The sequence below is a fragment of the Podarcis tiliguerta genome (assembly GCF_965153285.1).
Source record: "Podarcis tiliguerta genome assembly, chromosome: 7".
NCBI classification, from domain to species: domain Eukaryota; kingdom Metazoa; phylum Chordata; class Lepidosauria; order Squamata; family Lacertidae; genus Podarcis; species Podarcis tiliguerta.
In genome coordinates, this window is record NC_139540.1 from 39,774,491 (window position 1) to 39,918,669 (window position 144,179).

Genomic DNA, 144,179 nt, shown 5'->3' on the forward strand with positions numbered 1-144,179 from the left:
CCAGTTATGTGTGTGGCTACTTGCACACAGCACCCCCTGTGCTCATCAAATGATCTAATTCTGATGACCAGGGAGGAAGCGATTTGCAGGACACTTGCCCACTTCCCACAATGAGGGTGGTAATCTCTTGGGACCAGGTCAGGTTCCAAACTGGGGGTTAACCACCTGCTAGTATTGTACTGAACCTCTACATTTTGTCATTTCCAACTGTATTCCTTTTTTCATATAATTAACGGTTGCCATTTAAGCACATTGCTATTATTATGCTTGCTCACTGTCAGGAACCCGACAAGATGTGTCGTGTGTTTTTAAAGATACCATGCACCCAGGTTGTTGTCCATCTATATATGACCTCCTTCCACACTCATCATGGCTCTCAATATATATTTCGGCTTCTTTTTCTATAGAGTGAACATACAGGCAGGGACAGGTTCTACAACTACATGAAGAAATGCATGCCTGTAGAATATGGCCAGCATATGAATAGGGCTTCCTAAATTAATAGGGTTCCTGTTTGTGTCAAGCCTTATTTAGATGCATGTTGCTGATGTACTTTAAAGTTCCTATGGCAGCAGGCAGAGGATGTAGCAGCTTAACGCTTTCAAAGCTTTTCTTACTTAGGTACTATGAAAACTTCTTCCAGTGTTTATCTTGCAGCCATGGCACTCCAGCTAAAGGGAGATTTCAAAACTGGAATGATGATTAAATTTGTAGCCTATTTGTGCCTCTAAATTATGGTTTTGGTTAGTTATCTTTTGTTTTCTCTGAAAAATGATTAATATTAAATCATGTGCTGTACATGAGCTTTCTATGTTTAAAAAGCCATAAAGAGTATTTTTTAAAGGGTATGCAACTAGTAATATGCAACATATACAAATCAGTCCCACTAAACTTTTTTTGTTGATATAATGCTAATTCATAAGTAAGAAAACATGTCAAGGGATAGATTTAGGGTAACATAAATAATTTGTCAGACTTCTGAAGCCCCAGATCACCAGCTGATACTCCTGTACATTACTGCAAGTTAAATTCAAGTAAGCATAAACAGGATTACAGCTTTATTGTCAAGAACACAACTTTAGAAAGCTCAGGTTTTGTCCAATTTCATTTATTGCTATGTTGGAAGGTTCTTTGATTCAGTGAAATCTTCTGCTAGTACAACAAAAAGAAGGCATTTTCCTGACAATACAGTGGTACCTCGGTTTAAGAACAGTCCTGTTTACGAACAATTCGGTTTATGAACTATGCAAAACCGGAAGTAGTCTCCGAGTTTGCAAACTTTACCTTGGTCTAAGAATGGAATGGAGGGGATGCGGGTGGCGCTGTGGGTAAAACCTCAGTGCCTAGGACTTGCCGATCGTAAGGTTTGAATCCCCGCAGCGGGGTGAGCTCCTGTTGTTCGGTCCCGGCTCCTGCCAACCTAGCAGTTCGAAAGCACCCCTAAGTGCAAGTAGATAAATAGGGACCGTTTTATAGCGGGAAGGTAACGGCGTTTCCGTGTGCGGCGCTGGTGCTGGCTCGCCAGACGCAGCTTCGTCACGCTGGCCATGTGACCCGGAAGTGTCTTCGGACAGCGCCGGCTCCCGGCCTCTAGAGCGAGATGAGCACGCAACCCTAGAGTCGGTCACGACTGGCCTTCGGGCAGGGGTACCTTTACCTTTAAGAATGGAATCCGAACGGTGGAAGGGCACCAGCGGCAGGAAGCCTCATTAGGGAAAGCGCACCTCGGTTTAAGAACATTGTGGTTTAAGAATGGATTAAGTTCATAAACCGAGGTACCACTGTACTCCCCTTACCATGCTGTTCCAAATGGTCCTCCATCCCTCTGAAACAGATTTTGATAGGCTTCAAATGGGAGAGGGAATTGGCAAAATTTGCCTTTGTTGTTGAAGAAAGCCTCCACAGAATCAAAGAGCCTTCCATCAGCATTTGAGTCCCCAAGGCCTTCAGCCCCTCATTAAGAAATGTCAACCAATGTTGTGAGGTGTTGAGAAACCAAGCTTTCAGACTACGGTTAGGGGCTGTTGCTTCATTGCAAGAGCTGCTGCTATATGCAAAACAGAATAAACTTATGAAGCTTAGGTGTTGACAAGATGAAAAATGGAAGCAGAGGAGGAGTTCTAATCCATGGTTACCGTCTGTATATGTCTGGAAATGGAAACCATGTGTGAGTTTTTAAGTACTGATTAGCAAAAATCATGGCTTAGTATGATTTAATCTGAATTAAGCCTTACTGTTTTCTATATCAGAGACAGAGAATTATACACAAAGTATCAACTGACCAGGTTTAGCATAACAAACTTTTCAAATTTTCGAAATGCACAATTAAGTAGAATAAGTCATCTGCATTTTATTACAAACAAAATTTTCACAAGCATTATCTAATATGCAGAAATAGTGCTATAGGGGACATTCATATGAATTTGAATTCAAAAATTGTAACAGTAAGTTTTTATAGTTTGAGATTTTATGTATAGAGCTTACTCTTTAAAAGATGCTGAGAAAAAATGTGCTAAAATTAACTGTGCTGAAAGAACTAACATTCCTTAATAAGCCAAATAGTAACAGTAATTTTCCATGCTGATAGTGATGAGCTCCTGGTCCAATTCCAGTCTAACAAGTATGAAGTAAGCATATTGTATTAAAGCAAAGTTACACCAAGAAGTTAGTTTTACGGTTCCATTCCTGTAAAGTTAGGGTTTATTTAGAGAAGTCTAACAGTCTTCCCAGTCACAGTCAAGAAGTCGTCATCAGCCAATGCATGCAGTGCTTCTTCAAACATTTCTTTAGTGACAGCCTTAAAAGAAAAAAGTAAATACTGACATTAACATACAAATACTTTGTACAACAACCCAGACTGTAGGGATTGTATTATTTTTGCACACCTTGAGGCCATTACACTTCAACAATGAAATAATAAAATAAAATATTAAGCTCCAGTGTGAAGCTAAAAATCTATTAGTGTTTTTCAAACTGTGCTTGGGCATCCAGGAGTTTCTTGGGAGCTTATTAAGGGGCTCTCAGGGAGATGATGAGGAAAAGCAGCGAAACACGCTGGAAAGAAAGATTTTCTGTCACTACTGAGCCCCATCTGCAACATGCAGCTGAAGGGGAAACACTGAAGATGCTTTTGCCACATCCCCAGTTCATGCATGGCAACTGTGAGGCCTAATTGCTCATCAATGCCATGCATGAACCAAGCATGTGCCCTCGAATAGGCCACTACGTTCTGCAATGTACTATGGTCCTGTGGCAGATGAGCGAGATGATACTCCATGTTTTGGAACAATAGAGATTTTTCAATATTTTTAACAGTCAGTAACAAGAAATCTAAATAAATTATTAGGACAACAAAAAATGTAGAAAAGATCACCCCTTTGGGTGGTAGACAACCTTGAGGAAGAAAAGTAGGCCAATGACCGTGGTTTAGTTTCAAGTAGTTTAGTTTCAGATTATTGCAAATCCAGTCCAGTTTTGAGTCAGATCAGTAGGAAGATAATGGGGAAAACAAGAGGTGGGAGGAAGATTGTGCATGTACGAAGTGCCATGTAACTAACTCTTTTAGAGGCTCAGGCTTGAGTGCAATAAGGCAGTGCTGCAACGACTAAAGAGCCTTCATGTTGTTCAATCCTGAAACTTCATCAATACACTTCCCTGCCTAATCACAACAAACAAAATGATACCTAATGAACAACTCATGGTACAGCGTTGGAAAACCCAGAGGAGGAATTCAGCGTGGGGAAGGAGACATTCCTTAGATATTTTGTACTTGTGAAAGTGAATAGAACAAACACAGCATGCAAGCCTTACAACAAACTTACTGTTTCAGATTGCGCGCGAAGATCCTCAAAGAGCTGTTGATACCTTAGAGATGGTGTTTTACCCTTAGACTGAATAACCTTCTTCAAAGCCTGAGCCAGTTCTTCTTTGCGTTTACGGGCAGTGGCACTCATCCCTTAAAAAAGAAACAAACAGAAAGAGTCACAATGTTTTCCCCACAACATAATAAATCATTTGAATGACCTCTTTAAAAGAAGTCTTCCAAGGCTACAAATCAGATCCCACCCCCACCCCCTATAGACTGTATCAGCAAGTTTCAGGCTGACCATGCTGCAGCATTATTCAAGCCAGAAATTAACAAGATTGATTCGTTTTTAGCTATAGACCTGTGGTGAGAATAGATATGTCCACAATTCCAGTCCTTGGATCCGTAGCAGACTGTTTCAGAGCTTCACGGTGAAGACGCTTTGCTTCTTCAACATCCACTGTCTCTACTTTCTTAGAAAATCGTACTTTAGCATGCGCTTCCGCCAGACGAATCAAAGATTCCAGCTGCCGAGGATATGCAGAAACCATTCCTCTACCACTTCCAATCTTCCTCATATCCACATATGCCTAGAGTGAAGAGAAAATGAAAAGCACACTGTAAACATGTTTTCAAGGATTGTTAAATCTAAGAATGTTACTTAGGCAGACAGATATGTGCAGCCATCACTGAGGGCATTTTGAGAAGTGAACATTTTTTTTAAAAAATCCAACCACTATTTGGGTTAAATGTTGGAACCTTTTTTTAAAAAAGTAGCCATATTTTTAGTTTTAACCGGTACTTACTTCAATGAGAGCTTGACTTGCTTCTTCGCTTAGTCTTGGGTTAACATAACTACGAGCATAAGCAATATAATCCCTTAAAACTGCCATATCCATGTGCTCTTCTTCCACCTGCTCTTCAGTTTGGTAGTATAAGGCAACCAAGTGATGAGCCAAACGTCTGTCATATGCTTCATCTCGAGGGTCCAGCATTAGGAAAATGAGATCAAACCTATGTATAATAACAATAACAATAACAACAACAACAACAATAATGCTGCTGCTGCAACATGAACAACTGCTGCAGCATTGGAACTGTTGCCTCACGGATATAATTAAGTTGTCAGAAACTGACACTGTTGTTAATATCAGTCATAGATGGTGGTATATTCAGGCTCTAACACAACTGCCATTTCTGGAAAGCAAACTATATGTTTTCTATTAAGTCTCTGCCCCACAATCTGTAAATTAATCGCATGGAACCCTGCTCATTCTGTGGACCAAGGGAAAAACCTCAGGCTGTCAGCTAACACTGGCAGCCTACATAGGCTTCCATGAATACATACACAAAGAGGCATCAGTGGATTTCAATGCCAATTCAATTTTAAAAAAAAGTATTGCACTGCAGCACACAAAAAGCTTTAAATATTTATGAGGCAGTGAAAACAGTTCTGATATTTGTGTTCTAAAACCTGCACAATATGGAAGTTGGCAGCTTCATGGTAAGTTTCCAAATAGGACTATTTCAGGCACAGCTATCACACAGCAATAAAATGTCTCAAGGGATACCTAGATAGCAGCGTATGGGGAAGCTGGATGTTTTCGATGGTTGTTTTCTTTGGATTCCACTGGGATTCTATTGGATTAGCAGCAGCCAGAATAGAGGTGCGAGCATTCAGTTGGCAAATAATTCCAGCCTGTCGGGAAGTAAAGATTTGAAATTCATTTACAACTCTAGTAGTGGGAAAGCTGAGCATCCATTTACATGCAGGCTGTAATCATGAGTGCAAATATTAAACTGTGTTGTGAGATTCGATCCCTTTATGAAATTTTTTTTTAAGTGAGATTTTCTGAACCTCACTAAACCTGTTATAGCTCTCTCTCTCTCTCTCTCTGTGTGTGTGTGTGTGTGCGCGCGCGCATATGTGGTGCCATTTTGGCTACATAAACATAAGTGTTCACATATAGACATGAAATACAATGGTGCAAATGCCAATTATCAGAATCTCCCATAGATCAAAAGAAAAGGATTTATTTGGGGGAAAGTCTTTACCTTGGCAATTGACAATGTTTGTTGTTCCATGACTTCATGAAGCATCGACCTTGTACTTTCGTTCATTTTATCAAACTCATCAATACAGCAAATGCCATTGTCACTGAGGACCAAGGCTCCAGTCTGCAGAACCAGCTGTTTTGTTTCGGGATCCTTCATCACATAAGCCGTAAGGCCAACTGCACTGGAGCCTTTCCCAGATGTATATTGGCCTCTTGGAACCAGGTTATAGACATACTGAAGCAACTGGGACTTGCTGGTACCGGGATCTCCACAAAGGAGAATGTTGATCTCAGCCCGAAAATTGCCTCGGCCGGTGTGGCTGAAATCTTTCCTTGATCCTCCAAACAGCTGAAGAAGAATGCCCTGCAAAAGGAGGATTTTGAATGATCACAGCTGATTTCGTAAAAAAGTGAAATTCAATTTGTGAATATACTGTATGCACAGGCATGATTCAAGGACGACTCACAAGGACCCGGGTACCCTTTAGGTAATTCCACTGCTATGTGGAAGCAGCATTTCTGTCCGTGTTAGAAACTGAGATGTGAAAGCTAGGAGCTAAATGGCACCTTAAACTTTGGTTATGGGCGCAACAACAGAATGTCTAGGTGTGCCTTTTCTTTATAACAAGAATGCAAAGCTGAAAATGAGTGAACTGCAGCTAAAATATTATGTTCATTTTTCACATGGTCTTGTCCTTCCCCTGCCCACCCCCCATATATTCTAAACAGGGTCTCTGCTCCAGTCTTCAGAGAGTAGCTGGAAGTGGGGAGGCAGAAAAGAGTCCCCCTTTCCTTCCACACTGCAGTTTTAATCTGATATCTCAGGCGCAGTACTGTGGCCAGAGCTCAGAAACTGCTTGCGCTAATGAAATTCCCTGTCGCAAAAATGCAGCTAGAACAATGGGAGTTTTGAACACTGATTTCTGCGAGATGTTAGATACATGTCTACATGATGCAGCCACACAGGTGAACATGATGACATGGATCTCTTGCACAAAACTGTCAAAGCTTCACAGAAGCTCCCACAAAGCTGCAGACATACACACATGTGTAGAAGAACCAGTCCAGATTTTCAGACCTAGCAAACCAAAATCTTCTTTTTCCAATCAACACTGAAACACACTACAAATTGTAATTAATCTTCACAATGCAAGAAATCTTCTTGTTTTTAGTCAATTGCTCATTTCTGACCTGACAGCAAGATAGGCACAAGAGTTAAGGGATTATTCAAAGTCTTACCCTGTTCTGCTTTAAAATTACAGTGTTCTACATTAGCTGCTTCAATTCATTTTTATTTAGCCACCAATTAAATTTCAGCTACAGTGGGAAGTTTTCAATTGGCGGTATAAAAAAATAAGGATGTGTGCTTTATGGCAGGTGGGACAACATTACTATCTTTCTTTAGAAATTATGGGTTCTATCCAACTAAGTTATATGGAGTGTAGAAATTAATGAACTGAAATTAATGGGCGAAAGTTAGTCATATCCATTAGCTTAATCTTAGTAGAGAAAAAAGGTGATGTCTATATAATTAAAGTATTTGTTTGCATCTATTTCACATATACCCACTGTGTATTCTAAACGATGTGCTAAAATATACGGGCTTTAAGTACTTTATGAACTCAAAATAAGAGTAATATTTTCAGAATAAATTACTTTTTGTATTAGTACGTATACTATATACCAAGATAGGTATGCAAAGTTTGATGTATTTAGTCAGTGAGGCAAATGTGTAATTTTAAGTATTCCTTACCTTTTTAATATCTTCATGCTCATAAATACTTGGGGCAAGTGCAGAGGAAAGCCTGTCATAAATATCGGGTTTCCTCGAAAGCTCTTGAAGCATTGTCTCACGCTCCTCTGTAAACATTTTCTGTTCAGTTCCTTCTTCAATGCCATGCAAGCGTTTTGAATCAGTTTTGCAATAATGAATAACATCAATATGGGTCTTATAGACAGATCTCACACTGCTCATTCTTGGAATGACACGAACAGGGACTGCTCTGTAGATACCTGAACAAACATAAAGCCATTATTAGATCTCCCAGATTAAGAGGCAACATTCATCTCTTCCCCGTCTTCCCCAAGACACTAACCAGACAAGTTTAGATTTTGGCTTGGCTGTGCAGCCCTCGTTAAAAGTTACCCAGTGCTAGATCCTATCATTTAACCCTGAATACATGCAAGCCCAATGTAACTCATAACACCTGGTATGTAATTTACAGGACTTTAAAATTGAAAAGCTCAATACAATATTTATATGTACATTAATGGCACTCTAGACTCCTTAGGGAGGAACGCCAGAATATAAATGGAAATAACCACAACATTAATGTTGATAGCTTGACAAGCAGAGCCAATGCTGCACGTTCTTCCAACTATGCCTGTATCAATAGCTGTCACAAAAAAGTGTAGAAGCTGCTACAGTAAAAGAAAACAGGAAATACCTCCATACATCCACAATTTCACTGCTTTCTCTCATCTTACTATTTTATCTATAGGATAATACTAGGCTCATTTTTACTTAAAGACAAGAACTGATGCCGAAACATTTTTCTTACCTGTAACATTAACTCTGTCACCTGGCTGAACCTTATCCACTAGATCATTGTGAGCAAAGAGCACAATAGTATATGGTGTCTGACCAGCTGGCATGTCATCTGGAGACTCCTGCAGCTTGATCTGGTAAAAGAACAATCCTTAGTTAAAGTGCAACAATATTTTTAATCATACTGACTGTCTGTTGGAAATACTAGACATAAACTTTCCTAACTATGTATTTGTTCAGGCAATTGATGAGACAAAAACCAGTAGACTATATTGTTTATCAAAACTACATGTCTCTTTAGAGCAGGGGTCGGCAACCTAAGGCCCATGGGCCAGTAGTGGCCCACAGGGCTCATCTATCTGGCCCATGGAGACCCCTGCTGCCCCCCGCTCTTACTGGCACGGCGCAGTGTGGTGACCGACTTCTGAGTTGATGGCACCTGTGCACATGCACACGGGCACTCCTCCGACCCGGATGTGTGCCAGAAATAGCGTGTGTGCATGTGTGGGACGGAGAAGCGCCCGTGAGCATGCATACACGCTATTTCAGGCGCACATCTGGGTCAGAGGAGCGCCAGAAATAGCATGTGCACACACACACTCCTCCAACCCGTAAGAGAGTGCGTGTGCACAAGCTCCAGCCCATCCTCCAACGGACGGAGAATGGACCGACCCATCGTTTGGTAAGCTTGCCAACCCCTGCTTTAGAGGATGTACCACAGCAGACTGTCTAGTTGAGGCATGCAACTGTGCTTCCTTGGTCTGGGCAATTACCAACTGCCCAAAGGAACCTGTTGAATGGTAGACACAACTGTTTGCCCACCTGCCTTTCTGCTAGATTAAAAAGAACCAGAGCATCCCAGTCTTTCTCTCAGGACTCTTCTGGCAACACTGTATCTCCCCTCTAAGTAGGATGATGTGGTCCAGTTTCCCAAAGATTAGGGTAGTTAGGTTACAGGTGTGCCCTGCTCCAACATATTGAGAATAGTCTAATGGATTTTTGGGGTGCATTTGATGAGGCGTCCACAGGGGGTAAATTTAAAGCTATCGTACTCTTTGAGTCATATTAGTCTTTCCAAAAAGTGACTCCTATCTCACCCTCTGTACTATTTTGGTGGAGGCAACACTTGTATACACATCTGTCATTAAGTTGCCACAATATTCTTTGTGGTTTTTGCTGCTGCTCTTTTTTAACATTTAGGTTCATCTCTGTGAATCTGGAGAAACAAACAGAACAGTGCTAAGCCATTTCTCAAATGGAGAACCAACCTTTGTTCCAGGTGTGGATATAGCTACATGTGACTTAATTAACATGTATCAACTCCCACAAGGAGTTGAAGCAAGGTGGCAGCAATTAGCCTTGAGAATTGAACCCAGAAACTGATAGCAGACAATTTTTTAAAAGCACGATCTGTAACAGCGATAGCGACATAACATACTGTAATACACTAGATTTATTAGGAATATCCATCCTGCAAAATTATGTAACCATGCATTAATAGAAGGGGTTTAGTATGCATGCAGCCTGAGGAAGTGTGGTGGAAAACTGCAAAATTTCTCGTTGTCTAGTAATGAAAACCATAGGAACTATTTTAATATTTTTGCAAAATATACATGTAACCATTTATTGCAGAAAATTTAACGCATCAGAACATTTCAACCTAATAATTTAATAAAAGAACATACCATCTGTTTATCCGAGAACATTGAGCGGTTGTGAACCAATGCCATACTATGTGTGGTGTTACAGTTCTTGCATGCTGATGGTTCGGCAATCCTACCGCGATCGATTTCTACTCTTGCTGTGAAAGCACACACTTGGCATTTGAAGAAAGCTTCTTGCATTTCTGGAATTAACTGGGAGCTCCTGATTACCATGCCATTTATAGTGATAAGCTGGTCAATGTCTAATATTAAAAGAGAAGAAGAAAAACCAAATCATGTTTTATCAATATACCGTATTTTTCGCTCCATAAGACGCACCTAATTTTTAGAGGGGGAATGCAAGGGGGGGGGGAATCTTTAAAGTGAGCGCCGAGCAGAGATTCCCTCCTGCATTTGCTCCATAAGACGCACACACATTTCCCCTTACTTTTTAGGAGGGAAAAAGTGTGTCTTATGGAGCGAAAAATACGGTAACTAAGAAATGCATAAATTGTTAAAGAGCTATTAGCATAAAATGGCTACCTGGCATCACATAAGTCAACAATTCTAAAGAAAAAAAATGTGTGATATGCATTATGGAATTACATGTTTATGTGAGGAATGCAAGTTCTTCCATTTCAGTCATTTGCTACTAAATTCGGGAGGACTGAGATGCATTTACTAGTTCTTGAATTTTTTTCTGAAGCAGGCGGAGGTATTGACCAGTATAAGACCACACAATATTGGGACTCAGGTTCAGTGTGACTCAAAGACGACCATCCTTCTAGCATTTATTTGCCCAAGACCAAGCAGTTTATGTAACAGTTTGTAAGGTAACTTATTAAAGATGCTATACCTAAAGCATCTTACCTTCTGGGTTCAGGCTCCTCATGCTTCTGGTTTTTACAGCATTATATGGTCTCACTTGAATTTGATGCTCCAGTACTGAATCAGGGTAGCGGTCAAAGAAAATTTCGTTAGCAGCCATATCAAATGTTGGAATAACTTCCTGTACAAAGGAGGCAAATATAAACCGTAAGAATACATCAATACTTGCTTCCACACCTGCACAAAACATTATGAAAACAAAGGGTGGAATCTAACACAGCACTAAGGCAATTGTTCCAGGATTTCTGCTTGTGCAATGGAATTTTCTCCTCTTCTCCTCCTCCTGTGTGCCCCATACATCTGTCCTAGGGGTTTCACTAACCCTCTGGGGCAGATTTGTGGAGGTGATGAATAGGTGGAAGACAGTGAGTGAAGTCCTGTTGCACAAGTATCCTTACACTGACAGAACTCATTAGCAGAATACAGCCCAGACTTTCTAAGCCTATTGACTGCTAAATAACAACGGCACTGGCTTTACTAATGATTATAGTGTTTTAATGTCTGTTAAGAATAGAAACTTGTGTCCAAGGCCAGGGTCTTCTTTTTGAGCTGTGCCAAACTGTTGTCATTTTTTAAAAATGTAGATGCCTGAATCCAAAGAACAAAACAATTAGCTCTACCTATCCAAGAAAGCTTTGAATTTGTTTTTCAAACAGTAACACTTCATGTTGCATAGCTAATTTCTTTCAAAATAAGGGGAGTTGCTTATTAGAACTGTGAACTGAGCAATTTTATATGACAGCAATATTCAAATTTCCTTAGATCATAATACCATTCTGCAGATCTGAAGTAAGTAAATTAACTAATACAAAATTAGGCACACTAAACTTTAACTTTTGGCTCTCACAGTTCTTGCACTGAAGAGCCTAATGAAAACATTTGCCTTACCTGAGGATAGCACATCAGTTGTCTGTAAAGATTTTCATCGAATGTTTTCAGATGGTCACAGTTTACATTCAGAAATGGCTCCCCAATCAAGCTTATCTGGAAGATATTTAGTCACACATTAATAAATAAGCATTTAAATCTAAAAATGCAAGCCAGATTTAAACAATACTGCCATAACATACCTCTTCCAATCGCTGCAGATACAGAGGCTCATTGAGGTCCAAGCCAATATTTTCCTCTTCTTTGGCTGCTGGATCAATAAAACGCTGAAGAAATCTCTGAATGTTAAAAGAACAAGAAAAGAATATGATTTCAGTCTCCATCAGAACTGTGGCAGGCATAAATAAAATGCTATTAATTTTCACACACAAGTTATTCCCCCATGAATGATATTGATTTTATGTTATCTCAATAGAGTATTACAATTTAACATAACTAGGTGGAAGAATTAGACAAATTGTCTCTTGAGGAAAAAAGATTTCCCCAATAACTGTCAGATATTATTATTATTCTTGCTCCAGACCTCATCATCTCATACCAAAGTAGAAACATTTAAAAACAAATATATACAAATGTGTAAACCACTGTCCACTCACCTGAAATTTTTCTTTGCATGAGGCCACATTGACATCTGTTCCCCATATCACTAGCTTTTGTCCAAGAGACTGTTCACTAGCCACTGCGTCTTCTGCTGTAGGCTAAGTACAAGAGTAACCTATCAATATTACATTTAAGGCCACAATCTATGCTTGGTTATTAGATAAAAAGTTCTACTGAATTCAATGAGTGAAACTTCCTTTGAGTAAATATACAGATGACTGAAATGTCACTTGCAAAATCTGAAATACCTACCACATCAGAATGCAGATCCACTTGCCTAGCCTTCCGGACAGAGCCAAGATCAGGCCTCTGTCGCACTGGAGTTCCTCGCACACCACTCCTTGGGGTTCCTTCTATTCTAGAACTGGGTGTGCCATAGGTAAGTGGTGAACTAATATCAAAGTCCATTGGAACTGTTTCAAATAAAATGTGATTATTGTTTTAGAAATATAAATGTTAATGCATTTGTGACAGAAGCTTGCCCTTTTGTTTTCCCCAGCAGAAGACAGGTGTTTACAGAATTATACAAAGTAGCTTTAAAACTAGTATACTGCAATGCCTGGCACATTTGCTCCCAAAGTGGATGAATCCCATCCAACTCAACAAGACTATTTGTTAAGTGTTAATAAAATTACTTGGGTAGCTTGAACATTGCTAGAAGCGGGAAGAAACACCTCAAGTGATCTCTTGGAATTAAGAGTAAAAATACTACAGGATAATTTTTGGGGAGATACTGAACTGCAATATTATTTCAAGTCTGTGAGGCATCAGATACCAAATGAAAAATTATCACAATCTGTCCACAGAGGCTTAATAATACTGTCATCTGAATCTACTCCAAGTCTGGTAACACATGGAAATTAAAATAGACACACTAGTTCAGTCGGGGTGAATGTTGTGACCTCCAGATACTTCGGACTCTACCTCCCATCAATGCTAGCCAGCATAGGCAATCACAGATGGGAGTTGTAGTCCACAACATCTGAAGGGCACCACATTGGGAACTTCTGCACTGGCTGATCAGCAGCATTGCAGACAGTGTCTACAATTTACATACAATATTGATAAGATAAAAATGAGCAGTTTGATACTATTGCCAACTGCCCAGTCCAAAGTCAAAGATACCTGAATTTTGGAATTGTGGTGGACTGGAAAACAGAGCATCTTGAACATTTGGGCTTTGTGAGTCAATTGGTGGAGAAGTGGGCATTGGTTGTAAGTCTCCTGTAGAGTCTTCTGTGTGACGTCGTTGCGAAGGAGGAGACTGTACATCTTCAGAAAGAGCTGTAACAAAGCGAAAGTTTGAACTTTTGCCTACGCCTACGCTGTTGTACGCATCTCACTTTTCAAACTAATAAGCAACGGATTCCCTTTCCCCAGCCTCAAAACAAAAACAATGTTCAGATTCAATCTTGATTAGCTTCACTATCACAACAGGGTCTTGGATTAAGTCCTTGTTCAAACAGTCATTTGGCACCAGCTAGTGTCACACAGCTGCTCAAAACTGCACAAGGAAATTAAGAAAAGATGGGTCACTGAACAACAGGCAGTTCCAGGCATTACAACATTTCAAGCAGCAAACACAGAACATGAAGATGTCACACAAGTGCATAGCAGTAGTGTGGAACCACTACTTTTAAATGTTTTGGACTATAATTCCCATCTTCCCCAACAACTGGCCAGGAGTCCAATTGGGAGATGGGAGTACAACAGTGCAGGAAGGGCCACAAAACTCCCAATCCCTATGTGCAGGTCTCTTAGAAACAAAAATAAAAAACAGCGTACAGGCACCTGGGAGACCCGCATCAGTGCCTTATTCTTCTCTACGCAGAAGCTGGTTGCACTGGATTTAACAAGGCTTATTCCTAGGCAAGCGTATAATGTGCTGTCACCGGAATCTGCCTTCCCCAGACGAGTGTGCACCAGGTGTCTTACACAATCGTTGCGAGAAGCACCGGTGTAAACACGGGCTCCTTCCCCCCCTCCCCGTGCAGCATCCTAACCAACAGCATGTGAAGCTGTCCTATGGAGCCCTTCGTAAGATCTAGGAAGAGAGACGCGCACACGCAACCTCGAATAAATTACAACGCCGGGCAAACATTACTGGTTATTGTATTTTAGTGTTTTGTTGGAAGCCGCCCAGAGCGGCTGGGGAAACCCAGCTAGATGGGCGGGGTATAAATAATAAATTTATTATTATTATTATTATTATCACCAAAGGGAACCTGAAAAGTGCAGAAGCCCAGGGGCAGGCGCGGCGGCAAGGCGTCGAGTGACTTACGCGTAGCGGGATTGGCGCCGCCATCGGTTGGGGCAGTTCCGCCTCTGCGGCGCTTACTGCCGCGGCGGCTCGGGGTGGACGCCGGTGAGGACATAGCTCAGCGCAATCCTCCTAAGGGCAGGAAGGGCGGCGGGACAAGGAGGCAGCAAAGCCCTGAGAGCGGCTGCTGGCAAACAGCGCGCGCAAGACGATGGCGACGGCGGCAGCTTCTCTGCGCGCGAGACACAACAGAGGGCAGAGAAGGAAGGAAATTCCGCGCCAAAAGGATCACGTGACCTCGAGTGTTCGCGGGCTTTCGCCGCCAATGGGAAGTGGGAAACTCCAACTCTGCACGGGGGGGGGTGAGCAAGTGCCGCTCCTTGTACGTTTTCGGCCGAGAGCTTGAACTGAGAGGTGCGGGTTATGATGGAGAAGGAGGGAAAACTTGTCAAACTGACGTAGCTGACGAAAACTACAAGAGGCTTTCCAAACGCTTTTTTTCTTCAACGTCGAGGCCCCGTTCTAGAATGGTATCGCTTGACAGGCTTCCTCGGCCATTCGGACGGGGATCTATGGCGAGAGGGGCGGGGGTTAACTCTGCGTTCCCCGGATTGGTGCTTGCGGGGCAAGCGGCACAACGCTGTTTAAAGGCCGGGAACGCCCTCTCCCCCCCCCCCGGTATCCTGGAGGCAATGATGGTTTCGCCCAACATTTGGCGGCCTCGTTCCTCTCCCCCCCCCCGCACCTCCTGCAGCCAATCGCGTCGCCTTTCCTGCCCTACGAAAGAACTGGTTCCTGCCACGGAAGTTTCCTCTCTTTCCACCCCCTTCCCGTCGGAGGTGTTGGTTCTGCCCGCTCTCCTCCCTAGTCCCGGGTGAGGGAGACCCGGCGGCGTCCTAGCGGCGCCTTCGTCCTGCTGACCGAGGCGGCTGAGCGGGCGCGCGGGCACCATGACCGCCCTGTTCCCAGCCTCTGGCGGGGGGCTGCACGACTGCTTGCTCCAGCTGCACAGCGCCCTGCGGAGCCCGGACCCTGGGAACGCGGCGCTTCACGCCCACATCTTCATCCGCTCCTTGGCGGAGACCTGCGTGACCAGCAGCGGCGACAGCGTCCTGGGTGCGTAGCAGCCTGAGGGCTCGGGCGGGGCTGCCCCTTGCTGTGATTTAAGGCGCCGTGTGAGACTTGAACGGGTTTCATGTGAAATAAGCTTTCTTTCCCCTCGCGAGTTGCAGTTCCTGACCGGCGGAACTCCCTGCCACCTGAAGTACAAAGGGCCAACAGTATCAGTAACGGGACCCATCTCGCTGTTTGTTCAGTGAGGCTTTTTTTTGCATAAATAAATTCCATTCGGTTTTATGGATATTATTCCCATATAAGGCATGCATGAGGTTGCATGCTTGCACAGCCTTGCTTCTCCTATGCATGTTTAGTGTGTTCAGTGAGGTTTGCGTCTGTTCTAGTAAGCACGTTCAAGGTAGCTGTTCAGTCCTAAGCATCCTTACTGAGGAGCAACAGTACAAGTTTGTTTGTGTCTATTCAGAACAGAAGAACAGCCCTATTGGATTAGACTAAACACCTCTTTGGTCCAGCATTTTGTTTCACAGCAGCCAACCAGGTGCCTGTGAGAAGCCCACAACAGGAAAGGAGTACAGTAAGGCCGCAGCTTACACGGGGGTTGACGTCCCAGGGATCCTGTCTAAAGCCAAAGTGACATATAGTCAAAACACATTGGGTTTCAATGGTGGGTGAGATTGTGAAGTCATTTTTCCCAAAACCCCACTTCCCACCCACTTTTACTTATTTATTCATGCCTTGCGTGTAAAACTGAATGCACACAAATTAAATGTGTGTACGTTGCTCGACAGTAGTCCTCACCTGCTGTTAGTACGCCTCCTCCAACAATGAACACAGTGGGACTTAATTTTAGGTAGGTATACTAACAATTGTTGCAGAGCTGAGATAGACTCAATACCTTTCCAGCTCACACCCTTAGCCTCTACACTACATGTACATTAAATTGTGAAGCCACTAAAAAATATACACGCTGCAAAACAGATGTTTTGGAAGATGTACACTCTCTTTTCCCCTACATTAGGGTATAGCCATATAAGAAAAAAAACATGATATTAGATAGACTCACAAATTACTCTTTAATTTGAAATCATATTCACAATACTGCTGCAAGTTTAAAAATCAGGTTTACTGAAATAATAGGTCAGTGCTATATTTTATTGACTCTGTCAGTTGTGTCTTGCTGTGTGAAATGCCTTACTTTATATCAAAGAAATAGCACTGTCCTTTCTTCAGAAATCTATACAAACAGAATAATACTTTGAGATATTTCTGATGCTGTCATTTCTTTGCAATGAATACATTGTCAAGGATAGTGTGTGAATAAGGCTTGGGGAAAATGTATTTCCTTTAAATCTGTTTGACACCTCAAGCATTCCTTCTCTACAGGCAAGTATTAATTACTGCCTCATGTTCTTAGTGAGAAACATCATGAGTTGTGACCTACTGTGACTACAGTAGACACTTCACAGATAAATTTCATATCCCTGTAGGTGGTCTACTTAGATGGGATTCTGTTGTCTCTTTCGATTCAGTGACATGTTGATGTGTGCAGAGATTATACAACTAAGCCCTTGAGCTAATTTGTACTTGGAGTAATTGGTATTTTGGTTGTCATTCCATGTTGACGGCTTGAGTACTGCTTTTATTTGTATGATAACCCGGTTCGCACCACATGTTGCATACAGGATGCGGGGGGCAGGGGCGGGAAGATTGTGCTTGCCAGTCCTGATCTTCACATGTTTAAACAGCATTTCATGTCAAGGGGTTAATCGTATGTGTTGTAAGACCATATGTTTGGAAATATATTATTTGCTTTGATTCATACTATTTTCACCCATGTTCCCACAGCTTTGCAGATTTCACTGGTGTTTTCCAAAGAAGATGGATTACTTGCATTTATCCATAAATCACTGAACAGTGAAGAAGTAAGTTGATAATCGTAGGCTGAAGCATCCTTTGATGTCTTAGTAATTATAGTTTTATATATTTATTTTCTTTGCTTTATATATTGCCTTCTCCAACAAGGTCTCTTACTGTGTCTTTTGCTAAAAATGCTTTCAATGTCTTGTTTTCAGTTTCGAGAATGCAGAGAAGAAGCATTAAAATTTCTTGTTGCCTTTTTGGAAAAGATTGGCCAGAAAGTCCACCCTTATGCACAAGATGTAAAGGTGGGTCAATTAATTAAAATGGCAAACAAAACTAGATAGTTTAGACAGATAAAATAATGCAGCTAGTATAATAATACATGTAGTATTATGATCCATTATCAGCAATGAGAAACTAGCAATCCTTTGTATATTAAATGCTTGCATTAGACTGCTTCCTTTTCCTCTGCAGCACCATCATGTTCAAAATGCATCTTTTTGTGTATTTTCATTTCCTAGAAGATGCAACTGTTCTGAATTAGGAGTTTCACATCACCAAGGCAGGAGAAAGTGAAAATTATATTTTGGACACTGTTATAAAGGAAGAGAAGGCACGAGGCACTTGTTTTTCGTGTTCACTGTAACTTTCACATTCTAGCTACTCTTCTTTAGTGGATGTAAGAACCTGGGACAGACACACTGGTCCATCTAGCTGTGTACAGTCTCTCAGATCTGAAGTCTTTCTCAGCCCTGAGCCCATTTGTAGTGCATCCAGATTCTATTGGGGAAGTTGTTCACTGATGTGGCCTTTGACAAGAGTAAATAGAGGAAGACAGAATATTCTAATGTGGAGAATCCTTATTATGCAGAAAAATTGACTGAGTTTGCTTTACCTGGGCAGTTTGTTTACGCTTTTATGCTGTAAAATGTTAAAACAGTGCAAGATACTGCACTACAAATGCTGTACATCAACACTATTATATTTTGTCTTTTAAAAATGCAGCGGATGTGTCTTAGCGTTTATACAAAAGACAAACTGGCAAAGTGCAGAATCCCAGCACTAGATCTACTGATTAAGGTAAAACTTACAGGTCTTTATGATTGTCAACTGTTTCCAGTAATTATGCATGCTTGTATGCCACAAAAGTGTTTTAAAAGTAAATAATATTCATAGTAAGATTCATATCTAATTTTACAGAAGAATACATAAGAACAATATAATAAAAATGATAATGTGTTTCCTATTAAGGGGCTAACATACGTTCTACCTAGTTTATTTACCATAGAATCAGAATAATAGAAGGGGAATCATGGTTTTGCTTTTTTGTTTTACTTATTTACTTGTTTTTATCCTGCACTTTATTCTGTGAACTGCCCTAAGATTGTATGATGAAGGGCAGTATATAAATCTAAAAAATAAAAGATAAAATAGAATTGTAGAGTTGGAAGGGACCACAAGGGTCAACTAGTCCAACCCTCTGCAGTGCATGGATCTCAACTAAAACATTCATGACAGATTGCCACCCAACGTCTGCTTAAACACCTCCAATGAAGTAGAGTCCACCATCTTCTGAGGGAGCCTGTTGAACAGCTCTTACCGTCAGAAACCTCTTCCTGGGGTTTAGTAAAAATCTCCTTTCTTGTAACTTGAATTCATTGGTTTGGGTCCTACCCTCCAGAGTAGGAGAAAAGAAGCTTGCTCTACCTTCCAAAACTCTGAAGGACTCTTATTTAGCTAGGAAAAAAATAATGTATTTTACAATACTGTTTTGAGTGCTTTTAAAAGATTTTTTAAAGAATTGTCCTTGGTTAACATCAATATCCTTTCAGCTGCTTCACAGCTTACGGTCATCTTATGTGATGGAAGACATGAAAGTGAGAGAAATCTTTACCAAATTCTATAGTGAACTTGCTATGAAAAGTAAAGTGTCTGATACAGGTATCTTAACTATATTACTACTTACGTTTACTATTAGTAATTTTTATTTATTTGTACTTGTATTAGCAAACATACACAGCTAGGGGATGATGGGTCACTACTCTAAATTGCTAACGGATTTGAGAATAATCTAACGAAAGTTAATTGTGACTAGGGAGAAAGTCACATTGAATGCTTGCTTCTACCTTGGATTAGCCTGCAAATCCCTTTGAGAGCAAGAAAATGGAATCTAGTAACGAGTAACTTGACTTCAGTAGAACCTAGTCCTTATTAACTGTTGCTGGAATAACCTCATTTCCAGTTCAACAGTGGGAATGTCATTAAGTCAAGCCTTTGCTGCCCTGAGACTGCAAAAGTGAGGGGAAGGGAACTCTGCAATATGCTACCAGAGGAACAAGTGCCACTGGGAGGTTATACTGCCTTTGTCCCAGAAAGAACATCAGGGAAAGGGAATATGGCCCCAGCCATTGGGCACTAAAGACGAAGCTGTGAGGAGTTCCCTACCAGAAAGAACTCTTAACTTGCCACCAATTGCCCTGGGACTGCAGAAGCAAGGGAAATGAAACTTTGGTTTCTGCCACTAGGTGCAGGAACTAATATTGGGTATTCTTTGTATAGTTATAGTGTGGTGTAAGTTGCCTTGGGGGTCATCTTATTGCATGATTCCTTTATCTAAGGAATATGTATAAATCCTTAAAATAAAGACTTGCATCTCTTGAATCCAGACCTAAGAACACTGCAGACCTTAGCTATCCATGAGCCGCCTCTGAGTTTCATACTTACTTTCACTTCCCCTCAAAATACTGCTTCCCATCATCTCTGTGCCTTCACACATAAGAATTCTGTTCATCCACAGATAATTTTGGAACATTATGCTTTCCTTAATTCCCCCCCCCCCTTCTCATTCCCTCCCCACTGAGATGAAGCTTTTTATCCATTTGTACATAACTGGAGTGTGGTGTACTTTTAAACTTATTTCTCTTTCGACTGTTACATTAGTGTGAGCTCTTGGAGCTAGATGTGAGGTAGCTTCTTTCAGAACTATTTCCACATGTGCTAATTTCTTCCTTTGGGGCCCAACTTATCTATGATTAGGATAGCAAGAAGTAGTAACTATGCTTGTACGCTTTCACTGTTTCCCCCAATAACAAAGACCTTAAGTCTTGTAGCACATTAATCAGTAACCACCTTGTGTCTGTCTGCGGAACATTGACAGCGCAGCTGGCAGTGACAATGACTAAATATTAGGATAATATGGGTGAGACTGAATAAGACGTTTCGGATCTATAATAACACTTGGGTGATTTATTAAATCCTTCATTGTTTAGGAAGAGATATTTTTGTGTGTAGCTGGATTAAAAAAAATGTGAACACATAATTAGGGTGCTAAATATTCTTTTTTTTAAGTGTTGGAAAGGATTTATGAACTCCTGGGAGTTTTGGGAGAAGTCCAACCTAGTGATATGCTTGACAACTCTGAAAAACTATATCGAGCTTATTTGGGAGAACTCAGAACACAGGTAAAGTAAGGACTTCTTGTGGGATATCAGCAAAAGCTTTTCCTTCATGTTCTGTCTTGGTGTGTGTCAGATTTTCCTCCTTTAGCTCTCTAGATCCTTAGAACCCCAGACGGCCTCTTTGCCTCACAGACTGCCTGGTGGGACCTTTACCACTATGGCTTGGAAAGTCCTTTTCATCATAGGGCCCCGTTTTTGCTTTTATTTCCAAGATGGTGGGTTTTCCTGCCTTTACCCACGTCTATAGCATAGTGTTTCCCTTCACTGGCTCATGCTGTTCTGCAATATTTCCTTGTTGGCTCACTGCTAGGAGTTAACTACCAGAATTAATTTCTGATAGTCAGCTATGCCTTTCTAATCCAGATTGTAGAAATCACCCTACTGATTTTCCTCTTACACCTAAGTGGCCCCTCTCCCAATTCAGGAAAGCTTTCAGGGGCAAGGGAAGCAAGTCACTGCCAACAGCTCATGATAGCAGGCAAAGGACGGTCAAGAAGGGGTGGTGGTGGAGCTGTTGTGCCTTCATCCCCTCGCTCAGCAATCAGGAAAGCCTTTTTACTGGGTGAAGCATGCGACTGGCAGCAGGCAACAAACAAGGAAGACGGTTGCTTCTTGCTGCACCAACACTCAGGAAATCCTCTTTAAGGGGCAAGGCAAGCAAATCTTTTTTAGCTGCATGTGGCAGGCGGGCAATGAACAATCCAGTCCAAGGGCCTGCTACTGTTTTATTCTTTCAGCTTTTTTTCTTTTCTTTTTAAAGCCCCTACAAGGGGCAAAGGAAGCACCTGTAGTTGGTTCCACCTGGCTGAAGGTCATCAAGAAGCTAAGCTGCTCCTTCCTCTCCATGCCCCAGACCAGACTTCTGTGCCATTGTTGCGAGTCTTCTTAACATAATGTTGCTCAAGAAAAAAAAAGTGCTGGTACAGAGTTGCAGTGCATACAGAGTACCTACTCATTTTTTATTTATTTTTTTGCTGGATTGTGCCCAGTTTTTCTAAGAAACCTAGTGAGACTGTAGAATGATTAACTGCATTCTATATATTATATGCTATACTGGAAACAAATTACAGATTTGTTTTATAATCAGAGGATATAGCTACTATGTTTAAGTTCATTTGAGAAATCGTGTCTTGCATTGCATGTTGATATCTCGGGATACCTGGTCTCCTTCCGTATTAAATACATCACTTCCTTGTTTTCAGATGACTTCTGCAACAAGAGAGCCTAAGTTCGCAGTAGTAGCTGGGTGTCTGAAAGGACTGACGGCGCTCATGAATAACTTTACTAAGTCCATGGATGAAGGTGTAGTATTTCTTTTATTAAAATTTATAAGTAGCACAGTTCTGTCAAACTGCAGGAAATTGCCTCTCTTTCTGAATTCGCTAGACTTTTGATTTCTACACCCAGAACCAGAAGCATTGTTGGATATACTTGTCCAGATTTTACATCAGTGTAGGCAATCAGTTATGGCTGCAAGTCCTATTACTTTGGCAAGTAATCCACTATCTCCATCTTCCCTTTTAGCCCACATTTTTGGGAACAATAAGTTTATAGGGCTAGTATAAACAGATTTTTTTTGTACATTCCTTCTCTGCTTTGCTCCATGTGGTGTTGTTGGAGCTGTTCTATAAATCTGAGGAATGCTGATACACCTAGCAGAATGTTCCCAGTGGATCAATTAGTCCAGCTCACTGTCCTGAGAACTGGTATCTGCTGCACATAAAATAATTCTCCAGACTTTTGGCCTGTCTTTCTTGGAAATCACTAAATAAGGATATTTTATAGCCTCTGTGGTCTGGGTAGTTTTAATTGGAAATGCTACTCTTTCACCTTGAACAGGCTTTTGTCCTTTTTGTCTGTTTCAATTTGTGACATTTTCAGCAATAGGGAATAGTTTCTTTCTAAATTTGGTTTTGCAGTTGTACTCTACTCAGTTCTGATAACTTTCAGGGTCCTGAGGTATGTCTATATGGCATACTTTCTGTGCTGCTTCCCTATGTTCATTCTGTGGTGAAGAATCAATGCATAGTTTGTTCAAAGTAGCATGTGGCATTGCTCCATCTTTCCATAGATCTAATGTCTGTATGATCTGCCATTTAGATACACAGAGGATCAGTTGAGTTTTATTTGATAGAAGGTCGTTTTGGAGTGACACTGATACACTGTGGTTGAATCGGCTTTTGTGATGATCTGAACTTTCGTGTCATATGAGAGGTTTTGTGTCATATGAGAAGTTTAAAATGCTGCCACCTCATGCCCTTATTTCCTTCCCTTTTTTTTTGTATTTTCTCTACAGATCCTCAAACATCTAAAGAAATCTTTGATTTTGCAATGAAGGCAATAAGTCCACAGGTATAATGGATGTTTTTTCCCCCTTCAAAACAATCATTCTTTAAATTTGTTAATTAGATCTGACAAACAAATCTTATACAAAATATTTTGACGTTGCAGATTGACTTAAAGCGATACGCAGTTCCTCTTGGTAAGAACTTTGTTTCATGTAAAATAGTTGGCTGCAACAGTATCTCTGATAGCATATTTCTTCTCTGTTGGATAAGATGTAATGCATGTAATCTATTTTTTGTCTACAAGAAGTAAAATGTAACTTTAAGTAATAAACAAAAAAAATAATAAAGGCAAGATAATTACCAATTTCAATCCTAATTTCTTAGAGTGATTATATAAACAAATAGCTCTTGTAAAATTATTCAAGGAAGATAACACTTGCATCAGTTATCAGCTGGAACAAAAAGTCAAATTTAAATTCAAAATTTTACTTTTCAGCTGGACTGCGTTTGTTTAGTATCCATGCTGCTCAATTCAGCACATGCCTTCTTGACAACTATATCGCACTATATGAAGTAATGTCCAAATGGTGTGGCCATCAGAATATAGAACTGAAGAAAGCTGGCCATTCAGCTTTGGATGCATTTTTTAAACAGGTAAAATAACCACCTTGTCTCCCATGCCCGGTTTTCTCTCTCTTTGTTTTGCTTTCCCTTCCTTCTGCATGGGACTTTTCTCCCATGCCTGGCTGTTCCCACAGTCGTTCTTCTTGATGCAAGTGCATTTGGCAGCAAGGTTTTTATTGCCATGCACATAATGTATTTATGTGGGAGTTAAAGGCTCTACGTACATATTGACATATAGATTGCTATTCTGTATTAGTATAGTGTCTGAACCAAAGGGACCACAGTCTTTTTGTTCCTTTCATTGTGACTCTAAAAGTTTTCTTTGGTATTGTATGTTGATGATATTGTCTTTATATCAGCTTGGTTTGAAGAAGCTGTTGAGTAGCATAGATATGAAGTCATGATGAATTTATTTTGTATGAGCTATCTAAATTATAAATATCCTATATTATACATAATATGCAGATCTCTGTAATGGTTGCAAAGGATGCAGAAATGCATAAGAGCAAGCTGCGCTACTTCATGGAACAGTTTTATGGTATCATCAGGAAGATGGATGCCAGCAACAAGGAATTGTCCATTGCTATTCGTGGATATGGGCTTTTTGCAGCGGTATGTATTTTAGTTCCTGACATAACAGAATCATAGAATTGTAGAGTTGGAGTTGGATGACCCCCAGCGGTCATGTAGTCCAACCCACTGCAATGCAGGAATCATTTCCTATCCCACTTCTTGGACCTGAGAGACTAAAAAACAATGGGCAGCCAGATTCTGGGTACAACCTATCCTGGTACTCTGATGTTGGAAAGGTTTAATATTAGAGTGAATAAGACATTTATTTTATAAAGATTTTTCATGATCCTTGTGCAGAAATCTTAGCTGCATCATTTGGGATAAATGAAACCTTATAATACGTGAGTCGCAAATTGAGTTTAATACAATGTTTAGAAAAAGTGAACTTAAATCACAGAACGTTGCAATAAGTGAGGTGCACCTCAACTGAGAAATAGCATTTCCATGATCTTTAATGTAGTGGCTTTTTGCAGATATTTAGGTTTACTGAATTAATGTTTGAATTCGCGCTTGGTGCTTATAAATTGCAGTTAGTAAATCAAAGAACTTAGACTGTAATAGTGGCTTGGACTTGATAATCTTGCCATGAATGGAAGGCAGTTCTTGTAACATGACTGAAGCTTGCTGACTTCCTTTGTGCCCTAATAATCTCAGACTGGCTCCATAGGGCCAGAGCAGTTTTTCAGAAGGTCCAGAGGCAAAGAGAAATGGATTACTCCCTCTCCAATTGGCAGACCAATTATTTATTTTAATCTAGTGTTATTTCTCTCTCTTTCAAAGCCATGCAAAGCTATCAATTCCAAGGATGTTGACTTCATGTATGTTGAACTCCTTCAGCGCTGTAAGCAAATGTATCTCACCGAGGCAGAAACTGTAGATGACCACGTGTATCAGCTACCAAGTTTCCTTCAATCTATTGCTAGTGTCATACTGCACTTAGATACTGTAAGTGACTAGTTTGGATCACATTTGTGATGCTTTTATTTGTATAAAGTAGAAGGCATTGCGTATGTCCTGATAGCGAACTTGTTCTTCAAGTGCTAATCCTTTGGTTCACTACGTGGTGGGGGTGGGTGGGATGGAATATTAGCAGGCTTGAGCCATCATCAGGGCTAACCCCAAGGTTTGCAGAAGCACCACAGATCTTTAGGGAGGGGGCAGAACGAAAACAGCTTCGTGAGAACTGAGCATGCTCAGTGACCACCAAATGCACCCTAACTGTTGTGGAGGGGGAAAATAGAACATGTGTAGAGGGGAGGATGGAGAATGACTCTACTTGTACGACTATTATTTGTGATGAGGGTGGTGCAAATTTTCTCTCTCACTAAAAAACAAAACCTACAACCCCTCCCACTTGAAAAATAATCTTGAAGATTTTTAGTGAATGTGTAGCTGCTATCTCCTAATATGCCACTGTTCTTCTTCTAGATTCCTGAAGTATATACTCCAGTTCTTGAACGTCTGATTGTGGTGCAAATAGATAGCTTCCCACAATACAGTGTGAAAATGCAGTTTCAGTGTTGTAAATCCATTATAAAGGTTTTTTTAGCCCTGGCAGGAAAAGGCCCTGTACTGTGGAGTTTTATGAGCACTGTTGGTGAGTTTTGTTGATTGTCTCAAAACAAGCTTTCTTCTTTATTGCAGGACTAGTTCAGGTTTCAGAAACGTGAAAAGTAAGGGTAATAGAAAATTATGCCAGTGGAGTTTCTGTCATATTCTGCTGTGTCGCAGTCAGTTTAATGAGACTGCGCCCTTAGTCACAATGACTTTTTAGGTTATATTGCATATGTGGGCAATTCGTATGTGATTCTGCTTGAAAGTGAATTGGAAACTGAATTTGGCAAGAAACAGAATTCATTTGTTAACTTTTCTGCAGTGCCTAATACAAATGTACGCGCCTAAGTATAATTTTACTATTTTAGTTTCACTTGTAATCAAATTTACATTGATGCAAAAGGTATTTTTAAAATGTGGTAAATATCAGTTAATGCTATGGATAAAGATGTTGGCTATTTTCAGTTTAGTAGTGCTGCAGAGAGCTTGCTGGGGACACCATGCATTAAAAGGGGACTCAAAAATAACTTAAACAAGGTTTTAATAACAAAAACAAAAACTCCTTATACACTAAATACATCAACAACAAACCAGACCCAACCACCAGCCCATCCCCCAGGGTAATGGCAGAGCTAGGTGCTGCTCCTTATATACTACACCCACTTGCTGACACAGCTTAATCAATACAACTCAGCAGCACCTGCTATGTTTCACAACTGTAAAGCTGGGTCTCGTTATTTTGCTCTGGCCCTTGCTCTGGCCCCTTAAAGACATACACATCGGGTGGAACAATGATGAACATTTACATCTAAAGAAACCATTCAACAGCCTCATGTCCTATGTAGGACTAATATGGTGTCTTCTGCATTGGACCCAGTGCTTTTTTTTCTGGGGGTTCTCAAGGGCACACAGTACCTGCACCCTTTTTTCCTAGAAGAAATGCAGTGATTGGACCCATAACAAGAATGAATCTTACAATAGCTCAGCTGTCTTGACAGATCCTTCCTTTGGTCTGGAGGTGGGTGTGTGTGTGTGTGTGTGTGTGTGTGTGTGTCACTGTTTGTATTTCTTTTGTTTTCTTTTAAACTTTTAAACTTTTTTTTAAAAAAACAAACCACTGCACATATTTAGGCCTCAGTGTAACCTGGTAACTAATAAAGCAACTTGGTAATGACAACAGTTGCTGATTTGGGGTTCATTTTCACTGCCAGAAAGATTCTAGAATATTCAGACACTTTTTAGTCCACCTTTTTGATGTGTTTTCTTAAATATTGAAATACCTTCTTTTTCAGTGCATCAAGGTTTAATCAGAGTCTGTTCTAAGCCAGTTGTCTTCTCATCGGTAAGTGTTGTTGAAGTTTGGCTGAATTAGGTTTTGTTTTTGTGTATCCTTATTACTTGTGTTCTGTACAAAAACGTTTTGTTGCCCTCTTTTTCTTCCAAGGGGGTGCATTTATTAACAAATTGCCAGCTTCATAAATTGCTAGGGTTTCCCCTCACTTGCCATAGTCCCCTCATGAAAACGTGCATCCTTTTTTACATGGTGCCCTATAGTGCTCACCCACCAGGAATGTAACCTATATATTTTCTTCAGTAACTGTTCTTTTTTTCCTCTTGATGAACACTACTTGGGTTTCCCCTTCTCAAATGCCCTTTCTTTGTTTACTGGAAGTATCAGAGGGACTGAGTGAGAGGTCAAACATTACTGTATTTTTCGCTCCATAAGACACACTTTTTCCCTCCTAAAAAGTAAGGGGAAATGTGTGTGCGTCTTATGGAGCGAATGCAGGGGAGAGGTGCGCCTTATGGTCCGGTGCGCCTTATGGAGCGAAAAATACGGTAAATCATTTGGTTAATACTATAATTGTAGAAAATTTTGGGGACTAAAGAAGTGGGTCTTGCTTGAATGTTAAGCTTTAAAATACCATATGAAGTGAAATTTCCTGCTGATCACTTGAAATACCTTGTTTTATCTTGTTTTAAGTATCTGAATGTGTATTATTTGAAATACTATACATTCCTAAGATGGGGCACTTAACATGAGAATGCCCTTGACATGTCTTCGTACAGTGGTCCTGTGTGCTCTTCTATCACTTATGTATGCTTCTGAATTAGGCAGTGTTCATTTTTGCTATCCTAGGATAAGCTATGTAGAGATATTCAGTATTACGTTGCCTTCTAGGAATATTCTGGAAAAAACGTTTCTAGTTCAGAAGAGCCTCCTATATCTGGAGAAGTTCGAGCTGGGAAATGGAAGGTGCCTACATACAAGGATTACTTGGATCTTTTTAGAAGTTTACTGAGCTGTGACACAATGAAGGTAAAAAAACCACTAATGCTGGATCTTTAATTAAAAAAATTATGATTTACTTAAGCTTTACTTAAATGCTTTTCATTTCCCTTGTATGCATTTTCTCACAAAACAATACCAATTAAAAGAAAATAAAAATATTTTAAAATACAGTTATACCCTCACAGTGAATAATTTCAAGGTTGCCAGGTGCAGTCTCTTTCTGCCTGCTCATGCCTCAGTGAACAGGAATATGCTAAACTTCCTCCTAAATGTTGTCAATAAGGGAGACATGGATACCCATTTGTGAGGTAACTGCCACCCAAAAGGACCTGTCATGGTTCGCCAACAGCTGGGCAGCTCTAATAACTCTAGCTCTAGCTCTAGTGATTGTAGGTCCTAATATGGTTTATGCTGAGAGAGGTTCTTTTTTGGGTAATGGGATCTCAAGCTGTTTAGGGATTTTATATGCTGCTACTAACATCTTGAATTGGGCCTCGTAGCTTACTGGCAGCCAGGACTGTTGATCCATGATCCATCAGACTGTCCCATTTGGCATGCTGGCTGCCACATTCTGCATTAGCTGCAGCCTCTGGACCTCCTTCAGTGACAGCCCCATGTGCAGTGCTTTGCAGCAGTCCAAGTTATAAAACAAAACAAAAAAACAGTTAAGAGTAGAGAAGCTTGGGCATACGTATATGTTTTTAAGAGATGTTTAAAGGCCATTGCTACTTCAAAAATTACCCGAGGGAGGATTGTTCCAGGTGGTAAGTGTTATTGTCTAGAAGGCCTGCTTCTACACTGTCATTAAGTGACAGTAAGTTGTGGAATAATCAGCAGGACTTCCTCAGAAGTTCTTAAGCATTGGCTTGGCTTGTACTGCAAATTACTTGGTCTGTAATTTCGGAATAAACTCTGACATAACTAAAAATATATTCTTCTGTTCTCCAATGTAGGACTCTCTGTTCACAGATGAAACGTTTCTAATTGCAAATTCACCTCTACAGTCTCTAAATCGGTTGTTATATGATGAACTCATAAAGTCTATCCTAAAAGTAATTGAAAAGTTGGATCTTACAGTTCAGAAACAGAACATTAGGGAAGAGAAGGTAAGACTGGATATTTGAAAATAGTCTCTCTCACCTTCTCACCTTTTGCATTTCTGCCCATGTAACGGGTTCAGGGTGCACTTTCAACAAATGAAAACTGATTTACTGTTACATTATTCATACATGTATCTGATTATCATGTTCAGACACAACAGTAAGCAATAATTTAGTGATGCATAAGGATAGTCCATGTGGTGCCCACCAGATGTTGTTGGGCTACAACATCTCCCATCATCTCTGACCATTTGCCATGTTTTCTAGAGATAATGGCAATTTTAGTCCAGTATCATTTGGAGGGCACCACGTTGGCCTTCCCAGCATAAATGAGCTTTGAGCTTGTGCTTTCCCTGGTACAACCTTTAGGTGGGAATCAGATGCATCCATTTTCATTTTCGACTAACTGAAGTTTAATTTTGTCTTGAGTTGGGACTATCATGTGGTTACTTTTAACTTGGCTTTGTCTAGACAAAGCAGAGTCAGAACATGTGTCAAAGGAGAAGCACAAGAGTTTGGAGATTGCTCACATAGCACTAAACTGGTTTAGGGTTACATCTAGATGAAGCCATAGTTTTCATTAAAGTTTTATAGCCCATCTTTTAAAAGCCATTAGGATGGGTAGGGCTGTAAAACCGAGTGCAATATTTATAACAGTTCTTAAGACTAAAAAGCTCATAATCTAAATTATATACCGCATTGTAGAATCCAACAACAGGAAGGTTTAGGAAGAAAGTATACATGATCAGATGCTGAATTGAGTTACTTTATATAATTTGTAGAAGTACAAATTGCCATGAATAGCAGATATTTCAGTTTTTATTTCTCCTTTCCCGAAGGCGTTTGTGAGAATGTTATAGTGCATGGAATTCAATGTCTAGCTGTCCCGTCTACGAATGTATTTCAACTTGCCAGGCAGAATTATCCCCCCTCCCCCTCCCACGTTGTTCCAGGAGTTCTCCCAATCTTCCCAGACCCACTTACTGTGATGATATGTGAAGTGGGGAAGTTGCATTGTGTAAGGGGAAGTCCTTATACAGATCTAGTGTGGATGGGTCTTGTTAGGTGAATTTGGCCCATTATATTTAAGGGAGTCCTTAAAATGAACTGATACTTCATTTAAAGAACCCATCGTATTTAAAATAAACATCCACAAAATTCCCACTAGATTAAAATGCCATAAGTAGCAATAAAATTCAACAAATAGGATACTTTTTGCAGCACTGATTTTCTATAGGATTCTAATTAATTGTAGAATAATTCATTTTTTTTCAACATGCCTTCATCGAAGAGATTGTATATATGTTAAATTAAAGAAAAATAGAGACAAGTAGGAGAGATACATGCAAACGCTATCCAGCCTAACCTGGTTGCAAAGACTGGGTGTTGAAAATAAAAAAGCTTTCATGTGGTTCAAATTATGCCACAGATGGCAAGCAGGTGCTCTGTAAGTGCTCTTCATGCTGTGGAAGAAAAAGCTGCTTGCCATTCAAAAACTGTGCATACTTCTGATTTTCTTTTCTCAGGATGGAAGTGTAGCTGATGTTGATCTCACCATTCCTACTTCCGATCCAGCTGCAAACCTTCAGCCAAACAAGCCTAAAGACTTTACAGCCTTCATTAACCTAGTGGAGTTTTGCAGGTATGTTCTGTTGTGTGTATTTCAAGGAAATGCAGAACACATGTGAGACATACAATTCAGTTACATTGTGCTGGTACAGTTTATATTATGCTGGGGCCAGTGGGCAGCCAGACTCCTGACTGGAAAGGGCATGGCCTATTCACTGTTTGCTGGCAGTGTTTGTGAATGGGTGGAATAGACATAGTGATCTCCTGCTTAGAACAGGGCACCCTGGGCCTGTAGCTTTATGGGGGGGGAGGGGGATGACTTCAATTCATTGCTTGCTGTTCTCTTTATCTCTGCAGAGACATCCTCCCAGAGAAGCACGTTGAGTATTTTGTGCCTTGGGTTTACTCATTTGCTTATGAGCTAATTATACAGTCAACGCGGTTACCCTTTATTAGTGGATTTTACAAAATGCTGTCTATTGCCATGAAAATTGCTAAAAAAACAAAATACTTTCAGGTGAGATAACTCTTGTAAGGAGTGTAATTACCTGTTATTTGTTCAAGATAAAGTTAATGTTATGCTGCTCTGTACTGGCGTTGCATATGTGCTTGATATAATTGTGTTGTGTGTGGTTTTCATTTTAATAGTTAAGAATTTTTTTGTATTTTTTTACCTGGCGGTAGTTCTGGGATGGAAATGGGCAAAAATGCAACATGGAGGGGTGGTGTGTTTAGGGAGATCCTTCAGCTGTGAAAGGTGGTTTTTAGCTTGGGTTGAATAGGGTGGCACTCTGCCTGAAAAAACAAGTATACAGTTTAGGAGTGCTCCTGGATTTGATGCTGATTGGGTAAGCCCAGGTGGTATCAGTAACCAGGAGTGCTTTTTGCCAGCATTAGTGGGTATGCCTACTGCACGCCTATTGGAAAGGGACTAACCTTACCACAGTGGTTTATGCTCTGGGTATGACTGGACTGTACTACTGTAGTGTGCCCTATTTGGGGCTGTTCAGAAACTTCAGAGGCTCCAGAACATGGCTTCTAGAGTCATACTGGGGGCAAGGCAGACAGCATCTGTAACACCTCTTTATTATATCAGCTGAGCTGGTTATCTCTGCATTCCTGGGCCAAATTAAACTGCTGGTTTTGACCTTTTAAAGCCCTAAACAGATTGAGCCCAAGTTATTAATTGGACCACCTGCACACATTCCAGGGTTTCGACAGGAACACCAGTCATATCAGCCAGAAAAAAAACCACAGAGCCTTCTGGAAACCCATTGGATCCATTAGCCTTCAAGGGTCGACCATCTCAATAAGTCCCTGCCTCTGCAGAAGGGGAAAAGTGCTGAAAGCCTAAATCTCAACTGGAAGTGATCTGTCCATGACAAGGGGCTGATGTCAATATCCCCCACTTTCAGATCACCCTTTTCCTGCCCAGTTGAGAAAGCAAGGTCCAGAATGCGGCCTGTTACATGTGTTGGGCCAATGGCATGTGCTATTCCTACAGTTGTCTTGGCAGCCATGAAGTCCTGAGCCACCCCAGAGCCAGTTGTTTAGGCATGGATGTTGAAGTTCCCCAGAAGTCTGGGAGTCCTCAACACTGCATCTGAGAACATCTGGGCAGTGAGATCGGTGGTAAACCAGCAGAATCTCTAATCTGTCTTGACTGTGTCAGGAACACAGGACTTTATAAGTGAACAGCAGCACTTGAAATTTTGCCCAGAAACAACTTAACTCTGGCAGGATACGTCCTTTACTGCTAGCGCTGTCTGCTGTGTTCTGAACCAGTTGCAGTTCCCATATAGTCTTCAAAACCAGCCCCATGTAAAGGACATAATCTATTAATCCTGCATACATTGGTGGGTGCATGGATTCCCTCAATTATATGACATTATTCAATTGGTTCTTTTTTTTTAATGGAACACTAAGAGAAGACTGACCCAATTTGTACAATTCTGCATATTCTTTTGTTTCTCAGGGTGTCGGTCCAAAGAGTGAAAAGAGATGTCATGAAGATCCGGAGAAGAGTTCCTGCTTTGCTTTATTTGCAAAATTTGGAAAAGAGGTGAGACGTTCTCTGTGATATTTCTTTGAAATATGCGTTGAGTCTTTTGAGTTATGTGTAATAAGTGAATTTGTATTTAAATCAATTCATTTCCAAAGATTGGTGTACTTGCTTGTCCAACATAAGACATTTGTCAAGATGATTTGAACTTCAGGTAGTTCTTAACATTATTCCATTTTTCTCAATTTAGGTAACAGCAAAAATGAAGCAGTACAAAGACGAACTATTGGCATCCTGTCTTATTTTTGTGCTTTCCTTGCCGCATGACATCATCATGCTGGATATTAAAGCATACATTCCTGCTTTGCAGGTGGGTCAGTATGGTGAATAAGCAATAAAGTCATTTCCCCCTTGCATATATCCTTGTTTTGGTGGAATTTGCAGCATGATCCTATGTATGTTTACTCAGACGTCAGTCCCACTGAACTAAATGAGAGGTAAGTGTGTATCGAATTACAGCCTTTAACATCTGCATTGTCACCATTCATTGGTGAATTAGTGGGGAAACCCAAAGTTTGAATGTCAGATTTGTATGGCAACCATGTGTTCTGTTCATAGTTTTATTTGTCTGTGCTGACCACCATACTTAACCTGTATCTTATTCTAGGAGTATGTGTATTAAAATTATAACTTTGTATGCATTTTGTAATATTGGCCAATAGGATACTTACATCCATAGACACAAATATATTGTAAAAGGGATATATTTGGAGCTCTAAATATCTGTTTTCTTTATCCTGTCTGTGCAGAATGCTTTTAAACAGGGCCTTAGCTATACCCCAATGGCTGATGCAGCACTGGATGCCCTGGAAGATTGGTCAGCCCATATTCCCAGATATATAATACAGCCTTACTACAAGGACATCTTGCCTTGCCTTGATGGCTATTTGAAAATTTCTACATTGACAGGTACATGCTAAAAATGAATACAGGAAAATGGAAAGACTTTTAAAGGTGTTACACATACCAGTGTTGGGCTAACCATATTGTGGAGTGGTTTGAATTTGGGATTATTTTTTTTAATCATTCATTGTTATATACTGTAGTGCAGGGTTTCCCAAACTTGGCTCTCCAGCTGTTTTTGGACTACAGTTCCCGTCATCACTGACCACTGGTCCTGCTAGCTAAGGATGATTGGATTTGTAGCTAACAACAGCTGGACAACCTGCTCTTTTGTCACCTTGCAGTCGAGAGATTTTAGTTGAAGTTATAAATAGAAAACAAATAAATGGCAAGTAGTAATATACATTAGGAAGCTGCATTATACCAGGTCAGACTGTTCCTTCATCTAGCCCAATATTGCCTATTCTGACAGGCAGTGGTTCTCTGGTTCTCAGAAATGTCTTAAAATACACCTACTGTACTTTCATAAATACAATAACTGAGCATTAATATATTGTTTTTTGAAAATTAGATGAATCTCAGAGTAATTGGGAGGTGAAGAAACTTTCTCGGGCAGTTCAGAAGGGATTGAACAAAGTAGTCATCCAGCGTCTGAAGAAAGCAAAGAGTCTTGCATTGGTAAAGTTCCCTCCTACCCTTTTAAAATAATTATATTTTCCATCAAAAGATCAAAGCATACTTTTTCTTATTTACACATATGTGTTTTTATATATTATATAATTATGAATTGTCTTATTAGAAATATAATTTTTTGTGTATCAAATATATACTCAAGTGGACATACTTATCCACAGTTACTTAAAAGCAACACACACATAGCTGATTTATACTTAATTTGTTTATACAGTGGGATAATCACAATGTGATAATTGCTTGTGAATGCAGAATACAGTATTTGAATCACAGTTACGAAGTTTCATATGTTTTATGTAATCAGCTTTGGAACATGCAAGTCCACAATTTGTTGTTTTCGATACTGAAAGAGGTTCTTGCTGCAGAACTCTGCTCAACTGTCCACCTTGATTTACAGATTTTTAACCTGTATGATTTCCAAAATACTTTATGGTCAGTCTTGCAACCATTTACCAGATCCAAACAGTGTAAACCAGTTTTCAGTGAAATTTCAATTTTACAGTCAGCAGTCTGAAAATTCTAGCAGTTAACGAAGAAGAAATGAATTGATATTATGGTATAATAATGGTTGGAAGATAAATGCATTGTATTCTCTAGAGCTGTACTGATTTCAGCAGTGCTTTGCTGGTTAAATTAATTTGAAAACTGGATGCTAATTTTGAGAGTCTGGGCTTCAAGGAAAGTGTGCTTACTAAGCAATTCTGTGTGTGTCTACTCAGAAGTAAGTTCCACCGAGTTCAATGGAACATACTCCAGGGTAAGTGTGCATAGGACTACAGTGTTCTTTCAGGAACAGATAGATAGTCCACACTGCTAAGAATTAAAATTCAGGGAGATTTCAGTTTTCACAGCAAGAACTACCATACAACAGCGTCTCTTTCCTTCTTCTTTTCTTTCTTTTGACAGCTTTGTTGTGAAATATTGGAGTCTTGTAGAATTAATAATAATAATGAATTTTATTTATACCCTGCCCTCCCCAGCCAGAGCCTGGCTCAGGGCAGCTAACACCAGTAAAATTTCCTAATAGGAAAAAAAACCCCAATTTAAAATACAGGTTAAAATGCAAATTCTGAATTATTTTCTTTCTTTTTAAAAAATGTACAAAAAAATGCCTTTAGCCAAAAACAACTTTTTAGGGATTCCTTCTTGCAATCATATTTTATCTAGGAGGAGGATCTTTCATTGGAAGCAGTACGGGCTAGAGTTGTACGCCTTCTTGGATTTCTGGGGGGACAGATTAATCGGAATTTAGTTACTGGTGAGTGCTAAATCTGTTTTGAAATGCTAAAAGCAAATGACATTCTGATTTGTCTGGTAGGCAAGTATGCTTTTGAGACATGTCGGCTTCTATGCTTCAGGGTGCCCATAAGAAAAATGTGGGTAGTAAAGGTTCACATCTGCTCTGTCCAGGGACTGAATAACAAGGTGATTCTTTCCTCCCTATGAGTCCATATCAAATGTCAATAAACCCCCCTTGGGTTGGATCAGGGCCGCAACCCCTAAGCTTTGTGTTGCTCTGTTTCTGTACTGTGCAGGTCCATGGGCTTTCCAAGAAGTGAGTCTGTTCAAAGGTTTATTTTATTTAATTTTTAAGTGCAGCAGCTTAAAATTTTCTTTTCTTTTCTTTAATAAAAAGGTTGCTTTGATTGAACAGCTCCCCCCACCCCAGCTCTTCAGAATTCTACAGGCAGTGTTATGGACAGCTTCAGTTTATAAAACATATTAGATGCCTTTGAGGTCCATTGGAAGCTGCAAAGTTTTAAATGTACAAGCAAGAGTACACATCATTCAGCTACCTCTTCATTATTTTTAAATAAGTCAGAACAAGAGACAGACCCCCTGCTTCCCCCTCCTCTCTGTCAGTATATTAAGAAGGAAATCAATGCACTTGACTTACTCCACAAAAAGCCCCTGAACCCATTTGTCTGCAATTTGTCAGACTTGATCCTTTCTGGAGGGGCTCCTCTGCCTATAAATTTGATTCACTTTGGCCAAAAGGGAAATAGCTGTTTTTACATTCTTACTATAGTGAATGGGGAGCACAGAGCAGCTCAGAATCTGAATTACAGAGAGGAGGGTTACAAAGTGACTCAGGAACAACTCAGATTAGAGTTTTTAAAAATTCAAACATAGATACATGGTGAATCTTTCGGCTCATGTACACTTGGTAGTTGGACCACAGCTTGACTAGCTTTGTGTTCATTATGGGAAAGATCCTAAACATGTTGCATGACTACCATCATGCTTTGGATGGTAGTTCTGTATGCATCTACACTGTAGATTCTACAGGGTGACTTTGGAAATTATTCCCATGGTCTTACATTGATGAAAGTGTGTGCTAGTAAATGCTGTTTCGTGCCCTTTTGTCAAAGATAAACCCATGAGCAGAATGCTGGATTCTTCATGGGATTAGTTCACAAGACTGTTTTTGGACAAGATGCATGGATGATGTGTTCCTGGAAATGATTTCATGTGTGTCCATCCATAGAAGTATTTTCAAAACCATTAATGCATGCCAAATGTGAGGTTGGAATTGGGTCTGCATGAGCCTCAATATTGTTAAATTGGTTCAAATTAAATGTGATTGGCTCTGGTTAGCCTTGTCTAGTTTTTTACTCAAGAGAATCTCAGAGGCTGCAATGTTAAACATATTAACTTGGAAATAAGCCTTGTAGAAATGACAGAAATTATGAATGAACATGATTAGCATCAGGTTGAAAGGTTCTTTTTGCAGCTTTACTAAACATCCTGCAATCTTCTCTCAGTGGACTTCCGAGTAAACAAACTTAGGACTTGAGCCTGCTAAGGCATGACCTTATTTATTCATTCAGAAGCAGTACTTTCAGTATACTTGTGCACAGTTTGAAGTAATCTAAATTTTCTAAACTGGCCAGGACTTCTTAAGCACATAGCTTGTGCATTCTGTTGGACTTGCCGTTTTGCTTTGATACTTGAATCTTCTAATTGTCTTTGGTTTTTCATTTGATGTAGCTCAACATTTCTGCTCAGAAATTTGTCCAAATTCTTTGCTTTTTTCCCTCTTCCAGAATTTGTACTATGACCAAGATGTGTCTAAAACTTGTTTTTTGCAACAAAGATCATACTAAATTAACATGACCATTGAAAAATAAAAATGGTTGGAAGTGTATTTCAGCATTTTCCCGCAAACCTTCAACCTGAAGTATGATCATTGCTTTAGGATAAACAACTTAGAGCAATTTCAAAAATGTTATTAAGGTGATCTTAAAAAGCCAAACAACCTTTGCTTCTGGTTGAACTGGAAAACCATCCTTAACCTTATTAAATGTCTAGTATTGAATGTCTAGTATTCAGTCAACAACATGGCAAATGTGTACCTAATATATTCTGCAAAGAGAACATTTGCTATTATTGAAGAATGATTCAGGAATTTAAATAGATATTGAAATATTTAGGATACAGCTCTGCTTCAGAATAGCATCTGATAAAAACTGACTGTTTTAAGCCTAGGTTGAAATGTCTTGTTATCTGCTTAACACAACTGAGTTTTTTCGGTGCTCTTTTCCAAATATACTAGCTGCTTCTACAGAGGAAAATATGAAGAAATTTGTATCTTGGGACACAGAGAAACGCCTGAGCTTTGCAGTTCCATTTGCTGATATGAAGCCTGTTATCTACTTGGATTTATTCTTGCCCCGTGTCACTGAATTGGCTCTTTCTGCTAGTGACAGGCAGACAAAGGTATTAGGATTGCTGCTTATGCTATCAAACCGATGTTTTTAGTGAACTATGGAGAAAACGCTGAATTGTGCTTAATATACCATAATACAGGGTTTCCCAAACTTTGGTCTCCAGCTGTTGTTGGACTACAACTCCCATCATCCCTAACTAGCAGGACCAGTGGTCAGGGATGATGGGAATTGTAGTCCAAAAACTGATGATGGCCCAAGTTTGTGAAACCTTGGCATAACATAATGACCCTGCTATTCTTAATTTCTCTCTCTCTTATTACGGTATATGCATTGGAGGAAAGGTGGGATAGAAATGTAACAAATAAAGATAATATTTGAGTTATCAATTTCTGCAAAGTGTAAGACAGCTCTTGTTAAAATAAGAAAGGGGTTTTAGCTTCTTAGTGTTTAGCGTTAGCTCAGAGTCTTTGATTTTAATAACTACAGCTTAATTGAGAATCCAACCCAATCTTGGATTAGTAAAGTACATTTTCCAAGCAATGGGGCATGACTGGAAATTCCACTGGCTTCTTTTTAACAAAGGCCTGGAAATTATCCCTGGAAGTCTCCTTGTTCTGTGTTTATTTTTTTGTGGAAGTATTTAACTGAGATGACTGATTAGATCTCCTTTTCCAGGTTGCAGCTTGTGAGCTCTTACACAGCATAGTTGTGTATATGCTGGGGAAAGCTGCTCAAATACCCGAAGGACAACAGGCTTCTCCACCAATGTTTCACCTGTATAAACATACATTTCCTGTATTGCTTCGACTTGCCTGTGATGTGGACCAGGCAAGTTAAAGAGCTTTTGTTGCTTGAAATCGATTTTAGATGGTTAGCTCTTTATTTCTGTTTAAATACTTGGTAGAAGCTGTTGGGGTTATTTTGGATTTCAGTATATTTTTCAGCCACCTCCCCCATAAAACAGTTTTTTTGTGTGTTTTATATCTTGTAAACCATGGAAACTGGAGAGAAGGGGGGAAATTATTTAAAATTTAGAGGATACTCGCAGTATAGATAGAGCCAGTGTGCCATAATAGAGATCCAGTGTGGTGTGTCATACAAGGATACAAGAGACTGAGAAATCAACTCTCAAAATAAAGATATTTTGAATAGTCTAGGCAGTACATGGTTTAATCTCAAAGGAGTTTCCACAAAAACACTCATACACCAAAATGCTCAGGTGTTCTGTATAACACACAAAGGCCTCATAGCCTTCAGGAAATCCCTGTACACTACTTTTTGTAGTATCTCTTTTATTTTTTGGCTTGCTTCTTTACAAAGCTCAGTCCCTTGAAATTATTAAGATAGAAGGATGAATCAAGAACCATATGAAAACACGCACAACTCTGCATGAAATTCAAGATGCCTTGTGGCCAAAAGAAGTTGCAATTTTGTTTAAAAATGACACAAAGATTTTTTTTTTCTCCAGTTACCTATGGAGTGAAACACATTTTCCTACAGTTATCATAAAGGCATTTTTTGAAGTTTTATGTAGTGGTAGAATACAAATTGTAAACTTATGAAACTGAAAAGGAAAAGCTGTGTTCTGATTTATATCAACAAACTTTTATCCAAAACTGCAATAATGGAAATATACAGAGGTCCAGTTTGCATGTGACACTTAAGACAAAGAACAGCTAAGGATGAGCTTGCAGGTCCTCGTGGCAGAAATTGTGGCCACTTCACTCCTCCCTGGTCCTGCTACTGTAATGCTTGTAATGCTTCCTGAAGCTGAACTGGGGTTTGGGGTTCATACACATTGTGTCTGAACCTGGGCTTTTGATTCCCCCAACCAAACCACAAACACCTTGACTATAGCTCATGGTTTGTCTGGATTGCTTTAGATAAAAAAATACAAAAACAAAAAAACATTTCAGTTATGTCAAGACTGTTCAGTCTTTTATTCAGGTTGCTAAATATGAACTTCTGGGAAAAGCCCCAAGGTGTGTTGGGAATTAGTTGATGAGAAATCATCTATAGCAGTGGTTTTCAACCAGTGTGCTGTGGCAGCCTGGGGTGCCTTGAATGATGGTCAAGGGTGCCACAGGCAACACTGGCCTCTGTCCCTCTTTCCTTCCCTCCCTCCTCTAATGCTCTCTTGTGTCTCTACCCCCCAAAGGCTTGCACAGCTGTTTATTGTGGCAGCCCTGGCTACAGGCACCAGAGGCTAATGGTTCCTCTGGGAGGCACCTCTCTTTGGGGCAGGGCGGTGGGGGGTCGCTCAAAGACCAGGGATGGAAGCAGCTGCCCAAAGGACTCCCAAGAAGAGGAGGTTGAGGGAACACTCCACAAGGAAGGGTGTTTGAAAAAGGGTGAGAGGCTGCCAGCTCTGCAGGCAAGGGGTGACATAACTGGGCTCCTGAGGTCCACAGGGGTGCTGCAGAAAGAACATAGTTGGTCAAGGGAGCTGTGGACTCATAAAGGTTGAAAACCTCTGATCTACAGTGTACCTGTCCAACATAAAACACAATGTTTTCTCCCCCTTTTAGGTTACAAGACAACTCTACGGGACACTGGTTATGGAGTTAATTCACTGGTTCACAAACAACAAAAAGTTTGAAAGTCAAGATACTGTGGCATTACTGGAAGCTATTTTGGTAGGTAATCAGTAAATGCAAGATGAATAATCAATACTTTTCGTCAAAGATGTTTATAAACTCTTCATGCTCTAATTCTCGGGCTTTTTGGGTGAGAAGATTTTATTTGTCTTGGCTTATACCATTGATTCACTTTCAGTTCAGTGATGTGGGCAATCACCCCAAACTTGTTCTTTGATTTGTTTTTTACTGTCTCGAAGCATGCAGGATTCCAGCTAAGTTTTGTTTTTAAAAAGCATCTGTATTACACTAATCACAAATTAATCATTTAAAAACAACCAACCAGAAACCTGTTTTCAGTCTGTTTGCAAGCAGAATGTGAAAGAAATCTTGGACAATTATTAGAACCACAAGACACTCTCAAAGTAGACCTTGAGATATTTTCCTGTATAAATTTAGGATGAAAAGTATGAGAAATCTCTGTACTTTTTTCCTTATCAACTAATTCTTCATTACTCATCCAATGAAGTGTGCAGTACAGGGGTTGAGGAAATAAACTCTTATCACAGAATTCCTTTATGGTGAACCAAGCCCATTCTCTGTTTCAGGAAGGGATAGTAGACCCTGTGGACAGTGCTCTGAGAGACTTCTGTGGTCAGTGTGTCCGAGAATTTTTGAAATGGTCCATTAAGCAGAGTACACCGCAGCAGCAGGAGAGAAGTCCAGTAAATACCAAGTCACTCTTCAAGAGACTATACAGTCTTGCTCTCCATCCCAATGCTTTCAAGCGGTTGGGAAGTTCTCTTGCTTTTAACAACATCTACAGAGAATTTAGGTAAGCAACAGAGCTTGTATTTTTGCTATGCTGCATGAAAATAATAAAGGGAATGTCCATACTTTGAGGAGAGAGAGAATGCAGTGTTTACTAAAGCTTCCACAGAGATCAAAACAGTATTTTTATACTCTGGCTAAAAAATGGTGTGATATTTCTGGCAACAGAAAAGGATGCTTTCTTGTCTAATGCTGAAAATATTAGTTTGCTTATCTAATTTTTTCATGTTTCATAGGGAAGAAAGTGCTTTGGTGGACCAGTTTGTTTTTGAAGCATTGGTTGTGTACCTGGAAAGTCTGGCCTTAACACATGGAGATGAGAAATCTTTAGGTATATGTTGAAAGCTTGTTTCAAAGTTTGTTTGATAGGCTTCATACTTGGTGCTTCAAATCTTGAAGAAATGCAGACCTATATATTTGGAGTTTTTAGTTAAAATGTTTAAGTTTTGGAAACTGCTAAAATGTCTGCCTTGTAATAAAAATAAAGAAACATGCTTGGAAGGGCAAATTTGAAATGATATCCCTTTAAAATGCTTCTCATGTTCCACATTTTATGTTAATTTACTTTTTCATTATTATGCACTTTTTAAAAAGTGTAAATTTGTGAAGTAAAGTGTATTTTTAGCATTGTCTACAGGGCCAGAAACAGACATGGTCTTTTAGAAATTTTATTTTGGGCCAGTTACCATATCATATTTTCAAAAAATTTAAAACAGGCACAACTCAACAATGTTGTGATGCTATTGATCACCTGAAGCGTATAATTAAGCATAAAGCATCAAGCCTCAACAAAGAAAACCAACGGCGGATACCTAGGTTAGTAATCTCTTTGGAGTTATGAGAGGTATGTTTGTTGTGGGAAACAACACAACACATATAATGTAGATTTGAAATACTTCTTTTTCTTTCAAATTTATAAGCAGAGCAATGTTTTAAGTAACTGACTGCCTAAACGGCCTCGGTCCAGTATACCTGAAGGAGCATCTCCACACCCATTGTTCTGCCCAACCACTGATGCCCAGCGCCGAGGGCCTTCTGGCGGTTCCCTTGCTTCGAGAAGCCAAGTTACAGGGAACCAGGCAGAGGGCCTTCTTGGTAGTGGCACCTGCCCTGTGGAACGCCCTCCCACCAGATGTCAAAGGAAAAAACAACTAACAGACTTTTAGAAGACATCTGAAGGCAGCCCTGTTTAGGGAAGCTTTTAATGTTTAACAGACCACTGTATTTTAATATTTTGTTGGAAGCCACCCAGAGTGGCTGGGGAAACCCAGCCAGATGGGCTGGGCATAAATAATAAATTAATATTATTCGGCTAATAACTTCAGACTTCTTTTTTGTAACCACCTTATATAGGGGATTTCCACAGACATCCATATGCTTAGAGGATGTTGTCATGTGGCTTTTGATGCAATGTGGACGACCCCAAACAGAATGCCGGCATAAAGTTATGGAGCTTTTCTTCGAATTAGTTCCCTTGCTGCCAGGTTTGTATGCTGCAGCATATGTGAGCAATATACTGCTGGTGTAAATATGGTGGCTGTGAGATAGTGAGTGACTTCTTGCTTTTGTGGTCTTTTGACTGTGTGCATAGTATCTTCACTTGTCCCTTTGTGAGAGCAACCAAATGAACCAGGAAGTCTTCCATTAACTATCATTGCCTGTTTTGTCCAAACTTGGAATCTATGGTCAACTCCTTTGGAAAAGCCGTGGTTTGAAGTTGGCTTTATATCCTGACTTGTTTCAGAGTTGTTAGCCATAGTTTCCTAGTTTGGACAAAAAGCAAAACAAAACTATGCTTGATGGAACCCTTCTTGGTTGGCTTGCTTGCTTGTTTGCATGCAGGAAGGAACAAAGGGGCTGCATGTGCAGTCATAAATCATAGACCACAGAATTGTAGAGTTGTAAGGGACTCCTAACGCTGCTTGTAGCTTGGCTTATTAAACTGAAATAAAAACATCTGAATGCGGTCTGTGTGGTGAATCAAGAATTCTTCAGTTGAGCTGTAACCTTTGCCTTGAGCTCATCAAATGGTTTTAGGCAAGTCAGTGTTATTTTTAGCTTGAGTCCCCCATATGAATCCACATGAAGTCTTCATTCACTGGTGAAAAGTTGGATCTGAAATAAGGTATGTGGGTACCTTGTTAACATTATGGGATTTAAATAGCTCAGGATTGTAGCCTAAGAATTTGCTAAGGTCTTTTTTCTTTCTTTTGCTAGATAAAAGTACTGTGAAATTATCTTTCAATTTTCTTCAGAGTTATGATACATAAATGATACAGAATATCAGGAATATCTAAAACATGGCTAAAATAAGATCTATAACACTATACCTTAAAATGTAGGAGTGAATTTAAAGGTGAATAACATAACCAAATTAAAAATTGTAATGTATGAGAACAGCAGCTGGACAGGATGGTTTTAATGGGAAAATTTTCCTTCATGCTTTTGCAGCCAGAAAAGAGAGATCTAGCCACAGTTTCCATTAAGAATTTGTTCAAATCTGCCAAGACATAGGCTATATACCATTCAAAGGTCCTACTTCTGTTTCTTCATCAGATAACAAGTCCCCATCTTCTTGGTTGGGTGATGTCCTTCAGAAACAAGGAATCTCTTTCCTCATTAAAAAAATTGAAGGAGGTGGTTGTGAGGGTGAAAATATATCCGGAATACTGGCCCACCCAACTCTTCATGATTTGCAAGAGACCTTTAGTTTGCGCGCTGTTGTGCAATGGATGGATATGCTTCTGGCTTCTTTGGATTGTTACAATACTTTTATCGAGCAGGGAATGATCAAACCAAATGAGATGCTGGGTAAGTAAACTACAGAAGCAGCTTTTTTGATTAGTTGTCTTTCATAATCCATTAGAGCAAAGTGCATAATAGTGGGATACCCACTGTTCCACACACTGTGCAGGCATGTCTTCATGTTCAGATGTTCCCTTGTTTTATCCCAGCGCCCCGTTTCTCCTTTACAATGTTTGTCTTACCCTCCCACAGAAAGTTCGAAGTACTCTTCTATAGCAGCCTTTGTCATCTGGAGTTGTCTTACCTCCACAAGCTCTTACAGTCATCTTTGCTGTTAACCACTGTGGGCCACATTACGTGAAATAACATTCAGCTGATTTTTTTTTTATTACTCTTTTGCTATTTTAGTATTATCAAAATATGTATCTAAAATATAATGTTAGTGGTGCGATAGAAGGGAAGGGAAATTGAGTGAAGCATAGTTCTAGACCATTGGAGGCAAAAAGTATGTTGGTTTTGCTATTTATTCCCTTCACATAATTCTTATGTCTAACAAAATAAGGTTGTATTTTATATTCTGAGGAAACTATTTCTATGCTAGTGCATTTTTTCCCTCCAAGCTACAAATATAGGGTCTTCATTCCTGACATCGTTGGGCTTCTTCCTGGAAAAAATGGCCTTGCATGATGTGTCTGGTGCAGAACAGTGTTTTAGCACTGGGTCCAAAGGCAACATGTTCAGTCCACAAGAAAGAGAAGAGTACAATTACAGCAAATGTACCATTGTAGTTCGAATTATGATTTTTGTAAGCATGGTTTTGGAGACCCACCAGCAGGAATTCTGGAAGGTAAGCTTGTGTTTGTTGCCCAAGGTCTAAACAAAAGTGCTTTTAGTTACCTGTGCTCAATAATATGTGTTTTTTGAACAGTCCCTGCTCCCCATGCATCATCTACTATATAGTTTGGAATGTGATTTGTCTGTCTGTTTGTCTTTTCGTTTGTTCTTTATATGTTGAGATGCCTCTTGAGATTTCAAACTCGGCATGAGGGTTTCCCAAGTGGGGGCAGTGCCTCTCCATTGGTGTTTGGATGCTGGCCATTGTTTGGAATCAAGATTGTGTGCTAAAAACATGGCTTTGGTGGAACTTCAATCTTTTTTGTCTAGGTTTGGCAACCTCTTGAAATACCATCGCCAAACTCAGCATGATGGTTTCTGAGGGTGGGGGTAGTCCTTTGCAATGTTGGGATGCCAGGAGCTATTTTGATTCAAGATGGTGGACTGAAACTTGATTTTGGCATGTTGTTGTTATTGGCATCTCCCTGTCCTGAGAGACAATGGAGTGTGCCTCTGAGGGTGAAGCCAAACCACTGTGTTAGCAGCACCGAAGTGACCTCCCCAGGGCTTAAGCATTGCCAACTTGGCACAAGTGTTCCAGAAGTGGGGGAAGCAGTCTTTTTTGAGGTTTGGATTCTGGGCACCATTTTGAATCAAGATGGCAGACCAAAATGTGACTTTGTCATGACTTTACCTGATTTTTGGTGTGATGGGTGAAAACTCACAAATTATACTGTCCATTTAAAAATCACAATATTTTTGGGTTTCTAAAAATTCCCCGGCAGCGCTGGATGCTTCCCATAAGTGGCAAATTATTTGCTAAATGGAACAAAGCTGTTTGTTACACCGAGGAGTTCAAAATAAGAAAATCCAGTAATTACTTGCATAAGCCATTTGCTGCAACCTAAAAAAACTCTTTGGATCCCAGATTGCCTTTGCACATTGTAAAACATGTCCTCTGACCCTACTGATGAATGAGCTGCGGATCCTGTTACATGGGGTTAATTACCAGGCAAGGTAAGTGGATTACATTAAGACAGCAAAACCAAGAGGTAAGGTGTGAGGATCAAAGGGACTATTTTGCTTCTGTTGAGAGGTGCAGGCAGATAAAACCTTGAATGATGAAACCTTGAATGTAAGTGAAAATGGTTGGATTATGAAATTAAAACTTCTTGTCTCATTTTTATCTTGTAATTCCTAGCTGCTTGAGAGACAGTTGCTTAATGAGAATCTGATAGAGCTCGTTGTGAGGACCGTCTGTGACCCCAGAAGCATAGGGTTTAATACAGCTGATGTACAAGTTATGGAAAAGCTTCCGGATGTTTGCGTCAGGCTTATAAAAGCTTTGATGAGATCTCCTTATAGAGAACCTTTGGAGACCAGCATAAAGAAAATAATAACATCAAAAAGGTAGGATGTCTCTGAACATAAGGATCTAATAAATGCATAAAAGAAAACAAATGACTTATTGCTCGAGCCACATGCTTAGTATCAATTCTCTTTTGTTTTGCCAGCATTGAGGAACTTTGCAGTGTTGAGCTATACAATCCAGACGCACGGTTGGATCACGTTAGGATTGGTTCCATCCTGTCTGCATGCAAACAGCTTCATAACGCCGGCCTTCTTCATTGTACCTTGCAGCATGAGGTAAACACACAGCTTGTCATTTGTATTGGCATCAGCACTTTGTAAAGCAAAAAATATTTATTTATTGGAAGTAGTATAACGTAAGTTCATTAGAGTAGTTTTGCAGTAACTACACTGCCAACCTATTATAGCATAACAAAAATTCAATATAAGGTGCTGTACATTATGCAGTTACCAGTAACCATGCTTCTTGACTGGAGGATAAACAGAGTGCATTTCCTTTGCAAAAATGGAGGAAATGCTTCCTCTCTTCTGCCTCCTTAAGAAGATTGCTATCACATGTTTGAATTTGTGCACTGTTGGGTGAATCTAATTTTGTTCACATTGAGGTTCTCGTAATGACAGCTGCTCATGAGATATTGCTGTTCTGGTGGCATTAAAACCATGGTGTTCCGATTTTTGGTTATTTGGGGGGCAGGGCATGCTTGCAGGAGGAAGGCATAACGTTTCCTTCATTCCTGATGATTGCTTAACTCCAGAAGAATCTCTTAAGAAGAGTTTGCAAGTAGCGAGAGAAGAAAAGGCACATAGTGACTTCAGCTTAAAAACTTTTATTGTCGTCCCCCCCCCCCCAATGATTCTGAACTTTTTTTCCCTACTGCATTTTTTCTTCTTTTCCTCCTCCCTAAGGTTTCAGCTCTGCATTGCGAGACTGGCTCTAAACTCATGTTAGTTGTATACAAAGGTATTGCACCAGGAGACGAAAGGCAGTCCCTACCCTTGTTGGACATCAACAGTAAACGATTAGCTGAGAGTCTGCTGCAGCTGGCTTTTGCTTTCGGTGTACAGGTAGGAGCCAGGCCTTGTTGATGCCATGCATGTATTTTCTGATGTTCATGTCCCTGATATTTCAGATTATCCGATTTTCTGATTGCTGCTACCTGTGATTTTAGTTAGCCACCCAAGTTGTTATCAGTATCACAGAGGAGAAAAATTTAAATGGCGTCCTCTGTCATGAATAAGTTTAATCATGTCCTTCATTCATATCTTTCCACATAGGTGCGTGTGTAGATATAGATTTCACTTAAACTCTGTGATGAGCACATTCTGTCTCTCTAAGTGGAGGAGAACGCTCTTGGACCCTGGCTTTTGCACAAGGGAACCAGGATCCTGTACAGTGGTACCTTGGGTTAAGAATTTAATTCGTTCTGAAGGTCCATTCTTAACCTGAAACTGTTCTTAACCTGAGGTACAACTTTAGCTAATGGGGCCTTCTGCTGCCGCCACCGCCACACAATTTCTGTTGTCATCCTGAAGTAAATTTCTTAACCCGAGGTACTATTTCTGGGTTAGTGGAGTCTGTAACCTGAAGCATCTGTAACCTGAGGTACCACTGTGCACACAAAATCTCTCCCCTCTCATCCTTTCCACTAAGGGAACATTGATGTCGGAACAGCTCTGCACCTGAACAGCAATGCTCAGGAGACCTTTCCTTCTTTCTTTCTCTCTCCCTCCACCATATTGTTCATTTAAGGAAGAGAAATAAATCAAAATACCAACAGTAGCAAAAGAGAAAGCGGGACCTAGACCATGGTCCTCCAGAGTGATTGGCTGGTAGCTAGAGCCCAGAATCACCTTATACTAGCAGATACTGATGCTACTCTGGCACAACTCTTGAGCAGAACATTCCAAGCAGGTTGATTCTTCTACATGGGTCCTGCTGTTTCATATGCATCATATGCTGAACATACAGCTCTTGACCCTAGCTTTTGACACCTCAGATACAGTCAGAAGCATAGGCTGGGTCCAAAGATGTATTTTTTTAATATTGCATTTTAAATTGATGACACCCACCCTTGGGCCTTATGACGAAGGGTAGGTAATAGATTGAATGGTGGCTTTTAATAACAATCCCAATTCATTTTACTAATTGATCTATTTAATTAATTTATTACATAAATTTATTGACAGTTAATCCCAATAATTAATCTCTCTGAGACAGGCAAAAAGCAGGATGCTATTGCTCAGCATAAATATTCATTTTTCTCAATGGATGGAGGATATCCTGATTCACCCAAGGTTATTTTTTTAAGGTTGTTAATTCCTAGACCCATAGTTACCTCAGGACCCGAGAAGGAACTGTAGTTGAAGAAAGCTCATCATATTAATTCCTCTTTTCTCTTCTCTGGTTTGGTGTCCAGGATGCTCATTGTTTACTAGATTTTTGTTCTAATGTTGGCGTTTTTTTGAATAGCTCCTCAGACTGGGTGGGACTCCTCCACCCAAACAGGATTCTTAGCCCTTCCTCCGTTTGTGTGGAACTGAGACTGCTCCAGAGTTGTAAAGATGGGGAAAGGTGTGCATTTTTTGACTGAAAAGTTTGCTAATGATGTTAAGATACACAAATGTAACACTTTTATATTCATTTCCCTATAGTGCATAGAGCTGGTGAGTCTCCTGCTGAACACATTAATGTTATCTGTGCCATTATCTGGAACATCTCAAAGAAACCTTATCAGTTTTTCTCATGGAGAGTATTTCTACAGCTTGTTTGGGGAAACCATTAATGAAGAGTTGCTGGAAAATATGGATATAGCAGTACTTCAGCTTATGAAATCGGCTCAAGACAGCCCCAAAATGGTAATGTACTTCTACTTTCAGCTGGCAAACTTATTCTCTCACACATTTTACTCCTGAGCAACTGAAATAAAAGAGAGAGAGAGAGCAGTAACCCTACCTTCTTGTTGCAGCAAGGAATATTCTGTTTCCTGTTTTAATTCAGTAAGCATAATCCCTGTGAATGTTTGTATACGGCTGCCCCAGCGCTTCCAAAGTCTGTGCCTAGCGACAAAATGGGAAAGATGTAATTTTTCTCTCTCCTACTGTACTACAAACAGTGATTGTAAGGGTTTTCCCCTGGTACTGACATCTTGAGACCATTTAACTTATACATTCTTATTTCAGGTTTTGGGCAAAGTCTGAAATAATGAATTACACTTTGCTATGTTGCAAATTTAATCAGCTTAAATGTCTGAGAAAAATTTAATGCATCGTAAGCATTGGTAATCTATGTGGAATCTAAGGATTTTTGACATTGCATTTTCATTTTCTCAGATGCTTAATTTCAGCCATTATTTGTGGAAGGCCATCTTTGGCAGAAATGGCCATAGAAAAGCTTAGGACCACTGTAATGATTCATTTGGCTGCTAATCTTGAAAACATTATGCTTTAGTCCGGGTGTTGAATTACATCAATATTTCATGGTACCCATACTCTGCTTTCAGGTTGGTACTGTTTTGAATGGTATGTTGGACCAGAGCTTTAGAGACCGTGCTGTTCGCAAGCAACAAGGAGTGAAATTGGTGGTGGCTATCTTGAAAAACTGGAGGCAGCTTGACCACTGGTGGACCAAAGATTCTGCTCCTGAAAGCAAAATGGCTGTCCTAACCCTGCTAGCTAAAGTTCTGCAGGTAAAGCTACAACTGTAATAGCTGAGTTCAGGGCATGTGAGGGAGCCCAAGGCCCACTCTGGTTAGTTTTAGAGAGTCAGTGATATCACAACAGATCCCAGGTGTGAAACATCTAGATGATATTCTTCTTCTAATTTTGAAATGTTTATTCTTGAGGTTTAACATTTTTTTATTGGCACTGTATTTTGGAAAGTGTGCAAAATATGAGCATGGAAATATTTGGGGGCTTTTGTTCAGAGTGCTGTCTCCAGTACAGAAGTGATCCCAAGGTCTGGTTATGTGGTGCAGCTAACACCCAGATCCAGTCCTTAGGTGCTGTATAGATCTGTGACCTCTTTCTCTGCTGTGCAGTGCAGCAGTGAAAGGCCTATGCATATCCTAATTCAGTGGCCTAGGACATTTGAAACATGCAGCTCAACCTTGGCTGTCGCTTAGGGAAACACTGGAGGTATCCTGGGTATTTGGAGGAAACTGAAGATGTGCAATAAGGCCAGCTGCACTGGGGTGTTCTGCACCCTGCAGTTGTTTTCAGTGCTGAATTAAGATGATCAGAGCATTCTGGTCTATCTACACCTCTTTCAGCATTCCTTATTCTGTTTTTACTATGTATATGCCTTTGATGATTTTATGCTGTGAAGTGGTATATACATGTTTTAACAACAACAGCTGTATTCCTTACCTGGATGTTGCATAGCTAATCAGATGCATTTCCTGGACTCTGTACAATAACGGTTGGATCAGGTCCTGGGTTAACTTGAAAACATGTCTGGTAACATTAGTCTTTCTGAATGATTGGACCTTGTTTTTCTCTGAGGGTGTGTGTTCTGATGTAGCGAAGAGTTTCTTCTGATTGCTCCTGTTCTTAATTTGCATCATTATCATTTTCTTTGTTTCTTTTTTGCTGGATGCTATCCACCCAGGGAATCTTATTCCACAAAAGGTTTATGTTATGATATGATATGATATGATATGATATGATAAATAAATAAATAAATATTCAATCCGAACTTCCTAGCATACACTTGTGGTGTCAGTTAAAACATATTTTAACAACTTTTTTGACTGATGTAGTTGTATACATGAATTAATTCTAAGTGAAAATTTGGCTTTAAATTTCTTTCCTTTCTCCAGATTGACTCTTCTGTGTCATTCAATACACACCACGAGGCATTTTCTATAGTTTTTAATACATATACAAGTCTACTTACTGACCAGATGTTGGGTCTAAATCTCAAGGTAAGTTAATTTTTTTTACTATTTGCAGAGTTAGCAGAGAACTTTGTCCACACAATCATTCATTCATTCATTCATTCATTCTTAAAGAAACTTGCAAGTACCCTCAGAGAGGTCTGCAAAAGCCTCAGCGAGTGTCGCTCCTCACCACATGAACAGTTTTGTTTTCAAGCCATTGTTTCCACACACTCTGTAGCCAGGATGGGCAGTGGGCACAGAGCAATGCAACAAACTTTGGAGTAAGCCCAGGATACCATGTTTGGATCGAACAACAACACGACAGTTAATGTAAGCCAGTTTTCACAGCTGAATTTGAACCATGGTTTTGGATTGTGGTTTGTCGGCCCCAAACAAGCCATAGTTAGTGAGCCTGAACAGGTTTGCATATACAATCAACCCAGAGCTAAGCTAAACAGACATGGTTTACCGTTGCATCTTGACTAGGGGGATGCCATGCTTCATACTGCAGACGACCCATTTCCATACCACACCCATTCCCCCTGTCCTCCCTACACAGCTTTAACTGTGTTTACTGCTTGCAATTACCCAAGATTCAAAATTAGAGCATTACAGTAATTTCATCTCCCTTGTTAACAGTGAAATATGGTTAGTGTTGGCTGTGATAGAATTCAGCATGCCTAACTTGTGCTTGGCAGATATCCTCTCCTTCCTCAGAATTTTATTGGAAGAATAAAGATTTTTAGATGTGCCTGAACATATAATACAATTGATTCTAAGTTGCATGTGTATTTCAGAGTCAAGCTGTTATTATTCTTCCATTCTTTACTAATCTCGGTGGAGAAAGGCTTGATGACCTTAAGAATGCACTTGACCAGCTTGTAGTCTTTAATTTCCCTTTGAGATCGGATGAGTTTCCTAAAGGAACCTTGAGATACAATAACTATGTGGATTGCACGAAAAAAGTAAGTGAAAAGATCTGTCATTTACTCATAGGCATTTTAGAATGGCTCTTACCTGTTCTGAGCCCTAAGTAATACACTTAAAAAAATGAAAAACAAACAAAGTTGTTCCATTTTCACAAGAAATTCTGCTTGTGCAATGATTCAAAGTCCTTGTGCTAATGGGAAGATTTGGTTGGATCCAATCCTGTGAAACAAGTTGCAAGCAGAAATGCGGCATCTGTGTAGGCTAAAGTAAAAATGATTTCTATTATATGTTTTCTATAGAATATGTATTATATTTTGTTTTCACTTTCAAATGTATCTTTAGTTCTAATCAGATTTTGCATATACTCTGTTTATCTCTTCTCCTCCCCCTCTCCACCCCCTCACCAAACTCTAGTTCCTAGATGCACTTGAATTATCCCAGAGTCCCATGTTGTTGCAGCTGATGACAGAAATTCTTTGCAGGGACCAGAGACATATAATGGAAGAATTATTTGAACTCAGCTTCAAAAGAATTGCCAGAAGGTAGTGCTTTAAAGTAGTAGTGTATCTCCCAGTTTTTACAAATCACACAGTTTAAAAGACAAGAGTTGGTAACTAGTTGAACTCAAGCATTGAAGCGAAGGATTATTGAGAATGCAGGGAAACTTGTTTAATTTCAGATTCCTTTAGTAGCAGCCATTTAAGCTTTTCTTGGTTGTCTATATTTCCTGTAGGCTGCTATGTGTGATTGGTGCGCAAAAATATTTTACTTGCATGGCTTATATGCCCAAAGTTTTTATTTGAAAATATCCCTGCAGAGCCTGGTTTTTTTTTTTTAATTTATTGTCATAGTTAAATCACTTCTTAAGATGCTTCGAGAAGAGATTTGGGATTGGATTTGAGTTTTAACTAGGAATGTGATTGAACATCATTCTAAATTTTTCACTATGTTTAGGGGCAGCTGGGACAAACAAGTAACGTTGCTGGACACCATTCACAAAATGTTCCAGAGTGAAGCCCTTCTCTCAAATGCAACTCGTCAAGCCTATGTGGATCGCTCTCTTCTCATCCTGTTGCTTCACTGCAGCTTGGATGCCCTGAAAGTTTTTTTAAGTAAGATTATCGTGGAGGCTATGGAGACGCTAAAATCTAGATTTACCAAGGTAAAGTTTAATCTGTGCCTTCTGAAACTGACATTTCAAATAACTGAATAACGGTACACTTATCTTTGAAGCTGCTTAAGCATTCTTGCTGAGTCATCACCTAGAATCTTTTTCTACTTTTTTATATTTTTTCCAGTCAAATGAAACTGCTTTTGAAACACAACTCATCAAGAAAATGAGCTATTACAAAATTCTGAAAGTGATGTATTCACGTCTTTCTAAAGAAGAAGTATATTCTAAAGACTCTAGAATTAACCAGGCTTTCAAGGGCTCCACATGTGCAGAAGGAAATGAACTTACGAAGGTGCTAATGAAGTAAGAATTTCTCACTTCTCCTTTAAACCAGTGTGCCAGCATTTAGCTTGATTTCACATGATGCCCCAACTCAAGTTAGGCTGTAGGTCAGTCCCATCAGCTTAAGTTTTATCCAATTCACAAGTTCAAACTTTTTGAAACTCCTGCCTGTTGACATCAGGCAGGCACTTCCACTGTACTCTTTTCGGCAACTGCTAAAAAATACCCATGTTTAGCGAAGTCTGTGTGGACATACAGAAGCTGCCATGTGTTTTTTTGTGGTTTTAGCATATTGATTTTTATTTTTAAAACATGTTTTAAACATTCGTTTTTACTGTTTTACAGACTGTATGATTTCCTGTAAAAGTGCTCTTTATCTGTTTTGATTCAAGGTCCTGCCATGATGCCTTTACAGAAAACATGTCTGGTGAAACTCAGCTATTGGAAAAGAGGAGACAGTATCATTGTGCTGCATATAATTGTGTCATTGCTGTTATTAGCTGTGTGTTCAGCGAAAGTAAATTTTACCAAGGCTTTCTTTTCACAGAAAAACCAGAAAAGGTGTGTATATAATGAAATGTCACCCAGGCTAGAGGTTAATAGTGGCTGGCTCTGAGATCCAATTTGGCTTTAGAAAGGTTTTCAGCTGGCCCACCAATCAAGTAAGAGCCATACACTTATTGATGCTACTGTAGTTTCAAGTCAGTTCATTCAACATGGTACCTGTTCAGGGAAACTGGATAAATTAATAGCCCTTCCTATTTTATTGGAAGTACAGTGGTACCCCGTGTTACATACTTAATCCGTTCCAGAGGTCCGTTCGTAAAAGGAAACTGCTCGTAACATGAGGTGCCCTTTCTCTATAATGGCCGCCGGAGCACGACTTCCGCTTGCATCCCAGGACAAAGGTCGCAACAAGGGGCATCTACTTCCGGGTTAGTGGAGCACATAACCCACATCATTCGTCAGGGGGAATGGTACGTAACACGAGGTACCACTGTAAAAAGAGATTGGTGGGTGATTGCTATACAACATAACAGATATACTGAGTAACTTGAGGCAGTATATTTATAAAGGAGATTGGTGTCATCCCTGCAATACCTCCATCCAAATCATTTATAAAGATGTTGAACAACAACGGGCCCAGGACAGAACTCTTTACCATAGGTGCAGGAGATTCTCCTATCTAAGCTATGCTGCTGCTTGCAGTAGGCAGAAAGGACAAGTTGACTGTCTTCTGTCAGGGCTTGGAATACATTGTGTGGGCTTATTTCTCTTGGGAATGTTTGCTTTCAGTGGTGAGATTTGTGGAATTTAGATTTTAATAAGAGCAATTAATATATTGGATTTTTATATGAGAGACATTACACAAACTTCTGTAAAACAAGAAAATATTTAATAAAATAAATAAATAAACCTTTAAAAAAAATTGGATTTTTATTGAACTTTTTGTGATGGCAATTACTTATAAATGTATTATTGGAACATACAGCTAACTGGGTAATTAACATTTTGTAAATTGCAGTATAATTGTTCATTTAAAATTTGCATGTCTTCTTTTTCTGCAGAATCTCTTTATTCTTGAAAACTTGCTGGATTTACAGCACCATTATTCATTTCCTATAGAGATTGAGGTAGGAAAAGGTTCCTTTTTAATTTTCACTGCTAATGTATTATTTCCCACAACAATAAATCAAATACAATGGAAGCAACATCAACAATAATACTGTGAAATAACATACTCTTTCAGTTTTGAGAAGGTAAAATGAAGTTACCTTCCTATTAAGAGAAGATCTTACTGCCTTAAGAGTTCTAGACCAAGTTAAGAGTTGTGATTAAATCACAGAACGCAAGTACGGTGGAACCTCGGTTGTCGAACGTAATCTGTTCTGGAAGACCATTCGACTTCTGAAACATTTGACAACTGAGGCGCAATTCTAGTCAGCAAAATGCATTGAAAAAATGGAGAAACTTGCCTCGGAAGCCGTTCAACTTCCAAGGTACGTTCAGAAACGGAATAATTCACTTCCGGGTTGTCGGATATCAAAAGCTAAAACGTTCAACTTCCGAAGCGTTTGATGACCGAGGTTCCACTGTATAAAGGTTGAATTATTTCTTTCATGGTGATGTTTGGTAGCCTTCATAGATTCTGTGCTTTGGCCAGATTTTATTCCAGATTCCGCTGTGTATTTTATTTTGCTAACCAAGCAAGTAGCTGTAGCAGTAAACTTGCCACACAGTCAGGGGCGTACGGAGTGGGGTGCGGAGGGGGCTGGCTACTCTGGGTGCCACTCTGGAGGGGGTGTGACAAGATGGCCCCTGCCTCCCCCCAGCTGTAGAGCAGCTGAGGGCGTGCACAGTCAGTATGGGCGCTGCCGCTCTCGCGCGCCATCCATACAGGCTGCCTCTCACACAGTAACCGTATGGGCTGCGGTGCGTGCCCACTCTGTACAGTATGCCACACATGCACAGTCTGTATGGTCGCCATGCAAGCGGCATCCCGTACAGATGATGCCTGTATGGATGGCACACGAGAGTGGCATCCTGTATGGTTGCTGCGCGAGTGCAATCTGTACGGATGTTGCGTATGCGCCACAGGGCGGTGCGTCCCGCCCCTTGGCATCCCGCCCCAGGTGCCAGAGAGGGTTCCTCCGCCACTGCACACAGTCTCTTCTGTGGTGGTCTCAGGTAGTGGGGGAGTTTTTCTGTAGGAATTTGTGGGCCCACTGTGGTGTTCTGATCATGGAGGGAAGCAGGTCTTAGAAGAAAATACAACACAGTATGTGCTTGCTCCAGTTTTGAGAGATGCAAGTTGATGATAGCGAGGAATGTGTGATGGTGATACATGATGTCAGCAGATCAGAGTTTGCATGAATAAAGAGAGGCCTGGCATCACATTCAAAGTGTGTCCAACAGCAAGACTGAGATTAGTGGGGATGGTTCCTTCACTGCAAGGTGAATGGAGGAAATGGCAGACAAAATGGTTGCCTGATGCATAGAGAGCACAAGAAATGGAAAAATCTTTGATCATAGTCTACAAAGGAAGTGGGGCAATATAAAAAAACGAGCACAAGGCAGCATTCACCCTTTGCCTGGAGCTAACTTCTCTTCCGTATTTTATAAATTTTGCTTCCATTCGATCCCTCTAGATTTGGTAGCATTATGTGTTATTTAAGCTAACGAGCTTTGAAAACTTTTTTGTATTTTAGGTTCCACTAGAAAGAAAGAAACAATACATTGCCATTAGGAAAGAAGCAAGGGAAGCAATGAGTGAGGATTCAGGTATTATTTGTTACTTCTCTTTTTAACTGTGTTGATGATGATGTACTTGGAGCTTTACAGAGTAACATAAAAATAACTGTGATCTTTCTCCTTTTTGTATTCTGAATGTTAGCCTGAGAGTTGACACATGAAACCAGTTTACTTAGAAGTTCTTCACTGGAGATGTGCATAGATATTTGTGCAGTAGTATAACCAGATTATGCCTTTCCCTTTTAGTCGAGCCGCACTATTTAGCTTCTGCATCGTATATGGCAGATAGCAGTCTGAGTGAAGAGATGAGCCAATTTGATTTCTCAACTGGAGTACAGAGTTTTTCATATAATTCCCAAGACCGTATTGCCTCTGGTTCTCGCTTCAGGAGAAAGGTGAGTTGACTTGTCTATTGTGTATGAAAGCTGCAAGTATGTTCATACACACACACACACACACACACACACACACGCTCTGGTTTGTGTTCCATTTCCTTCTAAAAGATCGGCATGAATTTTCAAATGTTACAGCTTTGGTCTTTTTAAACATGTAGAGCTGTAGAGGATATATCAATGTATAGAGCAGGCTTCCTCAAACTCGGCCCTCCAGATGTTTTGAGACTACAATTCCCATCATCCCCGACCACTGGTCCTGCTAGCTAGGGATCATGGGAGTTGTAGGCCAAAAACATATGGAGGGTCGAGTTTGAGGAAGCCTGGTATAGAGCCTCATAATTTTTGCTACTACTACCAAGCACTTAACTGTAGGAAAGCAATATTATGAAGAGAAAATGAAAGGATAAAATGAAATTCATGTTTAATTTCACTTTTTTAAAAAAGTAAGTATGACATCTTCAGAACTAATTGGCAGTTTTTGCTTGTTTAAAAAGGAGCCCACAGAACCTATAGTTTCAGATGATTTTATGGAACTGGAGATGGATGAGCTGAACCAGCATGAATGTATGGCCTCTATGACAACCCTGATCAAACACATGCACAGAAATAAAATCACGCCCACAGTAGAAAAGGTAAGTGTTGGCATGACTTCATATGTTGCTAACATAATCTTTTCCTAGGTCTTTCTAGGTTTAATTGTTTAGAAAGATGTCAGTGTATTGTCACATAAATGCTTGAAGATTCAGCATACTTGCTAGGTTAATGTTTTCTGTTTTTGTGAAGACTTCAGCATTGTGTGCAGATACTCCATATTCTGCAAGATCTTGTCCTACCCGTGGTTTATCCCCAGTTACTACAGGAAATAACCTCAACTAGATGAATTGATCCATGAAAGAAATGTGAGATAGATAGATGATAGTTAGATAGATGATAGATAGATAAAAGTTCAACTGATTTAAGTCATTATAGATGCAGCCATCAGGCTGTGGGCAAAATGCACCCACTGTTCTCACGTCTGAGACATATCAGATGCAGAAAGGTTTGAGCTGCATCTTAAAACCTCAAGCTAAATGGAAAAATGTTTCACACTCAGAAGTGTGGTTCTGATTCTTTATTTGCTTCCTTGGCTTGAATTCAAGCCTGACTTCAAAAGTGCAAGGTGCACCTGGAAAGGAAAACCTGGGAGTACAGGCCCCTTGATTCTTTCCTTTGAAGTGGAATGACTTGATCCCCTGGTAACATTAGGTGATTGACAGATGGGCAGCCCTACCCACCTATAAAAAGTGGCCTGTGGGGAAGCTTAGGATCTGGCCTGCCAACTGGATCCTGTTCTTTACCCTTAATTTAAATTGTTTGTGGAACAAACTTTTTCCATGGTTTGAAGTTTGATTTCATATTGCGCAAAGTACTTGTGTTCATTTAGAAATATTGTCTTACTGTAGATCGGAAACTAACTGACATACAGCCATACTTTGGGTTACAGACGCTTCAGGTTGCATTTTTTTGGCTTACGGACACGCCGAAACCCGGAAGGACCGGAACAGGTGACTTTCAGGTTTCGGCGGTTGCGCATGCACAGAAGCACTAAAGCGCGCTTTGCGCATGCGCAGAAGCGCCAAATCGCAACCCGCGTGTGTACAGATGCAGTGCTGCAGGTTGCAAACGTGCCTCCCGCACAGATCACGTTCACAACCAGAGCATCCACTGTAAAAGCATCCTGTAAAGCATCTGTTTCCCTGTCATTCCCCCCTGCCTGCGTGCCCCCACCCCCCGTGATTTGGGATGCACCTCTACTGGTAACTGAGGAAGAATTGTGGTTTAGCGCTGTGTTTTTAATTATGCCTTGTAATATAATTGGCTGTGTGTGTCTGTGTTCTTATAATCTTCTGGGGACTTAGGGTACAGATTCACCAGATCTTCCTCCATGGATGAAGTTTCTACACAGCAAACTAGGAAATCCATCTGTACCATTGAATATTCGCCTCTTTGTGGCAAAACTCATCGTGAATACAGAAGAAGTGAGTGGTTTTTTAAAAAAAATGAGACTGTAAATGGGCACTAGTTGTTGTAATAATTTTCTACAGTATGAGTAAAGTAGGTTGAACTCAAAGTTTAAGAAGGTAATGAAGATTGGAATACAGAGCTGATTAAAATCTTAATCAACCGGGCATTTTTATGATGATTTTGTTCCGTTTTTAATGGTTTTCCTTGTTTTATTTGCATATTGCTGCATGTTGCCCTGATATTTTATGAGATGGTAGTATATAAGTATTTTTATAAATAAAAATAACACCTAAAATAATGTACTAATCCCTGGACTTCCATAAAACAGCCATCATAAGCATACATAAGCAGTAGTGTTGTATGATGGATTGGGCTTGTAGTTTTGAAACCTCCAGGTGAATAAAAGTAGCACTTCTAAGATAGGCAACTTTTCATGTAAGAGACATGGAATCTGATCTACTGCCTCTAACTGGAATGTGCTAATGGTAAGGGGAGAAAAATACCTGAGTGGCATGTTCAGGGTGTTCATATAAACCCAACTGTTCAAATATCAGTACCCTGCTTACTTTCCTAAGTATTGTGTGATTATTTATCAGCGAAGCATGAAATGTAATCTCATTGTTGGGCATTTGTAAGAAGTGCCCTCTCCATTTACCTACTTTTTCAATATTGTGCAGCAGTTTCCAAAGTGACAGTGCTGTATAGATGGCATTCTGCATTTCTTCTCTAGGTTTTCCAACCTTACACAAAGCACTGGCTGGGCCCCTTACTGCAGCTGGTTGTCTCTGGAGATAATGGAGGAGAAGGGATTCATTACATGGTGGTGGAGATAGTGGTCACCCTACTTTCCTGGACTAGTGTTGCTACACCCAAAGTAAGGAACTAAGAAATATATATGTGTGTGCGCATATTTAGGTCGTAATGATCTGATGCTGGGTCAAGGTGTAATTATGGGCCACTCACTAAGAATAAAAGGTGTAGTAAGACTGAAATTTGTAAGTTCATAATGAGAAATGTCCCTGGCAATTCAGGTACGATGATTTTTAGAGCACCTTTAGTTTTAAATGATTTCTTAAGCATTATCCTGAGGAGGCAGTCTAGTGAAAATAATAGCCAAATGCATTCATCTAAATAACTGTTAGTGATACTATAAATGTATTCTCATAATGTATATATAAATTTAAAGTGTGATTTAAATTTAAAGTTTGATTTGTCTTCTGCAGTTTCGCATTGTTAAAAAAAATTGGAGATTAATTTTTAAAGCATATTCCTTAGTTAAATTTTGATGATATTCTTCACCAGAAAAGAATAGTTACTAATATAATAGTTCAGTGCTTTGTGATTTGCTTTATACTAGGGAAATATCAAGGATGAAATCCTAGCTAACCGGTTGCTTGAGTTCTTGATGAAGAACGTATTTCACCAGAAAAAAGCAGTGTTCAGACATAACTTAGAAATTGTCAAGACAGTAGTAGAGTGCTGGAAAGATTGTCTCAGCATACCTTACAGGTAAATAATCTTAATAAAGGTACTCTTTGTAGTTGCAATACACATAAAAATCATCCTAGTAGTATGAAGGCTTCTTTTTAAAAGCTAGTTTGGGTAGGTGGACTGTTGCATTTATACTAAATCCTGTTGTCATCATACATGTCTAGCAATGTTAGAATATACCTGTTGCCAATTCTCTAGTATTTAACCTGGAGACATTAAGGATCAACGTGTTTCATGCCTTAGACACAGATGGCAAACACGGTTCTCTCCAGATGTTGCGGGGTTGCAACTCATCATCCCTAATCATGGACCATGCTGCCTGGGGCTGATGGAGTCTCCAACAACACCCTTAGAAGACAAACCTATAGCATGACTGGGTGGGAGTTGGGGATCAGGTGTTGAGCTAATGCAGGGCTTCTAAAAATGCTCCAATTTGAATAGTCAGTATGAACTTGACCACTTCTATTTTTCAATCTAAGTTACTATTTTTATGATCTCTGTGATTTTGTTTATTATAGGATAATATATGAACGGTTTTCTGGTAGAGACGCCAACACAAAAGACAACTCCGTGGGAATTCAGTTACTAGGAATTGTTCTTGCTAATAACCTGCCTCCCTATGATCCAAACTGTGAAATAGGCAGTATGAAGTAAGAAAATTATTTTTGTGCAATTCATCTGGAATGTACTGAACAAAAGTGGGGCTAACAGAGAAGGAGATTGGCTTGCAATTCTCCTACCTGTTACTTATTCTTAACCCAACACACAAAACCCGCAATCAGATGATAAATTTGGAGGCTGGTGGTGGGATTTTAAGATAATTGATTTCAACATAAAACTTCATAGTGTTCTCACTGCAGTAGGTTTAATCTCCTCCAAATTTTCATATTTGGATATGGTTTTATTGCTTTGAGTAAAGCAATTAAATTGATCCCTACAGCATTTTATATTCAAAGGATTGCATCAGGAGCTACAATGATCACGTAATGCATCTGTGGGATCATGCAGAAATTTACTTGGTGTTAAATGAGGTTACTCAAGCATGCTTCAATCTCTGAATTCATGTTGATCATCTGAAAATGGGGAAAATTATGCATATAATGCTGAATTAGAACTAGCTTCATGTACACCACTGGAGGGGAGGGAGAAACAGACAGGAATGGTAATCAATTTCCAAAATGAAAACTGGAACTTTGGGGACTGACATTGAAATTTTCAGCAACGGGAAAGTAGACATGTATAAAGTGCATGCATGAGGCCAGGAATGGGGAATCTCTCATCCTCCAGATGTTGGATTGCAATTCCCACCATCCCTGACACTGAGCTGATGAAAGTCCAGAGTTCCCCATCCCTTCATTAAATTATTTGTAATCCACTTTGTTTAGGTTACAAATAAAACAAGTGGTCTGTATAGGGTTTCTAAACATGCTCTTACTGATAGCCGTTTATTACACATTAGATGTTAAAATAGCATTCTGAGACTAAGCATATTTCTTCTTTATGCTAGATACTACCAAGCTTTGACTAACAACATGGCCTTAGTAAAATACAAGGAAGTGTATGCAGCTGCCGCCGAAGTGCTGGGACTCATTCTTCACTATATTTCTGAGAAGGAAAAAGTGGGTACAGCAGCCTATGTATTTTACAGTTTCTAAAACCAAAGCAGGAGTTTGCTTTTTAAGTGTATTCTATGCAGTTTTATTTTTTTAAGATGGTTCCTAAAATACACATTAAAACTGTGTTGTTATCTTAGCTAAGCCACTGTATTTCATTGTATAACATGTCTATTGTATAACATTTTGACAGGGGAGAAAGTATTGCCCTTTTAATGAAACATTGGAACTGTCATACTAGATCTCATCCATTCCAGTAATCTGCTTCCAGTAGCTGCTAGCTAGAGGTTAGGGTGAAGATTGCCATACTCAGATTGTTCCCAACCTTCAGTAGGCAGCAGTTTACTGCCTCTGAGATAAAAGTCTCATTCCTACTGTGGCATTGAAAGAGCTAGCTCCGGCATAGGCAAACTTGGCCCTCCAGATGTTTTGGGACTACAACTCCCATCATCCCTGACCACCGATCCTGTTAGCTAGGGATGATGGGAGTTGTAGTCCCAAAACATCTGGAGGGCCGAGTTTGCCTATACCTGAGCTAGCTTTCACAGATTTATCTAATCTTATAAAAATGACTGAGGAGGCCTCTCACTACTCACATAATTAGTAATTATTACTATTTTTTTGGTCAGGATATTGAGACTTTGGCATTTGAAAGTACCTAACGATATGTTCAATTTTTCAGATATTTGAAGGTCCGGTTTATGACTTGGTCATACAGCAGCTAAAGCAGCATCAGAATACCAAAGAGGACAAATTTATTGTGTGTCTGAATAAAGTGACAAAGAACTTCCCTTCTCTTGCTGACAGGTAAGTTGAGAACTCTCAATTGCCTATACCCTAGAGAGGTTCAGTTAGCTTAGCAGTGTTATAACTTCCTCTTCTTTTTGGTTCTTGTTCATGGAAAGGTTTATGAATACAGTCTTCTTCCTGATACCAAAACTTCATGGGGTGATGAAAACTTACTGCCTGGAGGTAGTAATGTGTCGTGCCCAAGAAATAGCGGATCTGTATTTACAGTTGAAGAGTAAGGATTTTACACAAGTCATGAGACACAGGTAAATAGGGGCATAATTATCCATATTTCTATAGGAACTCTGCACAAACCCTATTTTCTGCACAAGCCCTATTTGAGCAAATGGGAGTTGCTCAAAATCACATTCTCCCTTTGGGTGCTGAGGATAGAAGGAGGCTTTTCACAGTTATCACTTTTCAGTTGGCATTTTCCAGAGAAAAGTCCTCGCAAGTTCAGTCAAAAGTCTAGCTTTGCTGCACTTTTTGTATACATACTTATTGTTGATGCAATGAAGTTATTTTTAAAATCCATTTGACTGCACTTTTTCAAATGAATAAAAATGCACTATATGTTAAAAAAAACACCTTTTGAAATTAAAATCATAGACAAATTTTAAAATGTGTTTTTGTTTTTCTCTCCTAGAGACGACGAAAGGCAAACCATTTGTATGGATATAGTCTACAAGATGCTACCTAACCTGAAACCAGCTGAGGTACAAGAGCTGCTTCCTGCAGTAACCGGCTTCATCTCTCACCCGTCACCAGTATGTCGGGGGAGAATGTATGACATTCTCATGTGGCTATATGATAACTACAGGTAAGAATTCAACCACAGGTGTTTTAAAAAGAAATCCTCCTTTAAATTGTGTCACCTGTTGCACGAGTGCGCCGCACATTTAAGTCATGATGTGGGAAAAAAACTCCAGCTCTTGACATTTGAGAATTCTGAAGCTGTCTTAAGAGACTGATAGAGAAACTTATGGGCATATATCCTTGTGATCATCATGGAATACTGTGAAGTATTGCAGATTTTCCACTAACCTTTTGTGTTAGTGAGAAGGCAGTAGAAGAGTTGAACTGTTTTTCCTTGTTCTTTTTCCTCAGGGATCCTGAAAGCCAAGCAGATGAGGACTCTTCAGAAGTGTTTAAACTAGCAAAAGAAGTTCTGTTACAAGGACTGGTTGATGAAAATTCTGGATTGCAGTGAGTAATGTTAATCCGTATGTGTGTGTGTTTAACTGAAAATCAAAGCCTTAAAAACTATTTCATTTCAGAAATCAGAATTATAAGTTGAGTGGGTGTCTGGGTTTGACGGCTTGGAAGGAAGGAAATGAGGTAAAGCACCATCACATGAAAACAAACTGAGAGGATCATGTATTCATTTTGTCAATGAGTGGAGTGTGCTGTCCGGTAATATCCAACTAAACAGTTCCACTACTGTAAGGACTCTTAACTGAACAATGGAACTTCCCCACTGTGCCTAATGCATGACCTCTACATCAGCTCTGGAGGGTTGGGGGAACCCCTGGAACAGATTTAGGGGTTGTACAGGGGAAGGAGAGGGCAGGGAAGTTCCATCGCACAGCCAAAAGTCATTGCATTGGCAGAACAGTTTAGTTGGATACAACAAAGGTTCGAGTCCTTGTTTTCCTGATTTTGCCTTGATAAAGTAAGAAATCAGGAATTGGATCTTGAAATGGTATCTACTGGTGAAAAATAGGGGGTGGGAAGATGGCTTTGCAATATTTGTTTTGTTTTATTAAATATGTATACCACCCTTCATCCATAGATCTCAAGGTGCTTCACAGCATAAAGTTACAATATAAAAACCACAGAATACATAATAAAAATAAGAACAACAAACAAATAATCCTTCCCCCCCCCACACACACATTTAAAAGGGCATTGGTTGAAGAGGAACGTTTTTGCCTGGTGCCTAATGATGGCACCAGCTGAACCTCCCTGGGGTTGGCATTCCACAAGTGGGGAGCCACTGCAAAAAAGGCCCATTCTCGTGTTGCAACCCCCGGACCTCTCGTGGAGTTGGTACATGAAGAAGGAGCTCATAGGCTGATTCAGGGTCTGGGTGTGTTCATGTGGAGGTAACTCTGAGCCACTTATTGTGATAATGGCTCAATAAATAAAACATTATTGAGCTTGCCATTGTTGTACTATGCTCTGTATTTCCTTTTACAGAATAATTGTCAGGAACTTTTGGAGTGATGAAACTAGGCTACCAGCCAATACCCTTGATCGAATGTTGACTTTGTTAAGCTCTCTATACTCTGTCAAAATTGAAACTCAGTATTTGAGCTTGGCTACGAATTTTCTGCTTGAGATGACCAGCAAGAGCCCAGATTACTCCAGAAAAATGTTTGAGTATCCACTTTCGGAATGCAAATTTCAGGTGAATTTATTTATATATCTTTATTTTATTTTTGTTTTGTGGCTTCCCCGTGACATTTGGTTGGCCGCTGGGAGAGCAGGATGTTGGAATAGATGGGCCATTGGCCTGATCCAGAAGGCTCTTCTTATGTATTTTTATATAGAATTCTGGGGTACTCTTCAGGATCCATCACCCTTTAGTCCAGAGCCAGTAAAATCCATTGAATAGCTATTTGGCTGTAATTTACATTGGTCAGTTTCATACTTTATTAGATGTAAACTGAGGAATTCATTTTGATTATTAGATTGGGAAAGGGGGATATTTTTATAAAATGAAATGGATAGAAATCAGAGGAAAAAATGGAATTTGGATTAGGAAATGACACCAGTTTAAAAATAAATGCCTCATGGGGGCAAAGTTTTATACTCCTCCCATCCGGCTGGGTTTCCCCAGCCACTCTGGGTAACTTACAGCAAAATATTAAAACAAAGAAGTACATTAAGATTTTGTCTAATAGTTTCACATGTAAACCTATCCTAGGCACATTTATTCCATTGTCCCACTGAGTTTAGTGGTATCTCAGCTGAATCAAATTAGATGACTTCAATGGGCAAAGATGGTCTCAGCTCTGGGTTGTTGTTGTTTTTTACTTTCTAGGATTTTGCTATTGACTCAAGTTGGCGGTACCGAAGTACTGTTCTTACACCTTTGTTTGTGGAGTCTCAAGCTTCCCAGGATGCCAACAGGTATCGCTCACAGGAAGGATCTCTGGGTGGCCAGATAAGGGCTACACAGCAACAGTATGAATTTACTCCCACACAAAATGCCAGTAAGTTTTCCTGTAGCAGTAGTATTTAATGAAAAACTTTAAAGGGTTTGTGTATGGAATTCATGCTTCCATGTGTATTCAAAAACTTGTGTGTATGGAGGTTTGTACCTTGGTTCTCAAACTCAATCCATTCTGGAAGTCTTTTCGACTTCCAAAACATTCAAAAACCAAGGTGCAGCTTCCGATTGGCTGATTGGCCCCAGAAACAATGTTGACAGCCGGAACGGATGTTCGGCTTCCAAAAAACGTTCACAAACCGGAACACTTATTTCTGGGTTTGCGGCGTTCGTGAGCCGATTTGTTCATCAGCTAAGCCATTTGGGAACCAAGGTACCACTGTACTTGCATATACTTTTGTATTTATTTGTGTGTTTGTGTGTGTGTGTGTGTGTGTGTAAAATCTTTGGCCTCATATACTAAAAATATTAAGTATTTCGGTTTTCATACTGAACCTTCCCCTGATATTCAGTTTCTTTAACATCTATTTCTGGTTGTATCTTAGGCAAGTAAAAGAAAAGTAGTGGCGGAAAGGGGGGCAACACATATTATATTAAATGGAGAGATATGTGAGTATTAATGCTTTCTTCTTATTTCAGGTGGGAGAAGCTCTTTCAACTGGCTGATAGGAAACAGCGTTGACACATTTTCAGAATACAGATTTCCTTCATCTTCTGAATCCCTGTCATCTTCGATGTTGTTCATTAACAAACGAGCTGACAAATCACACAGAACCGCCTTCAAACCTATAGGTCCTAATTTCGGAGAGAAAAGACTGGGTTTGCCCGGTGATGAGGTGGACAGCAAAGCTCAAGGTACCACAGCTGTTAATGGAGATTTCTCCCTTACATCCTTAGTTAGAAGAAGCCTTCTGTATTATCTAAGGCTAAGCAAATTACATAATATCACACATGAGTTTTGCTCAAGCAACCAGAAGAAATTGGTTTCAAAAGTTTAAGCCCTTACATTAGGAAAGTTCTTAAATCAAAGGGTTCATATGTCATCAAAATCCCTTTACAAGTCTTATATGATATTATGGGTGAGACTTTCCCACCCCATTGTTTAATTAGGAAAGTGTTGTATGCAAGTTATTAAAAAGTAGCTTTATGTATAAGTTAAAAAAGAATTTTCCTTCTCTGTTGCTTAGGTATAGATGAACGATCAGAGATTCTGAGACTGAGGCGACGGTTCTTAAAAGACAAAGAAAAGCTTAGTTTGATTTATGCAAGGAAGGGCGTTGTTGAACAGAAAAAAGAAAAGGTTTGTTTCCTATAGTATAAATAATAAACAGAGACTAAACTGTTTTTAGAGTGCTTCTACTGAAGTACCGCTTTAGGAACAGAGTGCCCGCATGCCTAGGAAGCGGATTGTTCAAGTGCCTCATAAGCAGTGGGGTTGAGAGACCACCAAGGCACACGATTCCTCTCCTTCCTAAGAAGTGGTGAAGTATCTAGCTGGGCTCTTGACAGTATGAGGCACTACAGAGATGGGACTGGAGTATCAAAGCTCCATTCTTTTTCTCTCTCAAAGAAATGTGAGATGTTGGGGTTCCCCCCCCCCCAAGGAGATTGTGTTATGATCTTCATGTTTTGTTGCTTGCTTTTCCAAAGCTGATCAGGAAGCTTGCCTATCAAGATTTTTCTGAGGACAGAAGTTGCCTGACTTCTGGAGGAAGCTATCCTTGCATGGGGCATGTGTGCCCCACTTGCTTCAGTAACTCAGGGCCACTCAAATTAGCCTAATATATTTCCTGAGTGAAGAGGAACACACACACACACCCCATTTCATGTCTTACCCACTCTGAAGCAAATGCATTCCCTGAGTTCTGCTCTTCTTCATCACAATCTAGGGCTCTTCTTGCTTACTTGATGTAGTTCAGCTTGAAGCCTAAACCTTAGAATTGAACTTTTGGGAAGAATTGGAATATGTGACTTAAACTTGAGGTCATGCATTTTCTGCATCAACTTTATTTATCTATTTATTTTGGAAATTTTTTAATTACTTTACATATAGAAAATATCAGAGCATCAGTAATACAGTAAAGCTGTATAAAAATACAATTCTACAGTGATCTGTTTTCATGGCTTGGGTTAATCATCTGGAAAGTCTTGTCTAAATACAGAAGTATTCAACAGGCATTGAAAAACATAGCATAGCCAATGTCTGTCTAATATACCCAGGCAGGGAATTCCACAAGGCAAGTGCTGCAGCACTTAAAGATTCTGCTCTAAGTACAATGGAGTGGACCTTGGAGGAATCAGACGCCATTAGGACGACCTGTCCTGATGACTGCTGTGATCAAACTGGTATATAGGGCCCAAGAATATCTTGCAAGTAACCTGGTCCCAGGTTGGTTATGGCTTTTGTATGCAACTGGCAGAACCTTAACCCGTGGCTTAGTAGCTTATCAGCAGCCAATAATATAGCTCTCTCAGCAAAGGTGTTACATGCTCAATGTAGTAATCCATTCTCAATGTTACTGTAAGATAAGCTGTTTTTTTTCCTGTTCACCTCAAAACTAATTCAGAAGTGATCTGTTGTTGCAGGAAATTAAAACCCAGCTAAAGATGAAACATGATGCTCAGGTCACTCTGTACAGGAAGTACAGGCAAGGCGACCTTCCTGACATCCAGATTGAATACAGCAGTCTTATTACCCCTCTGCAGGGCGTAGCTCAGGTATGCTCTTTTATCGGTGTTACTTAACTGCTTGCTTTTTTTTTTGTAACACAGTTTCAGTAAACGCATTTCAAAATTTGTGTAAGGTACTCGAATGTAACGGATGCGGGTGGCGCTGTGGATAAAACCTCAGCGCCTAGGACTTGCCGATCGTCAGGTCGGCGGTTCGAATCCCCGCGGCGGGGTGCGCTCCCGTTGCTCGGTCCCAGCGCCTACCAACCTAGCAGTTTGAAAGCACCCCCGGGTGCAAGTAGATAAATAGGGACCGCTTACCAGCGGGAAGGTAAATGGCGTTTCCGTGTACTGCGCTGGCTCGCCAGATGCAGCTTTTCACGCTGGCCACGTGACCCGGAAGTGTCTGCGGACAGCGCTGGCCCCCGGCCTCTTAAGCGAGATGGGCGCGCAACCCCAGAGTCGGACACGACTGGCCCGTACGGGCAGGGTTACCTTTACCTTTACCTTTTTACTCGAATGTAAAGCTGTTCCTGTAAACTCCTACACTCCAGTTGCAGAAGAGACACACGATTCTCTGTAGAAGCACCAGTGCAGTTGTACCAAGGATTCATTGCTTGCATTGTCAATTACAGAGAGACCCTATACTGGCTAAGCAGCTTTTCAGCAGTTTGTTTAGTGGAATTCTGGAGGAAATGAAGAAAATGAAAACTGTGCCTGAGAAGAACAATGTTGTCCAGCAGTTGCTTGAGGATTTCAACCACTTCCTGACAACATCTGTGCTGTATTTCCCACCGTTCATAGCTTGCATCCAGGTATTGCTTTCTACGTTGCATTTTGCATTTTGTCCTGTTTTGTCTTTTTAGGCATATACACCAGGTTGGGAGGAAACCTTTTTAGCCCAGTGGCCAGATCTTTATTCCCGCCACCCACCATGAGGCATCTTTGACCGGTGGGTGGACCCACTCACCTCTAAACTATCTGGCTTCATAGTGATACTGACATATGTCAAAGTTCAACGGAAGTCCCTGTACAGCAGAGATTTCCAAACTTTCATGTTGGTGACACACTTTTTAGGCATGCATCATTTCATGAGACAGTAATTCAGTCTTACTAGCAAACCGGAGGTTAAACTAACCCCTTTCCAGCCCCAGGAGAAGCTCGGGGAATGTTTGCGCGACACTCCTACACACTGCAGCTGAGACACTGACGTGTCGCAACGTACAGTTTGGAAAGCTCTGTTGTGCAGCAACCACCTTTAAAGACACACATCTCAAATAGGCTCCCTTAATTGACAGTTGGCTGATGGTCGGTTAGAGGGAGCCCCTTTGAAGTTTCTGCACAGAGGAAAACGACCCAAACACAGGAGCAGTTCCCCCTCTGCAAAGGAAGTAGTTTGTATTCAGAGCAGTGGGGAAGTGCTTTGAAAACAAACTACTTCCTTCAGGAAAAAAAAGAAATGCTCCAATGAAAGATGACACATTTTTTATTTCCAGAGAAACTTGCCAAAGCCCCTTCTGCAGTGCTTCCCACATATTTGTGTCACTTGATATGACTTGAACAAAACAGGCTGGTGGGCCAAATTTGACCAGCAGACCAGAAAATTTCCACCACTTTTACAGAAGATATAAATGAGCACAAGCTAAAATTGATTAAAGATGACACCATTCTTACTTAAATTTGTTAATATTTACCCAGGGATGTATTAGTTCTTCCTTCTTCTAATGGTCTTGCCTTAATTCCTGTTCTCTGCGTTATAAAATTTACCTAGTTGGCTAATTTCTTTATAGACAAAGGTGTCTAGAACCGCCAGGCTCCATTCACTCACTTTCTATTTCATTCATTCATTCATTTTATTTGTATACCTGTTAACATCCATCTGTCTTGGGAGACACGCAAAAAAACCCATGCTCAAAGTGGCTCACACCAATGAAACAGGGATGCATTTCAAACAGTCACTACAAAAACAATTTGCTTGTGTCCGATTATGAGTGTTGTACATCTCCCTGTCTCTGCAGCTAATAATAATATTATGAACTGAGGCTAGGGAAATGCACAATATTATGATGTCACTAGTTGTTCTAGTTCTAGACATAACAGAGGGGGTTGTTGGATTAAATGGGGGGGGCATGTGTGTGTGTGTGTGAGAGAGAGAGAGAGAGATGGTTTATTAAACATTGCATATTAAGCTAACCTCAAAGTAATTCCAATAGCTAATTATGGGTTTGGTGCAATAGGAAATGAGCTACCAACACAGAGAGCTGCTGGACCTCAGCCCTTCAAGTGTGAGCACTAGCTGCTTAGCAAGTTTGCAGCAGCCAGTGGGTATCCTGCTTCTTGAACAATCTTTAATTCACCTTTCCCCTGAGGAGGAGGAGGAGGAGCCACCCTCCAAAAGGATGCGTGGAAAGACAGAACTTTCACCCAATGTGATCAAATGGATTGAACTTGCCAAGTAAGTTTTTTTTCTTTCCTCTCTAGAGTTACGTTACTGTATGGTATGTTTTTAAATTGACTTTATAAAAAAACTGTAAGTAGTACTATTTTTGCAGCTGTTTATATAACACCTATTGAATTAGCATTTTCTCAATACTGATGCTGTTGGACTAGGACTGAAAACAAACCCAGGTTCTAATGTTTACTCAACATTGATGCTCACCCTGGGGTGGCTAAACCATGGGGTGCATACAGACTGCCAAGAGGTTTTGGGTGGCCCTCAGGGACAACCCGCCTCCCAGCTTCTGTGTGGTGTATATGTGTAAATATATACGAGGGGGAACTCCCCTACCTTCCCCAAGCACCCTAGTGTAACCTTCACCACTTCTAAGTCATTTGGAGCTTCTAAAAAAATGGAATCTTTCCTGCTGCTCTATTAACAGTGCTACTTTTTAGCCTACTCTCTTCACTTCTCTTCATTTGTTGTGCAATGATGTCTTCAGTAACTGATGGCAAACTATCCTTCTTGATTACCCGCAAAGGCACCAGAGCAGGAAAAACAATGCAGGCGGCAGTGAACAGAAGTAAGGAAGTCAGCACCACCTATTGATTGCAATGGTTATCAAATTTAATGTATTTGGGGGAATTAGGCATGGGGAAGACAGGTTCTGAAAGAAGGAGGGAAATAATCACATAAAAATACAGGCAGTGCCCCAATTATGTACATTTTGTTTGTTTGCGACCATGCACACACGTGCCAAGTACCTGGAAGTGGTACCCAGAAATGTTCAACCAAGCCCCACCATTCCTCCGACACACGGGAAGTGGAGGGGCGGTGTAGCTGGCCCAGCTGACGTGTGCAGGGCAGAAGCTTTACTGTGCACGAGAGCTCAGGCTCCTGAAGGCCAGAGGGATGGAGGGGCTTGGTTGAGGAGGGCTCTCCAGGGTGTTCCCCATTTTACACGATTTCACATACATGCGTGAAATGACCTCAGGAAGTTAGGATAACGTGTACTTAAACAATAAGCATTCACCTGTATCCTGGACTTTTTTTTTCACTTTCTAGGCTTTATCGATCAGTTGGAGATTATGATGTTCTGCGGGCTATTTTTAGTGGAAAGATTGACACTAAGGAAATTACTCAGAAAGCTCTATTAGCAGAAGCAAAAAACGATCATGCTGAAGCAGCGAAGCAATATGATAAGGTATGCTTTTCATACAAAGTCTTGCTTTCAAGTAAGAAGAGAAGTCTTACTTGCTTTCAAGTCTGAAGAAAAAATAAGTAATTGTTCAGGCTGAATATGGATTTTTAAAAGGTTCTTCTAATCATCATTTCTCTGCTTTAGCCAGGATAATTTTCTTCATGACTGAGGAAAAGGAGAGGCATGAATTGCACATAAATGTGTTAAGACTTTGTAAGCTTTTCAATGCAGCTTTATAGTCATTAGCAGAGGTAGAAGAGAGCTTGATTTACTGACCTCTAAGGTACCCCTAAGGTGTACTCAGAGTATTGATTAATGGAGGGTCAGAGTAATTGGTGCAACACCAACATAGGTTGGAAGGCTGGGCAGGGTGTGCAGTGTGTGTGTGGTGGTGGGGAATCCCATTGACAGGAATTCTATCAGCCCTCCCATGAAGCCATTCTGAGAACTCAATTTCAGGGATTGCTCCTGGTGTTGGGCCAGAGAAACAAAGCAGGGATGCATTTTGCGTACCACCCTGCCTGTTGCCCGACACCCTTCCTGCTTAAACTGGTTGAGGTGGTTTCCTGAGTTTTCTTCTTCTTATCCCTTTCTTTCATTAGTTAACAGTTTGCTTTCAGTGTTTCGTCTGTTAACTTGTTAGTCTATATATTGTTGGATATGCTTAAAAACAAAGGAGTGTTGCTGTATTTAAAAATTAGTTTTGTTAAAGGAGCATCTCCATTTTGGCAGTTATCCAGAAATATTATATGATTGGTAGTTCTGCTTTTATGGGAGGGGCTGTCTTTCATGCATGCAGCACAAGCTTTGCATGCCAAAAGGTCCTTGGCATCTCTAGGTGCAGCAGGAAAAGATGCCTGTCTAAAATCAGCATTGGCGGTTGTGATCTAGATGGGTCAATGGTTGGGCTTGGTATTCGGCAGCTTCCTTTGCTCCTAGGTCACGCGGTGTTGTTGTTTTTGCACAGGTATCAAAACTGTTATGGAAGAGCAAATTGGCTATGAATTCATAATTGCGTACAGATAAATGACTAGCTAATCACTGAGATACACATGCATTTGTTTCTACAGGCACTCTCTGTGCAAGACTGGCCTGATGAAGAACCAACAGAAGCGGAAAAAGATTTTTGGGAGCTTGCATCTCTTGAATGTTACAACCGCTTGACAGAATGGAAGTCTCTGGAATACTGTTCGACTGTAAACATTGATAATGGACAGCCCTCAGACCTAAATAAAACATGGAGTGATCCATTTTATCAGGTTTTCAAACATACGTATATATTTTCCATTCTGGCTACGTTGCACTTGTTCATTGCATCTGTCTGCTTATATGTCAGGGCCAAACTGCATGCAATAATGGAGATTTGTGATTCATCTCTGTGTTTTCCTACGACAGGTCTAACAGCAGCTTCTGGGGTTTGTGGGGTTTGAGTATGCAAGTTTGTGTGTGTGTGTTCGTGCGCTGCAGGGGGGGAGTTAAGTATTCTCCTCCCCCTGCTGCTGCTCCAGAAAAACTGGCTACTCTAGTACCAGCTGTGTTTCAATTTATTTTCATTATTTTCTTTAAAAAAAAAGGGTTTTGAGATCAGTCATGGATCTGCTGTGTAATGTGTCATTTGGTCCTTCCCTGTGGGAAGAGCTCTCAACCTAATATTAGTCTTGTGTGGAAGAATCTCACTGTTAGTATGTATTAAAATATTAAACGAAAGCACCAAATGCAGCAGAGGACATTAAAGTTTTAATATAAATATAATTAAGTGAAATATAATCCAAGATAATGCAATCAGGTCATGAATTCTATTTCAATGTAATAAAACTAATTTCAATTTCCCACCACTTTAGGAAACCTACCTGCCATACATAATTCGCAGCAAGCTGAAGCTTCTCCTTCATGGTGCTAATGACCAGTCTTTACTGACATTCATTGATGAAGCTATGAAGACTGAACAGAAGAAAGCTCTAATAGAAATGTATTACAGCCAAGAGTTGAGTCTTCTCTACATTCTACAGGATGATTTTGACAGAGCCAAATATTATGTCAATAACGCTATGCAGGTTTTCATGCAGGTAAGGATCACATACATCTGGTGTGAAAAGTCAGTAGATAACTGATAAAAGTTCATTGCTACTGCAGGATTATGTCACTCTCCACTGCCTCCTTGGGAGTTAAAAGGGGATAAAATGGGTTCAGGTTTAAAGTCTTGATTCCCTGAGATGATCAGGGCTTGCTAACTGCAGAATGTGTAAGGAAAAGCATAGCATAAAGGAAAATACACTAATTGTTGTACAGGAATTCAAATGGAAATGTTGTCTACTCCACAGAACTATTCCAATATCGATTCGCTGTTGCACCAGAGTCGACTGACCAAGCTGCAGTCCGTTCAGGCTTTAACAGAAATACAGGACTTTGTCAACTTTATAGGCAAGCCAGGTAAGTTTTTTCAACTTCATGCAGTGCTTTCACATTGTTGTAGTAGACTTGTAAATCTGGAGGGAAATTAATCCCAACTCGGAGGTTTTGCACCTACAAAAATGTACAGAATAGCTATAATGATATTGGATGTCACCTTTTCTTGATAGTGGCTACTACTACAGGTTTTTTTTATCACTTTGTTCTGATCCAAGTGTATTTCTGTATTTAAGCTACTCTTCTGTTTTAAACTACTGTTCTTCTATGTCACATCATGACCTGTTTTGACATTCCGGAAGCTGACAGAACCAGCTTCCACTGAACTCCTGTTTATAAAACAAATATGCATACAAACAATTCAACATCAGTAACTGGCCATGCTAGTTATTTAGGATTTTGACGTGTTTCTTATTCTGCATTATCAGGTTGCAGGTGTAATTTTTAAACTTTGTATTCTTTCCTCCAACAAATGGTTCTTAGGTAATATAGGTTCTCAGGCATCACTTAAGAGACTTCTTAGTATTTGGACAAACAGATATCCAGATACCAAAATGGATCCTATGAACATTTGGGATGATATCATTACAAATCGGTAAATAAAGGTTGATCTTGATTATTTGTGATTGCATATATCTATTAAACATTCAGTCATTTAATATGTTCCCAGTGAAATTGTTCTTGCACTGTCTACAACTATTTCTGTAATTAATCATTTCTGTTGATAGACAGTCATGACAGTTCAAGGATGGGTTTTGCATGTTATATACCCACAACATTCAGTTGTTTATTTAATGCATATTCCTTCTCTTCTAACTTTTCATATAGAAAAAGAAGAGTAAGGACTGAAATGTCTTCTGTGGTTCCAGTTCTGTTTCTGTCAACGTTATATTATTTTCCTTATGTTTCTGCAGATGTTTCTTTCTTGACAAAATTGAGGAGAGACTTCCTAAAACGAGTCTGGAAGACAGTATAGAAGTGGATGGAGGGGGAGATGCCAGTTTCAAAATGGAAGTGGACCATGAGGATGAAGATATACACTCACTGATTAGAAACTGCAAATTTACCATGAAAATGAAAATGATAGAGAGTGCCAGGAAACAGGTGCTTATGTCCTGTTTAGCAGCCCTTAATCCATTATAAAAACAAAAAAAGTAGATTTGGATAATGCATGCTTCTATTTCCCTTTTCTTACCTTCATATTGAATAGATTTGCCTTTCCTCCATATCCTTTGCTGTTTTTTACTGATGTTTCTCTCCACACACCCTCCCTTTGAAATGTTAATGCAGAACAGCTTCTCGGTAGCCATGAAACTTCTGAAGGACCTGCATGCAGATTCTAAGACAAGAGAAGACTGGCTTGTGAGATGGAACCACAGCTATTGTCGCTTCAGCCACAGCCGAAGCCGAAGCCAGAGTAGTCCTGAACAAATACTTACAGTACTCAAAACCACCTCCCTTCTAGGTATGTGTTTCATGAAGGGCTCTACTATGCATAATGCAATCGTGCTTGGTTAAGAGAGGATCTTAACTGTGCTTTCTGCATATATCATATTTGTAACAGAGTGTCGGTTTTACAATGTTTGGTCCAACAGATGAGGATAAATTGGGCAGCTTGAGCAGCAGTGCCTTAACCTACCGCAACCAAAACCACCTCCTGGGTACCACTTTCCACATCATGGCCAGTGCCCTTTGCAAGGATCGAGGGTGTCTTGACCAAATCGAGGAAGAGAAAGCTAAAAAGGTCTTAGTGCTTTCAGGAGAAAAGCCTGATAATATTGAAAAGGTAAGTTCTTTTTCTCTCAGAATTGCTAAACAAGTGACTGAAGGTACAACTTGATTTTCTTCTTTCTTGCCCTAATCAATTATCTCAGAGGTTTTCAACCTTTTTGGGTCCACGGCTCCCTTGACCAACTACATTCTTTCTGCGGCACCCCTGTGGGGCTCAGGAGCCCAGTTATGTCACCCCTTGCCTGCAGAGCTGGCAGCCTCTCACCCTTTTTCAAACACTCTCCCTTGTGGAGTCTTCCCTCAGCCTCCTCTCCTCTCCCCTCTCCTTAGGAGTTGCTGCAGCTGCCGCCTCTGGTCTCTGAGCTGCCTCCCTACCCCAGGAGCATGGGAAGCACCCCCTGGCCAGCCCCAGAGGCACCATTCAGCTGGGGAGCTTGTCACTAGAGCTGTCGCAACAAACAGCTGTGCAAGCCTTTAACAGGCAGAGATGCAAGAGGGCATCAGAGGAATGGAGGAAATGAAAGAGGAACAGAGGCCAGTCTTGCCCGCAGCACCCCTGACCATCATTCAAGGCACCCCAGGGTGCCACAGCACACTGGTTGAAAACCACTGGATTATATCATATCTATTATATAATAATAAAATGTTATAGTGATTTCTGTGGAACTTACTAATTCCATGCCATGAAATCCTCTTACTGGTTTCTGGATGGCACTCTCTGCACCAGTGAATTTTATGTTGCACTGGTTCATCTTAAGGCTTCTGCCTCACCATACCTGTAGCGGGAATAGGCAGGGACTTGCAGGGGTGACGTTTCTCCTGTGCTCTCCATCTTCCTCCTCCTTGCTGTTCCTAGCAGTAGCCAGATGCTATTAAGAATCTCACAAATGCAGCACAGTGGTTGCCATCACATCTTGTAGCAATGAATCTCCGTAAGTTAATTTTTGCATTGCACGAAACGGTATTTTCCAGTTGTACATAATTTAATTTCTATCAACTGATTTTATTTACTGGCCCAAGTTCTAGCAGCAGGAGGGCACACTTCCACAGCCCAAGGTTTTTTGGGGGCGGGGGGGGGGGGGTTGAGGAATGTGCTCTGGCCATGAACAGTTCTGTATCACACTTTTTAAGCTGTCCCTGCTTTCCTTCTTTGAACCTTTTCTTTCCTCCTGCCTCCTATTTCTGTGCCTGTGCCTTAGTATCTGTCTGCCTTAAAAGCACTTTCTAGTCTTGATTTAAGAAATCATTTATAATCTTGTTGCCTTAACATGCTTTTATTTAGATTCTAAATTTAAGTGCCCACTTCTGTGACTCTTGAACTTGGTTCTGGGATTTCTGATTTGTTGTAATTTCAGGTTATAGCAGGTTTGAATAAGAGGGCATTCCAATGCTTCAGCAAGGCTGCAAGGAAAGCTGAAGAAGAGGTACAGTCCATCTCATCTGAACACATAGATACAAAGGGTGTCATAGATGCTTATATGACATTGGCTAATTTCTGTGACAGTCATCTCCGGAAGGAAGAAGAAAGCTCAGCAGGTGAGATAAAAGAGGGGTTGTTCATGCCAGTTATGTAGCTATAACAAAAATAGATTGGTGGTTGGATATATATTTAAGGCCACAGTGATGCATTCTTCTTGGACAGTTAAATCTACCCCAGTTGAACGTTTTGATAATGATGAGAGCTAGTATATCTAACATCAGGTTGGATTTTAGTTTTCATGTTTGTTCTGGTAAGGTACATATCATCCCTTACCACAATGATCTGTTCCTACAAATGTTTTCCCTAACCAAAACTGAAGAAGTAAAATCAACTCATGGTGGTTTTACATCATCAGAAAATAACACGTTATTCACCTATCAATTCTAAAATATAGACACTTTTACTCTTGCAAGATTGAATGTATTGCCCTCCGCTGTACTTGAGAGACGATTCCAAATGAAAAATTCTTATGTCCCTGTGGAAATGGCAGTACTGAATCGGTGGCACATGCCCTTCTGGCTTGCACTCTTTATAAAGACTTGAGGAATGAGGTTATCACCCCTCTTTTATTGTCCATTCCGGGTCGCCCAGCCACTGCCACAGTGTCCTTTCTCTTGGCAGATCAAGATGAGCAGGTGATAGCAAAGTTTGCAAGGTTTTGATGCTGGGGCAATTAGAATAAGATCTACTATTTGACTACTTATTCAAAACCCTAAAATGTATTTTATATAATTGACTTTTTATTTCTGTTCTTTGTATATCATATTGTTGTTTTATTGCTATGGCCGATGGCTGATGCAAATAAAGATTCATTCATTCACATGCTATTCAATCTTATATAAAAAAATTTATTTGGAATATTTATAAACCACTAAACATTATAAAAACCATAGTGGTATACAACAATACAACTAAAACAAGTAAAAACTGATAAAATAGTTATTTAAGAAACAACAATGTGATACTGCCAATTGAGTCCTGAGATGGTTACAAAAACAACAGGTTACAATTAAAGAAATGGATTTAGCATATACTGTGCTCCAAAGTGCTAGATGCCCCCAAACCATCAGTTTTGTAAACTTCATTCTGGCCAACCGTCAATATTGATGAGTCCCGAGGTTATTGTCTCATGGAGAGAATGTTATAATACCCACATATGCAAAATGCTTAGAGCAGTGAGCTGCATTATCACAGACTAAATGTCTGAAAGAGGCCAAACAGAGTTAGCTGTTGTTTTTAAATATATAGGATTTGACAAGGTACTTCATTGAAATACAGTTTTTCATTGAACTTTGCAAACTATGGCTTTCTGTTTGTCTTCTTGTGCCTTGTCAGATATAAATGCTGTGGATTTGCAGGCATTTCCAGCCATTGTGGTGGAGAAAGTCATCAAAGCTCTAAAACTGAATTCTGAAGAAGCCAGGTTGAAATTTCCCAGGCTGTTGCAAATTGTAGAAAAGTACCCAACAGAGACTTTGGGCCTCATGGCACAAGAGGTGAGCCTTCCCTTCCCTGTGGGCAAACAGAAATATAAGGTTGGTTTTGATATGACACAAAATTATTCAGGGTAGTAAAAATAAGAAGGGATTGCAAAGAGCGTTGAAAGGGTCTCTCCAAACTGGGTGAGTGGGCAGTAAAATGGTGCAAATGCAGTTTAGTGTAAGGAAGTGTAAAACTTCTTTAGCAGCTGAACACAAGATTTACTTTTTTTATTCCCAGTTTAGTTAAGAATTCTTGTTTATTTCTGTGTTAACGTTCTTGGAAATGTGCTGTAATGTGCTTTAGCAAAGTCAAAACTTGATGCAATTTTGATATCACCCATGCGCACTACCAGACGAAAGTTACAAGAGGGTAAATGCTGCATTTTATTCTGTTGGCTCAGCTGAGATGGGTAGAAGAAATGTGTATTGTTTGCTTTTCGCCACCTTCACATACATTACATGTTTTTTAAACAGATTTCCTCAGTACCCTGTTGGCAGTTCATTGGCTGGATCAGCCAGTTGATGGCGATGCTTGACAAGGAGGAAGCAATTGCCGTACAACATGCAGTGGAAGAAATTGCCAACAACTACCCACAGGCCTTAGTGTATCCTTTCATGATCAGCAGTGAGAGCTTCTCTTTCCAGGAAACTGTCGTGGGCCATAGGAATAAGGAGTTTGTAGCAAGGTGAGGATGTTGAGTGATACATTTTTGGAAGCAAATAATCTTTATTGCTGGTAACAAGAAATTATACATTCCAAAAAGCACATACATCAGTCACAAGTTTACAGTATAGTACATTTTAAATTGAAGCGTTGGAGGTAGGCATTGTATCTTAAGAAATATAGGCGTTTCCCTTTTCTGCACTTCCTTAGCTGTTAAAGAGTTCCAATTTTGTAACATACTTCTCAGCAAAATTAAAAGTAACAACTGTTTTTATTTTCCTCCTCTTCTGTTGGGTAGTGTCCAATGCTTGCTTTCTACTGAGAGAAAGCCTCCGACTGTGGAATGGTAGAGGGAGGCAATTTTCAGCAATGCCTCTTTTCCCCTGCAGCCCCCCACTACCTCCAATATGTTCTGGAGAATCCCTCCACCCTATAGAGCAAATTTTGAGAGGGATAGGTGGCAAGGCAGAGCAGGAATTGCTATAAATTGCTTCCTGCCCCTATTCCACCAGTTGGTATGTTTTCTGTCAGTAGATACCACTTGGTCACTTATTGTGAAGCTTACTTCTGGTGCTTGTGCAGGAGGCACCCAGCCCCACCTAATTTGCCGACAGAGCTGTTCTAAGTTATTGCAGGAATCTGTAAATTAGATTCACATGTTTTGTTTCATGCTTGCTCAGAGGAAGATGCTTGCTTTTGCTTCTCTACTGCTGAGCAGCACGATGGAAATGGGGAGGAACCTTGCCTAGCCAATAAAAGTCTGGATCACATATCCTCACTGCCTAGGCCGGGGGGGTGGGGGACATTTAACCCATTTTTACCTAAATTACCAGGAAGGACGCAGGTGGCGCTGTGGTCTAAACCACTGAGCCTAGGGCTTGCCGATCGGAAGGTCCGCAGTTCGAATCCCTATGATGGGGTGAGCTCCTGTTGTTTGGTCCCAGTTCCTGCCAACGGAGCAGTTCGAAAGCACGCCAAAGTGCAAGTAGAGAAATAGTTACCGCTCTGGCGGGAAGGTAAATGGCGTTTCTGTGTGCTGCTCTGGTTTCTCCAGAAGCGGCTTAGTCATTCTGGCCACATGACCCAGAAAAACTGTCTGCAGACAAACGTCGGCTCCCTCAGCCAGTAAAGCGAGATGAGCACCGCAACCCCAGAGTCGTTTGCGACTGGAGGGGTCCTTTTTACCTAAATACCTCAAGCACACTCACCAGTAAGTGATAAATATTCTGTTTTAGTATTGCAGTTTAAGAAAGCTTCTTTGGTGTTTTATAGAGGAATTGAGCTATATTATCTATCCACAAAGCAGAAGAGAATGCTTCTGTGGTTATATTTCCTCTTCCCTTTGTGATTTATTCTTTATAGGTTGAAGAACAAATTGGACAGAGGAGGAGTGGTGCAAGGTTTTGTCCATGCCCTCGAGCAGCTGTCCAACCCTGCAATGCTCTTCAAGGTACAATGACTGAATTCTTCATACTCTGAGGGGATGTGTGATGTTTAAATGCATGCATGTGCTTTTTGAGTGTTGAGGGCACACCTGAATAATTATCGAAGCAGCCCGGTTTCCATTAGTAGCTGCTATGTTTTAACGTTTGTCCTTTGGTTGGATGCGAGACATAGTAAAGTGGTGTTATTCTGGATTTACAGGATTGGACTGAAGATGTTAGAAATGAGCTGGGGAAAACTAAGAAGAGTAAAAATAAGATCCAGGAGTTGTATGATGGAATGTTCCAGAATCTGGGAAATTTACAGGCTCCAGGTCTCGGGTTGTACAGAAAGAAGTTCATTCAGGCATGTATTAAATATAGCACCTTTGGTTGAATGTTTTACATGTATAGCAGGAAAGTTAAAATATAATATGGAAAACCTGAATTAAATAATTGCATTTTATTATGGCCCCGAACATGCCTTGCACATCTGTATAGGCTTCAGAAATGGATGTTGTAGTTACCGTAAGTGTATTATTTACCACCACAGTCCTTGACCCTTTGTGTCATGGAACATTAGTAAGAATTAAAACAGTTCTAAAGGAGTACAATCTGTGGTTCATAAGATCAGAATATGATTTCCAGTTCTAGCCCAAGTATAGCCACTGGTACTTTTATTTTACCACAGAGTCGTAACTGGTACTACTGAGTGAAGAGGAGTTGTCCTTCATCTGCATTCACAACTTCTGTAGGTTTTCTGGGTTTATCCATAGGAACAGCTGAGGCATATGTTAGTCAGTGCTGACCAGAGCTTAGTAAGAATTGTGGTTCTACCAATTTGAGATACTAGTAGCTGGCTGCTACGTTATAGGCATTGCATAGGAGTATGTCAAGCACCTGCCTGTGATAGGGTGCAAGAGAAATTTAATAAGTTCTGGCATTTCACCAAGTAGTATTTCCTCCTCATTCAGCTATATCAAGTGATAAACTAGTTTAAGTACTTCGTCTGCTAACAAGAGTAAAAAATTATCGTGTGATTAAATTCAGAAATTTGGGAAGGAATTTGATGAACACTTTGGAAAAGGAGGTTCCAAGCTGCTAAATATGACACTCAGGGACTTCGACAATATTGTGAAGGATCTTTTATCAAAGATGAGTCAGAAAGAACCTGGAAATCTGAAGGAGTGCTCAACTTGGATGAGTGACTTCAAACCAGAATTCTTGAGGACTGAGCTGGAAGTTCCTGGTAAGCTATGGTTTCAGTTGGTAATCTGGAGAATATTCTTCCATTGCTAAATGAAATAATGGTTATTAAATTTCATTTTCGTTTAATACGCTGCATAGTTAAGACCTACAGAGTGACTATCTATTCTTACAAGCAGATAAAATTTTATTCTTTGTCAGATACTTTCTGACCATTATGACTTCTTCTAAGCAACTTTTGCAGGATGTAACATTTATTTAGGAGTTCCGCCCAAATGTATTACCAAAATCTAATAGCTCACGTTAAAATAAATATATACCGCTTCGCAGAAGGGGCGCTGCGCAGCGCTCTCTCTCTGCTGAAGCCAGGAGAGTCTTGCTCTCCTGGCTTCAGCAAAAGGAACCCGAAGCCTCCGGAGCGCAGTGCGAGTTCCCGCTGCGCTCCGGAGGCTTCATGTTCCTTTCGCTGAAGCCAGGGGAGTCTATCCCTGAAGCCTGGAGCAATGCAAAGCCTCCGAAGCGTGGAGGGAGCGCTCCCTCTGCACTTCGGAGGCTTCGCGTTGCTATCACTGAAGCCAAGGAGCCTGCATTCACTCCATAGGACGCACACACATTTCCCCTTAATTTTTGGAGGGGGGAAAGTGTGTCCTATAGAGCGAAAAATACAGTACCAATTGCAATGAATGATTGTGGTTGGAATTTATTTTAAAACCTGTAGTGGATCTAAGAGCCACAAAGTTAATATGTCTTGCTGGTGACACGTCTGAAGCACAGAATATGTGGGCTCCTGTGCGAGACACTTTTGCTCCTTATTTGCCACTGTTCAGGACCAAGTGCCACCATGTATCCTTAGCAGCCACAGTCTTTTCTAAAAGAAAGGAAACTGAGCTGGGGGTTGTTCCCTGAAACCAGTCTTTGTCCTGCCTCCTCTGAGTCTGACATGGTTAGCAGGGCTGATAACCAGCAACTTATTTTGAGGGCAGTTTTGCTGTCATGATCAGGATTGTTAGAATAATGTTGGGATCACACCCAGCACAAACAAGATCATGAGAAGAGTCTCTTAGCCACAGGAATTTTCTGCCAGTATAATGTTTCTACCTTACTCAGCAATTGTGGATAGGGTGGAGGGCATGCTGACCAGAACAGGAGGTCAAGGGACAGATTTTTGCTTTTCTTAATCCTTCCCTCAGTTGGAACCAGTGGGGGGGGGGGCGAATTAACCATGCCTACCACAGCCTGGGGCCTCTTAAAGGGGCCTTGCATCCAAGACTTCCTGTAACCTGGCTCCAGAATGCCCCATTCTACAGGATGCAGATGTCAAAAACACCACCAGCTTTACACCCATGGAACTCTCTGCAGCTGATTTTCCCCCCTCTCAGGGGTAAAGGGGCACTTTCCCCTCCATCCACTGGATCAGTAGGCTAGGAATGCACTGTTAATCGCATAAATGTTTGAAAGCTCAATTAAAGCATTACATTTTATTTATTCAGGTCAATATGACGGTAAAGGAAAACCATTGCCAGAATATCATGCACAAATTTCTGGATTTGATGAGAGGGTATGTTACTATATTAATGTGCATATTTTTTTCATGTGTCTATTGAAAGGTAAAGATATATTAGTAAGTGTGCATCGTGCATATAAACAGATATCACCCACATGTGGTGAAATTTTATATCTATAGTAACTTTTTTCTGCATTCTCACACTGCAGAGATGCAGATGGACTTTCTCCTATAACGTAAGTTATATATTGCAATGTTTTCTCACCCTTTCTTGAGTGAAAACCTTTCCCCACCCCATTTTGTCCAAGATAAAAGTTATGGAGTCCATCCGGAAACCAAAGCGTATAATTATCAGAGGTAGCGATGAGCGGGAATATCCCTTTCTTGTGAAGGGAGGAGAGGATCTCCGGCAAGACCAGCGCATTGAGCAGCTCTTTGATGTTATGAACACCATCCTTTCAAGAGATGCTGCCTGCAGCCAAAGAAACATGAAATTAAAAACTTACCAAGTTATACCAATGACTACCAGGTAGGCGCTTCCTGACCTCCTTCACGTATAGTACAGTGGTACCTCGGGTTACATACACTTCAGGTTACAGACTCTGCTAACCCAGAAATAGTGCTTCGGGTTAAGAACTTTGCTTCAGGATGAGAACTGAAATCGTGCTCTGGCGGCGCGGCAGCAGCTGGAGGCCCCATTAGCTAAAGTGGTGCTTCAGGTTAAGAACAGTTTCAGGTTAAGTACGGACCTCCGGAACGAATTAAGTACTTAACCCGAGGTACCACTGTGTATGTGCTCCAGTCTTTGTTGCATGAATTAGGAGGAGAAATGTCTTTACAGCAGGCCCACCATATAAGGAGAACCTTGGAACATCTTTTGTAGGATTGCTCACCAGTAATTGCAAACTGGCAATTTTTCGGCAAAATTTTTCTGTGTTGCTTGTTTAACTGCAAAGTTTTCTGTGTCTTCCCGTGAACTCATAATTTTAAACGTGTGAGATATCCCGAAGAGCAGGCTGTGCATCTTTGCACTACCCAACCATCTTCCTTGACTGTTTCCTATGCATGGTTTGTCTGAACCTATGGTCAGAACATAGGGAAGATTTATCTATAGAGAAACAGTAACAACCAGGTAAATCCATGCATCGGAGCAATAAAGGAAGAAGCAGCATTAGATGCCTATCATAATGTTTAGCTGGTGCTTTATACCGCTTTACAAATGGATGCATATAACTTGCTTGAGTGAAGCAGATTTTCCCCCCAAACTCTTGCTTACCTTTTTAATTCTTGTGTGAATTACATTTTAATACACTTTAAGTAGTGAAGCTAAAAACAAAAGAAAAGTGTCCACTAGTTTGCATCCTCTACATTTTTACCCCTTTATTAAATAACAATTTTCTGTGTTTGTTGTTACCTTGGCTATATTTTCTTTCAGACTAGGGCTGATTGAGTGGCTTGAGAATACCTGCACTTTAAAGGAGTTCCTTCTGAAGAACATGTCTGAACAGGAAAAAAACGATTATAACAGGTAATGAAGGTGCATAAATCTGTTTCTTGGATGTTAATGGCATTCTTTGGAGATAGCTGAAGAATTGTGACAATATCCATAGGAACAATTGGCATTAATCATCAGAAGTCAAAGTACTTCCTATCTTAGATTAATAATTGGCAGCTATTTGTTTAACGGGTGACACTTCACCTCTGACCTACATTTTCTGTCTCCTTCTTTAAACAAACAGCATGTATCACCCATGGCTTCTTCATCATTTTCTTATCAACAGATTGCTTTTTACAAGCAAAGGGTTTTTTTAAATGTTAGTTTGAATTAGGAAGTGAACTTCAGTCAGAATGGAGAGTAGTATAAATGCATGTTCAGCATTGAAATCAATGGAAATGGATTATAATTCCTGTGATGGAGAATAAGGAGAATCTGGAGAGCCACAACTCTTAACTTGCCATTGTGACCACAAACCATATCCAAAGCCTGTTCTGATCTTAGGACCAACTTGTACTCACATGAGCAAACCCTATGATGTTGAAAGCAAACCAGTAAGTGTAGTGACAGGCAGTGACTTCAGAGGGGGAATTGTGGCTGTTTTATTCTTCCTCTGTCCTGCTGTTGCTATGCTGCTCCAGAACTAAACCATGGTTTGGCTTAACATTATGTGTGCACCCAGGCTTGTGGTTTGTCTTCTCCAAACAAATCATGAGCTGTCAAATCAAGGACAAGCTTTGGTTTTTACAGATCATGGTTTGTTGAGAGTGAGACAAACCACAGCTTAGCTCTAGATAGCGCAATAGCAGTAAGAATGGGAGAAGATGAAAGTTTATCTTTGTGTGAACACTAGATTCTAGAAGTGAACTTTGCCTTGGAAGCAGAACATGTTTCGCTTCCTGTTGAGTGTGTTTCATTTGTAAAATTGAGTCCCCTGCTGGTATGGGAAAGCAGTTTAAGAATGTTTTGGTTTAAGAATGTACTTCTGGAACAGATTAAGTTCATAAACCAAAGTACCACTGTGTTGAAATTAAGGAGCATAGTTAAGTTAGTTCCATTATATTTCAGTGAGTCTGCTCTGAGTACGTGAGTTAAATACCACTCAGTATTCAAAGAGAATACTGATAAACATAACAATCATGTAGAAAGTACTAATATTCAGAAACTATTTCTTAGCTAGTGAAGCAAATTATAAGTTATTCTTTACAAGTTTACACTTTTAAGGAGGTAGTTATGGAATGAATTGAATTAACAGTGCTTTAAATGTATTGTGCCTCATTTGGAGTGTTTTTCACTGAGGAAGAACTTTCCAGTGTGTTCAATGCTGAAGAATCGGTTCATAAAGCTGTAGTAGCTGTATGTTACTTGGAAGAAGACAGAAGGAAATGACAAAGCTTGCTTAATGTGGTCACGAATGTGTTCTGCAAGTCAGGAACTTGTGTAATACTAGTGTGCCTATTGAAATAGAAATTTGCTATAAACAAACATTTAGGACAAAATATAGTAGACTCAGAACTTCCTAGGAGCTCGCTCTTCAATGATGCTTGGAAAACAGCATCTCCCTAAGTGCACTCTCAGAAACGGTTTAATTCATTAATTGCTCTTTAACAGCACAGTACCCCAATGCTTGTGGTGTTCCTTTCAGGTAATATAGAAGTAAATTACTTGCTTTCCCCCCTTTTTATTCAGCTACAAGGGTCCTCGTGCCGATTATACTGACTGGCTGTCCAAGATGGCAGAGAAGAATACAAGCCCTGTTGCACGCTACACATACATGTACAAGTGAGTCTTAGAAATAATTGTTACCCATTTATCTCTCAGTGGCTTGTGATATCATCAACCATGCTATCCTTCAACAGCTGTCCAAGTTAGGGGTGGGTGGTGTCACTTCCAACTTTGCAATTCTATGATCATGTGAGGCCCTTCTTCATTTGCCTCCTGCACAAGAGGTCTGGAGGGTGGCAACACTAGAGCTAGCCTTTTCTGCAGTGGCTCCTGCTTGTGGAATGCTCTCCCCAGGGAGGGTTGCCTGACACCTTTGTTACATATCTTTAGCTACCAGGCAAAAACATTCTTCTTCTTCCCCCAGGCCCTTTGGCCAACTAAACAATCCATGGCCTTTTAAACTGTGTGTGGGCGGATTATTTTGTTTTTGTTTGTCACAAAGTTTTGTATTTTTGTGCTTTTATATTGTAACCCCACCCTATGTTCCTTGGATAAGGGTGGTATAGAAATTCGAAATTATGGTGATCATTAAGTTTCTTCCCTTACTAATGTGTGGCAGAGAGATTCTGATTGTGCTGCTGGCTACTGACTCATGTCCACAGAAAAACTGGGAGTTACAAACCCACTTCTTCCTTTTTTAAAAAAAATATTCTGCAGTGATTGCATGCATATACTGGTGCCCCCCTTCCCCATTCCTGCATTGGCTTGAAGAAGCCAGTTCTTACAGAAAACATTTCTCAGGGCACCAACGCTAAAGGGCAATATCAAATGGTGCTATCCTGCTTGCATAACATATCGGCTTGCACAAACAGGAAATTCATTTCTGCAATCTCCCTCCACCCAACCTACTCTAGAGGTTGTGGAACCCACCAAAGCAGGTGGACAAGCAGCTCTGCCAGGTCTGCTGCTACCATGCCGTGCCCACCATCTCTGCTTGGGAATATAAGATAGCATATGGCCGGTCCAAAATGTTCAATTCAACCTAAGGGGGGAACAGTTGTCTCTGCTTGATTCCCATTTTCTAATTATGTGGTTATAATTGTCATTGCTTTGCTCACTTCTAGGAGAGCTGATCGTAAAGAAACAGTGATGTCTTTCCATCGCCGAGAGAACCGTGTTCCTGAAGACCTGTTAAGGTGTGTTCTTGTGTAATATGGGTTTCAAAATAGTACCGAGGATTAATGTTGCTGAATGAAGGGTTGCTGCCAGTAATCCTCATATGGCTTCATTTTTCCACATGCAGGCTGCTGGCCCGCAATTCCTATTAAAAACAAAACAAAACACCTTGGGCCCTTCAAACTTCTGCCTGTACCACACTGATAATCATCTAGCCCCTTCTCCAGTTTCCGATTTATTAGCATGTGGGTGGAACAGTGAGGAAGATGGGCAGCTCTTTGTTCTGAATTCACAATGTTTCCCCTTCTTAGAAACAGCCGAAGCCAATCTTAATATGTATAAATATATTGCTTTTCTTAAGGAGGGCCTTTGTTAAGATGAGTACAACACCGGAGGCCTTGCTATCTCTGCGATCCCATTTCGCCAGCTCCCATGCGTTGATGTGCGTCAGCCACTGGATTCTTGGTATTGGAGACAGACACTTATCCAACTTCATGATCAGCATGGAGACAGGTGGCATGGTGGGAATAGACTTTGGACATGCGTTTGGTTCTGCCACACAGGTATTCTTTTCAAACTGTTTTTTTTTGAATATTAAATTGAATGGAATGCTAATAGGTCAGGGGGACTGTAAAGACTCAGAATCGCTCTTGCTTCCTCTTTGGGATATTTGTTTATTTTGCTTGTTAGTCAGGTGGAGCAGGATCTGTCCCCCCCCCGCCCCACTTTTTGAACCTTGCACACTACTTAATGACACTTTCTCATTTTCTTCAAAGTCTTTATTAGGCATTACAGATATAGACCATCTTAAAACATCCCTATGCAAAATTTTAAAAATATATACAAAGAAGCAGCCACAGAAGATATATAGTAATAGAACTTCTTGAGTGTCTTCCTGTTAAATCATGCTATTCATCACTCTAAGAGTTACTGTTGACAGAAACTCAGCCACCCTTGCACCTCCAGGTTAATATCAGACAGGTAGAATCTGATATTTTCATTGTGCCATGATGTTAAATATGTATTTTCCCTCTTTTTGGATAGTTTAAGTACAACCGTACTGGTTGTACAGTGGACAGTAGAAAAGAATATGTTCTACATCCGCAATGTCTATCATTTCTAGGGATGTTTAAATATCTGCCCTTAACAAAGGCTAAGGGGAAAACATTTAGTTGGGCTAACATAAATGCACTGTGTTGGGTTGGAACTACCATATTTTTCGCTCCATAGGACACATTTTTCCCCTCTTAAAAACTAAGGGGAAAAGTCTGTGCGTCCTATGGAGCGAATGCAGGGGGGAGGCAGGCAGTAAAAGCCCCCAAGAGCCGCACACAAGCTTCGCGTGGCTCTTGCAGGCTTTTCCCCAGGAGGGAGAAGGGACCGCCACTCCCCAACCTGTTCTGGGGGCTGGGGATGGGGGAAGCTCGGGCTGCCCCCGCCCCCAGGTCCGGGAGCGGAGGCAAGGCTGCCTGAAACCCCCAGAGCGCAGCAGCAGTTCGCACTGCACTCCAGGGGTTTCAGGCAGCTATCCGCAAGCCTTCGGAGAGCAGCGGGAGTTCTCGCTGTGCTCAGAAGGCTCACAGATAGCCACCTGAAGCCTGGAGAGTGGGAGAGTGCACACCAATCCCTCTTGCTCTCCAGGCTTTGCTTTGCTGGAGAGGCGCTGCACAGTGCCCCTTCAGCGAAGCGGGAGGAGAAATGGAAGGGGCTCCGTTTCTCCTGCCGCTTCACTGAAGGGGCGCTGAGCAGAGAGGGGGAGAATATTTTTTTCCTGTTCTCCCCCTCCTATGGTCGGGTGCGTCCTATAGAGCGAAAAATACGGTACTAGTTCTGATATATACCGTATTTTTCGCTTTATAGGGCGCACCTAGTTTTCAGAAAGGGAAATCAAGGAAAGAAATATGATTTCCCCCCCCCCAGCTCCGAGACCTTCTCCCTGCTATTCCCCCCCCCCCTGTACGCAACTCCTGCGGGCTTTTCGACCAGGAGGGAGAAGGGACTAACATGGCCAGTCGGTCCCTTCTCCCTCCTTGGGGAAAAGCCCCCAAGAGCGGTGCACTCTTTAAAGGCTGCGTGGGTCCTGCGGGCGTTTCTACGAGGTGGGGGAATTCCCCCACCTCATAGAAATGCCCACAGAAGCCGCACACCCTTTAAAGAGCGCGCAGCTCCTGCGGGCGTTTCGACCCAGCTTGTGGGGCTGGCGCTGGGGAGAAGTGCTGCTTTCCCCCATTGCCAACCTCAAAGACCGGAATCTCCTGGCTTCAGCGAAAGCAACGCGAAGCCTCCGGAGCGCAGGCTTCGGAGGCTTAGCTGAAGCCAAGGAGCCTGCATTCGCTCCATGGGATGCACACACATTTCCCCTTAATTTTTGGAGGGGAAAATGTGTGTCCTATAGAGCGAACAATACAGTAAGTGATCCTGTTATTGGTTGTATTTAACTCATAGAACTTGGGGGAGCAGATTTTCTTTACAGCTGACTCAATGTTTTGTTTTTCAATATCCCTTCATCTAATGTAGATATTATAAATATATAGTTCACTAAAATTATACATTAATTTCAAGTTTGTTGATCTTAATACAGAATTTTATTGTAACATCTGCCAAATAAAACTCAGTATCAAAGGTTACCTCTCCTCAGATATCCCTAACACGAAAGATGTAAAACAAGGATGTGTTCTGCCCCTTTCCTCTTTATTTTTATCAGATCTTCCATAGCACATCCAAAAAACAAAATCACATGCCCCCCCCAATTAACCAAAACCCAGTCCCACTTTTACTGTATGTGGATGAAGTGACCTTATTATCACTGATGAGGATAGGTTTGAATTGTCTTTTTCTTCAGTGTAATATTTTAAAAGTATGCATACTCACCTGGAACATTCAGGGAATAGTCCAGCCATTTTAAACAGGAGCTTGTTGTCATAGCAGAAGCCTGGAAAAATCAAAACATGGTATTCAACTAAGTTTTATCCAAGGAAGACCCACTGAAGTTAATGGCCCTAACTCCCCCCCCCCCCATGTTGAAGCATGACAATCTTTTTAAAACAAAAAACAAGCAAAACCACCTCTATCACTATAATACAGTATTAGTAAAACCAAGATGGTGAGGATCTGGGTCTCCAATTCATGGTGGCTACAGAGTGGATCACCTTAAATTGTTGAGTAAAAAGGCAGAAAGGAGAGAAAGATTTACATGGGCCAAAAACAGAGATGGCAAGCTGAAAGCTGCTGTAAGCTCCCTGAAGAAAAGGCAAGATAAACATATGCTGGTTTCATTGAAAGCAATTTCCCTTAAATATTATACTGAATTCTGCCTCTCCATAAATGACCTGTATGAAAGAATTATGAACCCTGGTGTATGAAGGAAAAGAGCAATTGTTAGTGGTTGAAAAATTCATAAATAATACATAAACTTTTATTTTTTCTTGTATGCAGTTTCTGCCAGTGCCAGAGTTGATGCCTTTCCGTTTGACTCGCCAGTTCATTAATTTGATGTTGCCCATGAAGGAATTGGGTCTTCTTTACAATGTGATGGTGCATTCCTTAAGAGCCTACCGTGCAGATCAAGATTTTCTCATTAATACTATGGATGTGTTTGTGAAGGAGCCTTCCTTAGATTGGAAAGTAGGTTCTTCTTTTCATCCCGGTTTGTCTAAACAAAGTGAAGAGGAATGGTTACGTGAATGCTGTAAGGTAGGGGGTAGCCATTGTGTTGACCACCAGACATAGTTGGACTCCCATCATTCTTGGCTACAGGCCATGCTAGCTGGGGCTGATGGGAACTAGAGTCCGGCAACATTGGCTACCTCTGCTGTAAGGAAAAGAGTGACTTGTAAAACTTCCTATTTGGTACACAGTGATATAGTCGCATTGTTGTGTTTGTGGCAGGGAAGGCTTGCCACAAACAGTGCATATGCCAGGAGGATTGAGATGGGAAAGAGAGGAAAGAAATTATGGGTGGGAATACCATTCATGAGAGAAGGGATTTAGGGAGGGAGGAAAGTGGGGTTAGGAGTTGGATAATGGGGGGAGGAAGAAAGATCTGGCTTAGAAGAGGTAGGGATGGTTTGAGAAGTGAGTTGTTGATCAACAGAGACAGAATTTAACGAAGAATGCCCCACAGTCTATTGCACAGTCTATTGCTTGGTAGGTCAGGGGGGACAATTACATGCTTAAGTATTAGCCAAAAGGTTGGGTGAAAACTCACGTTTTTAAACGATTCGTTACACAAAGTACCGTATTTTTCGCTCTATAGGATACACCCGACCATAGGACACACCTTGTTTTAGAGGGGGAGAACAAGAAAAAAACTCCCCCTCTCTGCTCAGAGCCCCTTCCATTTCTCCTGCTGCTTCGCTGAAGGGGCGCTGCGCAGAGAGGGGGAGTTTTTTTTTCTTGTTCTCCCTCTCTAAAACAAGGTGCGTTCACCTGAAGCCTCCGGAGCCCAGCGGGAGTTCCCGCTGGGCTCCGGAGGCTTCGGGTTCCTTTCGACCTGCTCTTTGGGGCTGGCGGGGGGAAGCGCTGCTTTCCCCCACCGCCAGCCTCAAAGATCCCTGAAGCCTTCAGAGCGCAGTGCGAGTTCCCGCTGTGCTCTGCAGGCTCCGGGTTCCTTTTGCTGAAGCCAGGAGAGTCTTGCTCTCCCGGCTTCAGCAAAAGGAACCTGAAGCCTGTGGAGCACAGCGGGAATTTGTGCTGCGCTCTGAAGGCTTCAGACGGCCATCCCTGAAGCCTGGAGAGCGAGAGGGGTCGGTGTACCCCTCTCGCTCTCCAGGCTTCAGCGAAAGCAACACGAAGCCTCAGAGTGTGGAGGGAGCGCTCCCTCTGCACTTCGGAGGCTTCGCATTGCTATCGCTGAAGCCAAGGAGCCTGCATTCACTCCATAGGATGCACACACATTTCCCCTTAATTTTTGAAGGGGAAAAAGTGTGTCCTATAGAGTGAAAAATACAGTGGTTTGTAGCTCATTAGTCTTTTTTAGAAAACTCTTCATTCAAGAGTGTGCAGCCTTCCAATGCCACCTTAGCACTGCTGGAACTCATGAAGTACTCATTCCATACCAGCCTGATAAAGTAAGAAATCCAGGCACTCACCCACAGTTCCTTTTGACAGCAGCATCACCTTTACCATAATCTGGAAGAAAGCTAACATGGGAAGGAGCCACCCATAAGGACTACTCCCATACAACCAGGACCTACCATAGCAGCATGGCAAGGGCACACACTGCAGGGTTCCCACTGTGAACAATCAGAAGGGCTTCAGAAGGGAGGAATTGCCTGACAGTCCTTTGAAGGATCTTAAAACAGCATTTTAAAATAAGATTGACTACTATAGTTATCTTTACGTCATTACTCTTCCAGTCAGTTATTAGAAAAGTGTGCACTTTCTGTATTGAAAATCTAAGCAATACTAAAGTAACCATAATGCCATTTTCCTATCATTTTTACCATATTCACGCCCCCTCAAATATCTAAATATCAGGCATGTCTGTCATGCCTTGTACTTAATATCATGCCTTATGCTGTGATGTATACTGTGAAGACTGCAGTATTGTTTTTCATGATTGGATATGTGCCATTTCTTTCCAGAATTTTGAATTGAAGCAGTTGAAAAAAGGAGGCACATGGACTAAGGAAATAAATACAGAGGAGATTAATTGGTACCCCATTCAAAAAGTAAATTTTGCAAGACGAAAATTAGCAGGTGCTAATCCAGCAGTGATTACCAGGTATATGTTGCTCTCAAGTGCTTTGAAATCTTCAGCGTGTCGATTTGCTTTCCTAAATGAGGCTGTGTGCAAGCACAGAACTCATAAAGTGTGTGACTGAATAGAAACAAAAATGAGTAATTGCTGGGGACCTGCAGTAATTATCTAGGTAAAATTGGAAGTTGAGCACCTTGATGCATTTGCAGAAAGGAAGCTCACATTTTTAACAATTAAAAATAAAGCATACTTCAAAAGCAGGGTCAATGCTGCAGCCCCATTGTCTGAAGGCAGGGCTGGCGGCAGCCAGGATTTCTTGTTTCTTTTTTTAACAAATAAACCAAAAGTTGAAGAAGAAATACTGAGTAAGGGAAAAGCTTACCTGTGCCTACAGCTCTTGAGCTAAAGAGAGAAAAATACCATATTGGCCCGAATACAAGCCACACCTTTAAAATTCAAGGGGGGAAAAGACAATACACAAATAAAGTGGGACCTCTGGTTACGTACTTAATTCGTTTCGGAGGTCCGTTCTTAACCTGAAACTGATCTTAACCTGAGGTTCCACTTTAGTTAATGGGGCCTCCCACTGCCACCGGGTGATTTCTGTTCTCATCTTGGGGCAAAGTTCTTAAGCCGAGGTACTACTTCTGGGTTTGTAACCCAAAGTACCACTGTAAAAGCCACTCCCTTAAAATTCCACAAACACTCACACCCGTTCCATTTTACCATATGTCTGTTACAGCAGCGATATCATAAAAGCCAATTATTGTAAGGTCGCGAATTTAAGCCACACTTTAACTTTTCATGGTTGGAATTTGGGGGAGGAGTGAGGCTTATAGTCAGGCCAATACGGTATAGCATCTGAATAGGGAAACTTGGGTACACTGCTTGATTTTAATATCAGTGATTTAATATCATTTTTTAAAGTGATGAATTACGGCTGGGCCATGAGAAATCAGCTGCCTACAGGGATTATGTTTCTGTGGCACGAGGAAGTAAAGAATATAACATACGAGCCAGAGAACCAGAGGATGGACTATCAGAAGAAGCACAGGTGAAGTGCCTTATAGACCAAGCCAGAGATCCAAATGTCCTTGGCAGAGTTTGGGAAGGATGGGAGTCCTGGATGTGAAAAACTGAATCCTCATCAGTGCCTGTCTGCTAAGATTACCAGAATATTTCAGTTTATCTTGGAAGTGAAGACTGATCTAACTGTGTAACAAAGAAGATGGTATTTAATGCACATGAGTCGAAGTTGTGACGTAGCAGAAGAATTTCAATGATATATGCTGACAATTTGTTAATGTCATATTGTTTGAGGTATTAAACTAGGGAAACGTAAATCATTATGTTTACAGCTCAGTAATTACACATTTAATTGCTGTTGCTAATGAAGGAAAACAAAACAAAACACTGCCTCCCCAAAACTTAGGAAAAGCCAAAAGAAAAATCAAAGTTGTGACTTTGCTATAGGCAGAATCACAATCTTACGTTCTCTAGTGATTTGCTATTGATGTAAGTAGGCGACTTGCACAATTATTTGTGTTAATTAGTGCATCTTTGTCTGCACCAGATGTGTGGTTCTATAACAGCTAACCTTAAGCTGACATTTGAGTATGTGATTCCCCAAATAAGCAGCAGTAGTCATGCCAGTTGTCCTTAGGCAATAAAGAACTAGCAACAAATTCGATATCTCCTGAAGATGTTTTCTTTCTGTTGCCAACTTGCCTGTAATTCTAATAATGAAGCAGGCAAGCTGAAAGGAGAAAATGACAAAATAGTACCACCGCTCTTAAAGGTATTTTTGAATTACAACTTCTGTTGCTCCCTAACTTGGATAGGGGCAAATTTTGCTTTTGGAAGATCAAGGAATATTTGATACTGAGGCATGTTGGTAAAATATTACTCAAGTTATTTTAGAATAAGTCTTCTCTTTACTCTCCCGTGACTTCCTGTACATTGTGAAGCACAGCTAAAAAACAGTTCTCTCTTATAAGATATACATTTACTTGGTTTTGCACTGAGGTTTTCTTCAATAGTTTATTAGCAAAGGAAAAGCAGAGTGAAAACCTTGAAACAAATATTCTGTGATTAGTGCAATATTTTGAATGAATGGGCATTATTTGACAAACCTATTTAAATTACCTTCATTTCAAAAAATGTAATGGTGCTGATACTTCTGTAGCTTCATTTTGTATTTTAAAAACATAAGAATGCAAAAACAGTTTAGAATACATTAATTAGATATGTCCTAAAGCCACTTTTTAAAAAAAGTCTCTCCGCTTACAGAGAAATCTCCACAATAATAGAACGGTTCACCTTTTATATATTTGTTATCAATAAAAGTGTCAAGATTGGAAAGTGTTTTCAATATGACTTCAAACAAGTGTGCTTGCATGTCTGTGTCATTATGTGCATTTCAGAGTCTGAGCAAGACACCTTTTTGCACAGGCCTTTAGGAGTAGAAGATGGAATCAGCACATCTGTCTGATTTAACCGTTATGGTTTTATTGTACTATACCAGGGGCATCCAACTCCCAAGAGACTGCGATCTACTCACGGAATAAAAAACTGGCAGTGACCTACCCCTTTTTGTTGGGCTTTTTTTAGGGAGGAAAGTCCCATTTGGGAGTAGTTCAGGTAAAAGTTCTTGAGCTTTTTTTAGGGGACCAGAATGACCTATTGGACAACCCTGTACTATATGATTTACTGGGATTGCATGGTTAAGGGTGGACTAAAAATTCTTATAAAGTAAAATAAATGCATTATTGCAAATACAATTTGATAACACAGAAGTATGTGATAAGATGCAACCACTCACAAATCAGATATCTGCCTCAGATATCCTTTTGTTCATTCCCTCATCTTACAGAGCACTTTACCCTCCAAGCTTACAGGTCAAAGTTCCAAGTTTATAATTTAACCAAGTCCTTAATTGATAGTCATGTATGCATAGCAGCGTTTTCAATCAGGCAGTCTGGTGGAAATGACATAGCCAGCAATAATTAAGATTTCAAAGGTGGAAGATCTGGTTGTCAAAAGGTTTAAATGTCCAAGGCTACAGTTTAGTTCCCCCACCCTTTGCCTCCCCTGCTCAGTATTACTAGGTTGCTCCCGGTTCCAGCCTCCCCAGCACTGCCTATCATGCTCTATACAAATTTCAAACTCATTCTCTTGAGTGCTAGTGGTTAAGCAGCCAAAACAGCACCATCCACACACAAGGGCCAAATCTGCAAGGTTAGGGGAAATCTAGTCAAGGCCCCACCCCTGCTTTATGGTGAAATAAGAGACATGGACACAAGTATTTTAGGTTAATGGGCTAAAAAAGGCCTCTGCAGGAAGTCACACATGGGTTAACAATCTGTAGGGGGAGGTTGCTGGTGCAAATAAACTGGAAACCTTCCCCTAGGAGTCACCCCACCACCTGGGCATCGGACAGGAACCACACAGTCAGATTCCTTTAATGGAATACCCTTCAAGGGGAGGGGTAGGTGATGGCCACCACCTCCCCTCCAACACACAACATACTTTCCAATGCCTAACCGCCAAACCTAACGAGGTATGTGAAAAACCAAGTGGCTTTAGCCAATCTGCCAAGTGGAAAAAATTCCTACCAGAACCCTTCAACAGGCGACCAACCGAGGTCCATAGCAAGGTCAGGTGTTGAATGCATGACATTAGAGGGAGGGCGGTCGGGAGATCCGTGCGTGCAGGATCCAAACAGGTGGAGCTCGGGGTAGCTTTAAATGCAGCAAAACCATGCTGAAATGTTAGTCACTAGGACCATGGCTCAGGCTACCTTAATGGGCCCTTTCTGTCAATGTTTCTGCCTCCATGGCCAAGCAATGGTTCTGACTATTTGCAAACTCTCCTCAAAAAGGGAACAGTGGAATTATGTCCACACAAGGCAACATATATCAGAGTGATGTTCTGGAGAATAAAAGACCCAGTGCAAATTGGCAGTTTATTCTGTTAGAATTTAATCTATTTTCATTATTATTGTCTTGCATTGTTACTTCATACAGTTGGTCAGTTCTTTGAAGACAGCAAAAAATAACATTTGCTGCATGTCAAGCCAGTATTAATCACACTCCTTTCTAACAGGACAATGCATTTTCCAGGCAGAGCAAATGATTAAAGTTTAACTACCTACCTAGCTAAACATTCTCTGCTGCTAACATACACTCCACTATTTCATCTCTACTGCTATGTAAAGTGACAAACCTTTGGGGCCTTTCCAGTGAGGATACTGGATACTCTTTAGTGCTCACAAAGACAGTCAGACCAAAGCTTTGGTATTAAGTGGCTGCAGCAACATTAGCAGAAACATGAAGTTCCAATAACAACCAAAATGAAACTAATACTCATAATGAGATAGTAGATTGATAGGGTGGGGGAACATTTTCATGACCAGCAATAGATATGTTACTCTTAAAGTAAAGGTAAAGGTACCCCTGCCCGTACGGGCCAGTCGTGTCTGACTCTAGGGTTGTGCGCCCATCTCACTCTAGAGGCCGGGGGCCAGCGCTGTCCAGAGACACTTCCGGGTCACGTGGCCAGCGTGACGAAACTGCCCTGGCGAGCCAGTGCAGCACATGGAACGCCGTTTACCTTCCCGCTATAAAGCGGTACCTATTTATCTACTTGCACTGAAGGGTGTTTTCGAACTGCTAGGTGGGCAGGAGCTGGGACCAAAAGACGGGAGCTCACCCCGCCGCGGGGATTCGAACCGCCGACCATGCGATCGGTAAGCCCTAGGCCCTGAGGTTTTACCCACAGCGCCACCCGCATCCCTTATGTTACTCTTACATACTGATTATTAGGCCCTCCACAATCCTAAACCAGTGAGCCATGAGAGTTGTACCAAGCTGATGATCAGTTTGATGTTTCCAAACTCAGCCCTACCTTGTCTTTCCTCTGCACTCCCCCAAAACTGTGGCTATGGTAGCTACTGTAGCACCTGCAGATTTCTGAGCTGGCAAGGGAATTTTCAACTACACAAGCATCCCCCACCCCCAACATCAAGGGAGTAGAAATAAAAGGCAAAACCTATAAACCAGGGCTCTTCGCAGACAACCTAATGGTCACAACACCAGACCCCATAAACAGCCACCTTGACCAAAGAACTCAACACATTCACAATGGCGTCGGGCCTACAGGTGAACTTTACAAAATCTGATGACATGTGTTTCAACACTATGATCCCTCATATCCAAAAAGAATTCACTGACACCACACACAAAAAACACAACCTTGCTGCACCAAATCCAGATAGTTAAAGTTCTTGATTATTTGTACCCCTAACTGTACCTCCACAACTACAACTCCATATGGGGGAAATTAACAAAGACTTGAAGAAATGGAATAAAGCCAACTTCACCCTCTCAGAATACCCATGATCAAATTTTATAACGCAACCAAAAGTAACCTACCTATTCCAAACTCTCCCAATGTGAATTTCCCCAACCCAACTCCGTAAATGGCAGAAAAAAGCTACATTCATTGATCTCACACAACAAGCCATGAATAATACCCAAATACCTGCATCTCCTCTCCTCAGCAGGAGGATGAATTCCCAACATAGAACTGTATTACATCACCAACCAAGTGTGCCACACAATCCCATACAACCTAGTAGATGAAACAAAACAATAGGTGCATATGGAGATGGATACAATTCCCACAGTGTACCCATTCCTCCCACAAATTAAGGAGAATCCCCACAACACTAAACAGGTTCACACAGGAAAGAAAAAGTAGGAAAACTACCCCATCCCCATGAACCCCCCTGGCTCACCACCCAATATTCTACCACACAGCCCAAAGCTTCCAAATAAAAACATGGCACACCAAAGGCCTACACTGCATAACAAGACATCTACAAAATGACAAACCAACACAGGAAATATTAAACAAACTAGGAGACTATTGTAGTCTCGTGCTGAGCAACAATGAGCAGAGCTAAGGGGAGTGGGAGGCCAGCCAACCAGAAGAGTCTCTGAGGTGTACTTACCTGGAGGCAGAGTTGGTAGCCAAAGTCAGGTCCAGTCCTAGGGTCAGGCAAACAGTAATCCATGTGGTCAAGCGGTCCAGGGGCTTAGGGAATCGGATGGTCAAGGGTCAACAGAAGCAGGAAGCAACAAGGTAGGGCCAGAAACTACAAGCATAGTTACCAGCACCTGACTGCTGCTGGAAGCTCTGCTTAAGAAGCCTGAAGCCAGCTGGTTCTCATCAGCTTTCTCCTCTGAGTCCTTGATGGCTGATCAGTTGCAGGTGGAGTCACTCCCCCTTCGGGCTGCTGTTCAGCAGGCAAAGCTGACTCCTGGCCCATGACAGAGACACTCAAATATCCTGGCTGACTCACAACCAACTACACACCTGCTTAAATAATCCAGCAATAAAAGCAGCAGCCACTAGGCCTGACTGCCTTTGAAAAACTCCTCCTAATAACTGAGGAACACAGCAGGGGGATTACAAAATAGTAGTCCATGGCCGCTCACAATAAAGACCAATGAGAGAATGAGATAGGATATGAAATAAGCCCTACCCAATGGTCTAAACCAGTGGTTTTCAACCAGTGTGCCGTGGCACCCTCAGGTGCCTTGAATGATGGTCAGGCCTCTTAGAAAAGCTAAGCAACATATTGAAATTAACACTGGGACAAACAAAAGAGGATGCCTTCACCCTGGTATGGCTTCCCTTCAGGACCACAACCTAAACTCCCCAACAGCAAATGAATTGATATGGCTAACCCAGGCATCCCCAACCTTCGGCCCTCTAGATGTTTTGGACTACAATTCCCATAATCCCTGACCACTGGTCCTGTTAGCTAGGGATCATGGTAGCTGTAGGCCAAAACATCTGGAGGTCCGTAGGTTGGGGATGCCTGGGCTAACCTGACCCAACGACCCACCCCCCATGCACGCAACCAAAACTTGCAACAATCAATGAAATGCAGCCAACCAGGCATTGGGATCTCCTTTATCTCACACCAACAAAAACAAATAAATGAATAAACTAACTAACCACATGACGCTGACACAAATCTCCACACATAAACCATCATTACCCCACTTATTTCTCTCACATCTCACTCCTACTCACCTCCCCTGCACTTCACAATGATAGCAGTGGCTTACAGCAAATGTAACTGACCTGCAGAAAGGACTTTATGAACTGAAAACAGAGACATATGTACCTTTGTCATCCATTAAAATCTCTCTATAAAAAAAAAATTTTTTTAAACCCTATACAAGCACCTTACCTTACAGCAGCCTTCTGCACATGTGGCAGAAAGCATCCACATCCAGAAACCTATTTCCTATAGATAGCTCAGCCTCTGCTGGATAAGGGCCAATGAATTTTGTTTTTTCTCTGCAGATTTCACTGGTTGTGCTGCCCTAGTCCCACTATTATTAGTATGTTATAAATATTTAATTATTTTTTTAAAAAAAGAACAAATACATAAATGTAGTTTTCTGATGTAACTGAAAGCCTAGGAGGAACATGGAAAGCTGCCTTATACCAAGTCAGACTGTTCATCCATGGTGCCCAGTATGGGCTAGACAGTACTGCCTAGCAGCCATTCCCAGCCCAGACTGGAGATGCCAGGGATGGAACCTATAACCTTTTGAATGCAAAGCATGTGCTCTTATCTACAACCCTTTGCTGACCCAGTGAATGAGAACCCATCTACATTTTAAACTCACATTTCGTGAATGACATTGACATGGTACAGTATTAAGAAAACTGGGACTTGTACCTTAGTGAGGGTGCTGAGACACATCTGCCGGAGAGTCCCAACCTGTCTCATAAAACTGCAATTCTCAGTATCCCTCAAGGAGAGGGAATAACTGATTGGACAGATTTCAGCAAAATACCAAGCACCTTCTACGTCACACTGGCAGTTGAATGCACATCTCTCCTGAATGCCACCAAATTATTTCCCTATGGATCATACCCTTAAGCAGAAGGAGAAGTGGAGAACCTGTGAGGTTTTTCTAGGAGCTAAACAGGAGGCTGAGCTCTGTGGATGCCCAAGTGCAAGATGCCAAACCAAGGATTTTATTCATCAGTGGTTACCTGCTAGGTAGGTAGGTAGCCTGGATTTTTTTAATCCTTGCCCTTAACTGAGACATTTTACCAGTTGCCACTAGGCTCACTTGTTGTTGTTGTTTACCCATATTCATAAATAAATTGTTAGTTGCACTGTTAGTATACTAGGTTGTCATTAAGTGTCCCAAGGCAAGCTGTGAGACTTGCAGTGCAACTTTAGAGTTTTGTTGCTGAACATTTTCATTTGTTTGCAATAGCTGTCAACTTGCTCTAAAAAAAACATACAAGGAAAAAGTGCTGTGAAGCTTGCATTTTTTAATAAACCAACTGTGCTAAGCTCAATATGCTTTGTTGTTGTGATTCTCTAAATAATTTGTGGTACTTTACCTGAAAAATACCTCCTACTTAAACTTCAGTCTGTGCTATTTTTGGCCTTAAATGTTTCCTCCTTGGAGGAATAATTGTGGAAAAGCTTACTAAATGTTTTTATAGATATTCCTCCCTTTCTGATGTTCATTTTCAGCATTAAATTTATGATTTCTTTGTCCTCTACTTCATGCATGCCTATTTCTAATGGTCATATGGAAACAGAATCACCTGTTGTTACCTGCAGTTTGCACATATTTTTATCATCCAGAATATTACAACTGTACAGTATTATTGCGATATTCAGCCACAAGGGGGCAAAGCTTTGACGGTTATACTAAGGAGATAAACCAGCGGGTATTTTCTGTGGCAAGTAAACATAAAAGCAGCTACAGAGGGGGAAACTGGCATGGCAAAGCAAAAGAGAAATATTACTTTGTGTCCAATTACTTTGTGTTTTTAAAAGATGGAACAGTTTTACGTCAAGGGCTGACGAGGAGGCCAGTCCATATTTTGGCCATTTTTTCTTGCACTGAAATGGGAGTAAAATGTCACTCAAGTCTATAGCAAGGGAAGTTAACTTTTAAAAAATTCCGATGGACTCAGATATCCAGCTTTAAGGGCAACGTTGGTAAACGCAAGATAAGCTGACTTTCGGGATCTTTTCAAGGCACCTCCTGCTATTCTAATCAGCGTACCCCCGACCCTTCTGACGTTATTATAAATGTGCCTCTAGCCTGCCTTGCTAAACTAACATCCAAGGCCTGGGTTCAAATGTCACTTCTGGGTTCAACTGGCCTTCAGCGAGTCGCAACGATCTACGACGATTCCAGGAAGGGAGGCAAAGTCAGGCGAAGTCGCCAACGGGAATAGCTGCAACCACATGTGGCTGCCAGAAGCAAAACCCCAGGGCTCCCCTTCTCTCAAACGCTGCCGTCGGTTCTCTTGACGTCTCACTGACATCAGTAGCTGCGCTGCCTAACCCAAAAGCAATGGGGGGAGGCGAGCGGTTGTTAGGAACAGATCCATTCCTACAAATCCGGACGCAAGCACAGAAAAGAAAACAAAATGGGGAGAGCACCCAGGAAATAAGCCAGGAGGGCTCCTGCGCCATCCCAACCCTCCCCCCCCCCCGCTGCACATTATGGGAAATCCCACCACGGCTCCCAGCGGAAAGTGCTGCCCCGTGCAACTTGGGGTGCGGGGGCTTAAGCTTCGTGCGCCCCAGATGTCCCTGCTCCAACTGCCCTCGCTACACCTGGTAGGACGGCGTGTCGCCCCACTTTCTCCTGCGCGGAGGGCTTGAGGAATTTGAGCTGGGGAGGGAATCCGCTTCAAAGCCCCTGGGCCGGAGAGACGATACTGTCGCTGCTCGCGGCTCCCCAGACGCGGCAGGACACCAACTCGAGTGGGTTCGGGCCTTTCCTCCCTCCAGGGGGCGCCCTCGATGTACGGCAGTGGGGGGGGGAGTGGGCGGGAGGAGGAAACGGCAGTCCCCGGTCGCTGCCCTCCGGATCAAAGGTGGCAAGGCGGGGGGGGGGGGAGAGAAGGAGAGCACATCCCGCCCAGACCAATCCCTGACGGCTGCGGCTGCTGCCGCTCCCGCCGCCCCCTTGGCAGCGAGGCCCGAGAGCGCGCAGGGCTCTCCCCGCCCTCCCTTCCCGCCCCGCGGGGCTTCTCCAGCAACACCCTCCCGCAGTCACAAGGGCCAGGAGGTGGGGCCCGAGGTTCCTCTATAAAGGGCCGAGGCGGCACCTCGCTGCCAGGTTCACCCTGCCCCACACGCACACGTGCAGCTCCGGACAGGAGGCGAAGTCCGGCGTGAAGCAGCGTCCCAAAGAGGAGCCGACGGGCGGGGGAGGCCGAAAGCAAGGTGCCTGACTCTGAGGCAAAGTCCACGCCCTGCCAGGTGCGCCGCCGCTCACACACGCGCGCGCCGCCTCCACCTGCGAGCGGGGAGAAAAGGGGCTCTCCGCCCGCTGCTCACTCACCTCGCGGCCCCCGGGCCCTCCATGAGCGCCGCCACCCTGGACTGCCTGGACTCGCTGTCGTGCTACAGGAGCTGGTCCTCCCTGGAGCCCGCCAATTTCTACGACGCCAAGGCGGGCGGCGCGCTGAGTCCTTCGTGCAAAGCGGGCGGCATGAGCGCCAGCGCCGAGGAGGTCTCGTCAGCAGCGCCCGGCGGCGGCGGAGGCAGCCGCGACCTGGCCGAGCTGAGCGCCGCCGCGCCGGCCATGTACGAGGACGAGAGCGCCATCGACTTTAGCTCCTACATCGACTCGATGGCGGCCGTGCCCAACTTGGAGCTGTGCAACGACGAGCTGTTCGCCGACCTCTTCAACAGCAACCACAAGGGCAGCGAGCGCGGAGGAAGCAGCGGCGCCTACGGGGACTACCTGCCGCCGCCGCCTCCTCCTCCGGCTCAGCACGCGCCCGCGGGCGGCGCCTTGGCCAGCCTGCTGCACGCCAGCGTCCCGCCGGGCCCGCTGCGCGGCGCCGTCAAGCAGGAGCCCGACTGGGGCGACGAGGCGTCGAGCTCGGGCTCGCTGCTGCCCTCTCAGATCGCCACCTGCGCCCAGACCATCGTCAACCTGAGCGGGCAGCCCACGCCGCCCACCTCCCCGGAGCCTCCGGGCAGCGCCTCGCCGTCCAGCTACAGCAGCCGCTCGTCCGGGTCGTCGTCGTCGGGCGGCGGCAAAGAGCGCGCCGCCAAGAAGTGCGTGGACAGGTTCAGCCCGGAGTACCGTCAGCGGCGGGAGCGCAACAACATCGCCGTGCGCAAGAGCCGCGACAAGGCCAAGCGCCGCAACCAGGAGATGCAGCAGAAGGTGGTGGAGCTGTCGGCCGAGAACGAGCGGCTGCACAAGAAGTGCGAGCAGCTCACCAGGGACCTCACCAGCCTCAGGCACTTCTTCAAGCAGCTGCCCAGCAACCCTTTCCTGCAGGCGGCCGCGGCCACGGACTGCCGGTAACCGGCTGCAGAGGGAGCCGCCCCCCGGGCTGGCTCTGCCACAGACTTTGAACTTCTTCAGAATACCTCAGAGCGAGCCGCACAGGACTGCAGCGGGGGCTGCGCGGGAGGGAGGGGGCTGCGGGGAGGAGAGGCCTGCGGCGGCGCCCCGGACTGGGCCAAAGGGCGCCTTTCCCCTCTCCGGACTTCTTCCCTGCTGAGGAAGATGCAGCCTAAGCTACAAGGCCGGAAAGAAACGCCTCGTGAAAATGTGTTGCCTTTCACGTTTCTTTCTTCGAATATGGGCTAAGCTTGGGTCTTTTAACCACAAAACTTGCCAAAAAAAAGGGTGAAAGAAAAAGCTAAATGTCTCCTTTTATCTTCCTAAATTATTTTTGTAATGATAGTTTTCGTTTTTCTACATCTATCTTATACGGATGCAGCTACGGTACTTTGTAAGAAGCACATGATTTGCAAATACTTTTTATTGTAAACAGCAAGAGGGGGGAAACAGACTGAGCATGCTCAAAACTTTTATATAAATTTTTACAGCATTTCTAAAAATAAAAAAAAACTTTTGAATTTTACTTTTGACTTTGTATTTATTATGCTGGGGGCAGCTGCTGAGGGGATGCAGCAAGAAATAGTGCTCCATGCAAGAGATAAGTGTGCGGTTTCTTGACTTTAAGCATGTAAAAAAAGGCACCATGATTAATGCTGTGTTAAATGACATTTAAATGCCAGTTTTATGGTGGACAGATGCTAATAAAACGGGAGTTAAAGGGAAGGTATCCATATTGTACTCTGCTCTTTAATTGCAAAAACACACTAGCTGCAGATTTCTGCAGCCAGGGTGGGAGGTTAACCCTGCATAAGAACCAACTGTATGCTCCTAACTCAGGGTTTCCTAAACTTGGGTCTCCAGCTGTTTTTGGACTACAGTTCCCATCATCCCTGACCATTGACTCTGCTAGCTAGGAATGATGGGAGTTGCAGTCCAAAAACAGCTGGAGACCCAAGTTTGGGAAATCCTGCCCTAACCTCTAAGAGAGAAGCTGAACTTTAAGCACACACTCAGTGCAACTGCACACACACATATATTTGGGGGGAATACATAAAGGGTTGTAGCCAATTAAGTTTTACTCAGATTACACCTCTTTAAATTAATGCACCTAAATTGTTTCTGTTCATTAATTTTTGTTTGGTCTACCATGAGCAAGACTAGCATTGGATCCACATGTCATTTTCAAACAGGTACATGTACACCATGTTTCCTGAAAATGCCATCTTTACATCAGAGGGCAGCATTGCAAAGTGGTAAAATCTCAGTGCAAACAGAAGGTGGTTTGGTTAGGAGATTGAATAGCTAGCAGAAGTAATTTTAAGCAGTGATTGTAATGACGCTTGCGAAGGCAAATGAAGCCACAGAAAGATTGAACCTGTAAACAAGAACACAAATATGAGTAGTGTTAATAGGACTTTTCCAGCTCTAAACATAACCTTGGCTTGGTTTCAAAATCTTGAACTTTCATTACCTCTTAACACAAATCCTTGGGGGGAGGGGAGGAAAGGGGGTTTGGCCTTATTGTTGTTGCTACAGGGCCATGCTACTGGGTTACTTCAAATGTTGACAGCATTCCGGCACACAAAACACTTTTAGGAACTGCTGTACAATCTGCATCCAAATAGTCATACACAATGACCACATGCATGTATTTTGTTCCGTGTGTGTGTGTGTTGGGAAGTCATAGTGATGGCTTCCAAGTGCACAGCAATGTGCATAGCTGTAGCTTCATCACAAGAGGGTAGCATTTAAAACATTTACATCCAACCTTTCTGTCCATCAAGGAAACCCCCTTTTCCACTGCTAAAAACAATAAAAACGTGAGCCACTTTCTTTTTGTTGCCCACAGAAAATATGCACGACCTAGATTTCATACTGCTTCTTGGCTAAAAGCCCCAAATAAGGCAGAACTATTACTCATTTTAGAATTACAAATAGGTAGGCACAAACTTGAAGTCTCTAGGCACTGTTCTGAAAATTTTGGAATTTGATAATTCACAAACAAACAAACCTGAAGTATGCATGCTTAGGATTCAAGATCCCAATATATTATCTCTCTCTCTCTCCACCTCCAATACAGAAATTCAACACCTGAGTATGCGAATGTATGCAGGGAGTTCCCTGTTCTTTGCAAAAGCAGTTCATACACGTACAAGACTTTGTATCACAAGAAAGTCTAGCTGTTCCCAGGATTTCACCTGATATTTGTAGGACTGTGGTATTATTAACATATATTATTATCCCCAGCACCTGCCCTTTACCTAGGTTGGGTTAAAACATTTCAAGTCCAATTAAAAACAGTTTAAAGCAAACTTATTTTATTTTGTTTGGTGCAAAAAATTATTATGATTCCTTAGAGAAGTAAGTGTGTAGATAAAATGACAATATGTTTAAAATCACAATATATCTGATATGGTTAGAAACTATTCTGAAGCCACTGTTCTTTAGTTTTTATGAACTATATAGCCCATTTATGTGAATTTGTTTTAAAGATACAACAGTTCAGTATTTATATTTAGATGATGGTTAATGCTGCACACATGCCCCCGACAGCCTTCATCACCTCAGCAGGAAAAAAAGACTTATTTAACTCTTTGTAATATTTAATCAATTTTTGTAACAAATATAAATTAGCATTACTCCATGTAATATTAGACACACTGTTTCAATGCATACCATTCAGGAAAGCTTCATTAGAACATATGTTACTGGAGTAACAGCCACAGTTTATGTTAAAACGTATAGATAAATTATTTTAAAAGACATCTTCAAACATGCATAATTGATTTTTACATCTACTGGGGGAGGTGGGGAGGATAGCTTGGGAAACCCGTTACAAAAAATACCTTACAGATGGATCAAGACAATTGTTACAAAAATACATTTCGCTCCAGTGCTCCAAAAATTACTTATGGATTACCAGAAAAACAGACACAGTAGAAAAAGTCCCATCACAGTTAAGCATTTGCAAGTTCCACTGGTTTCAATGGCAGATGTAGAAGCACATCCATTTACCTTCTCTCATGAAAATCAATGGAAGCTGAACATGCTTAATATTGCCTGGCACATGCCCAATGTCCACGTTCAAAAAAATAGTTTCTTTTCAGAGTAATCTCTTTTTAAAATGCAGCATTTATCATGTCTGCATTACACATTATATACAAGAATAGTCCATAAATAACTATATTACAAAGTTCATAGACAGAGTAGCAGACGGTATTTCCTTTAGTTTCTTCCTGCATCTGGGAGAACAATTTCTTCCAATCCAACATAGCTAGTTGGGTGGCTGGTTACAGACTGAACATAACAATATAAAAACCCCACCTCTTTTCCCAGCACACTCTTCACTTCATAACTCTGTAATGATAAAACACATTCATTAAAACAAACAATCTTGTACATTTTGTCCCAGTCACCAAACAGCTGAAATATACCCAGTGCAAGGTGATATCCAAAGTAAAATTTCTTGTTTTCTCTTGCTCAAAAAGAAAAGTAGCATGCATACACCTCATTTCTGCAACTGCAAGTAGTTTTCAACTACTTTTATGATCATGTTTTAATTGTTGTAACTAGCCTTGGTCAAGTGTGAAGGGCAGGTGGATGTTATTATTATTATCATTATTATTATTACATTCCTAATGAGTTTGAAAAACAATCACTTTGATAAACAAATGTGAATTAAAATGTGATAAATACAGTATCACAAAAACTGCTTAATCAGGCTTGCTAATCATATATACACTTCCCTGGGAGTAAGTCCCACTGAATGCAATGGGACTTAATTCTAAGTAGACATGTACAGAATTGTTCTGTCTGTGTTCAAATTAAGTGAAAACCAAACTGCCTCTAGGGAACATTCCAAGCATCCAAGAGAAAGGATCTTTAGACCAAAAGGTGAATCAATTAATATTTGTGTTTTCTACAGAGACAATTGTTTTTATTGATGCTTCAGTAAACTTAAACCATTCTCAATTGCCCATGTTCATTGCACCTTCATGTGACTCAGCCCACTTTTAAATGTCACCCTTTTACAGCTAGAATGATGACATTTCAATTTCTTTAATCAATGTGTTTTTAAGTATACATACCCCATTCTCAGAGGGTGAGGACTCCAGGAGTGAAGAAATTGTATTTTGCAGCAGCTAATATAACACATGGAGATAAAGAAAAGAATCATGTTTAAATTTTATTTGGCTACATAAAACAACAGTATTTAGTAAAAGTTAAAATTGTATGCCTATAATGATCTGTCCTCTTGATTATGATAAAGCCAAACAGAAATCAACTTATGTCCCTTAAGGTCTAAGTTCCCAACAAGTTGTATGCTACGTAACATGGTCATGATCCCAGTAAAACCCCTCAAAGAAATTTCCCTACATTTAAGACCTTAGAAATTATTGCAGAAATATTATTTCAGAAAAGAGTTGCACCGTGGATTTATAATTCAACAGGACATAGCTGACAGACTGAAAACTTTGTTAAATCTTGAAATTCAATAGGTGGCCTTGGGGAAGCAGCTCTATCTCATCTTAGCCTCCTAAACAGCCTTGTGAAGTCAGAGTGAAAGATAAAGAGACATTGTAGCCTGCCCTGAGTCATCATGATACAAATGAATAATAACATTGGAGCAGAGCTTTAAATTCTTGTCCCTTCTCCCATTGGGCAAGGGTGGCTAATGTGTGAGGCTCCAGATGTTGGAACACAACTTCCATTAACCCTGACCATTGGCCCATGCTGGCCAGGAGTTGGAGACAAACAACATGTGGTAGGTTGAAGGTTACCAAATCTTGCCATAGAAATATTACTAGTCCTTGGTCCATATATACTTGGAAGTATTTCTCTAGAAATTGGAACTAACAAAGGAGCATCTGTTCCATTTGTTTCTGAAGGCCCTGTAGTCCAAATTCTAAGGCAGATCACTCCACATGGCAATCTACCCCTAACTCTTTACAGATCAACCAAGTTCATCTACATTATAAATGTCCCATAAAAAAGGGTTCTGAGCATTGCAATTAAAGAGTATCTTTCTTCAGGTAAGGTTGTTCATTCCAGAAACTGGCACACGTCTCAGAACAATCCTATTTCTCTGTAACATATAAACTGGTCCAGTTTGTGTGTGTCCCCAGCCAGTGCTTGGATGCAGTCATGGGTCAGATGACAGCTCATCAACTGCAACTCAGTCCTGTCGAGACAGAGACCCTGTGGATAGGTGGTACCCAGGAACTGGGCTGCACTCCCTCTGAAAGAGCAGGTACATACAGTAGTTTGGGAGTGCTCCTAGATCCATCACTGTGAAGACAGATCAAGGTGACCTCAGTGGCTTCTTCGAGTGCCCATTACCAACTTGGTTTGATGTGTCAAATTTTACTGAATGTCATATTGTTATTACTTTTATGTTAAACAGCTTATATATTTTTTATTATATTAAGCTGTATTTTTTAAAGGACCTAAACAAGTCTTATAACCTGTATTTTGTTCTTCTCATACCTTTACTTTTACTATGCACAGTGGTCTGGACTGGCAGTGCAGAAAGACTTCCAGGTGCATCTTGAGAAGTGGTGAAGTTATGGCATCACAACATTGGTTGCAGTAGAGCAAGCCTCTGAAATACAGGGAAAGGTCCATGTTATATGTGCAGCCAGCACCTCATTTTTCTTTATTCCTTTGACAGTTTGAAGGTGACCAAAATCAGTCTTCTTGATGTGAATTTTGATCATTTGCTAGGAGAACTAAAAGCTATCTTTCCCCCTTTCCCCCATGTTCTCTTCATAATGGTAATGCCAGGGAAGAAGGAATCCGAAAGCAAGAACAGGGGTAAGAAGGGAGCTTAACCTTTCCATACTCACCAATTACTCCCCCCATGCTCCCCCCCAGCAAGGCTTGAAGACCAAAATTAACCCAGTTTAAGGAAAAACTAATTAGGAAGGCACATGCATGTGAGAGAAGCAGCAGAGTTAAGTACCCCTCAATCCTACCCTGCTATTTTATTCCAATATTCCAGCAGTAATGTCCTTAGGAAATTTCGTTCAGGGGTTATTTGTTTTTATATCTTTTTTTTTAACGTGCTCTTTTGCCAAAAAAGCTCCCAGAGTGGCTTACGTAAGATTACTAAAAACAAGCTGTTCCCTGCCCACAGGCTTACAATCTAAAAGACACGTGAGGGAGGAAGGGGGGGGAGAGGGGAGGATGAAGACGAAAGAGGCAAACAACGCAGGCACCAATTCTTCAGGTAACGTTATATCCAGCTGAAACGGAAACAACTCCAAAAGGAGAAACTCAGTGGACCTGGTCTCTCAGCAGAGCTGATGGAGGAGCCATACTTTCCATGCCTCCTTATGCTACAGCCTGATGGAATGCATTGTGAACGAGGAGGAGATTATGAGAAATCCATCCTGTGTTCTTTGTTCCCACCAATATTCATAGAGATACAGGTTTTGTTCTTAGTTACAGCAATGATTGACAGATCCATTCCCTCTGGTTCTGTCTAACCCTATAAAATGGTATTCGGTGGCACTGAATTACAAATGTTATGTGCTGCATGCACGAAATAGTACTTTTTGTCTCTCCCAAATATACTGCCAATCAATTTTATTGGATGGCGAAGAGAACAAAATGTCTTAGGAGATAAAATATTTCCTTTTTACTTTCTTCGTGCTGTTCAGTTTTATAAACCGACACAGCTCCAAGTGGGCCCAGTCAGTGCAGAGGGAAGGAGATGGACAGAAATTATAGGAGACATACACATAATTCCCACTCTCTGTAATGTCCAGTTGTGCTGCTTGCATGTGCATTGGGAAGGAGGAAAGAAAGCTTAGTGGGAAGTCCTCTATATCTGGGCACACTGCCTATATGGGGAAGACTCACATCCAAGTATTCTGATGCTTCTTTGAGAAACAATTGGCTGGGTAATTATATTTAAAAAAACCCAGAGGGGTGTAACATTAAAATATGAGATATATCTCTGTACCACAACTCTTAATCCACTAGATGAAATTAAATAGAAACACCTTTGTAACATCTTGATCAAAATTTGGTAAGGCCACAAATTGCCCAACACTACATTAAGGGAACTTTTCTTTTATCCCTTTACTTCTAAATTTCCTTAAAGCTTTTGGCAATGCACTCTGCCAAAAGGCTGAGACTCCAAATATGGAGTGCCCAACAGGACTGCCCTTATCTGTATGTCAGTTGGCACAAGCTTGTTCTTACCTGTCTTGTGGACGCTGCTCTACTTTCCCATTGCCACATCTGTTACACGCAGGCCATGAGAAAGCAGTTCTTTCATTAACACCAGCAACAGTGCCTGTAAAAAAGAAAGGAAATGTTTCTAAAGGCTTAATAGCCATTGACACAAACATCAGAGGTGACCAAAGCTCTTGGCTTGTTATAGGATGGCTCCTTTTTCTCTGCCAAAATAAAGCATTTTTTTCATAAAGTGGGGGCAGGGGGGATTTCAGGTATATGACAACCTGTTTCATTTTTGAAAATATATTTAGATTAGCTTCACAACATCTAGAAACCATTCTTCTAATGCCATTTATTTAAAAGCCCCATCAAAGGCAATTCACATGTTTTCATACACAACACAACTTGGGGATGCACTACCAGAAGATGTAGCGATGGCCACCAACTTAGGCAGCTTTAAAAGGGGAGTAGGCAAATTTATGGAGAATAAAGCTTCCATTGGCTACGATTCATTATGGCTGTGTACTACTTCCAGTATCAGAGACAACATTGTTACAGAGGTTGTGTGCCACTCCTATCCCTGTTGAGTGGTAGAGGGAATCCAGGGAATTTCCAGGTGCTCACCCAGGGTCTGTGTTCCTCTTAGAATCAAGATGAGGCAGAGACTGTCATAGCTTTAAGAAAGATGATTTATTCACATATTTAACACTTGAGTTTGGCTGGAGGGAGTCCTGCTCTTACAGCACGGTCATCTCAAGAGGGGCTTGTTCCCCACGGCAGTGCAGCACTGGAGTCCAATGCATTGCTCCCAGCTAGCCTGACAGAATGATTTCCCAGAACACCTTGCTAAATACACTCTTTTCCTGTCACCTCACACACACATCTTGGCAACCTCTGTCTGCCCAGGCCCAAGGATTCCTCTCTCCAATATGGGCCCTCACCACCTTTTGTCATGTTAACATCTCGATCCCAGGCGAGGATTGGAAAGGAAGTTTAGCCTGTATTTTCCATTGGGCTGGAATCTTCCCTTCATTGCTCCAAATATTAGCTAAATCCTGACATTCATTAATTTCTACTATAAACTAATAGAATCTAGTACTCCAAATCTGCAACAGTATGTTTCTGAATACTAGTAATGATAGACAACTGTTGTGTTTTTGCCTGCTTGCGGGCTTCTCATAAGCGTTAGGCTGACCACTGTGAGAACAGTATGCTAGAATAGATGGGCCTTTGGCCTGCTTCAGCAGGGCTCTTATTATGTTCTCACCCGACAGCTTTTAAAAATTCTTTCACTATTCTACATTTCCGCATTAGAGAGCAAATGTTCTTAGTCACAATGGTTTCAATCCTATATCTGGAAAATGCCAGAGGGAGGGGTGTGGAATATCAACAGATAAGATAGCTTTCTTAAAACATTTACAATGGTCTAAAACCGGGACTTACTTTTTATTTATATCCACATAATTGGAAACTGAAACCGCTAAAAAACCCTGACATACGTGACTAGAAACATTAGGGAACCGAAGGTCAGAGAGATATTCTGGATCGCGAAGCATTGTTGCCAAGTATTATAAAGCAAATAAATGGGGCATTTTATGGGAAGGCTAGTAAAAAGATTTAGAACAATGGCGATTTGTTGATCCAAGCAGTAAACATTAAGGATGTAGCACTGTTTGTGAGCAAAACATACAAATGGATAATCTTGGGACACCTGCAAGTAAAGGGATTACAGTTGCCAAGCCTACAGTGTTTATGTCAAAGGCCAATCACCTAGTAATCCTTGTTATGTTGAGTAAGAGGCACTTAATTCTATGGTAAACTAAAATGTTGGAGAATCAAAACTGGCAATGTCATGTATACTGGAGTAGCAAGGCTGGAACACTTTATTTAAAGTGGAAAAAAGGAAAGCATCCACGTAAGACTTTTTGTTGCTTCATATCCAATCTTAGGAGCTTCCGAAACATTTTAGGATTGACAGCTATTTCCAACTGCATGTAAAAAAAAGTAGTTATTCTCAAGGAAAGCCTGAACCACAGTGAGAAGCATCAATAGATTAAGTGCAGCAGATTGACTGGTCACATTTGCATCTCACTTTCCCTCTAGGGAACTCAAGCTGGGAAATACTGGTTTTCCCAAACTTATCCTTGCATTGATCCTGTCAAATAAGTATTACCTCTGAGATGACATTATGAGATAACACAATTATGTTTGGTGACATAATGAGGTCACCAAACCCCACTCCCTAATTAAGCTGAACTCCTGAGCACGGATTTGAATTCCGACCCAAGCCACGCACTCTAGCTGCTCCGTCACACTGGTGACTAAGCCAATGTTTAAATTAGGTAATACAGGCAGTAAGTTTGAAATAGGGTGCAAAGCTACCTAAACAAGTGAATCAATTATCATTATTCAGAAATATGAGGGGCAGAGGCCACTGTTTCATACACACATCAGTACTAAGTGAATGTAATAAAACATTCTGAAATGGGAGCTTTTGCTGTACAGAAGAGGAAAAAATATCAACTGAAAGCAAGTGCCATACCATAACTGCAGCCATTTGCTGTAGCTTTACTTATATCCAACCAGCTAGGTGATGCTGCAGAGGATTGTACTCAAAAGTGACATAGCTCGCAAACAGACATTCAATGATTAACAATTGTTGATGTTATAGGCCTCCTTTCATGGGCATCACCAATATATTTTTTTGGGGGGGGCAGAACCGACATGATTGGTCAGTTAAGTATTTATATTGTTTTACTTGATTTACTTGATTGTTTTACTGTATTTGTCTTGTACTGTATATGGGGCAGGCCTACTCACCTGATCTGAAATGGCAGCAGGAGAAAAGGCTTTTGTGACTCTCTGCCCATTTTAGGCCTATACCTGGTGGAAGAGCCTAGCAGGAGCCACTATCTATTCCCTATTTGACCCAAATGTTCCAGAGCTTAAGTGTGAGCAGCAACAGCATCACTACCTGCTGGTTCCCTCTGTTATCTTCCTTCATGTTGAAGGGATGCAAGGAGGGGAAAACATAATTATTCCTCCCTCTACTGCACTGCTCTATCTAAGGATTTAGCAGTGAAAGATGGGTTTGAAATGAAAGAAGAAAGGCAAAGGAGAGAAATATATTATTTCCCCCTCCCTCTGCTCTTCCCATACCTGTTAAGAGATGGGGAAGAATGTGGGAAAGGAAATTCTTCCATCTCTGCCCTGTCCCCTTGAACACATGGGGGAAGAGGAGCATTCATCACTGCACTGTGACTCTGCTTGCAAGTAGTGATTAAAGTCTACTATGTGGCATAGCTACCTGAAGCTTTTCTCCTTGTGAGTAGATCGCCAAATGGAGAAGAGAGCAATGTTCCTGGTAAAGTTTGTCCAGACATCACTAGGAACATTGCAGGGAAACATGTGTTTCTTTAGTAAAGTACTCAACCTTTTGCAAAAGAAATTGGAAAGAGAGATCTAAATGAGGGACTCCACCAGCTGTTCCCAGGACTTAGCCCAAGAAAAATAGCTGGCACACATGTGCCCTTAGAAGATGCAACTGGAAAAATGCCTACATCTGTAGGGAACAAACATATTAAATAACTGAGGGAATGTCTGCCACCTTCACAACCTGCGATATCACACAGGGGCTGCACTTCTGTAAAGGTGGGCAATGTTGATGCCTTTGGGTGGTTCAATCCCTATTGCTGACTTGAGATCAAATTCTGTTAAAAATTGCCATTGATTAGTAGAATACAGGTAAGGGCTAGGGTTATGAACAAAGTAGCTGATATGCTAAGTGTTACAGGGGAAAACAAATTAGAAATAGTAATGGAGCAAACATTCTACAAAGTACAAGTACCCATCTATAAATTGACCTTCATTTTAAGAAGTACTGCAAAAGTTTATATAAACCCAGTTCATATAAACCTGGACTTAGATCTATATAAATGTAATATCTGCTAATAATGCCACATAAGGCTACAGTGAGGTATCTTTCAATTTATCCCAATAGCATACACCATTTTTCATTTCTGTTTTATTATTCCATACACCACCTAAAAGGTACTAGTGAGTTGTAGTGCTAGAAAGTTGGACTAGGACTGAGGGGGCACCCAGTTTAAAATCTCAACAAAGCTATGAAGTGATGCTGGGCAATCCTGAGCCTATCACATACACTCCCACCTAACACTCCCACCTAACATGCATCACGGGGTTGCTGGAAATTTAAGATGGGGAGAAGCCATGAAAACTGCCCTAAGCTTTTTGGAGGAAGGGCAAGATAAAACACAATGAAATTAAGGTTTCCAGTACGCAAGAAAGACTGATCAACTTTTGCTTTGGGAAAAGCTTACTAACCTCTTACAGTACAAATGGAATTGACTTGGGTTGCAGAATCCAGCTCATCTAGTTTGACAGGACCAGTCAGTTCAGTGATGTCAGCACCAACAGCCTTATACAAAAGGGGCCTTTGTAACAAGAGAACGGTACGTTCAATGCAAATAATCCTACCTGCCAACAAAGACATTTTGATATGTTACAGTAACAAGGAAAAAGGTGACCATGTTAATTGTCTGGGCCAATAAAGACAACATTCCCAGCCAGTCTTTCACAGAGCTTGATTTGGTCCACTTTACTCACAGACTCTGAAATGAAGCACATGCTATGCTCTTGCTAAAGCAGCTTCCAGTCCAAACTATCTTATGTGTCAATTATTTAAAGGGGAGAAAATCTAACTGGCTTGAGATTGCTTGTGGGATCTCTCTCTCTCTCTCTCTCTCTCTCTCTCTCTCTCTCTCTCTCTCTCTCTCTCTCTCGGTGCCAAGCTGTTCTGAGGCTAGACATGTTGCACTTTGCTCCCAAAAGCAGGAGGGCCAAACCTTTGCTCAGCAGTGTCACATGGATGATTCAATGGGTCTGGATGAATGAAAGGAGTCTTTTGTAAGTAGGTCAGTGGCTCAAACGCAACAGAGGTTCACAATGACCAAAGGTCATAATCATCTAATGAAAAACTTACCCTAAGCATGAGCACAATCCAATTCTATTTTTTTTCCAGCACAACCACTGATACTATGTTAGCAATTCTAGGTGGGAACAAAGGGACAGTGGTCATTATTGGACACTGTATTAAGAGGACGGCAGGAGGGACCACAGTAGTGGTTAAGACGGGTGGACTAGGTCCTGGGAGATCAGGGTTCAAATCCCCACTTGGCCACAAAGTTGGCTGGGTGACCTTGGGCCAGTCACTGCCTCTCGTCCTAACTTTCTTCACAGTGTTGTTGTGGGGATTAAATGGGGAGGGGGAGAACCAGGTATACCACTTTAGGCTGCTTGAATGAAAGGTGGGTTATAACAAAAATGAAATCAACATTATGTGTGCAGCAACCTAAGTAGTTATCAAAGTAGACAGGAGATCTCACACCAGTGCATCTTTCTTTCCACTGCCTTCTCAACAACTGCACTAATGTGGTGTGCAAGACACAACTCTCACTTTGGTAAATGTATCTTGATTACATATACAGTGGTGCCCCGCAAGACGAAATTAATTCGTTCTGTGAGTTTTTCCGTTCTACGAGTTTTTTCATCTTGCAAAGCACCAATGTGTATTGACGGTTTCCCATAGGAATGCATTGGCGGTTTTTTTTTAAAAAGGCGCAAGATGTTTCGTCTTGCGAAGCAAGCCCATAGGGAAATCCGTCTTGCGAAGCAGCTCAGAAAACGAAAAACTCTTTCGTCTTGCGAGTTTTTCGTCTTCCGAGGCATTCGTCTTGCGGGGCACCACTGTACATAATTGTATCCCAACAACAACTTGCTATGTACAACAATGCTACCTGAAGAGGTTAAGCAGAGGCAAGAATGAGAAACAGGAGTACTCCACGGATTCTATTGATATACCAATTCCACTGAGCGAATCCCTCACTCCTTCACATGCCAGCATCCATTCCATCAGGATGTGGCAGAGGGAGAGAGAAAGGAATCAAGACCACTCCACTGAATCTGCTGTGAGACCAGTTTCGGTTTTTTTTCCATTCCAGCTGGTCATTATAACTACTGTATTTTGCTGTTTTGTGAACTTGTGCCCAAGTTCACTTATTTTGTCTCTTTCCTTCTCATCCCTTTTTCCTTTTGCGCTGCATCTTTTAAGGCCAAATTACACACTAGGTTTAAGGCGCAGCATGCAGCTACATTGCTGGTTTTTCTTTCAGGAATTACTGGTGCAGTGGTGTGATTATTTTTGGGATTGTTAAAAAAGAGCGAGAAAAGCATTTTAGCAATAATTAAAAAACAACATAAAAATAGCATCCAAGAATTAACGTGAATTAACAAATGGCCCCATTCACAGCATCGTGCCATGCTCACTGGTGTGGACAGATCATATTTATTTATTAAATTTGTATACCACCCTTGTGGGAAGTCAATTGCAGACAGCAGTAGGAGCCACCCTAGAGACTCATTAGGCTGTAATCTGCAATGGCACAAGGAAGCTTATGAATTTTATTTAAGATTTATCTGTCTCCACTTGTGCTGGAGCTTACCATTTCCACATAGAGCATCTTTGAAGAAAACTGCACATGGGGATGTGCTCTTCAGTGCCTCCATTACTTCTACACTGATCACACATGATGAAGCAATAGAAACTGGCAGAGTTTTTGGAGTTCCAGTCCCACTTTGCAGGGAGAAAGTAGTCACAAACAGCCAAAATTGCCTTTGGCTTGAAGGAGTGCTGCCTGTTACCTAGAATTTGAAAGAAAAAGCATAAGTAATTCATTAAAATTTAACAAAGCATTACTTTTTCTCTCCAGGATTAGATCAAAACTATTAATCAGTTCAGTGGGTATAATCCACAGTTTAGCAGGTAGCATTTAAACCTTTAATTCTGAAGGCTGAATTTTATAATACTTAACGTGATATAGATCTTGGTTCTATGTTTTGCTGTGTCACAATAGTACATCAAAGGACTGAGTATAAGACTCACAGTATGTCTGTAATTCTCTATTATGAAAACCAATTGTTTTAAATTTTATTTTTAAGACTCAAAGTATCACTGTATGCATAGGGACAGCATCAATTATCACCACTACTGCCTTCAGCCTGCAGGGAAGTCCTTATGTGGCATTACTATACAGTGGTACCTTGGGTTAAGTACTTAATTCGTTCCGGAGGTCTGTTCTTAACCTGAAACTGTTCTTAATCTGAAGCACCACTTTAGCTAATGGGGCCTCCCGCTGCTGCTGCGCCGCCGGAGCACGATTTCTGTTCTCATCCTGAAGCAAAGTTCTTAACGTGAAGCACTATTTCTGGGTTAGCAGAGTCTGTAACCTGAAGCATATGTAACCTGAAGCATATGTAACCCGAGGTACCACTGTAAGTAGCCAGAGGTACCACTGTACTGACAAAAGGACTGCATTTGCTTTCACACCCGAAGCTATTATACAACCTTGAACCAGCAAATGATTGCAATAAACTGTAGTTGTTTGAAGTCCTATGGACAGTGCCAGATTTACGTATAAGCTAAACAAGCTATAGCTTAGGGCCCCACTCTCTTGGGGCCCCCAAAAAAATGTAAAGGAAAAACAACAACTGGATGTACATTTCCAAAATATAAGATAAAAAACAAATAAAATAAAACCTACATACAGCAACAGTGTTTTATGTTGCGTAGGCTCCTATGATGTAAGTAATGGGCCCCGCCTGCTATATAAAGGGCCCCATTACCTTCAGTAGCTTAGGGCCTCATCAAACCTAAATCTGGCCCTGCCTATGGAACAGAACTGCATGAATCTTGCCTTGCCACAGATTGCTGCTTAACTGTTGTAGCATAAATCTTAACAGTTAAACTGGCAGACGGAAGGATAAACATTTTCCTTTTCCAGAGGGGTAGCCTGCAACTTGAAACCAGTGAATTACAATCCATAAAGAAGTTCAGTGCCGTCACTTATAGAATGAATTGGGACAAATGGTTTTTCTTTTTAGAAAAGCACGCTACATGTATTGATTGGCTTTGGAATTTCAGGATGTCAATGTTCTCAATGTGCATGACCACTGTTAACATAATTATCACTAACTGTATTTTCCTGCTTTTCATTATCTTTTGACCTCATTGTCTACAATTTCCCCCTGCACAGCATACCTAAAACTCAAGGCAAAACTTCTGATAAAGTGGGCTGTAGCCCATAAAAGCTTACATAATAATACATTTGTTATTCTTGAGGGTGCCACAATGGTCCACACCGTGTGAAATCGCTTCAAGATGCTTCATAGGAAGCAGCTCCTAAATGAAATAAGTAAATGTTTCCTTGTAATGTTTCCTTGCCTGCACTAGGGCTTTCAAACGTATTACCTGAACATTTCTTTACTAATCAACTAAAAAAAGCACTTCTTATTCATGATGTCAGATTATGACTTTGACCTAGTTCATTTAAAGAAATCTACAAATTTACATTTTTTCCCTCTGAATAAGGAAAACACCAGAAGCATTATTATTAAGCTGCGTAATATGCTCCACTCCCTTGGTAAAAACTGCAGTTGGTATGAACCTAGAATCTTTCCTCTTGGATAAATGTCAACATTTTTCAAGGATGCATTTAAACCAGATGATTCATGAAAGATAATGGGAGAAACAAATACATCTACCCAAACAACATAAATGTCCTGCTCAGAACAGAGGGGAAAACAAGCTAAAGGTAAAGGATACAAAAACAAATGAACTCATAGTAAAAGAGCCTACCTTTTGGGTTGACACTGGAAGTAGTTCCAGCTCAAAATTAGAACATTTAATTATTTTACTGGAAAAATATATAGCTAATGCAATTTGATTAAATTTGTCTGTAGTTTTTATAACTTTTTCATGTTTATCACTAAACTGCTTAGGGGCTGAATCCAATCATGGAAGGAAGGCTCCTATCTCTAGCAGCTGCTTCCATGAATAGAAGGCATGGGGAGAAGATTTTCACTGATTCTCTCTTCCTTTTTTAAAAAAAGGCAAAGGTACCCCTGCCCGTACGGGCCAGTCTTGACAGACTCTAGGGTTGTGCGCCCATCTCACTCAAAGAGGCCGGGGGCCAGCGCTGTCCGAAGACACTTCCGGGTCACGTGGCCAGCGTGACATCGCTGCTCTGGCGAGCCAGAGCCGCACACGGAAACGCCGTTTACCTTCCCGCTAGTAAGCGGTCCCTATTTATCTACGTGCACCCGGGAGTGCTTTCGAACTGCTAGGTTGGCAGGCGCTGGGACTGAACAGCGGAAGCGCACCCCGCCACGGGGATTCGAACCGCCGACCTTTCGATTGGCAAGCCCTAGGCGCTGAGGCTTTTACCCACAGCGCCACCCGCCTCCCACCCGCCACCCGCCTCTCTTCCTTTTGTAGTTCCCCAAATCCCCCCATCCCACCCACTAAAAAAAATGACCTAATCTGCTCCAGAGGTTTGAAAGCCCTTTGGAGCAGGGTTAGAAGTTGTATAGGGGGATTCAGGAGAAAGGGGGAATCAGTGAACTTTGCCTTTCCCCACTTCTGTTGAGAGAAACCTCCACTAGAACAAAAAGCCTTCTGGGAGGAGTCACATAACCCCAAATGTCTTCACTGTTTCTGCAAAATGGCGTCTTGTAAGCATCTACATAATACTACCGAAAGTGTTTACGTAATGTTACAGACTGAAAATATCAATGCAGTTACTGATTTATTTATTTTAACCCAAAATATAAATGAACACTTGATGAGCTCTTTGGTCGTATACCATCAGTGCTAATGGCAAAAACAGTCATACTATTCCCTGAATTTATACCCTATATTTCCTATAAGGAAAACATGGTTCTCCAGCTCCTCCATTCTCCATGGGGCTGGTTAGGCTGAGAGACAGGCTACCCAATGAGCTTCATGATTGAGTGGGGATTTGAACCCAGGCCTCCACAATACTAGTCTGATACTATTCACAGAAACCTTATAGCTGCCTTTGGGCTCCTTTAGGACCCAAGTAGTTTACTAGAAACATGGTGTATGTATATATTAATAAGCAAAGGTTATTGAAGTGAGTATGTTTAGCTAAAAGCATACAATGTTTTTTTATTTTTCTCTCTCATTTGCAGCTTGTTACAATGAAGTATTTGTACAGTGGTGCCTCGCAAGACGAAAAGAATCCGTTCCGGGAGTCTTTTCGTCTTGCGGTTTTTTCGTCTTGCGAAGCAAGCCCATTGACGGAGTAGCGCTATTAGCGCTATTGGCTAAAAAAGGGCTAAAAACGGCTTTTTATGGGGGGGGATTAGCGGTTTTGCTGCTAAAATGCTTTTAGCAGCTTAGCGATTCAGAATAAGGGGTTTTGGAGCAAAAAAAAAATTCGATTTTTTTTTCGTCATTTTTCGTCTTGCGAAGCAAGCCCATAGGGAAATTTGTCCTGCGAAGCGCCTCTGCAGACGGAAAACCCTTTCGTCTTGCGGGTTTTCCGTCTTGCGAGGCATTCGTCTTGTGGGGCACCACTGTACTTTTAAAGAATAAAACAGTATTGTCTGGGAAACAACAAACAGATTTGCAGCAGTCTAAAAGGCTAAAAAAATATTGTGGCAAATGCTTTGGTGGCCAGAATAAGTTGATTAGTCTTTAAAGTGACACAAGAATATCATTTTGCCTCCTTTTTGTTGATATTCCTACCCTTCTGGAAGTTGTAGAGTTAAGGTTTCATTCGGATGTCACCACTTATATAAATATATATTTTTTTAAAAAAACACCCATATACCCATCTAATGATTTATTTAATAGCTGCACAGCAGAGAGGTTGGAAAATATGAGTGACAAAATATTTGGCTAAAGATATGGCAATTTATTAAATTCAGTTTTGCTATTGTTCTTAAAAAAACAAAACTTTTATATTTCATACCCAGAACTTACTTTCCATAACTACAGATTTTAAAAGTTAATTGAAAGACTCAGGGTTTTTTTGTTTTTTAAAAAAGAATCACATGGAGAAACATTAGAAATCTGAAACTCTAACCTTTAGATTCTGACCATTGGGACAGTCAGCCAAAAAGTAAATAACAATAAATCATTTTAATACCATCATCTTTCTGTTTCTGTGTCAATTTGTTCTGAACAGAAAGGACAAAACAGACAAAACAGCAGCAGGATTGAGTTATGCGACAGTACAGCTCCCCCAAGCACAGATGGAATATATTTCCTTATTTTCCTTTTGTACCATAATACTTATTTTGAATAGTAATAATAAAAATGGCCATGTTTCCATTTCTCACTTCACATCAAGTGAAGTCCTGGAGAGTTCTAGTTCAAAGAGCTATACTGAACAATACTGGTGATTAAAAAATAAATAAAAATCTTATCATTGTTAAGCACAAAACTTATTTTATAAATAAAATGCATAAAATCATACAGGGGTTTCTCTCTCTTTCTCTGTGTGTGTTCTGAAAAAGTTAGTCAACAAGAGAAAACCAAACTAAGCCAAGGTCTTCACCTTCATATTTTATGATGCACTAGACTTGTGCGAAGGACAAATCTTTACTGGCAAAGACTGAAGCAGTAAACAAGTTTCAGCCATGGCATTTTGTTTCCAAAGTGTTTACAAAAGGTAAGTTCCTTTTTTATCTTCACAGCTGCAAAATCAAACTCTTTCGGTTCTTTCAAATCATTCTTGAAGATTTAAACACTGGATTGTGGCTATAAAACAGTATATCTAGAATTATCACTTATTAAAGACATCTGAGGTGAATTACTTGAGTAGCTATGATATCTTTTCAACATATCTGCCCAGGGATAAGGAAGCATCCAGTAAACACTGAGCTGAAATTAGAAGTAGAAACCAATTTAAACAGAGCTTGCTGGTGTCTTGAGTCTCTGGATGTTAACTCCCTCCAAATGTGAGGCCCATGTATTCAGAAGGCATACAAATTTATGTGAGAGCAAAGCAGAACCAGCTTGAAGCAATGTTGGGGCATGCGACCTGCCAACAATTAATTTGTTGGGTAACACACAAGTTTTTGTTTGTTTTTTTAAAATAATTTTCTATTATAAAAAAGACCAATTCAATCTTTGGAGTTAGCCCTTCAACAACCGACCCCTCTCGCTCTCCAGGTTTTAGGAGAGCCCCACAAACTCGGGGGACAGCAGGAGGCGCAGCGCGCCTTTCCCGCTGTCCCCCGACTTGGTTAGAAGGCTGGTGGGGGGAAGAAGCCTGCTCCTCCCCGTCGCCAGCCCCGCAAACTCGGGGGACAGCGGGAGAGGCGCAGCGGAGGGCTTCCCCCTCCTCCAGCCCCGCAAGCTCCCAGAGCGATGCCAAAGCTGCACGCAACTTCAGCATGGCTCTGGGTCCCGTTCTGAGGGCTGGGGGAGGGGGAAGCTCGGGCTTCCCCCACCCCAGCCCCGCGCCTGGGGGGGGGGGAAATAATTCCCCCCCTTTATTCCCCCCCCCCCCAAATCTAGGTGCGTCCTATGGGCCGGTGCGTCCTATAGGGCGAAAAATACGGCAATATAGAAATGTTAAGTGAGGCGAAAACGCCAGGACTTGTAGAAGGACTATTGCAGAAGGAGAGAAAAACAACAACACGCCTGGATTGTTAAGAGACAGAGGGAGGGGCAGGTGAAATATGGCTCAGTCGTATGCAGTTTTTGTAAAGCAGTTTTTAGGTGTAGGAACTTTAGTCATGGCTCCTATAATTATATAACAGTGCTTGTTTTGTTCCCCAAATATAAATCTGATGTCAGATTTATGCATCTCAGGGTGGTTTCTGCTTACGGCAATAGCAAATGCCCCAATTCATACCATAGTAAAAATTTCTCTCCAATCTGCCAATTTTTTGTAATTGGCCAATTTGCAATGCTATATCCTCAACTGTCCAAATCACAGATCAACAACCCCTGGCCTGCATGCACTCCTCAAGTGCATGCTGGGGCTGTTGTGAAAAGTGCCTTAACCTCCCACCCGCAGAACTCCTCATCCACCCTTTGCCGATGCTTCCCCAATCTTTTTCAATACAAGTTAGGGTCCCTGCAGGTACACCCACCTTCCATCTATTTTTTAATCCCTACAACCCGTATATATACTATTAGCTGAATTGCAAATGCTTTGGTAAACTTCTTTCTTTGTATCAGGAGCACGATACTGTGGTCCTCCTGATATTGCTGGACTACAGCTTCCATCCTCCCTGGCCTTGCTGACTAGGGCAGAAAGTAGCTGGCAAAGGTTAATACAGTGGTACCTTGTCAAACTTAACCCATCCCAGGAGTCCGTTCGACTCCCGGAACTATTTGAAAACCAAGGCGCGGCTTCCGATTGGCTGTAGGAGATACCTGCACTCAAGCGAAAGCCGTGTCGAACGTTTGGCTTCCGAAAAATGTTCATAAAGCGGAACACTTACTTCTGGGTTAGTGGCGTTCAGGAGCCAAGCCAAGCTACCACTGTATAAGAATGTAAGAAGGGCCTGTTGGAAGAGGCCAAAAGTCCACCTGCTCCAGTACTCTGTTCTGTGGTTAACCAGATGTCCATGGGTTTCCCATTTCTGCTCTATAGATAGCCGGCAGCCAGGCCAAATCCCGTGAGGCAGAATCACATCATAGGTAATCAGGGACAGCCAATGTGGTGCCTCCAGATGTTGCTGAACTGCAACACTCAGCATCTCTTACGCTGGGTGGTACTGAGAGGAGCTGTAGAAACCTGTTATTCTGATTGTTATCGAATGGCATCAGTTACCTGTTGCTTGCTTTAAACAGTGCAAATGTATGTGCTCTCAAAGAATTTGTATAAATTCTGTCTCCTTTCCACTAACTGGAAACAGTATCCTCCTGCTCAAGGTTGGGAAATGATATACAAAAAAGACTAAAAAGAGAGAGAGAGGAGCCATCTACATATACAGTGGTACCTCGGGTTACAGATGCTTCAGGTTACAGACTCCGCTAACCCAGAAATAGTACCTCGGGTTAAGAACTTTGCTTCAGCATGAGAACAGAAATCGTGCTCCGGCAGCGCAGCGGCAGCAGGAGGCCCCATTAGCTAAAGTGGCACCTCAGGTTAAGAACAGTTTCAAGTTAAGACCTCCAGAACAAATTAAGTTCTTAACCTGAGGTACCACTGTATATATTGTTTGGACCAGCTATGTTTAAACAGAAATGTTTTGTTAGTTTGCAAAGACACAGGTCTCTAAAACCAACAAACCAGCCCACTCAAAGAATTACCTGCAGTCTTTGATGTACAACATGTGCCCAAAAGCTGCAACACTGATGTGAGCCAACCACCTGAAATGCAATTAAAATGTAAGCAAAATGCATAATTTCAAACATGTTAATATGCTAATAAATATGCCACTTGTAAAACCTGTGATGACAACAAGAATACCTGAAGAATTTCCTCGAGATTGTGCACGGCTGGGGGGAAATACAAATCTGAAATTTGTTCTTCGCTGTCATCTATATCAATTTGTCTTTGGTCCGGTTGAGCAGCAATAATGTAACAGAAACTAGGAGCAGGCAGGTTAGCAGTAATCTGCTGAAAATTAAGCAATCAAAATAGGCAGGGTCATAAAATGTGAATGCTCTATAGCAAATTTATTTAGTTGATGGAGTAAAGTAGTGAAAATGATTGGGAATGGCACATTTGATTTAGGAAAACTTTTTCTTAAGGCATGGTTAATCGTACCTTGTCCTCCAAATGTCAGAAAGCTGACCCTTTTGGCATAATCTGGAACAATATATCATTTATACATTCCTGAGTGGCTACACCCATGAATCTATGTCACAAGAAAACATAGCTAAGCACAATCAACAATCAAAAAATCTTTTTTTTGTCATGGCAGTCACGGATGAAACAGATTCCATTATTTTCATGCCTTTCGATGATTTCTATGACATTTGAGAATTTTAGCACGTGGGTGAATTTGACAATAAACAGATGAAGTCGCATCACTGAGAAACATGAATGCTGCCAAATTAAATCTTAAGCAGCGAGAGAATAATAGGGAACATGAAGCAACGTGACTCTCTCCCCTTGTTATGATGAGAACAAATCTTTTTTGTTTCAGGAGAATATCCACTATTTATGCAGATTATAGATCAACGTGTTTCTCTCTTGTTTAGTGCTATAGAAGTAATATATTATTCATTTTGGGAGTCATTGCCTGAGAGTTACTAAAAACATAAATAAATTAGGATTAATGAAAACAGCTGTTTAGCTATTAATCCCTGTCCCTGATTTGCTCACAAAATGTCAGCCCGGGACTGGATTTCTTCCCGTTTCTCGTTGATACACTGGGTTCTGATGACTCACAGATCCTTCCAGGAAGAAACAATAAATTAACATAAAGATTTAAATTTAGAAGGAGAAGAATGTGTACTGTACGGACACATTTGTGTTGCTAAAAATGATGGACATGAACAAATATATAGAGAAACTGGCAGTGATTAAAAATAGCTCCTAGGATTGCTTATGACATCCCTGCCTCAAAGAAGAGCTAGCAAAGTGTTGGAGAACACTATCTACAATATGGGAAGACAAAAATTCTAAATCTTATTTCAGCTTCAGCTCTCTACCTTCATCTGTAACATAGGCTAAACAGTAGTACTGGCCTACGTGTCAAACACTTGAAATGTGCTACACAAATGCTAGGCATTATGATAATGTAAACACAGCTGCAGCAGAGGGAGAGGAGGGAAGATCTACTCTAATGGCTCCATTTGGCTCTCACTAGCCCTAAACCATTTCAGTGCCAGTCGGTTCTTTGTAACTGATGCTTGAGGTTGTTGTTTTCCTCTTCCATCCTCATTCCTTTTTCCTTCTGTGTCATGTCTTTAGAGTATAAGCATGAGGGCAGGGACTGTCTGAGTTTTTGCTGATATGGAAACGACTTTGGAAGCCTTTTTGGACGAAAAGGGGGATGGGGAGGAGTGATACTAGAAATAAATAAATAATAGATAAATGGGTAATTAAAAGTTACTGCCTTTTAAAGCACTATTTGAAACGAAGAACAAATGAAAAGGAAAGGAGGAGTTTGAAACAGCAGCTTACCATTTCACTTTCTTGACTTTGACCATGAACTTTTACAGGCAATAATGGTGGCCATAAACTGTCTATTAAGCTAAAAAGTCCAGGCACTCTTTGAAGAAAACAAAGAACAAAACAAAACAAAACAAAACAGACAACACACAAACATGGTGAAATTTAGCTTCACAATGCTGTATTACGATGTTTTAAAATGCTATATTCAGATAATTTCAATAATTTGAAACACCACAAAACCAAATTCCTGCCATATTGAACATTGCATTCTAGATTTTAATTTCCCTAATGGAATTCCATTTTGCTGTTACAAGGGGGAGGGGGGAATTGACTGCTGCTTTTTAAAAAGTTGAATAAGCTAATTTAATTCTATGGAAGTGCTATCTACATATTTCTAATATTATTATTGGATATTATTTCTTAGGCAAATAAATAATATCTACTACCTAGGGTTAAGAAATTGTCTCCACTTGTAGACACTAACTATTAACAATATAGAAGGGGAACATATCTATGAACAAACTGTGTTGGAATTGTCCAAGTTTCAGAATGAGCTTGTGTATGATACAACAACTTGTTACACAGTAATATGATCTGAGCCCATAGTACACAAAGCATTCCCTTATCATACTCTTTTTTTTAAAGGAAGTAAAACCCCAAATCAATTGTCATGCACTTTCATAAGATTAAAATTATATGTATGCTGGAAAATACAATCTTACAGGTCTGATGAATTGTGCTAGGTGCTCTTTTTGCTAATATCAGAAGCTGAATCTTGCTAGAGATATCTTGGGCATTGGGACGTGGTAGACTAAAAAGGAATGGGAGAAGAAAACCAAGGGAATAGTCGACAGAGAAGCCGGCCCCAAAGTGTGTGAAGTAAACAGAAGAATAAGGAGAAGAATAAGAACCAAATACATAGCTAATCAGATTCATTTTTTGCAATGTCTATAAAACAGAACAATGCCAGTCAGGCAACTTATGTGATTCTTTCCCATGTCAGCACCACCAACTACAGAGCGGGGCAATGATAACATGGGAAGGATAATAGAATTCATCCGATCTACCAACGCTGGCTGTAGGGAAGCAGAATGTCTAGGACAACAGGCCTTGGCAAAGAGGTAGAGCATGTTAAATGTAAAAAGTGTTTGAAGTAGATATACAGTAGAAAACAACAGTGTGCCAATGCAGAGATTAAAGGTCAGGATCATTGGATTAGCATAGCAAAAGGAAGCACAATTCAGAATCCCCCTGCTGAAATAACTGAAGTGGTAAAAAAAGGCAGGATGGAAGGCTAGCAAACTGATGCGAAAACCTAACAAGAGATTACTAGCCTTTTTAAAAAGAGGTTTATCAGTAGATACAAAGATGAAAGCAGTAGTTCTTAAGAGTCACCAACTTTGGCAGGAGAAAAAAAGGGAAAGGTGGTGGTATGTCTGTGAAAAAGTAGAGATAAAGGTTTTTCCCAAATTGACTGAGAAATGGGAAGGGGGAAGAGCTCCACATTTACAGTGTACGGCTAGAGACATTGACTCAGGAGGAAATGTCAAGAGATATGGGACTAATGAAAGATGAAGATAAGTATGTTGCAAAAGAGGCAGAGGAGAGATGGAAAGGCCACCAAAACAGAATAATTCCATGGAAACACAATGATGGCAAGTAGTGATATCTTCCTGGCAATACAAGAGTTAATTGGGAAGTTCCAGGGCTAAACTCCACTCAAGTGGAGTTGGAGCCCTAATGTTGTTACAACTCCCCTGTGATCCATGAATGAAGGACAGCGAGCTAGTATTTAATCTCTGTGGATTACTGCTGATTCAAAGTATGTATCATCAGGAAAACACAATACTATTGTGCTCATATTGCTTATGGGCTTACAACTCTTGGGCACTACACAACAAATAAAACAGTCTGGGATAAAGATGACAAATCAAGGGAAAGATGGGTTTTAATTGTTTTTAAGACATAAGGTTTTAATGACAGAGCCTCTATTCAGTGGAAGATTTTACCTAAATTGCTAGGAATCACTGAGGACTGGTTCTAGTTCTTTTCCTACAGAGAATGACAGAAACCTGACAAATTCTGATAGAATTCAGCACATTGCTCTCTTTTCCTAGTTTTATCACCATCTCTCATTAGTCACCCTCTGTTAGGCAACGACAAAGTATTCAGGTTAAGGTAGCAGAGCTCAGGGAAGGCTGGTAGTCATGTGAGTAAGAGCAATAGCATGCAAGGATGCCAGGAAACAATGATACTGCCCTACATGCTGATAATGCATCAGATTTAGTAACAACTGCATGCAGTTCTAGTCACCCCCTCTCAAAAACTCAGAAGAGCAATAAAAAAAGGTCAGGGATAACAAATGTCTTTATGAGGAAAAGCTGAAGCGATAGTCACCCTTTAGGTTACACTGTCAAGTCCATGAGAACAGAACGCCCTGGAGAAATGCTAGCATGAACTGGGGCAGAGCAGCAATATATTTATAATGTATGTTTAATGGTAAAGCACCATGGATAAGAGTGCTTTAGAAGAGTAGTCTTCCAGCCTTTCAGGCCCAGGACCTTTATGCATTCCCAAACTGCAACATGGGACCCACTTCAACTTGTTATTACAATTCGGTATATGCCCATTATGAGCCTTCTCTCTTTAATGTGGAGAGTAAGAAAGGCTCCTTTTTTAAATATTTGTACAAAACACAGCATTTCGTAAAGTGCAGCTTGCGATGGTGGAGTGAAAAAGCAATAGCCACTCATGCAGGGTACCTACCTTCCCCTTTTCTCTCTCTTCTTAAAGAGAAACCCAAACAAAACTGTGGTCATGGCACTGTGCTCTTAACTCACCTGCTTAAGCATCATGCTTTAGAACAGGGGGTAAGCCCTATGGACTACAACTCCCATCATCTGAGTGGAGAGAAGAACTAAAAGGTTTCAAAGGATCGATCATTTTTACCCAAGCATCAAATCTTACTTGAAAACAGGATAATTGGTTCGTTACATTGACATTTTTAATTTTCTAAATGTAAACTATTTTCTAATTTTTAAATATTAAGAGCGAGATTGCTTGAATGCAACTCTCCCCCTCCCTTTTTTTACAGGTTCCAAATTGTGTGACTACTGAACAATCTAGAGGACCCTGGCCAACCTTTCTGCCAAGTCACAATAGAGTGGCACACTGCCATGCACCATAGTACCATATGCAGCATTCCCCCAATGCTCTGCTGTGGCTTTGTGTCTGGCAAGCAGCACAGTGCAGGTATGTGAAGCCTGAGTTTCTGTATTAGTCAGATTCTTGCTCTCTCTGCCTCAAATCCTGTCAGTGCCACTTACAGCATTCATAATGCAGGTTTGCCACCCATTGTTTATATCAGGGATGGCAGGGACCTGTGGCCTTCCAAATATTGTTCCAACTCCTACCAGCTTAGTTAGCATGGCTGAGGGTCAGGAATGATGAGAGTTGTAGTCCAGAAACACCATAAAAGCATAATCTTAAAGCACAGACAACAATGAATCTTGTGACACTTCAAAGACCATGGGAGTTATTATGCCTTAATAAAACTGTTAGTGTTTAAGGTGCTGGTGTTTTTGCTGTATCACACAAGGACAGAACTGTAGAGTTGGAAGGGATCCTGAGGGACATGTAGTCCAATCCCCTGCATGGCAGGACTCTTCTGCCCAATGTAGGGCTCAAACACAGATACTGTACTGGAAGATAAACTTATGGTGTTATTCTTACCTCCCTCTAGTAAGTCTCTGCAAAATTTTAATTCCTGATAAACGACAGTATTTTCCTTCCCATTTTTGGATACATTCTTCTATCTGTTCTGAAGAAAACAGGGCATGAAATTGTACCTCACTGAATATTCCATAGGCATCCTGAACGAGGAGGCACAACCTGCAAAAAGGTGTATAAAATTTAGTCTGTTAGTGGCATGCCCAAAGGAGCTCTCTAACATCTCAGAATTAAACATTTGTTCACAGGACAGAAGCCTTGGGTTTTCGTAAAGGCTTATTAAATTCTGATGAAATCTTAATGCATCACAACTGGTAGCAAAACTGATTTACTGTAGCTACACAAGATAAAAAGATCCAAATGATGGGACGTCCTCTGCCTGTGGCCTTGGAGAGCAGCCGCCAATCAAGGAAGACAATATGTAGCCTCTGACTCTACAGAAGGCAGCTTCATTATCTTTATATGTACCCATGAATAAATTTCACATTGTGCTTTAAAATATAAGGATGTAACAAAAAATTAATCTCCTCCACCCCTTAAGGCAATGACTCCTAGTACTTTTTACTATCAGAGGCAGTAAGTTTCTGTATACCAACTGCTAAGAATTGCAAGTGCTGCTCTCAGATCCTGCTTTCAGTCCTTCCACAGGCAACTGTGAGAACTGGAAATTGGACTAGACGGGCCACTGACCTGATCCAGGTCTTTTTTTTTTTTAGTTCTTACGACTTTAGTGACTTCCTGGAGTAATGGGCTGAGTTGAGTTCCAATGCTCTTCCTTCCTATACAAATATCAGCTTGGTTCACACATGGCTTAGTGCTATTTGTAAATCCTGCTCAGCAGATTTGAAACCAGGTTGCTGGTTTATGAATCCTGGTTTAAGTTAGCTAGGCGACTAAACCCAGCACTTTTTTAAAACCATGGTTTATTTGACCTCACATCAGACGTTTGCCAAACTAAAAAGGCTTGAGAGGCAAGAATAGCTGGGGGGGGGGGGGGCAGGAATGTCGGAGAAACAAGCCATGGTTTGTTTGATACTCTGTGGGACCCCTTGTGGTTAACATGTGATTTCTTAAGCCAGTGCCGGGCCCAGGATGTTTAGCCGCTTGAGGCAAAACAAAAAATGCCACCCTGCCCTTATCCATCACCTCCTTCTGTCGCCATTACATTCTCCTCTGCTGCTGCCTGAGGCAACTGAAGGAGGCCCAAGGAAGCTCCGGCATGCTGAAGGCGGTGGAGGAGGGAAAAGGAGGCTGGAGAGGAGCAGGCAGCAGTGGAAGCAGCAGAGGAGCTAGTGGTGGGTGAAAAGTGGTGGCAGCAAGCAGTGCACTTCCGCCCCACCCCCCCATCTGCCAACCCTCCCAGCTGTCACCAGTCTGCCACCAGAGGCAACTGCCTCACCAAGCCTCATGAGCAGGCTGGCCCTGTCTTAAACAAACCATGACTTAGAGTTTTGTGTGAACCCATGTCTCGTAAAGTCTGCCTTCACAATGTGTTCTGCAGGAGTCCAGTGTATAACCTATTCCATTTAAAATCTACTTGAAACCCTTGGGGGAAGTCATCTGTGGTTTGAGGTGATGTGTCATCAATACAAAATGACACCCAGTTCTATTTCTCCATGTCAACAGGAGAGACATAAGAAACTCAGTTAATGTGCTGGATTAGGGTGAATAAAGTGAGGTTCTGGTAAGACACAGCCTGCTCCAATGGGAACCCCCACCCCAGGGCCATCTACCAGCAACTGTTCTGTGGGAAGGATTACAAGAGAGGAGAAGAGGCATATTTAAACATATTTGAGGCTAGAATTTCTTGTCCTTCCCTCCCAGGCCTTCCAGTAAGTGCCCTACAGGAAGCATCCTTATGAATTATTACACTAATATTCTTATTGTGAGCTTCCGTGGAAGGACATGTATAATGAAATGCAATATACAAATAAGTTTAATGAATAAGTAAAGCTGCTACAGTCAGAAAGGTAGAACTAAGCTAGGCAGCCATCCAATGTGACTCCAATATAGTTTCACTTTGACTTTGTGCCAAGAAAGTACAATTCGGGATGTTGTTACTTTGTTGAAAACGAGCTCTAAAACTAGCAATCACCACCACCTTGCTAACCCAGCAAACAAATACATCCCCATCTAACTGATATCAATACGGTTTGCTGTTACCATGGAACTATTGTTGATTTTCAAACTGCATTTTTGTTACGGAAACTTGTTATGAACCTTTCCATGAAAAGCAGTATATAAATACTGAAAAAAGTCAGTAATCATTGATTGCCATTTTTATCCCTCCTTTCTCCAAGTTGCATTCATGGTTCTCTCTTATTGTCTCCAAATAATGGTTACAACTGTACCTAGGTGCCTTGCAGGCACAACAGGACGTCTCCTTTTCTTCTTTTTGCAAAAAGGTGGGGCAGAAATTTGAAATAAATAAAAAAGTTAAGCGTGGTTAGAGTTAATTCATTAGCGGTAAGGAAATAACCTTCAGGGAAAGAGATGCCTACTTCTAGCTCAACATCAAAACAGGTGGAAACCATCCTGGGGTAAAAATGATTTTCCCTGCAGTTAATGCTGCAACAACATGTGCAGATGCCCCAAGACAAAAAGATATCATTAGGTGTGTGGTTAACTCTGGAGAATTCACAAAAGATGGGAGTGTGAGAACAGATGGATGAAAAATGCACATGTGATTCAGTGGGAAGAGCAAAGAAACAAAGGCAAGACGCGATAAGAAGGGAGGCAAAGATTAGGATTTTTATTTCCTCCCACTATGAGCTTCACCTACTTCTCCTTAAAATGTTAACAATGTGCTTGACGTGGAGGTTAGCATGATTTAGGGGTATATGGGGTGATAGGGGACACATTGTGCTCCTTCCAGAGTGCTTTTTCCACCTTTGGTCCCTAGCCTGCACTCAGCTCTCACCTGTGGCTCTTAGAAGCTGTCAGCAACCACACCCTGGGAATGGCTTTGACTGGCCAGCTAAACCAGGTGAGGGTAGCCAATAGGTCTCAAACCCTCAGTGACTTAGGGTCTTCTCCTGTATGAGAAGATAGGCTCTGGCAGAATGAGTGAACGAGACCAGCAGTGGGTTCAACGGTCAAGAAGGCAGTCTGGGCACATGCTGTAGAGGGAAATGAGGGGCAGATGGAGCTTGTCAACCTGGGAAGGTTGGAGATAGGAGAAGGAAAACTCTTCTCCTAAACCACCGATGCCTTGTGGGAGATCTTCAGGAGAAGAAAAGGCTAAGGATGAACCCTAAGGATGAACAAATCTTGAGTGGAGTCCCTAATATGGTTGGACGGCACCTTGTATGCCTCCTTCTGGCAAGTCCTGCAGCCAAGCTAGTGCCAGATATATTGCTCTGCTTTCCTTTGGGGCACATCAGCAAGAGCAAGAGGGGAGTATTGTTGGCTGGGCAGATCAGGACCTCCATACACACTGCCCAGGCTTGTGCACTGGGCAGGCATGCCATCTATGCAGGGCCGTGAGGGCCCATGTCCCTGCCCCTCATTTCACTGAGGGGGCTGGGCCCCCTCAATATCCGCACCCGGGCAGGCTCCATTGGGCCCTCCTGTGACTGCGCCAAGCTGCGGTGGGCCCTCCTGCGGATGCAACCAGGTCATGTCAGGCCTTTGGGAGGGTACAACGGCCCTGTCAGCCCTCCTCCCACCACGTCACACGCATGCACTGGGCACCTGCAATGTTGGGCAGAACCTGGTGTGCCTGACGCCGGGGAGGTCTCTCGGGTGCTGCTAACACAGCAGTTTTACTTCACCCTAAGAGGCGCACACCATTGTCTCTCAGACAGATGACAACCAGCAAGATTTAACATTCCTCCACACCAAATATAAATACATATTTTTAAAAGTCCTACACAAAAAAACTGGCATGTCAGGTTTTTAAGGCTAAAGTAGGCCTGTCCTTCATAACACCGAGTTTTCTCTACTGAGCAACTATTTATTTTAATTTTTGTATTGGGGGGCATATATCTGCAATGGCACAGGCCAGACACAGATTTACCAATCTGTGAACTAGGCCATGGTGAATCTCATTTCAAAGCTTGGGAATATTCTGTTAATTTCCTAAAAGAGCTGGAGGCAGGGGAGAGGGAAGGCGAGGCCAATTATTTTGCATTTTTATGAGTGTGGTGGTAATGCTTAGATTTATTCACTTCCAAGTGGATATTTGGAAATGATTATGGTATTATGTCATCATGCCCCCTCCTAGTTAGTCATCCTTCTTGGAAAAGGTGGAAAAGGGATTTCTATTCCGTAATTATACATGTAAACCCCACAACATGGTTAGAGGCTTGTGTTTCCTTGTATACATTTTGCTCCCCCAAAGGAGTAAGACTGAATAGCGCTCCATAAGACAGACAGGTGCAGCTCAAAAGAAAGGCATTAGAACAAGAAGAATGTAGTGAGAACATGGGGTCTGCAATTGCTGTTGCAGAAAGGAGTAAAGAAGACACACAAAAATTAGTGGGAACAATTATATGCTTTACAACAGGAGACTGACCCCTCAGGCTTCTGTTGATGTATTTATTTCTTCAAAGCTCAGATTAGGAGGGAGGAAAAAAGGAGACGCTATAAAAAAGTGTACAGCCCATCCTCCTGATATATATGGCAACATTTGCTCATCCAAGATAGGGTGCTGCTGATTATGCCTGCTCCCTGACAGGAGACTCTTTTCTCTTTGCGTATGTGCCCTCCTAGAAGCAACTAAAGCATGAGGAGGTGCACGCACACAAAATAAGATTTCTGTGCTGCTTTGTCAAAAAAACACAAAACAAAAAAACAGGCACAAAACTGTGCCTACAGAGTTCCAATCCACCAACTTGTCTGGTCAAGTCTTGAGGTGGAGCTCCTTAACTTCTCCTGATGTGGCTTACAATCAACAGCAACCTTTAAAACTCCACCCAAACGGGATTTAATTTATCTGAATCTCTCAAACACAAACAAAATCCCTCCACCCACTGCAAATGTTATCTCCAGTGCAATCAGAATAAGAGGCACATGTGTAGGAACAAAAGGACACAAAACACAACCTATTTTTGTCTGTAACCCTAGAGGGGCTCTTCTGTACATCTTACTTGTAGCAATTTAAAGTGTTCCATATCACTTTTAAATTGCTCCGCATCATTTTATCAGATGTATAATATTCTCACACCCCCACAGCAGATGCTGGCTATTGCATCCTCCTTGAAATACATCCCCAAAAAATAAAAGCTAGAATAACTAGAACCTGAATAGCACTAATCAGAATTACATCTAAGCAGTGATGTGGTTTTTGCAGAAAAAATTGAATTGGAAAATGTTTCTGTACAAATTAGCAATCATAAAATTTCTGTTTCCCTACAGGTATCTTCTTTAGCTTTTGGGGGGGTAGGGGGTATTTTGTAAACTAAGCTAAAAACTTTGAAACTGTCGTGCTTCCTAATATTTATTTGTTAGTGACATCCATTCATTCATACTAATGAACTTATGAAATGGAAAATTTTCCACATCATGACAGCTAACATGAAAATCTATGCTAGAAATCTTTTCATATCTACAGAGAAGCACATATGACTATTTCCATGTTTAGCAGATTTATTATTATTATTATTAGTAGTAGTAGTAGTAGTAGTAGTAGTAGTATACCTGCAGGTCTCAGAGTGGTTCACAGCATAAAATCACAATATAAAAACACAAAACACATAATCAAATCAAAAACAAGAACAACCCAATAACCCCTCCTCCCCAACACATTTTAAAAGGGCGCTGAATGTCAATCAGTCAAAGGCCTGGTTAAAGAAGAACATTTTTGCCTGGTGCCTAAAGGTGTATAATGAAGGATGGTTCCATAAAAGCTATTGTGTCCAAAATTGATAAGATTAGTTCGCTCAGGCATGGGCGTAGCCAGGATTTTTGTTGGGGGAAGGGGCCAGGCCTTTTCTTGGGGAGGACAAAACCTCAGTTTGCTACGGATTTTCATGGATTTTCATGGATCATTGATTTGGGGGGGCAGCTGCCACTCCCTGCCCCCCTGGCTACACCCATGCTCTCAAGCTGAAATCTTGTACACACCTAAGAGCCTGTCAGATTAAACTCAATGGGGTTTAGTTCTGAATAGACATGTTTAGGATTGCACTGTTACATTATCCTGCAATCTCTAGGCAGAATTGCTCCCCAAGTATTGCATTTTAATATTTTCCCTGGTATCTTTCAATGTTTTAAGTCCTTATTTGTGATCATTTTATTTTTCTTCAAACAGGATTATAGTACACCAACTTCATACAACCAGTAGAATAGTGCTATTGTCTTGCCCTTTGATGGTGGTGTCTTTACGTTAATATCCCCTTTTCTACACTTTTCTCTTTTAAGCTGCATTACTTGCCTGCACCTTTCCCATTCAACACTTCCTGGTGTTCACCTTTTGTTTACTTTTTCTTCTTCACAGAAGCACACTAACACAAAAACGATTTGTTTTGTAACTGATGCACTAACATATGATTGCACATAACCAACCTCAGTAGTTTTGTTTTCTTTTGAATGGCAAGGTTGGAAACAATTGTTGTGAACTGTACCACTAGGCACAGTTGAGCATAAACCACATTTGGTTAAGAATCACAGGTTTACAAATGTCTTTTACAGCCAATAAAATAAACAGAACCTGGGTGACTGCCCACTTGTAATGTGCCATATGTGCCAACCTCTTATGCATTTGTAGTATCAGGGGTCAGGAAATGTCAGCAGGAAAAACAGTTTGACGTGTGCAACCACAGTGTTTCCCCCCACATGCCACCTGTAAATTGCTGCGGGTCTTGGTTGACCACTTAATGAGTTTTCTGCCCCACTGTAGTAATTGTAATGTGCTATGCCAGATACTGTGTGATTTTTAATTGTATTTCTACAGATAAGCCAGAACAAAGCTCATGGGAAACTGGTGGTCCATGGCACATGGTTTGGGAACCCCTGCACTAGAGCATTAACTATGTAGCATTAAAGGAAACGTGCAGAAACATCCTTATATGCTACATTACAGCACTGTCCTAGCTATACTCATGATGACCTCAATGGGATTTATGCTTAGGGCCACAGTCTTCCCTCAAATTTCCCTTAAAATGTACAGATTTCCTGAAATGTAAATAGAAGAACACCTGCATTAATATGTCTTGTGGCATACAGACAGGTACAAAATGCCTCAGCACTCTTCAGTATTTGCTAAGAACATCTCCTCCCCCTTTTTCACCCTCTGAAACCTTCCTCCTCTGTGCTATACACAGCAAAAGGTCTCAGGGATGATCAATGGCTGCCAGCTCTGAACTTCAGCTCTCTAGAGAGGAAGAGTAGCTGACATATATTGTTGGATTTCCAACTCCCATTAGCCCCAGCCAGCATGGCTGATGGTCAGGGATGATAGGAGTTGCAACCCAACAACATCTAGAGGGCACCACTTTGACTACCATAGGTTCATAGAATTGTGGAGATGGAAGGGACCAAAACGGTCATCTAGTCCAAACCACTGCAATGCAGGAATCTCAACTAAACCATACACGACAGATGGACATCCAACCTCTGCTTAAAAACCTCCAAGGAAGGGGAGTCTACCACTTTAGTTCTTCCTGATGTTTAGCTGGAATCTCCTTTCTTGTAACTTGAAGCCATTGGTTCGGGTCCTAGTCTCTGGAGCAGCAGAAAACATGCTTGCTCCATCCTGACATGACTTGTTTCTGAGAAACCAATGCTGGGTCTTAGTAATCTCAGCATCCTTTTATAAATGCTCATAGACTGACAGTTTAATTATCTGTTCTAGGACCTTTCATAGTATCAATATCAAGCTCACAGGCCAGTAGTTACCTGGATCTTCTCTCTCTCTCCCCCCCCCCCTTTGAAGATAGGGAAACACCCATTATACAAAGGGTTTAGGGAGCATACCAGGAGGAAGAAAGTGTTTTAATTTCATGGTTCACAACCCCCGGCTCTCATGTTCTATAAGGCCATTTCCAACATTTTTGTGGCTCAACTGCCTTCAACCACAGACTTAATTCATTTAAACCATTTTCTTTTCTTCCCCAGAGAAGAAGTAAGTTGCCAATATGAAACAATGGAGAAATCCATATCCCATTTCTCCTTCCACCCCAAAGAAGTGGTAGCAGCAAGGGGAATAGTCCCTGTCTGGAGAAGGTTTGTCTGGTTTCAGAGTGATTGCCAATTAGGGCCTAAGTACGCATTATGTTAATGATATGATTAACCATTATGTCATGGGTTTTTAAAACATTAAATACCAGGAACCAGGGCGGAAGATGCCATCAGTAGAACAGTAGCGTAGATCCAGTTGTGATCATGGTAATAATCCCACACATACTCTGCAATTAGAATTAAAGGGGGAACTCCCATTTTCAGCAATGGAATATTCTTTTCATAATGCTAATTGCTGCATAAGTAGGAGAGATTTTTATTGAGTGTGATTGAGAAGGGAAGACTTAAACCTCTCCACCTAGTGTGCTGTGGTGCCAATAACACCCCAACTTTCCTGGTAGTTTTTTTTTAAAAACTATGGCACGATTGCCAATCGTATCTCCAACATTACAGGCATTGAGTTACTCCAAAATTTGCTTATCTCTATATCTTTGCCATTTTAACAGTTTAAATTGGGCTTGGGAGTGAACTGGCAACCAGTGCAAGTCTTTCAAGGCTGGCACAATATGCCTCTAGCTTAAGACACACACCAGCAGCCTCAGTGCTGCTCTCTGTATGTCTCTGCACAATAATTACTGGTGAGCGCAAGTGGGGAAATTGATGAGAGTTTTCAAAATGTACGGTATATGGTTGACCAATGTGAGAATAGGATGCTGCACTAGATGGGTGCTAGATCTGATCCAACAGGGCTTCTCTTATATTCCTATCGTCACAATAAATCAGCATGACCAGAAGATCTTATGGTTGGAAGCATGCCTCTCAGGTTGATCTGAAGCAACTGAATAAGGAAAAAATTAGGGAGATACATGACAGAGGGTCAGGGAGAGGAAGGAATGTTGGATGGTGGTACTACGCTCACTTTGTATGAAATACTATACAAAAAGCAGAAGCAGCACAAGAGAATTCTGTTTGCAAGCCCAACCTCCATCAGATTATGGGGCTACCTCCCCCAAAGATCCAGGAATTGATGTTGAGACTGTGAGTTAAGAGAGAGCTTAAGGTAAAGCTAATCAAACTAAATAAAAGGATATATGTGGGATCTTATGTGGATTTAATTAAGCAGCATTAAATTCTCACCCCTAAAACGTGGGTTAATTAATCTACTTACAAAACTTGTGAAGGCAAGTCCTTAAAAAAATGTTTTTTAGTCTTTTTGATGCATCTATGCCTTGAGGAATAGAAGCACAAGCAAACTGGCATTATGAAATGTTGGCTTGTGAACTGTTTAGGTTGTTTAGAGAGTTAACTGTTGTTTATTTTTAAAGTTACCTATCTGCTTCCCATCCCCTTGATATTTCCATCCCTAGTCTTAATAAATCTTCTAAACTTAGAATTTATTTCTTGACAACTCATGGGAATCTTACTCCTGTATGCCAGATCACATGCAACATGCTTTGACCAAAGTGAAAGAAAGGCTGAACTAGCTCAGATGCAACTCAGTAATTAGGTGGTGGTTGCCCCCCTTAGAATGAAATTAAAGATGCAACTCTTATAATTCCTTCACTCAAGAGTTAGAGTAAATTAAGAGCTGGTTGTTGCCTACAGCAGCTGGGTATCACCACAGAAGATTGTAAGAGTCAGTTGATTTGATATGATATGTCAACTGGAGATAGATAATGGTTATCTGGATCACTGGTGATCAAATGCCACATACTACAGGATGTCCCCACAACCCTATCCTGCTCTGCAGTGGATGGGAGAGCTCCTGCTTTTTACCTCTTATTCAAAGAGAGCTGAGGAGAAAGGAGAATGATTCCATGGCAGAGGGAGGAGAGGTGCTCTAGTCTCTAAACGTGAGAAACCCATGTGGACTGGTTAAAGAGAGGGTCCAATTCTCCCAACTGAAGAAGCTGGACAAGAAGCATCAGAAAGCACCTTCCGATAGGAAAGTCCAGACCATGTATATTTTTGACAACTAGTTTGTGACAAAGTTAAAAAGAGATCAGATCTTTCAAAGACAATGCAAACATGAATTCTCAAAAATTACATTTAAAAAATGCAAACAAAATTGTACTGGTTCAGAGATAGATAATCTCTAATGGAATGATTTAACCTTCGAACAATCAGACGTAATTTGTATGCAGAGATGAGAATGGATTTGGAAGCATTTCTCTACAGCTGCCCTCTGAATGGGATGCTAAGATAATTTGTAAATACACCACAGAACTAGAACTTAAAAAAAGAAAGAAAAAAACCAGAAAACTGTAGGACCGTTCCAAAATTATCTTAGTAACATGAAGCAAATATAAACATCACAGCTTCAATGGATGCACAAAGCAAGTGAAATAAAACATAGTTGATTGTGGAATGGTGCCTACATTTGAGATATTCTTTCTGTTGAACTGCCACTGAACTAAAAATATATCCTACACCAGCAAAATAAACTACACAACAGAGAGGAGAAATAGCAGGAAAGGGATCTGCTGGAGATCCTTGTTTGGCAAAAGACAATTCCTGCTTCAGGTTACTAATCTTGGTTCTCTTCCCCCTCCTCCTCTCTAAAACACACACAGAGACTTTTCAATTGTTTTCAGTTCTGAGTGCTTTTGCTGGCTCTGTTTCATATGTGCATGCCTCTGAGAGAGAGAGAGTCTTGTGTGTATGTGAGCAGACTGTTTACAAAAGTTATGGTAGGGCTTCTCAGCAGCCCATCGAGAATTCCAGGAAATGGCCTCTGTTATTTCATTCTAGGTAAATGTCGGCTCATGACAAGCAGCAAAGCTGACACAGGACATCTCCCTCTGCTT

General features: G+C 41.2%; 4 protein-coding genes and 1 long non-coding RNA gene across 10 annotated transcripts in view; 2 read left to right on the forward strand and 3 right to left on the reverse strand.

Moving 5' to 3' along the window:
• Positions 1-2,330: 2,330 nt before the first annotated feature.
• Positions 2,331-14,950, reverse strand: MCM4 (minichromosome maintenance complex component 4). The gene is made up of 16 exons (XM_083451025.1): positions 14,711-14,950; positions 13,555-13,713; positions 12,682-12,842; positions 12,426-12,527; positions 12,012-12,107; positions 11,830-11,925; positions 10,924-11,062; positions 10,096-10,316; positions 8,424-8,544; positions 7,616-7,875; positions 5,861-6,226; positions 5,377-5,504; positions 4,612-4,819; positions 4,167-4,395; positions 3,822-3,955; positions 2,331-2,797 (listed from the first exon to the last, which is right to left on the reverse strand). The coding sequence occupies exons 1-16, from the start codon at positions 14,802-14,804 to the stop codon at positions 2,705-2,707; spliced, it is 2,607 nt and encodes an 868-aa protein (XP_083307151.1). The 5' UTR covers positions 14,805-14,950; the 3' UTR covers positions 2,331-2,704.
• A 405-nt stretch (positions 14,951-15,355) lies between these two features.
• PRKDC (protein kinase, DNA-activated, catalytic subunit) lies at positions 15,356-97,295 on the forward strand. The gene is made up of 86 exons (XM_083450857.1): positions 15,356-15,805; positions 17,612-17,688; positions 17,839-17,931; positions 18,632-18,706; positions 19,459-19,567; positions 20,975-21,087; positions 22,287-22,386; positions 23,381-23,436; positions 23,536-23,566; positions 23,869-24,026; positions 24,462-24,608; positions 25,350-25,514; positions 25,998-26,166; positions 27,416-27,465; positions 28,306-28,443; positions 29,370-29,522; positions 31,043-31,158; positions 31,443-31,602; positions 33,061-33,147; positions 33,338-33,457; positions 33,897-34,056; positions 34,562-34,668; positions 35,851-35,941; positions 38,240-38,403; positions 39,030-39,182; positions 40,883-40,990; positions 41,539-41,765; positions 41,998-42,092; positions 42,478-42,577; positions 43,115-43,245; positions 44,318-44,572; positions 45,127-45,353; positions 46,542-46,750; positions 46,855-46,987; positions 47,618-47,776; positions 49,364-49,567; positions 50,212-50,397; positions 51,529-51,633; positions 52,386-52,553; positions 52,933-53,060; positions 53,473-53,680; positions 53,817-53,995; positions 54,367-54,535; positions 55,543-55,608; positions 57,184-57,256; positions 57,473-57,621; positions 58,116-58,253; positions 59,520-59,639; positions 60,356-60,499; positions 60,983-61,134; positions 61,635-61,766; positions 62,624-62,735; positions 63,412-63,536; positions 63,635-63,784; positions 64,165-64,338; positions 64,626-64,724; positions 65,718-65,928; positions 66,565-66,736; positions 67,333-67,548; positions 67,881-67,993; positions 69,280-69,411; positions 69,999-70,178; positions 71,601-71,818; positions 72,866-73,004; positions 74,072-74,260; positions 74,843-75,067; positions 75,323-75,431; positions 75,891-76,002; positions 76,322-76,511; positions 76,698-76,872; positions 77,003-77,193; positions 78,494-78,674; positions 79,954-80,114; positions 80,574-80,785; positions 82,126-82,213; positions 82,408-82,551; positions 83,235-83,433; positions 84,881-84,948; positions 85,203-85,423; positions 86,330-86,422; positions 88,079-88,171; positions 89,179-89,250; positions 89,592-89,793; positions 92,666-92,854; positions 94,816-94,955; positions 95,859-97,295. The coding sequence occupies exons 1-86, from the start codon at positions 15,640-15,642 to the stop codon at positions 96,061-96,063; spliced, it is 12,423 nt and encodes a 4,140-aa protein (XP_083306983.1). The 5' UTR covers positions 15,356-15,639; the 3' UTR covers positions 96,064-97,295.
• On the reverse strand, positions 83,317-104,485 carry LOC310682537. 2 transcript variants are annotated; one of them, XR_014513956.1, is made up of 5 exons: positions 100,945-104,485; positions 92,102-92,162; positions 86,171-86,220; positions 85,160-85,366; positions 83,317-83,479 (listed from the first exon to the last, which is right to left on the reverse strand). It is a non-coding gene; the product is annotated as an uncharacterized lncRNA (long non-coding RNA). The 2 variants fall into 2 exon arrangements; XR_014513957.1 differs by lacking the exons at positions 92,102-92,162; positions 100,945-104,485 and adding an exon at positions 86,309-86,397.
• Positions 104,486-105,092: 607 nt separating this feature from the next.
• CEBPD (CCAAT enhancer binding protein delta) lies at positions 105,093-106,889 on the forward strand. Its single transcript, XM_083451681.1, has one exon. It carries the CDS (start codon positions 105,365-105,367, stop codon positions 106,322-106,324), a length of 960 nt encoding a protein of 319 aa, XP_083307807.1. The 5' UTR covers positions 105,093-105,364; the 3' UTR covers positions 106,325-106,889.
• A 2,062-nt stretch (positions 106,890-108,951) lies between these two features.
• The window catches only part of SPIDR (scaffold protein involved in DNA repair), a 157,451-nt gene continuing 122,223 nt past the window's right edge, over positions 108,952-144,179 (reverse strand). For 2 of the 5 annotated variants that reach the window (XM_083451603.1, XM_083451601.1), the window contains exons 11-20: positions 133,255-133,413; positions 129,532-129,619; positions 127,867-128,016; positions 127,707-127,766; positions 120,073-120,271; positions 117,896-118,048; positions 113,576-113,669; positions 111,854-111,968; positions 110,455-110,508; positions 108,952-109,723 (exon numbers count right to left, since the gene is read on the reverse strand). In XM_083451603.1, the coding sequence (XP_083307729.1) occupies positions 109,592-109,723; positions 110,455-110,508; positions 111,854-111,968; positions 113,576-113,669; positions 117,896-118,048; positions 120,073-120,271; positions 127,707-127,766; positions 127,867-128,016; positions 129,532-129,619; positions 133,255-133,413 (1,204 nt within the window). In that variant the 3' untranslated portion in view covers positions 108,952-109,591. The remainder of the gene's footprint in view (positions 109,724-110,454; positions 110,509-111,853; positions 111,969-113,575; positions 113,670-117,895; positions 118,049-120,072; positions 120,272-127,706; positions 127,767-127,866; positions 128,017-129,531; positions 129,620-133,254; positions 133,414-144,179) is intronic. The other 3 variants (XR_014514057.1, XM_083451602.1, XM_083451604.1) reach the window with 3 other exon arrangements.

Coding starts and splice junctions, on each gene's coding strand:
- CEBPD (XM_083451681.1), top strand. CDS start 105,365: ATGAGCGCCGCCACCCTGGACTGCCTGGACTCGCTGTCGTGCTACAGG.
- PRKDC (XM_083450857.1), top strand. CDS start 15,640: ATGACCGCCCTGTTCCCAGCCTCTGGCGGGGGGCTGCACGACTGCTTG. Junction 27,466..28,305: donor AGCCAGTTGTCTTCTCATCG/GTAAGTGTTGTT, acceptor GTTGCCTTCTAG/GAATATTCTGGAAAAAACGT. Junction 54,536..55,542: donor TCACAGAAAAACCAGAAAAG/GTGTGTATATAA, acceptor CTTTTTCTGCAG/AATCTCTTTATTCTTGAAAA.
- MCM4 (XM_083451025.1), bottom strand. CDS start 14,804: ATGTCCTCACCGGCGTCCACCCCGAGCCGCCGCGGCAGTAAGCGCCGC. Junction 12,528..12,681: donor TGGATCTGCATTCTGATGTG/GTAGGTATTTCA, acceptor TCTTGTACTTAG/CCTACAGCAGAAGACGCAGT. Junction 2,798..3,821: donor TTCGCGCGCAATCTGAAACA/GTAAGTTTGTTG, acceptor TTTTCTTTTAAG/GCTGTCACTAAAGAAATGTT.